The sequence below is a fragment of the Meles meles genome, chromosome 1, assembly GCF_922984935.1.
Source record: "Meles meles chromosome 1, mMelMel3.1 paternal haplotype, whole genome shotgun sequence".
NCBI lineage: Eukaryota > Metazoa > Chordata > Mammalia > Carnivora > Mustelidae > Meles > Meles meles.
This window is the reverse complement of record NC_060066.1, coordinates 134,361,289-134,505,467: the sequence shown is the minus strand read 5'-3', so window position 1 is coordinate 134,505,467 and position 144,179 is coordinate 134,361,289. Positions and strand designations below refer to the sequence as shown.

At 36.8% G+C, this 144,179-nt stretch overlaps 1 pseudogene; it reads left to right on the top strand.

Annotated features, from left to right (window-relative positions):
* The first annotated feature begins 67,095 nt into the window (after window positions 1–67,095).
* LOC123953430 lies at window positions 67,096–138,135 on the top strand (annotated as a pseudogene).
* Window positions 138,136–144,179: the final 6,044 nt, after the last annotated feature.

The following is a 144,179-nucleotide window of genomic DNA, read 5'->3' as shown; positions in this document are numbered from 1 at the left end:
TTAAGCAAATTTTACAGAAAAGTATTTTTACTACTCAATGTTGCTGTCAGAATTGAAGCTATAATGAAAAATATGCAGTTTCAATGTGGCTTCTCAGACAGCTTTAAGGTTAGGTTTAAATTTATCAACCTAACAATGTATAAAATGATATATGAATAAAATTCTTCATAGCAGATGACTCTGAGCCATCGATATCTTCACTACAGAAAGGGGAGAAGAGAAATACATGCTAGCTTTTCTAACCCAGTTAATCCTTACATTATTCTGATAGAAGAAAGACTAAGATTTAAATAAAAAAAAAAAACTCAGAATATTCTAGGTGAGTACAGTGAATAGAAACTTCAATGACATCTAATAACTTTATTTCCTACACCCAACCTTTACTACATCATGTCTTTAATTCTGCAGATTCCCTGGGGTATATAATAAAAGAACAAATGATTAATTAAAACATATTTTAGACTGGCTTGATTTGCACAATTTGGTACAAAATCATTAAAGGTTTGCTAGGAAAAGCAAATATGACTGGATGAAAATGCACCTGAATTAAAAATAAAAGTTTAACGATTGGAAAAAAATCCCCCAAATTCTGAAAAGTGTCTTATTGCATTCCAATTTTAAATACCTTTTCCAATGTTTTAACATTAATAATATATAAATAACCAATTACAAAAAAGAGTCATGTTTATTGACTTTTACCAGTGTGGCTTTAGGAAAATTGTTTTCACCAAGGATGGCTGATAACAATAGAATTAGTGATCAAAACCAAGAACCTTCAAATGTGGCTAGGGCTAGTTCATAGTGCTGCTTCCAACAAGGCACATTTTGGTCCGAATTTGTTGACATAGTTTCTAATTCCTCAACTTCCTGCCTTCTGGCTCAAGTTTTCAGTTCTGACTTCCCTACACTTGTCTGATCTTGGGATTCTAGTTCCTGGCCTGCTCCTTAATGTACACCTAATTAGAATTAATTCATGTTCTTAGCTCTCTGCTTTTATCCCTAGTTTTGTTTATTGACTCCTTTTCTTTTGGGGGGAATTAAAATGGACCAAAATGCTCACCAAAACTTCTCCTCTGGATTATTTCTAGTTGTCATCTTGTCTATAATAAGATTACTCTCTCAGGAGTTCCCTCAATTCTCTCTGGCTCATATAAACAAACCTAGGCCACAGCACACTGATCTCTAAGATCTTTCTGTCAGCTTCCAGTGGGCATGATATTCTTACCTCTTCCTCCAGAGACACAAGGGTGAGCCAACCAGCAGCCACTTTTGTATTAGATGAACTGCCCTTCTTGATCATACCTTATTGGACCAGAAGTGAGCACTTAAAAAAACTGGGTTAGATTTTAGAATTTGGAAGATTATTAGAATCTTTTTAGGGGATTAAAATATATAAAGTCAGATGCTAAGGATGGAATCACATTTGGTATTACGTCAACAAGCAAATCAGAAAAAGCAGGGTTTTTTTGTTTTTGTTTTTGTTTTTAACCTCAGGAAGGCATTTCATTCTTTATTAAGCAACATTCCTTCACCAAAAATCAATGTTGGACAATTTTACATTCATTGCTACCCACAAGAGGCTGACTCTCATTCAATTGTATGTGTCTCCTACTTAGCATCATTTCCCTGCTTAGTAAATCCATGTGCACTATTACCAGACAAATTAAATTACCTGTGATGATTAACTTTTTAAGAATTGTGGTAAAATACACATAATATAAAATTTATCATCTTAACCATTTTTAGATGTACACTTCAGTTGTGTTAAGTACCTTCACATTCATGTGTGACTAATCTTCAGAATTTTTCATGTTGCAAAACTAAAACTCTATGCCCATTAAATAACAATTCCCCATTTTCCTTCTCCTCCTAGCCCTTGCAAAAACAGTTTACTTTCTGTCCTTATGAATTTGACTACTCTAGGTACCTCATATAGGTGAAATCATAAAGTATTTCTCTTTTGTGACTTATTTCACTAAGCATAATGTTCTCAAAGTTCATCCTTGTTGTACTACATGTCTGAATTTCCTTCCTTTTAAGGATGAATAATATGCCACTGTATATTATACGTACCACATTTTCTTTATTCTCTCACCCATTGATGGACACTTGGTTTCTCTACCTTTTTTCTATTGTAAATCTGCTGTTATGAACATGATATACAAATAGAAACCCAGCTTTAAATTGGAGAGAAGTTAAAAAAAAAAAACAACAGAGAAAAATGCAGAGGAAATAAATATATTTTTGCATGTCTTTCCTATTCCTGGTTGTTTTCTCTATCAAGATACACCTGAATTTCTGTTCTTGGGTTATATGAGTCACCTCTATCCTTTTATAATACATTCCCTTTTTTCACTTACAAAAACTTAGGCTACTCTCTGTTATTCACAACCAAAGTTTCTTGAGTAATATATGGGTAAGAGAATAAAATAAAGACAAGTTCAAGTCATAACATATATCCCTTTTATTCTGTAAATGAGAAATATGAGAAAATTTCAGTATTGAAAAAGGTATTAAAAACTCTAAATATCAGTGTAAGTCAAAACACTAGTGAACTTCCAGACCTTTAGTAAACAACTGAAAAATGAACGAAAAGTTTCTAGATGAAACCTAAAAAGGAAGGTCAATGAAATTTAAAATCTTATTATTAGTTTTTGTTGTGTTTTTGTTTTAATTTTTCATTGTTTGTCTGCAAAGCCAGAACAATCCAACAGGGATGGAATTTTCTGTGAATAGTTTATCCTTCATGAACTTCACAAATAAATGAACCATCAAGAGAAAAACAGATGATACTGTTGCTTTTGCAAGCTTGAAACAGTTCTTCCAGATAGTCATTGTATGCCTCAATTTTTGTTAATCCCTTAATTTCATCAATTTGGTTATTACTGCCATAAAAGTTAAGGTAAAACATACTATTAGTGTCCATAGTGTCCAAACAGAAGAGGTGCTCTCATCCCACATCTCATATAAACAGCTGAAACAAAAACAAATCCCAACATAGACTCTCACTCTTGTCTTATGGTTTTTATAACTGCATTAGCTTGGAAATTTCTTTGAGTCTGAAAAATGCTGAGTGATCTCCTTTCAAAAATGGCAGTAAATTTTCCTCTTCAAGACAAAATTAATTTCTATATGTATGGGGCACAGTCTTCTATCGATTTTCTCCAAAATAATTTTAGTATTCAGACCTTGACTCCCCACCCCCACAAAAATGTTGATGTTTCTGCCTCTTGCTTTCCCACTACTCTAATTTTTTCAGATGACCAGCTTCTTTTTTTCATCATACTTTGGCCTTGTATTTCTTTAGCTTTCTTTCTTTCTTTTTCTTTTTTTCCTTTTTTTTTTCCACACTGTCTGGATAGCTTCCTTTTAAAGACTTGATTTCTAAGTGACAGTGCTAAAGAAAGTATATATAACAATGAGAGAGGGGAAGAGACATATTTTTTAATGTTTCTAAGTGCTAATGCTGGTATTCTCTCTCTGTGCTGAGATGCAGCAACCTAAATTTATGGCATGTTTAGAGTTTTGTATTGAGAAAGTATAAAGAACTTTGAAAACCATCCCAAAAGTCTCCTGAAGAAATCCATACATGCTGAGTAACTGAGCAGCCAGACATCTAGGAGAACTGGACTCTTGCAAATTTTCCTCAAGTTGGAACCCTTGTCTGACTAAATTTCCTATATTAAGTCAATGTAAAAAAATGCAACACAGAATTGAATAATTTCTCTAAATGACTTTTCCCTAAAACAACCACCGAAGAATTACTAAAGTTAAATCTACTTTTGGCCTTAGAGAGATTACTTTAATTCAACAATAAAATATCCTAGTTAGTTATAGTTTCATGTATATTCATCCTTTCTGAAGGCCAGGAGAAAAAAAAAATCACCTTGTGTAGATTTAAAACACAACTGCCTAAACAAAAGCAAAAATAAACAAGTGGGGCTACATTAAATTAAACTTCAGCAAAGGAAACAATCAACAAGATGAAAAGGCAACCTATGGAATGGGAGATATTTGCAAACCACATAGCCAATAAACTGTTAACATCCAAAATATACAAGGAACTTATAACTCAAGAGCATAAAAACAAATATCCTAATGGGCAAAGGACCTAAAAAGACATTTTTCCATAGAAGACATACAAATGTGCAACAAGTACATGAAAAGATGCTCAACATCACTATCATGAGGGAAATGCAAAAAAAATCAAAATGAGATATCATCTCACACCTATTAGGATAGCTATTACCAAAAAGACAAGAGATAAATACTGGTGAGGATATGGAGAAAAGGGAACTCTTGTGCACTGCTGGTGGAATTTAAGCTGATGTAACCACTATGGAAAACAGTATGGAGGTTCCACAGGAAATTAAAAAATTAACTCTCATATGATCCAGCAATTCCACTTCTGTACAGGCACCCAAAGGAAACAAAGCCATTATTTTAAAGAAATGAGATATCTGTTGATGGACATCTAGGTTCTTTCCATAGTTTGGCTGTTGTAGACATTGCTGCTATAAACACAAAACAAACTAAGGGTTGCTGGGGGGAGGGTGGTAGGGAGAGGAGGATGGGGTTATGGACATAGGGGAGGGTATGTGCTATGGTGAGTGCTGTGAAGTGTGTAAACCTGGCGATTCACAGACCTGTACCCCTGGGATAAAAATACATTATATGTTTATAAAAATAAATAAATAAATAAATAAATACAATGCAAAAAAAAAATGACATATCTGTACTCCCATGTTAATTCATCATTAATCATAATAGCCAAAATACGGAAACAACCTAAGTGTCCATCAATAGGGGGATGGATAAAGAAACTACGGTATACATAGATATAGATACATGGATACAATGAGATACTGTCCTAAAAAAGAAGAATACCCTGTCATTTGCCACAACATGGATGAACCTGGAGGGTGTTATGGTAAATGAAATAAGCCAGACAAATACTGCATGATTTCATTTTTATATGTAGAATCAAAAGAAATTCAAACTCATAGAAACAGAGAGTAGAAAAGTGGTTGCCACAGTATGGAGGGTTGGGGAAATAGGAAGAGGTTGGTAACAAAATATAAACTTTCAGTCATAAAATAACTGTATGGTCTTAGGATCTAATGTATAACATGGCAACTAGTTGATAACACTGTATTGTATAATTGAATTTGCTCAGAGACTATAACTTAAAGTTCTCACCAAAAAAGGGGCTAGGGGAGGAAGTAGAGATGTGAAGAGATGGATATGTTAATTAGCCTGAGGGCAGGAAAAATCCTTCAGCTACGTACACCAAATCATCACACTGCATACTTTAAATATGTTATAATTTGTCAATTATAGCTCAATAAATATGAAAAAAGTGCTTCCTAAATCATACAAAAATTACTTTGATTTTTAAAAAATTATTACATATTAGTAATATGTAATAATACTAATATATAACAATTGACAGCATAATAATATAATAATAGTAATACATAGCAACTAATAGCATGTTGTCTAGGTGATAGCTCCCATTTTGGCATGAACATATAAAAGCAGGTGATGGATCTCAGGCATCCCAGCCTCTGTCAAGATAAAATGTATAGTAAACATATGAAATTTGTTATTTAATCAATTTTTATCAATACCTAATATGGGCATTATAGAGAAGAGATCCCTACAAGACATGGGCACCTTCCCTCAAGGGACTCACTAGTCTAGTTGGAAAGACAATGTACATACACAAAAAGATAATTTAAAATACAATGTATAAACTGATAAATGTAAAAATTTCAAAATTATGAATAAAATCCTTAGACCCAGATAAAGGAAATATTCATTGACATGGATGGCATGGAAGGTTCTACACAAGGTGGAGGCTAAGGTTACTTTGGAAGAGTTTCTTGGTATCAAAGAAATAAAAACTTGGAGTACTGCATCATAGGTACATAACTACAGGATGGATAATATGAATGATGACAAAAGCAAAATCATTTCCACCCTGTTCAGGGGAGGAAAAATAATAGAGCAATGTGTTGAGACAAAAGAGTTTCAATAGAAAGAAAGAAACCTATCTGACCTCAATAAAGGAGAAAAAACCTTTTCAACAAGTGAACTAGGTACAGAGGTACAAGTATTCTAACTTCATTGTTTTATTCAGAGAATGAAACAGGTATTTAACTAAAGCAATCTTAATGACTTCCAACAAATATCCCAGTCACTTCTATGTTCACAGATAGTTTCTAAGCCAAGAAATCATTTAATAGGAAAGTTACTTAACAAAAAATCAAAATAAAGTGAATTTCTCTGTAGTATATCTGTGGATATAATTTCTTCAAGATAATATACATATACTTCTTCGAAAAAACACAGATGCACACACATGCATATATGCCGAAGTTAAATACAAATAAAGATCATATTGCTTGTATCTTATTTGCTTCTTTATAAGCAAAAGACTGAGATCTGTGAATAGAACTTTACTGGGTGTTGTGCAAAAAGAATGAATACTGTTACGCTGAAAAAATAAATAAAATGGAAAAAAAAAAAGAACTTTAGAGTTTAAAAATCAAGAAGCAAAATTTAATCAGTAAGAAAGTTGAAAACTATTGCTTGTGCATCTTCATTAATGATTAGGCATGAGACTGCTGTTATAGAGCATAAAGAAGACTATTACCTGGGCTGATGTACTTTATTCTCATAGAGGTCTTCTCAGATTGGATTATGTGCACACCTCAGGGTATATGGTCATGTTCTGGGTGCACAATGCCATGAGATCAATGCAGTGCATCTTCCTAGAGTAACAATTTTATCTGGTGATTTAGAGGTAGGGAGGGCAAAGTAATTTAATAGTAAGTAACTCAAAATGTAGTTTTTATATTAAAGCACATATAGAAAAATTATAGTGCAGAATGCAAAATGCTCCTGAAACTTCATGAAAAAAATGAGGCATCAAATACATTTCCTCCATGTTCGGTTGCAGAAGCTATTTCCCCAAATGGCAGGTGGAGCACAGAAGGTACTTAGAGGGGTTTAGGGCACGTTCATTCTCTTTAGACGTACTTTGGGAGAAATTTTTACAGTATTATTGCTCTAATAGATTCCTTATTTCTTCCAGACATATGTATCCTACTTTTTACTTAATATTATTAGAAGAATAAAAAGATGCTTGGCAAGTAGGTTGTTTTCCAGGTTTCAAAGACAATTAGCAAGGTCCTTTAGTTCTTTTTACATAGCCTCTGGAGCTGGAGACTGGTGACAATACTTCCAACCCTATCTCCATCCTGTTTAGATGGTCCTGGGTCCCAAAAACTGTTCACTAGGACTGTGGATAATGCCAGACAATCAGTTCAGTCTGCACCATTAACCTACAGGGATTAGTAGCTCTCTGTGCAATTGAATGTTCCCAGATTAGTCCCTGTGGTGAGCCACCTGCCAGGACTCAGCACATCACAGGCAAGCTAAGAAGCTGGTAAAAGATTTAAAGCTCAAACTTGAGCTGAGCAATCAGGATATTTTTCTCCCACAATTTACAGCCACTGTGGCATGACCTAATTTTTCATTCCCAGTTTGGCTTTTTTCTTTAAATTTTGTAGCCTGATTTATCTGATAGAATTTGTTAAATGAAATTAATGGATGTAATTTCCCTATCAGAAAATTGGAAAACATACTGCAATCCAACATAACTTTTAACCTTCATTAAGTTCCCATTGTGAACACTCGATATGTATTAAAATAAGAGTTCTTGGCCTCGTGCAAGTTAAGGGCTAGCCTTTCTTTTGTGAGATAGAGACACTCAACCAGTAACAGAAAAACATGTAGGGAGCTCCAAATATGCAGAGTGTACCCAAAGTGTACAAATCATAAAACTCAGGCTTGACTTGCCACTGCTGATACACTGAAACAAAGTGGTATAAGGTTATCAATTTGCATGCTTTAGAAGGGATAACTGTTTTGCTATAAAAGGATATAGGGTAGGAAACAGATGTAGTCTACCCCTGCCTTAAATAATGAAAATAAAACAAAATATATAATATGGCAGTTTTCATGATATTAGGCAGTGAAAGACAATAAATTTTGAGAAATGTAAAACAAGCAAGGAGTATACTGTGATTTCCCCAGTTTACCCCCAGAAGGGTCCTGGGACCACAGTCCGCAAAGAGGACTCTCAAGTAAAGCCTACAATTTCTTTGAGTAGAGTAGACAGAGCTGGAAATTTGGGGAGAACAAAGTAGCTAGTTTTGCCAGACAGAATCCTGGAGAAGAGACAGCTTACACAGACAGAAAGTCTCAGAGACTTAGAGCAATCTCCTCAGCCATTGATCAGGGCTACTGATGTGTAGAGAAACTCTCCAAGGCTGGATAGAATCATCTACTGATGTGTGGAGAAACTCCCCAAGGCTGGATAGAATCATCTCAAAGGAATATAAGGAACTAAGCTCAGTGAAGAGGAAGAGTACCTCTTCCATCACCCAGACCAGGAAACCTAACAATTCATGGCACATTGGGTAGAATGTTCAAAAGTGTCTTGCCTCAGCAGTGTGGAATAATTAGCCCTAGACTAAATGCTGCTCTGTTCCTATATTTAAGATACAAATATTTCAAAAATCTTGAAAGAAAGACCAAATTTGATAAAACTACTTCTTAGTAACCAAACTGTTTCAGAATAAAGCTCAGGAATAGCTGTAGGAATATGAAAATATCTAGCACTAAACAAAGGACTAGACATATCAGGCATGCAGAGGCAGGAAAATATAATTCATAATGAAGAGGAAAATCAATCTTATTGAAACCAATTCAGAACTAACATAGATATCAGAATTAGCCAACAATTATATTAAAACAGTAATTATAACCATATTGCAAATGTTAAAATGACACAAAAATAACACTAAAGATGAAAACTACAAAACCTGATATAAACAATATTCTGGATGGGATTAATAGCAGATTAAATATCACAGAAGAAAATATTAGTGAACCTAAAGACATAGCAAGAGAAATTATCCGAAACAAAACTAAGAGAGTAATATATAAAAGAGCATCAGTGATCTATATAACAACTTCCAACAGCCTAATATGAATGTTATTAGAGTTTCCAGAACACAGTAAAAGTATTTGAAGGAATAATGGTTAAAAGTATTCCAAATTGACTTAAAAACATATATTACATACAAACTACAAATATTATATATAAATTTACTTATATATATGTAAACTCTTAAATCCAAGAAGTTCAATGCATCCATCCTAAGCGTAAGACACACAAAGAAAACAATATCAAGGCACTTCACAAATTGTAAAAAAAAAAAAAAGATAAAAATACCTAGAAAGCGACTAGAGAATTTAAAAAAAGCATTAAATACAGAGGACTGAAGATAAGAATAAAAGTAGAATTCTCATTAAAAAAACAAGTGGGATGCCTGGGTGGCTTAGTTGGTTAAGCATCTGCCTTCAGCTCATGTCATGATCCTGGGGTCCTGGGGTCCTGGGATCAAGTCCTGTATCTGGCTCCTCACTCAGCAGGGAGCCTGGTTCCCCCTCTGCCTGCTGTTCCCCTGTTTGTGCACGCGCTTGATCTCTCTCTCTCTCTGAAAAATAAATTGAAAAAAATCTTAAAAAAAAAAAAAGGTCATATTGCATGGAGCACTGGGTGTTGTGCAAAAACAATGAATACTGTTACGCTAAAAAAATAAATAAATAAATTTAAAAAAAAAGTAAGAGAGAAGTAGAGAAACATCATTAAAGTAGTCACAAAGGAAAAAAAAAAAACTGTTTGCTCAAGAACTCTATACCTAGAAAAAATATCTTCCAAAACAAATGTGAAAAAAGACCAAATATGAAATAAAGAATTTGTTTTAAGGCATAAAAATCTGAAAGAATTCATTACTAGTGGATTCACACCAAAAGATATGTTAAAGAAAGTACTCTAGGCAGAAAGAAAAAAACATCAATTTAAAATATCTATTTACATAAAAGAATGAGGAAAACCAGAAATAGTGATAACATAGGTAAATACAAAAGTTTTTTTTCTTTTCTAATTTCATTTTTATTTTTTATCTTACTTTAATTCCAGTATCACTAACATGCAGTGGTATATTATTTCAGGTGTACTATACAGTGATTCAATAATTCCATACATCATTCAGTGGTCATCATGACAAATGCACTCCTTAATCCCCATTACCTTTTTAATCCATCCCCCTGCCCTCCTCCCTTCTGGTAACCATAAATTTGTTCTCTGTAGTTAAGTATCTGTTTCGTGGTTTTTTTCTCCCTCTCCTTCTCTCTCCACATTTGCTAGGTTTCTTAAATTTCACATATGAGTGAAATCATATGGTATTTGACTTTGATGGACTTATTTTACTTAGAATTCTACTCTTTAGCTCCATCCATGCTGTTGCAAATAGCAAAATTTCATTCTTTTTTATTGTTGAATAATATTCCACTGTATATAAAATATATACCACATCTTCTTTCTCCATTCATCTATCCATGGACATTCAGGCTGTTTTCATAATTTGGCTATTGTAAAAAATGCTGCTATAAACATAATGTTGCACATATTCCTTTGAATTTGTGTTTTTTATTTTATGAGTAAATATGCAGTAGTGCAATTATGAGATCATAGGGTAGTTCTATTTTTAACTTTTTTTTTTTTTTTAAAGATTTTATTTATTTATTTGACAGAGAGAGAGATCACAAGTAGGCAGAGAGGCAGGCAGAGAGAGAGAGGAGGAAGCAGGCTCTCCGCAGAGAGCCCAATGCGGGGCTCGATCCCAGGACCCTGAGATCATGACCTGAGCCGAAGGCAGCGGCTTAATCCACTGAGCCACCCAGGCGCCCCTATTTTTAACTTTTTGAGGACCCTCCATACTGTTTTCCATAGTAGCTGCACTAGTTTACATTCTTACCAACAGTGCACATCCTTGCCAACACCTGTTGTTTCTTGTGTTTTTTATTTTAGCCATTCTTATAGGTGTGACATGATATCTCATTGTACTTCTGATATGCATTTTCTTGATGATGAGTAATGCTGAACATATTTTCATATGTCTGCTGGCCATCTGGATATCTTCTTTGAAGAAATGTCTGTTCACGTCTTTTGTCCATTTTTTAATGGGTTTTTTTTTTTTTTGGTTTTTTTTTTGATGTTGAGTTGTATAAGTTCTTTGTATATTTTGGATATTAACCCTTTATTAGGTGTGTCATTTGCAAATATCTTTTCTTTTAGTTTTGTTGATTATTTCCTTCACTGTGCAGAAACTTTTTATTTTGATGTAGTCCCATCAGTTTACTTTTGTTTTTATTCCCCTTGTCTCAGGAGACATTTCTAGAAAAATGTTGCTATGGCTGATGTCAGAGAAATTACTGCCTGTGCTCTCCTCTAGGGTTTTTTATGGTTTCAAGTCTCACATTTAGGTCTTTAATCCATTTTGAATTTATTTGTGTATGGTGTAAGATTCTTTTGCATGTAGTTTACCAGTTTTCCTCCCAACACCATTTGTTGAAGAGATTGTCTTTTTCCCATTAGATATTGTTTTCTGCTATGTCAAAGATTAACTGACCATATAATTGTCAAAAGATCTTTTCTTAATATTTAAATCTGTTTAAATGATAGAACTGACTATATAAACAAAAATAATAACATTGTATTAAGAGTTTATAATAAGTTATACTTTATTAAAATGTTAATAGAATGTACCACAACAGCAGCATAGGGAAAACAGAAGTATATTATTATAAACTTATTATATATAAAGTGGTATAATCTCTTTGAAGGTACACTGTGATAAATTTAAAAGGGCTATAGTAAATAATCTAACAAAGGAGATAAAATGAAATGAAGACATTCAATTAATGCTAAAGGAGGCTGAAATTGAATGAATAAAGAAAAATTGGAATAAATAGAAATCAAATAGCAAGATGATAGATTTAAACCAACCATATACATAATCACATTAAGTTTAAATGGTCTTAATTTAAAAAGTTAAAAGGTCTTAAAAGGCAGAGATTGTCAGATTGAAAAAAAAACTGAAGAGAAGGGAAAACTGCCTACCGCATTCTATGAGGACAGCATTATCCTGATCACAAATCCAGACAGACACTATGAAAAACAATTACAAACCAGTATTTCATATAAACAAAATTTTCATAAATCAAATCCCAATATATATAAAAAGGAATTATAGAGTTTATGCCATGAAAGCAAAGTTTATCTACCATCTATCAGTCAATGTAATTTTCCATATTAATCAATTTAAAAAGGAAAACCGTGTGATAATTCAATAGATGCAGAAAAAGCATTTGACAAAACCCAGCTAATAAATACTCTCAGAAAACTAGGAGAAAAGAACACGTTCTTAACTTATAAAAGGCAAAAACCTACAGTTATTGGCCTGAGCTGAAACCAAGAGTTAGATGCTTAACAGACTGTGCCACACAGGCACCCCAGTTAATTTCATTTTTAATGGTGAAAGATGGAATGTTTTTTCCCTAAAATCAGGAACAAGGTAAGGTTATCCACTCTTAGGACTCTCTCTCTATATATATATTTATCTCAATGATTGTAGTTGCACATAACACCCAGTGCTCATCACCACACGTGTCCTCCTTAATAACCATAACCCAGTTACCCCATTTCCTCACCCTTTTCCCTTCTGTAACCCTCAGTTTGTTTCCTGGAGTCCAAAGTCTCTCATGGTTTATCTCCCTGTCTAATTTCCTCCCATTCAGTTTCCACCCCCCCTTCCCCTGTGGTCCTCCACTCTATTCCTTATGTTCCACATAGGACTGAAACGATATGATAATTGTCTTTTTCTGACTGATTTATTTCACTTAGCATAATCCCCTCTAGTTCCATCCATGTCAATGCAAATGGTGGGTATTCATCCTTTCTGATGACTGAATATTCTTAGGACTTCTATTCAGCACTGTGTTGGAAGTTTTAGTTAGTGGAATGAGGCAAGAAAAAGAAATAAAGGAAGGTGAAAACTTTGTTAACAAACAATATGATCATATAGTTGGAAAATATAGTGGAATCTATATATAAGCTACTAGAACTAATAAATGAATCTGGCAATTTGGGAGGATACAAAATCAAAATAAAATATCAACTGTATTTCTAAATATTAGCAATGAACTATCAGAAATTAAAGATTAAAATATTACTTGTAATATTCTAAAAGTACTAAGGGATAAATACAATAAATAACTGTAAGATTTCTACAGTGGAAACTATAAACTGTCAAAAGAAATTAAAGACTTAAACATCCGTGGGTCAGAAGACTCAGTATTGTCATGATATGAATTCTCAACTCGATCTCTAGATTCAAAACGTCCCTTTGAATCATAAGAGGATTTTTGTAGAATTTGACAAACTGATTCTAGAGCTCATATTGAAACAGAAATGAGTTTTAATAACTTAAACTTTGAAAAAGAAGAACAAAATTCGAGAATTAAAACTACCGATTTTATGACTTATTATAAAGTTGCAGTAATCAAGATAGTGTGCTTATTAGCATCCCAAGAAATAAACAGATAAAAAGAACACAAGAGCCCAGAAATAAACCCACACATAAATGAACAGCTTATTTTTGACAAAAGTGCAAAGGAAATTCATCAGAGAAAGGGCAGTCTTTTCAACAAATGGTGCTGATTAAAAAAATAAAGACCAATCCAAACTTTATACAAAAATTAATTCAAAATGGATCCCCTAGCTGTAAGTATAAGACCTAAAACTGTAAAACTTTTTAAAAGAACACATAAGAGAAAATCCTCATGACTTTGGGTTACTAAAAGATTTCTTAGCTATGACACCATAAGAACATTCCATAAAAACAAAAATTGAAAACTGATAAATTAGACTTAATTCAAATTTAAAACTTCTATTACTAAAAGACACTGCTAACTGGATGAAAAGATAAGCTCATCACTAATTTGAAAACAAAGAACCCTATTAAAAACTGAGTCAGAACCTTACCAGGCACCTCACCAAAGAAGATATACAAAGATATACAAGTGGCAAATAGGCACATGAAAAAAATACTCCCCATCATATAAGATCAGAGAAATGCCAGTTAGAATAACAAAGAGATACCACCAGACACCTTTTAGAAAGGCTAAAACCCAGAACACTGACAATAACAAATGCTGACAAAGATGTGAGGCAGTAGAAATTCCCATATATTGCTTGTGGGAATACAAAATAGCACAACCACTTTGGAAGATAGTTTGATTGTTATTCATAAAACAAAACATACTCTTACAATATAATCTACAATCATGTTCCTTAATATTTATCCAAAGGAGTTCAAGATGTATGTCCACACACAAACTGTATAGAAATATTTATAGTAGCTTTATTTATAATTGCCCAAACTGAAAGCAACCAAGATGTCCTTCAGTAGGTGAATGGATTAAAAAAAATGAATCTTTATCAAAATGAATGGATCTTTATCTCAACTACATTTCCATAAACCCCCTCAGACCAAATCTTCCTGGTCACCTAAAACTTCTACATTGGTGGTCTACTCCCATTTGATCACTGACTCCAGGAGCAGAATCATGAAAGTAATGTGAAGTCCTATAAGAACTTAAGAGAGCTAACTGATACACGCAGGAATATGACATAGTGGAAGGTACCACATGCTTGTTCCCCGAAATGATTTCTAAAAAACTGAAAAAGTTGTTTAAAGAAACTATTCTTAAATATTGATGAAGCATCAGAGCCAATATAAGAGGTCTTAGGAGATATGTTGATATCCTGAGAGAAATGTCCATTTTATGAGATTACAGAGTCTTAAAAGTTGAGAGACAAATGGAAGTATTTGTCATCTAGAAGGCATAGTTCATGGGAACTGCCATCATTTTCCACCATTAAACATAATGGCCGAGCATCCTCTGGAGCCCAGATTATGGAAGCAATAGACCAGGTGACTAACTGGGCAAATAGAACTGTTTGGGGGGAAGGTCCATTCTCCTTTTAAACTGGCATTAATCACTCAGTCTGACTTACTCATGAGTCCTGAGTCTGATGACTTAAACATCACTCTACTACTCAGAGAAGTAAGAACGAGTTTCCTTTCAGGAAATCTGATGAAACTGACAACCCTGATACACTAATTTGGGGCTCAAGTCAGTAATGATGATTCTAACTTTATAACCTGGCCCATAAAATCCCAGTGGAATGTGTGGCCCAGAAAGAGAGAACCCTTTAAAGTCATTAAGGAATTTAATTTTTCCCCATAGGCCACTTCAGTGGTATCTTCTGGGTCTCAGGCCTTATAGATCAAAGTATACTCAATCATTCATCTAAGGTAACTAAGGCATGAAGTCAAAGAAACTTTCTAAGGACAAATATGAACCAGTGCTTCGTCTAAATAATAAGCTATGAAATGATTAACTCTTAGATACTTGGGTTTTGCTGAAGCCCCACCCCCACACTAAAAAGAGTAGCAAACCAATAGAATGTAAAACAAATACAGTAACATTACTAAATAACTGATTTCACTATATTTGGCTCATTTCTGTTTAAATGACTACACTGGTGGTGCCTGGGTGGCTCAAGTGGGTTAAAGCCTCTGCCTTCGGCTCAGGTCCTGATCCTAGGGTCCTGGGATCAAGCCCCACATCAGGCTCTCTGCTCAGCAGGGAGCCTGCCTGCTCTCTGCCTGCCTCTCTGCTTACTTGTGATCTCTGTCTGTCAAATAAATAAATCTTTTTAAATAAATAAATAAATAAGTGACTACACTGATCACTTGACATGGCAGCTTGGGCAAGGAAAATAGACTGTGGGGTTACGGTTGCAGTTTGTGCACAAAATCTTGATACAGAGTCAATGTTTTCAACAATATATTATAGACTTCAAAACAAAAATTCAAATAATTGTTTTTAATTTTTTTGTTGTTATACAGTAACTCTAAAATTAGGTCATTAAGAATCAACTTAGGGGTTGATTCTTAATGGGTGATTCTACCCATGATTCTACCGGGTGGCTCGGTAGGTTAAGTGTCTGGCCTTGGTCATGATGTCAGGGTCCTGGGATCAAGCCCCATATCACATTGGACTTCTGGCTCAGCAGGGAGCCTACTTATCCCTCTCCCTCTACCCCTTACCCTACCCCTTACCCTCCTCATGCTCTTGTCTTTTCTCTCTCTCTCAAATAAATAAAATCTTTTAAAGAAAGGATCAACTTAAATTTTCCTTTATGTACACAGTACTTGATCTATTTTTGCTCTGTGAGGCAGAGGGGGAAAAGAAGGAACAGAAAGAGGGAAAGGTAGATAGATAAAACTAGCAAATTGTTGGTTACTGATTCCATGTGAAGGGACAGAGACAGAACAACAGTGCCATTTGCTTACTATCCAATTCTAAGTAGAATAAGTAAAAAACATATACTTTCAACAAATTTTTCTGTGCTATAAGCACAAATTCCACTGAATTCCACATGTTTTTAGTTCCAAAGAAAAATTTTTTAGGAAATATAAATAGCTCTTGGCTTTATCTTACTGGATTTTTTTTAAAGAATACATGGCAATACCTCAGGGTAACACCTGCCAGTATAGCAAAGGCCAACAGTTTAATTTGAGTCACCAAAGTAGTGTGAGAAATTTCAACGCTCTATCCACAATGTAAGAGCCATTTACTGCCCTTTTCAGGGTAACAAATTGATTTTGGTCCCTTTAAAAGAAGACGTTATACTTAAATTGTGCAAACACAATTTACAACAATTAGCAGCAGTGCGATTCTTAGACAATGGGGCCAGCTCAAAATGGGCAACTCACAAGCCACAATTTCTAATCCAGCAGATGGAAAAGGACCCAAAATTTCATATATATTTTTATAAACTTTGTTTTTTCTAATATATATAATACAAAGATATTTTAATATAAAATATTAAAAACAAAAACAGTCCTAATATATATGAAATATATATATTTGAAAAAAGTGTCAATATTTAATCTACTATTGTGGGTATTAATTGTAACATGCTTGTTTTCCTTCCTTTTATACACCCCTGAAATGTTAATGGCAAAGAGATAGACTCAGATATGCTCGGGCATTGCAAAAGACATTACCCAGAGCATTTTGCTGAACTATGGCACCCCTCACATTGACAGAAGAAAATCAAAGACTCCATAATTTAGAACTTATTTTTTTAAAGGGACTTCATGAATTACTTCCCGCATGGTTGAGTGGCAAATGCTGAGGACTGCAACATATCCATAAATATATTCTGACATGGCCATCACCATACAGACACGAACTCTCCCACTGCTGCTTGAAACTGCACAATAAGGATCCATTCCTTGCATTCATTGAGCTCCCTACAGGGTAATACATTTTTTTAAAATAAACCTTATTTTAGTTATTTACTCTTTTTGGCTTATAACTAGTTTAGTTTAGTTTTATTCAGTTTAGTATTTCATTTCTTTAGTGTTATATATACAGGCAAACTGAAAACATAGAGAGTTTTCCTATACCCCAGTACCCAGTTTCTCCTATTACTAACATCTTATATTAATATGGTACATTTGTTACACTTCATGAACCAACACTGATATATTATTAACTAATGTGCATACTTTATTCAGATATCCTTTGTTTTACTTAATGTCTTTTTTTCTATTCCAGGATCCCATCTATGATTCTATATTACATTTAGCCATCTAGCAGCCCCAAAGGGGCCCCCAAATGGAGCAGGATTGTTTCTATTTCCCTGGCCCGCCCGATTGGTACAGTGACCATTTGGCCTCATTCTCTCCAGGCTCCATTCTTTTTCATCAGACCTAATTTTTTTCCCACCCTTTTCCTTGACAGTCTGTTTCCTTTGATTTCTCCAAAAGAAGAAAAGAAGAGAGAAATTGGATAACTGTTGGACTTTTCTACCAAGAGATGCAAAAGTGCTTCCTGTATGAGAACACCTTTACCCTAGGTTCTATCAGCTGACAGAGCAAAAAAGAAAGTCAACAGAGCAATCAGAACAATATTATTCTCTGGGTTGGAAACGGGCTACTTTGTTTACTGAACTTTTCCAAGGGGGTAAAAATCATTATTTTATTAGGCTGTTTGGCTATCACATGTTCTCAGACCCTTTTGAGGGAGGGCATATTATAAATGGCCTTCCATTGGGGTTTGTTTGATTTTTCTGATAATGAGACTATATTATGGTTTTTTGGAGGATGACCCAGAGAAAAAGTACCCTTCTTATTACATCATATCATGGTTACAACGTTATGACTTATCACTGTTGATGTTCACTTTGATCCCCTTGGCAAAGGTAATACCTATTGGATTTCTCAAATTCAGAGTTACTTTTTTCTTCCCACTTCTCATACTTGAAGGAAGGGAACTCAGTTATGATGAACCTAATGAGTGGGGAGTTATGCTTCATCTCCTTCAAAGCAGAATATTATATAACTCATTTTGAATTCTTCTGGTGAGAGAATTATCTCCTGGCTCCATTTATTTTTTTCAATCATTAATTCATATCAATTAGAGGCCCATATACATTTATTTTACAAACTAGATTATAGACAAATGGTACTTTAATTTTATTTTTTTATCTTCTTGCTCAAATTTTTTCAGGTTTGTCCATAAGGAGCTCTTTCAGTAGGCCCCTGCTGTATCACTTTGACATACTCCTATAATTATGGGTTGGTTTGCTTCTTCTTAATGTTATCTGACTTTCAGGGCACCAGGGCGGCTCAGTCAGTTGGCCGTCTCAGTTGGCTCACGTCATGATCCCAGAGTCCTGGGATCAAGCCCCATACTGGGCTCCCTATTCAGTGGGGAGTCTGCTTCTCCTTCTCCCACTGCCCCTCCCCATGCTCATGTTCTCTCTCTCTCTTTCTCTCTCACTCACTGTAATAAATAAAATCTTTTTAAAAATTATCTGACTTTCTATTAGTATAAGATGCTCCAGAATCATCTTGTATATTTTTCATTCCATTCTAAAACCAGCCATTTCTTAAAAAAAAAAAAAATACAGTTCCTTTTATTAGAGAAAATTAGAAACCAAGGTCATGGAGCTAAGCGTGCTAGTTGATACTAGAATGTCATTGATTCTAGGTTCTATCAACTGACAGAGCAAAGAACTACATTTGTGTATACTAATACATGCAGATACACATGTACATATCTATAAATCATTCTGTATATAACTATCTGTATTATATTAAGCTACACATGAGTTCATACTGATCTCTCCAACTCTGGAGATATTTATCATTCTAGCCTCCTACCCTTGCTTCTTGGCAAATTTTCACTCCAAAACTGAAAAACCTGGCTCCCATTATCTAGCATCCATTTACATGACTGTTTACTGGCAGTAGGCATGTATAGTAACATCAGAATTGCTAACCCGTGGGAAATAACTTCAACAACTTTAGAGCACAGTGCTTATGTTTACTTTTACCACAAGCTTCTCTCATTTCCAAAGTTACTCAGATCAATACCTGCTCCTCCCACCCCTTCAATGAGGTTGTTTCATATCTTCCTAATAGTTAGACTGCATTACTACATTCTACATTCCATCCTGGAATCCCCAAACCTCCTAAAATTATTTTTTAATAGTTGCATATAGGGGTGTCTGGGTGGCTCAGTCAGTAAAGCATCCTACTCTTGATTTTGGCTCAGGCCATGATCTCAGCCCATGATGGGTTCTGCTCAGCAGAGTCTATTTATCCCTCTCTTTCCCCTTCTGCCCCTTTCCTCACGCTGTCTCTCTTAAATAAATAAATACATAAAATCTTTAAAACAGTTGCATAAAGATTCACTCTTTGTGTTACAAAGTCCTATGCCAAAGACATAGTGTCAAGTATGCACTGTTACAGGATAATACAGGATCATTTCACTGCCCTAAAAATCCCCTGTGCTTCAACTATTTACCCTTCATTCCTTCCCAGTGAATCCTTTGCAATACTGATCTTTTGTTTTTGCCTTCTCCAGAATATCATTTAATTGGAGTACTGCAGTAGTTGACATTCCAGGTTGGCTTCTTTCACTTTCCATATGCATTTAGATTTCACCCATGTGTTTTCACAACTTAATAGTTCATTTCTTACTGCTGAATAATATTCTATCATAAACATATACCACAGTTTGTTTATTCATTTACCTATTGAAGGACATCTTGGTTGCTTGCAGTTTCTGGCAATTTATGAACATAACTAGGAGTGTGATTGCTTTATCAAATTATTAGAATATCTTTAGCTTTGTAAAACAAACAAACAAAAACACCTGATAAACTGTCTTCCAATGTGACTATATCATTTTCCATTTCTACCAGCAATTAATGAGGGTTCCTGTCACTCTTCATCCTCATCATTGATTAATATTGTCAGTTTCTGTTTAATTCCATTGTGGTCTGGTATGGTATGGTATGACTTTTATTCTTCTAAATTTGTCAAAATGTGTTTTATCGTCCAGATTGTGGTCTATCTTGAAGAATGTGTCATATGAGCTTAAGAAGAATGTGTATTCTACTGTTGTCAGATGGAATACTCCATAAATGTCAATAGGATCAAATTGATCAATAGTGCTATTCAGGTCAAATCCACCCTTACTCATTTTCTGAATGCATAACCTATCAATTACTTAAAAAGTAATGTTGAAACCACCAGCTCTAATAGTGGATTTTTCTTTTGCTCCTTTCAATTCTATCAATTCTTCCCTCACATATTTTGATATTTTGTTGTAAGGTGCATTTTCATTTAGGATTGTTTTGTTTTCTTAGAGAACTGACTTTTTTATCATTATGTAATGTTCCTCTTTATCCCTGATAATTGTCTGTTTTGAAGTCTGCTTTATCTCAAATTAATATAGCTACTTCACCTTTCTTTTGATCAGTGTTAGCACAGTTTATCTTTTTCTATTCATTTACTTATAACCTATCTCTGTCTCTATATTTCAAGTGGACTTCTTATAAATGACATATAGCTGTGGACAGCACATAGTTGGGTTCTTTTTTTGTCCACTCAGGCAATCTGCATCTTCAATTAGTCTATCTAGGCCATTCACATTAAAGTGGTTATTGATATAGCTGAATCAATATCTACCATATTTACAACTATCTTCTATTGGCTGCATTTGTTCCTTTTTTTCTAATCTTCTTTGTCTGCCTTTATTGGTTTTATTTGAGCATTCTGTATGACTCTATTTTATCTCCTTAGAGCATCTTTAAAAAAAATTTTTGTGGATACCCTAGAGTCTGTAATATGCACTTTTTGCAATATGCATTTTTAATTAATTTAAGTCTACCTTAAAATAAAACTACACCATTTCATCTTAGTGTAGGTACCTTATATCAGAGAATTTCCAAAGTTATACCAATCCTTACTTACCTCTTTTAACATTGTCATGATTCATTTCATTTATGTATATGCTATAACTAGACACTATATTGTTAATATTACCATTCTAAACAGTTATCTTTTAGTTTGATCAAAAACAATAAAACAAAAAATTATATTTTGCCTTCGTTTATTTCTTCTCCAACCCTCCTCCTTTCTTTGTGTAGATCTGGGTTTCTTACCTATATCATCTATCTCAACCTGGAGAACTTCTTTTAATATTTCTTGCAGGGTAAATCTGCTGGTGATGAATTCCCTAAGGTTTGTTTGTCTGAAAAAGTCTTAATTTTCCTTCATTTTTGAAAGGTAATTTCATTAAATATCAAATTCTAGGTTGACTCCTTTCAACACTTTGTTTCATTCTACTCTTCCAGCATGCACAGCTTCTGAATACAAGTCTTCTCTAATTTTCTTTGTTCCTCTACAGGTAAAGTTCATTTGGGTTTTGTTTTTTGTAGTTGTGTTTTTCTGACTTCTTTCAAGATTTTTTCTGTCTTTGGCATTCTGTAGTTGAATATTATATGCCTGGGTGTGGATTTTTGACATCAAGCTCTTTGTGTTATCTGAGCTTCCTAGATTTATGGTTTGGTGAATAACTCTTAATCCACTGTTGGATTTGATTTGTTAGTATCTTGATGAGAATTTTGCATTCATGTTCATTGGAGTACTACAGTAGTTGACATTCCCGGTTGGCTTTTCACTTTCCATATGCATTTAGGATACAGAGATATTAGCCTGTAATTCTCCTTTTTAGTGAGGTCTTTGTTTGGGTTTGGAATCAAGGTCATGCTGGTCTCACAGAATGAGTTTGGAATTTTTCCTTCCAATTGTATTCTTTAGAAAATTTTTAATTTTAAAAGTTTAATATTAACTCTTCTTTAAACGTTTGGTAGAATTCCCCTGGGAAGCCATCTGGCCCTTGACTTTTGTTTGTTGGGAGATTTCTGATTACTGGTTCCATTTCTTTGCTAGTTACCAGTCTGTTCAAAGTTTCTATTTCTTCCTGCTTCAGTATTGGCATTTTATATGTTTCTAAGAATTTGTCTATTTCTTCCAGATTGTCCAATTTGTTGGCATATAATTTTCAAAATATTTTCTTATAATTGTATTTCTGTGGTATTGGTTGTGATCTCTCCTCTTTAACTCATGATTTTACTTATTTGGGTCCTTTATCATTTCTTTTTGATAAGTCTGGCTAGGGGGTTATTAATTTTGTTAATTCTTTCAAAGAACCAGCTCCTAGTTTCATTGATCTGTTCTGATTTTTTGTTTCTTTGTTTGTTTCTATATCATTTATTTCTGCTCTAATCTTTATTAGTTCCATTCTTCTGCTGGCCTTAATCCTCACTTGTTCTTTTTCCACTTCCTTTAGATGTAAGGTTAGGTTTTGTGTATTTGAGATTTTTCTTGCTTCTTGAGGTAGGCCTATATTGCTGCTATACACTTCTCTCTTATTGACTGCTTTTGCTGCATCCCAAAGATTTTGGACCACTATGGTTTCATTTTCATTTAATTCAATGTATTTTTTTTATTTCTTCTTTAATTTCTGATTAACCTATTCATTCATTAGTAGGATGTTCTTTAACCTCCATGTATTTGTGGTCTTTCCACATTTTTTTCTTGTGGTTAACTTCAAGTTTCATAGCATTGTGGTGGAAAATATGCATGGTTTGATAATCTTTTTGTATTTGTTGAGGCTTGATCCAGTGTGATTTATTCTGGAGACTGTTTCATGTGCACTCAAAAAGAACACGTATTCTGCTTTAGGATGAAATGTTCTGAATATATGTTAAGTCCATCTGGTTCAGTATGTCATTCAAAGCCATTGTTTCTTTGTCGATTTTCTGCATAGATGGTTCTTCCATTGCTGTAAGTGGGTCGTTAAAGTCCCTTACTATTACTGTACTATTATCAATGAGTTTCTTCATGTTTGTTATTGATTTATATATTTGGGTGCTTCCAAGGTGGGGCATACTTAACAACTGTTAGATCTTCTTTATGGATACACCCCTATGTTACAATATAGTGCCCTTCTGCATCTCTTATTACAGTCTTTAAAATCTAGTTTGTCTGATATAACTATAAGCCAGTTACCCTGGCTTTCTTTTGACAGCCATTAGCATGATAGTTCTCCATCCCCGCACTTTCAATCTGCAAGTGTCCTTGGGTCTAAAAGGAAACTCCTGTAGGCAGCATATGGATGGGTCTTGTTTTTATCCATTCTGATAACTTTGTCTGTTGATTGGAGCATTTAGTCCATTTACATTTAGAGTGGTCATTGATAGATATGAATTTAATGCCATTGCATTAACTGTTAAATCGTTGTTTCTGGGATTTTCTCTGCTCCTTTCTAGTTTTTGTGACTTTTGGTCTTCCTTTCCCACTCAGAGTTCCCTTTAATATTTCTTGCAGGTCTGGTTTAGAGTTCATGAACTCCTTCAGTTTTTGTTTGTTTGTTTTTGTTTTTGTTTTTTTTTGCCTGGGACACACTATATCTCCACTTCCATTTTAAATGACAGCCTTGCTGGATAGTTTTCTTGGTTGTATATTCTTCCATTCAGTGTGTTGACTATATCCTGCAATGTCTTCTGGCCTGCCAGGTTTCTATGGATAGGTCTGCTGCTAATCTTATCTGTCTTCCCTTTAAGTTAGGGATTTCTCTTCTCTTGCTGCTTTTAGAATTTTTTTCCTTTTCTCTATATTTTGCAGATTTTACTATGATATGTCTTGGTGTTGGCCAGCATTTGTTGATTTTAATGAGAATTCCTGTGCCTCCTGGATCTGGATATCTGTTTCCTTCCCCCGGATTAGGGAATTTTTCAGCCATAATTTGCTCAAATAAATCTTCTGTCCCTTTTTCCACTCTTCCTCTTCTGGGGCTCTTAAGATACGTTATTATGCTTTATGGAGTTGCTGAGTTCCCTAGGTCTACATTCATGATCAAATATTATCCTTTCCTCTTCTTTTCAACTTCATTATTTTCCATAATTTTATCTTCTATGACAGTTATCTGTTCTTATGTTTCTTCCATCCTTGTGATCATTACATCCAGTTTGTTTTGCATCTTGGTTATAGCATTTTTTATTTTGGCCTGACTGGTTTTTAGGTCATTTATCTCTACAGTAAGGGTCTCCCTGGTGTCTTTATGCTTTGGTCAAGCTAAGCTAGTGTCCTTGTAATTGTTGCTTTAAATTCTGGATCAGCATATTACTTATAACTGTTCCAATTAGCTCTCTGGCTGTAACCTTTTCTTGTTCTTTCTTTTGGGGTGATTTCCTCTGTCTTGACATTTTGTCTAGGTTTTTGTCTTCTTCTCTGTGTTAGGAAAGCTTGTTATGTTTCCTGCTCCTGAGTAATGGCTTTATGAAGAAGATGTTATATACTGTACAGGGCCTGATGCTTCAGGAAGTGTTTCTGGTAAATGCTGTGTGTACTCCGCTGCGATGTTTTGTCTGGTCTTTCCCTCAGGTCAGTCCTATGCAGAGTTTCTCCAGTGAGTTTCTGCAGTGGGGATCTTGTTTCTTCTTGCCTGTAGTGTTTGGATCTTGTACCGATTGTGGCAAGTTTTAACTAGATGTGCTCTGGTTTTCCTGTTAAAAGGGGCCAGATCCTATTTCTACTAGAGCTGAGGTTTTGCAGCACTCTACAGTCAGTTGACTTACTGCATGCAGGAGGTCTGTGCTGATCTTCTGGGGGAGAGGCCTGCTGCTCTGGTTCTCAGGCACACTTGCCTAGTAAAGAAGCATCTGCCGAGCACAGGGGGGCAGGGCTTGTGTAAGTGGCTAAGACCTCCACTGTAGGCACTGTGCTACTCAATGAAATCAGATGGGGCTGATGGACAGGGGGAAAAATGGAGCCCTTTCCCCTTGCCCCAGATTGGGGAGTTCACACAAACCGCTGTCTGGGAAGCCCTCACAGAAGAGTGTACAATTTCCCTCCATGTGTCCCACAGATCCCTCAGATCCCTACCTTCATCTTATCTGTGTCCAGGCCATCTGCCCAACCAGTAGTACAGTGCACCTGTTTATCTCAGGCATGCTGACTGAGTTTCAAAACTCTAAACTTTAGGGACCCAACACAGCATAGACCCACGTTGGTCCTCTGGAGGAGGGTCTCACTGAGCTAGAGCTGGTGCCAGTTTGTCCCAGAAGGTTAGTCAGATCAATGTGCAGGAGCTTGGAGTTTAGGGTAAAGCACAGCAAAAAGCTGGAGTCTGGGTTAGCTGCCCTCCACAGGTGTCTGTGTCCCTCTACTAGGGAATGGGGCAGTACAATAGTGCCCATGACTCTTTGTCCCCTGAAAGGCAATGCCACCTCTCCAAGATGTACTCCATGAAGAGAGAAATGACTCTCGTAGTGCATCCCCGGTGATCCTCAGATAGTGCACTTGCCTCCCAGTCTCTGCCTTCCTTCTCCAGAAGAGCACTGCATTGCCTACCATGCTCCACACCAACCACAGCACAGACTTTCAAAACTCCAGTTTTTGAGCTCTGTTGGTTTTTAAAACTCACAATAATCAGCTCCTCTTGTTTTCCTAGTCAGTAGTTTTGGGCAAGTGTTTTTCTTGTGTGATCCCCTGTGCACTGTTCTCTCTCTCCTACTCTCTGTCTCTCTCTCTCTCCTCCAACATGATCAGGGCTCTCTTCCCACCACAGCACCCACAATCCTTTTCTCCCCTAAATCAGGTCTCCATACCTCCTTCCTTCCATGAAACAGCCTCTTCTTTCCCTCTAGCTGTGTAGTTTGTTCTCTCAGTCCTTAGGCTGATTTCCTGGGCATTCAGAATGATTTTATATTTATCTAGCTATGTTTCAGGGATGAGGCAAGCATTGGGTCCTCCTAGTACTCCACCATTTTAACTTCCCTTTCCTTGTAACTTCTTTAAAAAGCCAGACAGGTGGTACAGGGTAATAGGAACTGAGGTAAATAGGCCTTTGATGGGAAATTTTAGGTTCATCTGACTGTAGCTATAGGTTCCAGAGGCTTTAAATTCATCCAGTGTTTTTGTTTTGTCTCCTCCCTTGACTGAGGTCTTCTCTAAACACTGCTTAGAGAGCATCTGTGTTTTGCAGCTCTTCCATTTATAATCCAGAATGTATTAAATCAGAGCTCCATTGGTGTGATGCTAGGTGTGGGGGAGGGAATGCATTCTATAATTTTATCATCAAATCTCAGTTGGCTCACATACCTGGACCATTACCATCACAAATGTTTCTTAGGTTATTTTTCTCACTACTTAGGTGAGACAGAAGGGCTAGAAATGAGAAAAATGACCTTCCCTCAAGTAGAAAGAGGTTCTGGTAGTATTCTCCCCTGGAGAATAGACGCTTGTTATGGAGAACATGCTGGTCATATGTTGTTTTAATGATTATTCCAACCTTGACAGAGTTATAAGGAGACCTTCAGATCTTCACAGGGAGAACTTGGTGTGGTTTCTGGAAGTAAAACCCATGAAACTATGCAGGTCCCCTAACACTCTGGTCTCTGGAATTTCTCACAGTCACACTTGCCCACACTTAGCTTCCAACAATTCATCAAAATATGGCTCCTGTGCCTTCTGCTCCAATAAGCAAATCTCATCTCTGACTTTAATTTCACTTAGTTGAATCAGATTTCAGAGTACAGATTGCCCTATGACCTCAGATCTCTGGTGGATCAAGAAAAGTTCTTCATTTTCAGTTTGTTCAACTTGTTCTTGTTTTAAGAGTGGGAATGATGACTTCCAAGCTCTTTTTATGTTGAAGCAGATTCTAGATGTCTATATAAGGTAATATTTTAAAAAGCAATGTTCTTAAACAACATGATAAATCTCTACAATTGACATGCACTGAGAAATGTATTATGTCCTTTATATATGGTCTATTATTTAAAAGACACAAAAAATCTATAAGACAATTTTCAGGAGATCTAGTGTCCAGTACTGTATGTTTTCCATGAATTTATGTTGCCTTGTGTTTCAGAAACCTTGGTTACCCACATTTAAATGGTAAGAATTAGGGAAAATATTTTATTCAGTAAAAAATATTTTGTTCAGCAGTCTTAAACTGTATTAATTACTGAAATACTGCTTGACAAGCAGACACCATGTTGAGAAAAGCCTTGAGGCATCTATAAAACTCTCTTTTTTCTTCTATTTGGTCTTTAAATGAATTACATTTTATTCGTATACCTCTAGAATATGAACAGAATATTTTTTTTTTACAAAATGAAATGGCTGGCTTTTTTCAGAAAGATTAATTCTGAGAATGGGGAAAACTTGTTTCTTTAAAAATATTTTTCAAATAAAGGGAATTTTGATAGGACAATTGTCAGGACAAAAAATCCTTAATAAGCTATGAGAACTATGCAAAAAAATGTTACAACATATGGCACTGCATTTTCTTTAGGAAAGCAAGCCTCCTGGGACCCAATTCTTTGATACTAATCACAGCAGTAATTAGAGATGATGTTGGTTAGTGTTCACGACTGCTCTCCATGTTAAGTGCAAATATACAACCAAAGTATCTTCCTTCTACCAACCAGCTATAGCCTGACAAGTCCAATTCTAAGACTGGTTTCAGTATTGCTGATTCTGGAAACTTGTCACACAAATTTCGAAGGACAAAATCAGGAAACTACTTATTTGGAGGCAAGTGAAAAATTTCTTTTAATTATAGTTGTTTAGCATCTAAATAATATTTCTGAGATTTGAGGGAAAGTAAAGCAAATAGGAGGCAGTCCTAAAACAAATTTGAGCATGTAAAATTAGGTTTATCAAGTAAGCATTTAAATAAAAGAATGCACATTGAGTCCCAGAGAATTTTTTACCATCATATTTATGTGAATTACATCGTAAATTTAAGAGAGGAGGACATCTAAGCTAAAAATTATATTAAAAACCACTACTATTACAATATTATATAAATAAGCCTACATTGTGACCAGGTTTTTTCAAGTGCCATGGAAAGATTTTAATCAGGACAGCATGGGCAGTATTGTTAGCAGAATTTTGTGCTGGAAATACAGAGGTCTGTCTAAGCAGGCTGATGGCACAAAATGTGGAAATAAATTAGAAATAAGGAAATAAAGTGGGGCAATTTCTCTAATATTTCCCTTTCTTCTTTCTTTCTTTCTTCCTTCCTTTTTTTTTTAAGAGAGAGAGCATGAGTGGGGGGAAAGGGGGGTAGGGACAGAGGGAAAGGGAGAGAGAGAATCTTAAGCAGGCTTCACAGCCAATGTGGAGCCCAATGTGAGGCCCAATTTCATGACTCTGAGATCATGACCTGTGCCAAAATCAAGAGTCAGACGCTCAACTGACAAAGCCATCCAGGCACCCCTCTGATATCTCTAATGAAGGGTAGGACTGAGAGAATGTAGCATTAGATGACAGTATTTTTTTTTTTTTTTTTTTTTTTTTTTGACTAGGAGGTTTATTTGTAGTAATTTCTTTTGGGAGGTCTGTATTATTCTTTTATCCCTATCATTACTCACCTGTGAGGTTAATGTCATTTCTGAGTTTTACATGGAAAGCAGGAGCTGCAGAAGTTTCCCCTGCTTAATGCAAGGAAGGCTAGCAAGTCATGGCGAATCTCACTAAGCTCACAGGATGAGAATGAACTCACAGGGCTACTCTGACCACTGGGTTGAGCAGTCTCTGAGGAACAGGTTCAAAAATACAGAAAAACAGACCTCTGTTGAATCACAAAGTTGAGCAAGCTGCAGGGTAGGCAAAATTAGTGCTACAAACAAGGACAAGAGGAGCCTTTTTATAGGAAAGGTATACATCAAAACTTCCAAAGTTTGCTTGTAATTTTTTTCCATTGGAGAAATCATGTTTCTAACATTTATGGAATGTGAAATTTTAGCCTGGTTAAACATGCTTCTTTCCTTTCCTTGCTGTCACCAGGCATTTATAACTAGCATCGAAACAAAATAAGTTCACAAGAAATTTTCTGAAATATCTGTTATTATGGATGTTCCTCAGAGAGTTGATTATTATGAAGCTAAGAACATACTCAGATTTGATTCTTGATTATATACACTTACAGAGAGAAAGGGAACAAACAATCTAAACCACAGAAATGCTTTCTGTGATATCCTCTAGAACACATACTTCTATAATTTTGCATAGTTTCCCTCCTTAAAAGCCCTTCAATTATTCCTATAACCTACTAGATACAGTCCAAAATCCCTAGCATGGCCTTTGTGATCTGTGACCTATGCTTCCATCAGTCTCTGTTCTCCAATCACACCAAATTATGTGCAGTTCCTTTCATCTCTGTAGTTTTTGTATCTATGGGATAAAGTGTAGCTGAAATTCCCTACTCTTTTTCAACATGGCAAATTTTTTATTCACCTTACCATGATAAAATTGGACTCTCCTCTGAATATTTTTCTTCCTTCTGGCTCAATTCACTAGAAGTTACTAATGAGCTCTATTCTCCATTCTCTAGGAATTTGGTCACCACCTCAGAAATCATGGCACCACAGAATAATTATCTACTTATGTAGACAAAAGACTGAGATTCTTAAGACCAGGAACCAGTCAGAATTCCCAGGAACCCCAAATAGCAATATGATGAATGGTAAATGACTGAGGGACTGAGTTATAAAAGAAAACGTAGATCAGAAAACTGCAGGAAGAAAATTACTTGGGAATTTGTCTTTTACAGGAGATAATCCACACGAGTACAAAATTTCCTCAGAATGTATTCATAATTAACATTTCATATGTGCATGTCCCCTCACCCCCTAGACTCATGGAGACCAGAGAGAACATTTATACAATTATCTGGCCTAGAGTTCATTTTTCCAACACATTTGACAAGTGACTTCCAGAAAGGAAGAATTCACTGTCTCATAAGGAAGGTCATTCCATTCTTGAATGCTTCTAATTGTTAGAAAGTTTTTGGGTGTTTGTTTGTTTTAAATATCAAGCCAAAATCTTTTTTCTGTTAACCTAGGTCTTTTCTCCCTCTTGAGAGTTAGAATTTGCATTGATAGACATAAAGAATAAAGTACACATAATTCCATATATAAAACAATCATGAAATATTTGAAGTCTGAGATTTGAGGAATTTATCTATATTCCCCGAGACTCAGGTTTTTTGTTTCTTTTTTACATCTTTCAATAGAAGCATTATAGTATCACATTAAAGGGTTTTAGTGAGGATCAAATGAAATGAGGCAATGAAACATGGAATGCAGATATTTTGTTATTATGATTTTGTTGTTATTATTTGAATATTCCTATTACATCCCCCTTCTCTTTTTCTAGTTAAATAGCTTCTGGTTCTTTCAACCATTAATCATATAAAACTTCCTCCAGCATCTTGACTGCCCTCTTCTTGATGCGTTCCTGTTTGTAAAAGTCCCTCTGGTGATAGTGTCCACAACAGTACACGTTATAACAAATGTGGATGGACCAGCACAGACTCCAGTGGGATTATTTCAATCCTTGATGAGACACTATTCTTCCATAGGAGCAACATTTACATTAGCTTTTTGGCAGCTCCATTAACACTATTGATTTATATTGAGTTTACAGTTGACTAAAACTCCTCAGCCACTTGTGAATAAAATGCTCTAATCCAGGTCTCTACCACTCTGATCTTGTACAGTCAGTCATTTTTAACAAATATGTCAAATTTTAATTTTAATCCACTTACATTTCTTCTTAGATTTAACTCTTTGTTAATCTCCTCAAAGTATAAGTTCAGCATAACATTAGCAGTAGTTCTGTGCTTTTGCTGAGAGACTAAAATATAAAATAAAGAAAATAAAATTCTGACCTGGGTTGTAGAAGGGATTAAATGATATAGCATATATAAAATTTCAATCATATTGCCTAGAACATAGTAAACACTTAATATAATATACTTTCCCTTTATGTGATACTCAAATTTGATAATCAGCACCTTATATATTCCAGGATAGGACCAAAATAGACTACTTCTCAGGAATAAAATGAAACAGACATCAGTCAACCATTAATACTCTTCAGGGATGGCTTTACAATCATCTTTGGGTCCATTTAATTATATTATTATATGTACTTTCTTATTATCTTACACTGACATTATAACTACCTTCTATTATGTTGTCCTTTACAAAATAGTAAACCAACAAACAGGGTATATTTTATGAGCTCCCCTGCTTTCACTGATGATAGTTGTGTGTGTGTGTGTGTGTGTGTGTGTGTGTGTGTGTATGCACATATGCACATGTTTCCCAGATGACTGTCCAAGGCTGCAAGCATAAGGAGAACACATTCCTCTAAACAAATGATTTTCTTTAGGCTTCTCTCCTCTCTGCAGGGCCTTTATCTTCTCCTTAAGTTTCTCCTTCAGCTTAAACTATGCCACTTTTCTGTAAGGCATTGCCTTGGGAGACATATACTAATTCTGTTAAAATGTTAGAAACAGATTCAGGTTTTAATTCTTCTAGAAATATTCTCATTTTAATAAAAGACCACTGAATCTTTCATGATTCAAAATACTTATCATAATCTGTTAGGACTCCAGGTGGCTTAATTTTGGCAAGGTCTTCCTCACCACATCCAAAAGAGCACCATAGATCTAACAGTCCATTGACAGAATGAATAAAGCAAACTATCCACCACATTAATTCATGCATTCAACAAATGCTTACTGATTACATATTACATGTGCCAGGCACTAAAGACAAATGATGAACAAGACAGATATGGCCCTTACCTCATTATGGTCCCAACCTATCAAGGAAGATGGGCGTTAAACAAATTGGCCCAACATGGGCCTACTTTGTATGATAGCATTTTAAGATATTGGTCTTTGTAAACCTTTTCCTTCCTCATTAGTGTTCAGGGGAAGTTTGTGACACAAAGAAAAGCTAAAACTAGGCTATTTTCTAGCTTTTGTTTTCAAATGCCAAAGGTAATTGAGAAAATTATACTAGGTGTTCTAGAAAGGTTATTTTGCTTGAAAATAAAAGCAATACCTAAAGGTTCAAGGAAGAGAAGACTGTAGGCTCCAGAACGAGTGGAGACAGGAATCTGCCCCTGGCAGCACCTGCGGAAGGAAGCCAGTCCTCAGAGAGAAGAGGCCATTTAGTCTTCCTACCTCTGGAATAAGAAATGGAGCAAGTGATTTGCCATGATGGCAGGGCCTCCAGAGTACCTTGGATCTTTTCACTAACCTGAGGGGACAAGGCCCCAAGACTGACTGAGTTTAAAATTCCCTCTATCCTAGGAAGACGACACCTTAAAATTAAAATGTATAGTTCAGGCATGTTGAGTTCTTATAACAAAATGAATAATTCTTTAAATACTCTAAATAAAATAAATATGGTATTGTGATAGAAAGTAAGTGGTCAGAATATGCCTCTCTAAGAATGTTTTTAACCCTAGACCTGAAGGATATGAATGAGTCAGCTATATAAAGAGCCGGAGGTAGAGAAAGAGTAGGCACAGAGCCATCAAATAAAAAAGAGCTGGGCACATTTAAGCATCTAAAAAAAGACCGGTGTGGCCAAGACATAGTGAGTTAAGGAGAGAGTGGCAAGAGGTGAAAAGGCAAAGACCAATCTATGCAGGGCTTTCTAGATTGTGTCAAGGAATTTGGATTTTACTCTGAATGCAAAGGCAAGCCATGGGAGTATTTTATGTATGAGACTAGTTTTATCTAGTTTTCCTTTGAAAACTATCATTCTGTCTGTTGTGTGAAACTGAATTAATATATGGTTGACAAGTGTGAAGAGAGACAGATAAGAGCAACAGTCTAGATGAGAAATGAAGATAGCCTAGACGAAGAAGACAGCAGTGGAGGGGATTATTTGAAATATATGGAGGTGAAAGACTCGACAGTATTTACTAGTGGGTTGGACACAGAGTGGTGGATGTAAAATATCTAGGGGATTTATGGATATCTCTCCTGGTTTCTTGTAAGCGGGGTGAACACTGGTACCAGTTACTGAAATGGGGAAGACCAGAGGAGAGATAGGATTGGAGGAGAAGAATAAAAATTTCTGCAATGAGAGGCTATGTCAGGTTTAGAAACTCAGAGGAAGGACAAGAATATTTGTATATAAGAAGTGATTCTATGTTGCATTCTGGCCCTGGCAGCTTATCAGTACAAATGCATAAGAACTTTCTATGTCAGGGAAGGGCACAATATCATACAGCGTTCAACTTATTAGGTTGCTCATTGTGGAAACACATAAAACTTAGAGCTAGATGAGTGGGGGTGGCAGAATCACATGCACCAGTCTCTTCTGATAAACATACTGGCATTGTTTGACTTATATACATAAAAGTCTTCAAACAGTTGGGTGGAAATAGCAGAATTACCATGTTTACTAATCAAATATAAGACTGACATAAATGGGTTCACCATTCATTGAAACCTTGAGTTTTCACAGCTCAGTGACACCTGCTCTTACCAAAGAAACACATGAGGTCCCTTCACTCAACTAAAGATAGAAGATCAAGCCTCTAGTCTCTTCTTTGAGGCTCTGGATGTGAGTCTGCTAAGAACCTCATATCTATCCTAATCTTCAATGGATTAGGAACCCAACCCATCAGGGAGGGAAGAGCACCCATACCCACACCAACAAAGGGCAGATGCCCACCCAGAAGCACTATACTTGTGTATATTAATAGAAAGGTTTGCTTTCTATTAAGCTATAATATACTAATAGATTACATTACATTAGATAAGTTTGTATTTGAAATATTTTATTGTGGGAACTAATTTTTCAATAAATAGAAGTAATGTGATCAGCTTCCAAATTATCGTATCTCTGCTGATGGAAATTATATAAACTGTTCATGGCAGGTCTCAGACAAACTTGAGACCTACTTTGGTCAATTAGAGATGTCATAAAACACTTAAATACATGAGCTGGAAACTAACCTGGTAAGTCGGGGTAGAATATAATGAATTTAGGAATCATCATCATATAAACAGTTTTAAGAGTTATGAGACTCAATGAGATCAATTAGCAGCTAGGGAAGAAAAATGCAACTTCTGAATTCAAAGTGATTCAGTGAGAACTTTTTGGTATCACCCCTTTTCACACTAACCATACTGTAACCAAACCAAACCCAGAAAAAAAATTTTAAAAGTCAATTAATTAACATAAAGGATGACTGGAAAAAAGAAAAGGAAATCTCCTTGGATCAAAGTTGTAACAAAATATGAAAAATATGTTCACAATCTTGAAAGATGAAAAGTATGTCTCATACAACACAAACTATACTGGGAAAGAATGGTACTTATAGCTACATAATTAAAATCTTAGAGAAAAATGAAGAATTCATCTAGAAATTATAAGGAACTCTTATAAATCTATAAAACAAGAAGGCAAAAAAATCACAGGTAAAAGATTAAGAGACTTCGACAGATACTTCACCAAAAAAGTATATCAAGAAGGCCAATAAATGAAAGAAAAAAGTGTTCAACTTCATCAATCATCAGAAAAATGCAAATAAAAACCACAATACGATATTATTAAACAGTTAGCTAAATGAAAATTTAGAAGCCAAATAACACTACGTGTTTATGAAGTAATGGAACAACTGGAATTCTCACATACTACTGGTAAGAATGTAAATCAATACAACTACATTAGGAAAACATAAGCTTACCCTACTATCTAGAAATTCCACTCCTGTATTAATACAGGTATTTAGAGAATGAGTGAGAGAGTAAAAGAGAGAGATGGGGGAAAGAGAGATAGAGAAACTGATTTATATGAGGAATCGGCTCATACAATATGGAGGCTGGAAGTCTCACAATCTGCTATCTGCAAACTGGAGAACCAGAAAACCCAGTGGTATAGTTCAGCCAGAGTCCAAAGGCTTGAGAGCCAGGAGGGCCAGTAATGCAAACCCCAGTTCAAGGGCAGAAGAAGATGGGATAAGATGTCTAGCTCAGTCAGTGAAACATGCAAAAAAGGTATAAAATCCTCCTTCCTCCATCTTTCATTCTATTCAGGCCCACCAAGAAATGGACGATGCTTGCCCATGTTAGGAAAGGCAATCTACTTTACTGAGTCACTGATTCAAATACTAATCTCATCTGAAAACAACTTCACAGGCACACCCAGAAACAATGTTTAATTTGGGTATCTGTCATTCACACAACTTGACACAGAAAATTAACCATCACATTTTTGAGATTTTTCTTTGAGATTTTTCTCAAATGAGCATTATACTTGTACAACAAATACTTTATAGTAAAACTATTCACATTTGGCTAAAAGTGGAAACAACTGAAATATCCATCAAGAAGAAAAGGGACAGGAAAGAATAAAACATGGGATTCAAGAGAGTGGTTAGTATAGGTGAGGGAAGACAAGGGGACAGAATGAGGGAGAACTATGTATATAATTGTAAGTTATATTCAATTTTCTAGTTTTTAGTTTGGGAATTTGTTTTATAGGGGTTTATTAGAATATTAGGGAAGGAGAGAGAGAAAGGAGAGAGAAAGGGAAAAAGGGGAGGAAAAAGAGGGCCTTTCATATCCAATGATGAGAGTCAGGAGTTAAACATATCATATCAAGGGAAATTGATATGTCATCTGGAAATTATTAAAAATTTTAGGGTTTGTGTATGAGAATCATTTTAATGCAATTATGCCATGTCTTTAATACCTCATTTGAAATTGAAATTATTTTAATTAGCATATCCACAAACACAAATTCAATTAGCTTCTATAAGCCAATGACTCACAAAATCTGTATCTCCTGTCCAAAATTTGTTCTAATAGCTTGTTGGGCTCCTTAATCGTATGTGGAAAGAATGACACACAGTAGTCTGGGGTTTAATATGGGTTGTATTTCATATACTGGTTTCACTTACTGGTTTTATCATCTTGTTTAACTTTCTTAAAAATAACTTATTTCTCCTTTAAAATCTACTTTGGCTTCTATATTCCCTTATATACTTAAAAGGACTATAGCCCTCTAATTGTCAGATCCAGAAACCTCTCTCTCTTTTAAAAACATTTAAGATCAATAACATCTACCGATTTCATTTCCTAAATACATATCATATGCCTACCATTTCCTCTCTTTCTCAATAACTTATTTCAAAATTAGTAAATAAAATTAAATTGATTTGGCAATTTTATTTATTTTTTTTAAATATTTAATTTATTTATTTGACACAGAGAGAGAGAGATCACAAGTAGAGCAGCAGACAGAGAGAGAGGGGGAAGCAGGCTCCCTGTGGAGCAGAGAGCCCGATGCGGGACTCGATCCCAGGACCCTGAGACCATGACCTGAGCCGAAGGCAGCGACTTAACCCACTGAGCCACCCAGGCGCCCTGATTTGGCAATTTTATTAAAAATCTCAACAGATATTTGCAACAGAACTGGGAGAACACAGATACAATCTATATCTACCTAACTTTATAATTACAATAAATGATGATAAAAATTCCATAAAAAATGGGTAAGATATTTTAAAATTCAAATCTAAACATTTGTCTTATTGTCAGTAAGACTATTTTATTGATTTAGGTATAACAAACATTTTCTCTGCTTTTCATTATATTAAACTTATAACAAAAAACTTTTGAGAGACTGTAGAGAGAAGAAATAATCAAAATATGAATTATAACACATTATAAACAAAAATCATAGGCTATAATTATTAAACAGGGGGCGCCTGGGTGGCTCCATGGGTGAAAGTCTCTGCCTTTGGCTCAGGTCATGGTCCCAGGGTCCTGGGATCGAGCCCTACATCAGGCTCTCTGCTCAGCGGGGAGCCTGCTTCCCCCTCTCTCTGTCTGCCTGCCTCTCTGCCTACTTGTGATCTCTGTCTGTCAAATAAATAAAATCTTAAAAAAAAATTATTAAACAGATTACACTTCATCAGTCTTTCCGTTAGGACAAGAAGGACATTTAAGCATCAGGTTAGAGTATGAGGTATATAAAATACCTTCATTGTTGTGGTACAATGAAAATATAAACAAAATAAAAAGCATGCTTTCCTTTGGGGATTGCAAGGAATGGTAAGTTTAAGAAAGTCTTGATGAACCAAATTCCAAATACCATACTTGGGAACAGGTACCTATTCTCTGTACAACTGGATGAAGGAATAGGCCTATTATTAACAGACACACAGTAATGGGACAAGGAGACTTGAACAACTTTTCTGTAGGAAAAGGGTACAGATTCCATGTGAAATGACCCAGACCAAGACCAGAGATGGTTGGAGGAAAAATTATGCACCTCTCTGCAGCACCAGAATAGGGCATAGATATAAATAGGATTTGGCAAAATATTATGAGGTAAGCAGCAAGGGAGATGGGCATACAAGAAACACAAAAAATGCTCCAGAGCATACTTCAAAGCCACTCCAAATATGACCTTTTCACTGCTGGATGCAATGGCACCTGCCAAACTGGACTGAGGTACAGTCATCAGACAAAAGGATAGGAAAGTTAGTGAGGCTTTGAGGAGGATACCAGGACAGACTTGCACTTGAAATACTAAGAAAATGGACTATAGGTATTTCCAAAATTACTCTGGAAGACATATCATCATGTCAGCTATACTAAGCACCCCAACAACTCTACGCCTAGGAGATAAAGAACTGTTCATTCAGCAAATATTTAAGGGCCTCCTGCATACACTCCATTTAAGATTATCTAGTGACATTGATAAGGATTTGAATCTCAACTCCACTATTTACAAGTAGGTGCATGACTTAACTTCTCTGTGATACATGTATAACATGTGATACATGTATACACAGATACATGTATCACTCTTATGTATCTGCTCCTTCATCTACAAAAAAAATTTTTAAATCCCTCACAAAATCATTGTGAAGACTAACTGACCTAATTACTGATTAATCTAATCATCATGAAACATCAGGCAATCCCAAATTGAACGACATCCTAACAAAAACTTGACTTGTCCTCTTCAAAAATATAGGTTATGAAAGACAAAGAAATATCTATTCCAGATTTAGGGAAATTAAACATGACAGGGGTGCCTGAGTGGCTCAGTCAGTTAACTGACTTGATTTTGGCTCACGTCATGATATCAGGGTCACCCATGTCAGCCTCCACACTCAGCAGGAATCTACTTGAGATTCTCTCTTCCTCTCCCTCCCCCACCCCTCTGTTTACTCTTTCTTTCTTTCAAATAAATGAATCTTAAAAAAAAAAATGACAAAGACATGGAATAGATTCTGCATCAGAAAAATGTTTTGTTAGTTTTGTTTCATTTTGTTTGTTTTTTGCTTTTATTTTAGAAAGCACCAGTAGAACAAATCACAATAGTTGAAGACCTATAGATTTGATAATAATATTGTACCATCATTAATGTCTAGATTTTGTATCTGTACTGTAGTTATATAAAACAATGTTCTTGTTTTTAGGAAATACGTACTGACTTACATAGTGGTAAAGCTTTTGGTTACCTAGTTCCTCTCAAACAGTAAAATTTAATATGTATATTATACTTAAAATCTAGATACCAGTTTTTTTCTTTAAACGTTAACATTTCTACACTTCTGAATGATACACATATGTCAGAAACCTGAAACTCCAATAATTCCAATTTCATATTGTCTACCACTGTTAGCCATTTTTAGCCCCAAAAGTAGAGATTATTACTATTGTTTATACAACAATTATTTGTTTAGAATGACATACTCATTTTTACACATTTATTCACCATTCTTTCTTTCACCCTACATCATTTTTCCAGGATCATTTTCCTTTTTGCCTTAACTACCACCTTGAGAATTTCCTCTAATCAGTATATGGCAAATTCTTGTCTGAAAACGTCTTCATCTCACTGACATTCTGTAATGATAATTTTGCACAATGCAGAATTTTATTGACAGTACTTGGCTCTTGGATATTATTTCCCTTTCTTATGACTTTTGATAACTATAAGAAAGTTTCTACTATAATTGTTCTTCCTTGCTAATTTCTCTTCTTCTCTCTGTGGCTAATTCTAACATTTTCTAATGCTGTTGGTCCTCTACAGTTTCACTCTCATGTATCTAAATGTGAATCTCCTTTTATTTATCTTCTTTGGGTTTCACTGTTTGGGGAGGGGGTTCATTTTTGATTCTTGATTCTGATCATTCAATGTATAATCAGCCCCTATGTCTTCATTACTATTTTGCCTCCATTCTCCCTACTCTTTTCTTTTGGAAATCCAAATAGTTGTATCTTTGAATAACTACTCTTATCTCCATGACTCTTACATCTTTCTCATATTTTCCACCTCCTTTATTTCTCTACCTTATTTGACAATTTTTTCTGGCTAATCTGCCATTTAACTAATTTGTTCTTCAACTATCTCTAATTGCTGTCTAAACCACTGATTTCATGTTCAGTTTTAATTATTATATATACTTTTTCATTTCTAGGAGTTCCATTTGATACCTTTTACAAAGATACTGCCTAATCATTTTTATAGTCTTTTAATTGTTACTCATATTTTTGACCCACATTTTGCCTCCTGAATAATTTTAATATAATCACTTTGTGTTCTTAATTTAATTATTCAAAAATCTGAACTTTAAATATTTAGTTATCTTTTATATGTTTTTCTTGAACTCTTTCTCATACCTGGTTTCCCCATGTAATTTTAATTTTGTTTTGAATAAGTGACTTTAATTTGCAAGTATCCAGAGGAGTGTGAATTGAGGTGTAACCTCAAGCACATATCCTCCTAAAGAGGGTATGTGTTTCTTCCTGCCAGGCATTCGGGCATGAAAAACCTAAGAACACTTTAAAATTATTTTTTTTATTTGAAATTTCTTATATCGCCCAGGCAGTGTAAGTTCAAATGCCACACCTTCTTAAATATAGGACTAGGGCTACAGATTCTCTATTTGCAAGTGAATGGATTTTTGCAGCTCTCGTTTTCATCAGAGTTTTTGATTTCAAGGGTTTGGATTGCAAGAGTTCCTACACTGTACTTTTGTGGATCCGAGGCCTTGCCTCCTTTACATTTATTTCATTTTTTTTTTAAAGATTTCATTTATTTATTTATTTGAGATAGAGAGAGACAGCAGGACTGGAGGAGAAGAGAGAGAGGGAGAAGCAGGCTCCTCATGAGCATGGAGCTCAATGTAGTGCTCTGTTTCAGTACCTCAGAATCATGACCTGAGCCAGAGGTACATGCTTAACAGACTGAGCCACCCAGGCACCCCTCCTTTACATTTTTTTTTAAAACTCAAGATGTTTCTCAAGGCAAGCCTAGCATTAGTTTATGCTCATCACTCTGGTGGCCATTTCTCTCCACAGAATTTGCCTGCTGTCCTTTCTTTGCAAACTCAGCCAGAATATACGACTTTTCATTCTAGTACTTTTTTAGCTGTTTGGTAATACAACTTTTTCAAAATATCTAAACCACCTTATTTTTAGAAGTGCAACTCAGAATTGTTTTAATTGCAGTTCTATTTATATTAGGTGCAGAGAACTTGTTCTCTTCAACTGGTTCATGACTGTCTTAGTTTGGGATACTACAACAAATTACCATAGACTGGGTGGCTCAAACAACAAATAATATTTATTTCTCATGGTTCTGGACGCTGGAAGTCTGAGATCTGGGTGTTAATATGTTTGGGGTTTTTGTTTGTTTGTTTGGTTGGTTTTTTAATGGTTGGGTTCTTGATGAGGGCCCTCATTTTGGCTATGGCCTCACACAATGAAGAGAAAGATCTTCTCTTCTCATGTCTCTTCTTATTTGTAAGTGCATTAATTCCATTTATGAAGGTTTCACCCTCAAAATTAAATTACTTCCCAAAGCCTCACCTCCAAATACCATCACAGTGGATTAGGGCTTCAACATATAAATTTGGGAGGGGGAGAATTGCAGGAGACACAAACATCCAGTCTATTGCAATGATTCAATACCATCATTTTCCAACAAAGGACCATTTTTTGAGTTCTTATTTATTTTTCTTTCATTTATTTAGTTATTTATTTATCTCTTTTCATTTTCTATCTGCACTTCAATTTTCTTCTTTCCTAATGGCCACTCATTTTAAAGTGTTTAAAGTATAATTTTTCATTTTTAGGTGTACTAGTAAAACATGCATTATTTTACATGCATATGTTTTCAAACGACATTAATGCTATTACGCTCAACTGACTTGATTTTTACTCTGTCAACCCAAGCTGTTTTTATGGTCTATCATGTCAGTATACTTCCATCTGTTCCTTCGCCTCCAATTGCTGAACAGGATTTTACAGTGAGCACTATTAGTAGCATTTACCTAGATTGCCTCCAACTCCCTGTTACCACAAACAATATTGTAGTGACTAATGCATGTTTTTTAATGGACTCATGTGAGAATTTCCCTGAAACATATATTTAGGAGGGACACTGCTGGGTCACATTTATTTATATTTCCAATTTAGCTAACTACTAACAGATTGCTCTTTAGAATGCCTGTGCAAGTCTACACTCCCAGAATGTGTATCTTTACACCTTCAAAGATTTGAGGGAAGCATCTTGTCTTATTCATCTTTCTATCTCTTATCATTTGCTCAGCACCTGTCATAGAGTCTTAGTACAATTTATACACTTCAACCAGAAACCTAGCCCATAGAAATATGAAAAAAATTGCTGCTAAATGTTTACTACTCATGCCAATATTTAAGACTAATACTAAACACTTTTCATAAAATAAGAACATAGTATGAGCATTATTGCAGTTTTATTTCCTTTTAAGCTTAATAATTTTGTTTTAGCTCACATTCTAATGTAGAAAAATTACTATCACTATTGCTTTCTTTCCTCTATCATATTTCTATGGATGAATTACTGACACAACAAAAGTCTTTTTCATATTATATCCAGTTAAAAAATAGTCTTAAGTCAATAATTCAGCTCAGTTTTCAACCTATCCATGCCTCCTACTAATCTTTATGTTTCATTATGATGACTTAGTTCTTCAAAGAACTTTGTTTTCTTCACTGGAATCAGGTGTATTGAGGTTGAAATTGTCTTATGTAAGAAGAGATATTTTAAATTCAACTTATTAACAATGTAACCTCTAATCTTGACAGCATTTCTTGAAATATTGTACTCTGGAAAACTTGTAGCTTCAACTGGGAGAGCTAATGTTTTCCCCTCTCTAGGTTGTACAACATATCCCAGGTTTGGGGCAATAAACATACACATCCCTGTTTCAAGGAAATTGTTGCTATTGTGAATTGATGTTTAATAAGATGTTCTGTATTCAAATACCCCATTTTATAAAGTTTCAGACCATAATGCTCCTAACAGTGATGTGTGATTGAGATAGGTGGAGATAATTTGTAGAAAAAGCAATTTACCATTCACTCCTATTTCCTTTAAGACATGTGCTTTTACTTTTCTTCTAGATGAATTTTTTTCTGCATAATTGCTACAGTCATCTTCAAGTTCACAATCTTTGTCACAAAGTAAATGCATTATGATATCTTGTACTTTTAGGTATGTGGTACTTTTAGAGTTTTTCATAAATACAAACAAATCTATATCTCTTGTGATTAATAGCTAGATCTTATTCAAACTACCTGATTAAGTGTCTATTGGTGAAATGATATTTTTGTTCATCATAACTTTATCCCCAGCTTAAAAATGATAAATAATCATTTCAATAAAACTAAGAGATCAAAAATGCTATCTGAAATTATTCAAGTTTTTCCTTTCCCATATAAAGAAGAGAACCATCTCTACCTTGTTGCCATTGCTTTAGGTATGTCAGAGTATATAATGATATTGAAAAAGGTTAGATGGACCACTAATTAGAATATAGATTCAGTTGCTCGACTAGAAGCCCAAAATAAAAGCTGTTTAAACATGACTGAACTTTACTTCTCTCTCATGTAACAAACCAGACTGAAGCATCCCAGTGCTGGTATGAAAGTTCAACAGTGTCAGAGACCAGATTTTTACCTTGCTGCTCTGCCATCCCTAAGATCCTGTTTTTATCCATGTAATCCAAGAGTAGGCACCATGATATCTACATTCTAATGGCAGAAGGAGGAAAAGAAGAGGCAGAGGGAAAAGGCATGTAGCTTCTTTTGAAGATCATGATTCAGGCTGAATATATCCAATCAAATCCCTTTGACAAAATTTAGTCATGTGGCTACACATAACTCGAAGATAGACTTGAAAATATAGTCTTTATCCTATGTAGTCATCTACCCAGCTAAAATTCAAGCACTCTGTTAAGATAGAAAAAGAGAAGAATGGATATTGGGAAGTAAGCATCCATATTTTCTATACACTGCAGCTTAATTTCTATTTATATTCCCTATTCAGCATGGATAACAATTAAAGTTGTATGAAAACAAACCTAGGGGCGCCTGGGTGGCTCAGTGGGTTAAAGCCTCCGCCTTCGGCTCAGGTCATGGTCCCAGGGTCCTGGGATCAAGCCCTGCATCAGGCTCTCCACTCAGCGGGGAGCCTGCTTCCCTCCTTCTCTCTCTCTCTGCCTGCCTCTCTGCCTACTTGTGATCTCTGTCTGTCAAACAAATAAATAAATCCTTAAAAAAAATTCTAACATTTTATTTACAGATGATTCAATAATGAGCTTTCCATTTATGTGAAGATGCCATTTGTCAGTCACATACCTCCCAGATTTCCAACATAAGGGTAAACAGAGAAAACAAGTTTTCTATCAGTGGAAGAACAATCCAGGTGGATTCAAAACTCTCAATTTTTATCTTCCAATATTATCTTTACTTTACCTAAAAAGGGGGGTATTGATTTTACCTTTAAAATATAATTGCTGTGCCAGTCCTTATTTGTGTGTGAAACAGCTTCTATTTCGTGCCCAGTGAGCATGATGCAGAAAAGGAAGTTGAGGTATTTCTAGCAAGTCTTTTGCAGCAGCAAAGCTCTAAAACGCAAATGACAGGATGAGGAAGGTAAGCTGAGTTCTAACCATATAGTATAATATAGGCAAGAAAACTGATGATTACAAACTCCCCATTTTTTCCTACAGTTAACACTGTTAGTGCTCACTAAGACTCCCTTTAGTGGCCTGGTAAGTCCACACCCTAACTGCTGCAGGCATTGGCTACTGATGCTCATATGTTCACCTTCTCCAGAAAACTGCCCTTAATTGATAGCACCTGCTTAGAGATGCCTAGGATTTACCCCAGACCATGGCCAACGACTGGCAGGGAATTTAAAAGCCTAGCCCCTTGCCTCCAGGTGGGCCTAACTCTAATGTGATATACTCTCCAGAACTTCCATAGGATCAGACCTGAGTCTAGACCCCTCCTAGAAGCATATCCTTATTTTCTCTCCCTCCAATAAATCCCTGAGATCCACTCCTTCAATAATCTCTTGCATAAAAATTACCATCTCAGGCTCTGCTTTTACAGAGGCCCAAATGAAGAATTTTTCTTTAAGTAGGCTTATTTTTCTGTTAATGTGAGCTGTAATCAGACAGACACAGATACCATGTTCAGTCCATGTCATCGCCAATCACCATTCTGCAGAGAAACATCCACATATGTTCACTAATGAGTTGCTCATTCAGAAAATAATGGATGTGAACATTACAGTACAGATAAACATAGCTTATTTAATCTTTTCAAGAAATATTTTTAGCCATAAAAGATATAGTTACGGATGTAACACTAGTCAATAAGTAACTTCAATAAACATACACAATAAAATTTTACCATAGGGTTATAAGGAGAAAAAAATTAATTACATAAAATGCACAGTCATGTTTTCATAAGGCTAATGAAATGACACAGGTGAGCCTGCTACCAATAATAGGGGCTAATCTCTGATTATGCTACTGTATATCCAAATTCGTATTATTGGAAGGTTTATTATTTTAAGTTGCTACTCTATGTGACTACTTCAACATTCTTATGGTCCACAAGATAAATTTGGTCCTGAACATCTCAATTCTGACTCTTAAATTACATCTAACGTTCAGTGGCAAGTTTACCAGTTTATAGGAAAAAAAATGTATTTTTCAAAAGCCCATAAGATGTAAAATTGCCCAGAGTTTAAACACACAGTCCAAAGTTTTAGAATAATTCTAAGAAATAGATAAACATTTATAAAATACTATCCCATACTTTTTATTGGGCATTTTAAATTTTAAACAAAATACATTTCACTTGAAACTAAGTCATAATGATTCAACAGATACTTTTTGATTCTTGAGATTTGCAGTCCAAAGACAAACAAGATTTTAAAGTATGATTGTGGTTACTACTCACATCTCCTTTAAATGTATTTTCCTATCACTACATACTGGGAAACCTCATCTATTTCTTGGTTTTGTATTCCATCTCCATGTTTTTGACTCTCATGCCACTTGTACAGCTTCCTTTTTTGCCTGCAACATTAATATATTTACTCATTTGTTCAATCCTATAATACATAAAAAATAATTTCAGAATTGCTATACCCAGAGCATTACGAAAAACCATGTAAGAAAAGTTCATAATTTCTCTGCAATTCTCTTTATCCTTAGAATATGTCCCTCTGTGACATATAGTCAGAATATAGCATTCTAAAATTACATGGATTATTTTTTCTTCTTTGTGGTTATTGAGATATAAAGTTAAGTTTATTTGGTCCTGCTTTCTTCGGTACCAGGTTTCTTCTCTTCACCAACTCTGTTAATTTTTTTTTGAGTTTGCAAAAACACATGGCTCAAAATCAAAACTATATAAAATATATACTCAGAGAAATCACACATCCCTATTCCTTCCACCTAATTCATGTGATAATTAATTTAATTACTTTCTGGTTCATTATTCCTGTGTATTTGTTTTAGCAAAACTACACTTATATACACACACATGTATATGTATATATACATATATATTGTTATATATGTGTATGTATATGTATGTATATATACATGTGTGTATATAAGTGTATGTATATATAAAAGCAAATACACTTACATATTTATATTTGATATATAAAATATTAATAAAATATATTTAGATATGTTTACTTACATTTAAGCATAAATATATACACATTTATATATATATATGAAATTCTAAATTCTCCTTAGTTCTTAAAGGAAAGGTAGCATATTATACATATTCATTTGCACCTTGTTTTTTCCTTAAAATAATATAACCTAGAAATCACTCCATCTTTATCATAGTCTTATTAATTTTTTGGACAGTTACATAATACTACATGTGAATGTGCCAGAGCATATTTAACTTTCTACATGGCATTTAAGTTTCCAATTCTTTGCTAATGTCACAATGAATAATCTTGTGTGTATGTTTACTTGTACTCCTGGGATTGTATCTTCAAAATGAATTCCCAGAAATTTGATTGCTGAATCAAAAAGTAAATGAATATATAATTTTGTAAAATAATCCCAAATTCCCCTTCACTATGGTTATACCATTTTGCACTTCCACTAGTAATATATGGGAGTGCCCTTTTCTCTACTTATCTTGAATGGTCTGTGGTCAATATTTTGGCCAGCAATTTGATAAGTAAAAATTGATACATCAGTGTATATTATATTTTTCTCTTAGTATGAATAATATAGCACTTTTTTCCATATATTAAAAAGTCATTTGTATATCATTTTGTGACACTGTTCATGATATTGTCTATTTCTTCTTTCTTTTTTTACTCATTTACTCATTTTAATAGTTCTTCATGCACTAAGTCCATTTTCCCTTTATGGTTGGCATTTTATTTTTGCAGCCTTATGTCATAAAGATAGTTTCATAAAATCTTCTACCAACGCTGTCTAAGAAAACTTTGTTCAGAGATTAACATGTTCTATAACTTTGTCGCTCAGTGTACTCACTCCTAGTTAAGTGTTCTTTATGCATTAAGTTGATTTTCCCTTTATGGTTGGTATATTATTTTCATAGCCCTTTGTCATAAAGATAGTTTCATAAAATCTCCTACCAATACTGTCTAAGAAAACTTTGTTCAGAGATGGACATGTTCTATAACTTTGTCATTCAGTGCACTCACTGCTAGTCACATGTAACTGACTGAGCACTTGATGTTTAGGCTTCATACTGCTTCTTGAGTCTGTGGCTTAATATCTTTCATCTTTTTTAGGTCATTTTTAGCCTTTCTCCAGTCTTTCTTCCAGTCTTAAGAGTCTATTTGTCACAAATATAGACTCTGTATTTTAGGTATCTCTTATTATCTTTTCTATATCTTCAGTCCTTTTGGATATTGTAAACCGACTTAACTTTCATAATCAATAATCCTCTCTCCTGCACCTCTTTGTAGCCAGGTAGTATAGAAGCTGATCACCCTAATGCAATTAGGGACTGAGCTATTTGTAAATGGTTTTAGGCTTGGTCTTCTAATTTGCTATTATTCCTAGTACACAATCCTTCAGGGGACTTAATAAATGCCTAGAAGGTTTAATGTAATATTCTCCCTTGCTTGACTTTAACTCCATTTTTGAATCTCCAAATAGACTGTAATTCTCTTTCTTTTTGCATCTGTCTGCTTTTAGCTTCAGAGCCTTTCCACCCACATTGCATATGCATTAACTAATGACTCAAAGTAAAAGGCTGCCAAGAATAACACACTTAACTAGTTTTCTGTCTCTCTGGAATCCAAGGTCTCCAAGTTTTGGGTTCCTTGATTGCTTTCTGGTGTGTTCCAACAATTTTAAAATTTTATCCAGCTTTTAACTTTTGCTCTCAGTGGGAGGGTAGTCTGCAATGAACTAGTTCTTCCTAGCTGGAGTACGAAGTTCTAGATATTTTTATAAGTCTATGTTAAATGATAACTCCTCCATGAAACTTTTTTCTTATCATCTCATCAGAGATAGTCTCTCCCGCCACTAAATTCCTACGAATGTAGTAGTTAGTAGGACAGAATTTGGGGTCATTTGAATCAACATCCACCATGACTTTGGACAAGTTATCTGTTTCTTTTGGCCTTAGTTTTTCATTTATAAGATGAAAATAAAATATGTATTTATGTCACAGTGTTATTATAAAGATTAAATAAGATAATATATGTAAAACACATAGCAAGCATTACGTAAGTAATATTGTTAGGAATATTATTAGTAATATGATGGCACCTTTCTTAAATACTTGTCACTTGAATCCATCTATACTTGACTAGATTGCACATTTCCTAACAGAGGACAATGTCTTCTTCACATTCATTTATTTCCCAGGCTTGAGATATCCTCCCCAAAAAATATATTCATTGCATTAATGAATGAATGTAAAATTAATTGAATATACTGAGATTGGCTAATTCAATGAAATGAAATGGTAATTTGTTTTGAAAGACCCATGGCAAGGAGAAGAAATTTAGTTACTACAAATGAGAACTGGATCTATAGATTTTCCATATCCATTTTAATATTTTTTTTAGCTCCCTGAAAGGATAAAATTGTTTTTATTTCATGTCTCCATCTCAATATTTAGTTCAATCTTGGTTAATGAGATAATCAGTGTTTATCGAATGACAAAAAAATGATCATTTTGTCATATTTATTACTACTGATTATCTAAAATTCTTTACAAATACTTGCTTAAGTTTCAATTTATCATATCTTCTCCAAAATTTAAAAAAAAGTTTTAATTTTTCTTTTAACAGAGTCCATTTTATTTTTCCTTTTCAGTGAGTTGTATTTTCCACTGACTTTATTTATAAAACTGCTTATAAATGATCACATCTGACAGGTATGTTTCTACTAGGCTGAATGCTCAAAATGCAAGCATGGTGCAGAAGTTCATAAACCAGCACACCAAATAGTTTAAAAACTTCATACTATGGGAGGCAATGAAAGATTTTCTATATTTTTCTTTTAAGCTGAGATTGTCCTTTTAAATTTTTGATCCTAATATTTATTTTCATAACATTAGCCAAAGTCTCATGGATTTCATTTTCTATATGTTGTTTTCCCAGATGTCCTTTGATAAAGAGAAGAAAATGTTCAAAGAGTCAATGTGGACAATAGAGCACCACACAGCTGTACCTTTTTTTTCTTTTCCCCCTCTGCCTTGACCTTACCCTGAACAAAGTACTCCTCCTCTAGGCTCAAACTCCTGAAATTGACTGAAGCATCTCTCAGGATATACTTCGGTCATAGAAAAAAACTTATTTAAATTCCATCCCAGGTACAATCTCTCTTTATTTTAGAGATTAAAGTGGAAGGTACCCCTGGGAAGAGAAAGGGGAGCATGAGTATTTAAAGTTTATCACAAATGAGAAGTTTGTGAACAAAGCCTGCCCACGAGACTGGGGTTAGCGTTACATCATCTCGTGAAATCAATCTGCAAAAACGAATGTGCACCAGACAATTATACCAAAAAAGAAAAATTCAGTACATGCCTCATTATCACCCTATGAAACGCCAACACCAATGGTCTTTTTTACCTCTTGATCACCTTTTGACGTTTTTCCTTTAAGTCACATAGGCTTTGGTGGCTCACACAACAGAAAAATTATTTTTTTAGTCAATTATAATTGATTTTTGTTTTCTTTTTCACAGGTTTTTTAAATGAAGAAAATACAAGAAAAAGATATTTCTTATATGAAGACAAGGCAAAGGAAATAACTGGCATAAAATGATTCATTGCCAATGTTATTATTTTACTAGAAAGGAGAACCAATAGCTTTTGAATAAGTTTATAATAACAATGTTAACCATTTATCTAACAACAAACATTAATTAAAACATGCTATGTGCCAGACCCCACAGAATGGTAAATTGAATTTATACTTGCCATGATGCCGTCTCTGTAGTCACATACCAAGCTCTAATCAACATCCAAACCATAAAACAATGCTACTGGATGAGATTTTATAAACCCTATATTACAACTCCACTCTCAAGTATCCCTCACTTGCATTGCTTTCACCATACTACACACTCAAATCATGGTGTCTACTGGTGAATAAATGATATGTCATCCACTGTTCTAATTATCATTGAAAACACAGTATCCATTCAATAATTGATTCATTTAATCACTAAACACTGTAATTCTACTATATGCAAGGACAACCTATGTGAGTCACACACTCCAATTCAGCATACTCTATGTTGTTGAAGTTAGTGGATCTAAGACAGAGATCAGTGCATTTTCTGTAAAAGACCAGGAAGTAAATATCTGGGTGTTGCAGTTCACATACATCTCTCCTACAGGTGCTGCTATATATACCTTTCTTTTCTTTTTCAGCACCACCTTCCCTAACCCCTACCTCTTTCCGCATGTCCTCAACCTGTCAAAAATGTAAAAATCACTTTCAGTTTATAAATTTTACAAAAACAGGCCTTGGGCTAGATTTGGCCAACAGACTATGGTTGACCAGTTCCTGGTCTAGGGGAATGTCTTTATCAGGATATCTAGGTTAAACACTCTTATTCTTGGCCTTTTTAGAATCCTCAGCCCCAAGAGGGAATATTGGCCTGTAGTTTCTCTTCCCATCATCAGATTTCTGCCTCAGTCTTCAGAGATAACAAATTAAATAAAGAAACATGCATATATTTATATTTCAAAGTCATTTTTCTAGGGAAACATAATCTTCATCATTGCAATTCCACTCAAACTGAAGACCCTTCAAAATTATCATGCAGAATGGTTTTTCTCCCATTGATTTAAATCTCTCTAACAAAATCTAAAATTCTTATTTCCTTTTCAGCAATAGAAAAGTACATTAAAGTGACCAAAATACAACTTTTTTTTTTTTTTTCCAAAATACAACTCTTAAAAAACAATGCACTGTGGTTTAAATGTCAATGCCTAACCTCTAGACCCTGTTCTCCAACATTTCAAAATAGTCTCAAGTCCAGGCTTGGAAAATATAGTCATGCACGGACACAGAGGCAGACTAAGAAAACACACATGCACAGAGAAAGAGAGAGGAGACCTCATATATTGTGATAATAAAGAAATAAGATTGAATTTTGTATTATGATTCTTGGAATCAGTATCATTTGTTTAGTGTTATATCTAATATGCATATATATGAGTATGCCACATGACATTAGAATTAGGAACACTAAGTGACCTGTATTAATGGGGATACATAGTTACATGTAATAGACACCCAAAATAACAATGGTTTAAACAAGATAGGCATTTATTTTGTTCTCACATAAAAGTCCCGATATAATTAGTTTCATGACTGATAATGGCAGTTTCATAGATCCCTAGGACCTAAATATTATCTAGGTCCTGCTCTTTATCCTCTGGATGGGTTCCTCAATCTCATGGTCTAATATGTGGCTTCACTTCACAAAGGATAGAAGAAAGCCCATATCCATTTCGTGAAGAAGAAATTCCAGAAACAATATGTATCATAGTCTCCCATACCCTGAGACCAAAACCTAAATATTAAGACCAAAACTAGCTACAGAGTGAGTTCAGATAGACATGAAAATGATGTGTTCAAGAAGAGATATCAAGAAACAAACCAACTGTGATCAGAAAGTTTTAAGACCATTTAGGGACATTTAAAACTAATGTAATTATGATGAAGTGGATGAAGGAAATTAAGGGTACATTTACCACGGATGAGCAGTGAGTAATGTACAGAATTGTTGAATCCCTATATTGTACATCTGAAACTACTATAACATGTATGTCAATTTACTTTAAAGTAATTAAAAACTGGGCGCCTGGGTGGCTCAGTCATTAGGCATCTGCTTTCACCTCAGGTCATGATTCCAGAGTCCTAGGATGGAGCCCCACATTGAGCTCCCTGCTCTGTGGGGAGCCTGCTTCTCCCTCTCCCACTCCCCCTGCTTATATTCCCTCTGTTGCTGTGTCTTTCTCTGTCAAATAAATAAATACAATCTTTAAAAAAAATTAAAAACGTTTTAAAAACTAATGTTTTATAATAAAAAAGATGGAATTATCTATAAAGAGGAAAACCTAGAGGAACTTCTGGCACAATAAGAATAAACATCTCATTAAAAGCTATTTGCAAATATTCAGTAAAGACTTAAGAACATTAATTAGAAGACACTAAATGGCAAATAAAATCATATATTTTTACATGAGGACCATTTGTGATATTTTTAGCATCAAGAAGAGAAGGGATAGTTGTAGCTTTAGAGTGTCCCCTCCATTCTCTTTTTGTCTTGTTAGCAGCATGCCCAGTTTCCTTCGTAAGAGACTCACTTCTATTCCACTGGGTATGGTCTTGGTGTAACCACCTAGAGGTGCTTTACCCAATTGATGGACATGGGAACTCAGTTAAGCCTATGGTTCTCTTTGGGACACTGAAACCCAATTAAAATAACACCAAACTAGGAAAAGAGGTTGGATTAGTTCAGTCCTGTGAACTTCTGATGACCTGTCGACCCCATAGCTTCCCCAGTTCCTTTCTATTTGGATCTTACATCTATATGCCAATTTCTTTATTTCATTAAGCCACCCCAAATCATTCCAAGTAATTTCCTTTCTGCTTGTGCTAGAAAGCATTATATCCTGCTACTTAAAAACAACAGCAAAAATCTAGTTATATCTGAACAATAAAGTCTGTACTGGAGGTGAGTATCTCTCTCTCTCTCTCTCTCTCACACACACACACACACACACACACACAATAGGACTCATGAAAAAAGGGCCAGAATTTACTCTAACTACTTTCTTTTATATGTGTTGTTGGTCTATTTTTTTATTTCTGGACATATATGCTGAAGGATGAGATCCCCTACTCTAATCATATGAGAAACAACTGGAGGAAGCATTGATAGCTAGGAGAGAAAGCATATGCTTTGGTGGATGGAGAAAGGTAAAATGAAGCATTTTTAGGCCAGATGGAATATTTACCTATCAGCTTAATGATCTCAAGAAAGTGATTTCTCTAGGTTATACACAAGCCTAGTATTTTTAAGACTCTTGTTCTTAAGGATAAAATCATGCAATATAAATGAAAACACAATGCATGTATTAAATGTCTCTGGTTATATGAATACTGAGGACTTTTTAATATATGTGTGTCTTTATTATTGCTCTTCTATTGTCATTTCAAAAGAAGATTTCTGATAGAGCCCTCCTAAAAGCTACTTTAGGCTTAATGGCTATAGCATTTGTGAAAGTGTTCACGGGGTCAAACTGATTCAATTATTTTCATTTGGATGAAAGGAACAAACATTTTTGAGAGTCTACTATTTTGGTTCTTAACCCGGGTTGAATATTAGCTTCACCAAGGAGTTTTCTTTTTTTAAATGCAGATTTCCAGAACATTCAAAGCCCTCCTCCACAAACCTTTGATTTTGATATATCTAGTAAGTATGTGCTAAGGACTGCACTATATACTTCATATATAACATCACACAGGGTAGCTCAGCAATTAAGCAGCCAGACTGTAGACCAAGATTTCATTCAAGTCCTGCTTAATCACAAATTGACTAGATAACTTTGGGCAGTTTACTTAACCTCATTGTGCCTCCAGTTCTTCTGCTATGAAATGAGGACAGTATTAGTACTTGCTTCATTCTGTTGTACCTTCTGTGTAGTTAGCATTCATTATTGCAGATTACATAATAAATTATTTTAAATCCTTATAAAAACCTATGGACGGGCACCCTAATGGCACAGTCACTCAAGCATCCAACTCCTGTTTTTGGCTCAGGTCATGATCTCATGGTTGTGAGACTGAACCCTAACAGACTCCAAGCTGAGCTGGAATTTCTCGTTCTTTCTCTCCCCTCCCCACCCTGCACACTCTTTGTGTCTCTAATAAATAAATAAATAAATAATCTTTAAAAAAAAGATTGAAATTACTATTATTTTCACTTTACATATAGGGAAACTATGGCTTAGAGATAAAAAAAAAAATAATAACTTTCTCAAGGTCATTTAGTTGCCACCGAGCTAAAATATGGTGTGTTTAGCAATGATGAAAAATATATGATAAAAAATTACTGGGGGTAGTTTTGGTCATGGTGACTTTCAAATGGTTATAAGAGCAGCTAGGTGGAGATACCTGGTGATAAGTTAATTGTGTAACATGGCTTTACGTTTCAACAGAGTGGTCATGGCACAAGAATATTCATTAGAGATCTTTTATATATAAATTGTGATCAAATCCATGAGCAGGAATGAGCCCAGGAAGGAATAATATATAAAGAATAGCAGAAGGTTCAGGGCATAACCCTTGAGAACTCTAACATTTATAGGACAAGTAGTCATGTTGAGATTAAAGGAAGACTTAAGAAGCCAGAGGCAATAGTAAACCTGAGAAAGTGTTAACACTTAGAGAGAAAGAGTTTCAGACAGGAAGTGTTGGTTAAAAGTGTTAAATAACCTGACAGTTTGAGGAAGAAAGGTGTCATATGGCTTGCGAAAGGGACCTAAGGCACAACAGTTTCATTAGAATCGGTAAGTGGATGTAGCAAGTATGTACGCACCTTTAAAAATCTGGTGATAAAGGGAAAGAAAGAGAATTATATACATGGAAGAACATAAAGGTAGAGAATTTTCAATGGAGAATAAAGGTAATGGATATGGGCCTAAATGACCTTAATTTTCCCTGGCCACTTATTTTGAATTGAACCACTTCTGAATAAGTATGCCATATGTGCATGTGTGTGTACATCCACATACGTGTCTGAGGTATACATATTTTGAGGACTTTGTTCAATGGGCTTATAAAACTTAATCTCTTGGGTCATAAAATTATTCAAGTCAAATGACTCATACAAGTCAAAACAGAGTTGGAAAATACTTAAGATATGACAAATATTACCAAGTAAAAACAAAGGAAATTTATATTTTCATTTTAAAGTTCACTGTACATAGGAGAAAACTAAAGTTTTCCTTTTTATTTAATTCCCAACAGACTAAGGATCAAACAAATTTTGGCAAGAAATTGCTGTCGTCTTACAATATCTTCAAGTACTTTTCCTTCATCATAGTGTTTTTGGAGATAGTTTTAAAAATTTGATAATTATATATTAATATGCCAAACATTAAAATTTCTAAATAGACAGTGAATAATCCTTTTGTTTCCAAAATGAATGCATGGAAGTGAAAGAAAAAAGAATTAGTGTTTGAAGAATATTTATAAAGTGTTAAAGATCATATACCACACGTCAAAGACACATGAAGATCCCAGCTTCCTTATTCTTAAAGGTAGTATCAAAATATCACATGAAAACAATTCCTTTTACATATAATCTTTTTAATTTTAGAAACATATCTCGGGGTGCCTGGGTGGCTTAGTCGTTAAGTGTCTGTCTTCAGCTTGAGTCATGATCCCAGTATCCTGGGATCGAGCCTATATTGCTGAGCAGGAAGCCTGCTTCTCCCTCTCCAGCCTCTCCCCTCCATGCTTATGTTCCTCCTCTCGCTCTCTCTCTCTGTCATAAGTAAATAAAATCTTAAAAAATAAATCTCTATAAGACATATCTCTGTGGAAACAGAACTCAGCATGGAGATTCATTCTATTTTATGACATATTAGAATCATTGTATTTTCTTTCAGTTCTGTGAATCATTTTAATTCAAAAGAGGTGATGCTGGATTTGATATTTGAACTATTTCTTTAAGGGAAAGTTTTAACTGTGAGGCAAACATACTGTTTCACTCACCATCTTACAAAGCTTTATTATCACAATGTTAATAGACCGCAATTACTTAAGTGTTTCTTGAATAAATTTAAAAAGCACTCACAGTCTCTTTATAGATGAACAACTATGAATGACCTCCAGTGAAAAAGGTACTGCCTAAAGGTGGAGTAATGAAAATGATATGGGTATCGATCCTATTATTATATGCCAAAAGACAGCATGGTGGGAAGCCTCTGGGACAGTTTCACAGAGTAGAAGCTGATTGTCTCCCCAAATGAGATCACACTGAAGAAGCTGCAAATAAAGGAAACTACCAAAATGGATGTATCTGCATCTTATAGAACATGTGTGTAAAAGAAAACATTTTATGTAGGAATATTTGAATGATGGATCAAAGAAAGAATTGTCAACAGCCTCCTACTCAAGGACAAAGGCTGTAACCAAGTGTTTGGTAAAGACACAAATACATCGTCGCAAATGGCAAGATTTCATTTCTTTTGATGGCTGCATAGTATTCCATTGTGTATATATACCACATCTTCTTGATCCATTCATCTGTTGATGGACATCTAGGTTCTTTCCATAGTCTGGCTATTGTAGACATTGCTGCTATAAATGGAACTAGAGCGTATCATGCTTAGTGAAATAAGTCAATCGGAGAAAGACAACTATCATATGATCTCCCTGATATGAGGACATGGAGAAGCAACATGGGGGGGTAGGGGGATAGGAGAAGAATAAATGAAACAAGATGGGATTGGGAGGGAGACAAACCATAAATGACTCTTAATCTCACAAAACAAACTGGGGGTTGCTGGGGGGAGGTGGGATTGGGAGAGGGGGAGCGGGCTATGGACATTGGGGAGGGGAGGCGAACCATAAGAGACTATGGACTCTGAAAAACCACCTGAGGGTTTTGAAGGGTCAGGGGTGGGAGGTTGGGGGAACAGGTGGTGGGTGATGGGGAGGGCACGTTTTGCATGGAGCACTGGGTGTTGTGCAAAAAGAATGAATACTGTTACGTGAAAAAAATAAATAAATAGAAAGCAAAAAAAAAAAAAAAGACACAAATACAAAGCTGAATGCAATTACAGAGATGAATACAAATACAAAACTGAACTTCTGGCATCTTTCTGTTGAGTTGTATATCCTCTGAGGGCAGAAACTGACTCATTCTTGCATTCTCTGAAGTGCTCGAAAGTTCCTTGCTAATATTCCATGCTTAATAAATGTTTGTTATTTGGAAAAATGTAGGTATTTTAAACATACAAACTTGAACAGTGTCTATCTTGAACTCACTAAACACTAGACATGTGAGTATTAGCAAGTTCCTTCAGCATTCTGAGGTCAATTTCCTTCATTTCCAAATAACAATATATACATTGAAAATCTGTCATAAGAAGCAAATAATATAACAATTGTGATATGCCTCAGCATCTCTTGGCAGAATATTTAAGATTCATTGTGCTGAATAAACTTTAGTTCTACTTTTCCCCCCTTATGATTCTTTTAATACTCAATTATTGATTTCCTCTGAAAACTCAGAAACTTTCATTAATAGTTCTCTTCTGATTCTGGCCCAAAACAGTCCTCCTGTTACTAATTCTTGGTTTCTGACTCCTGGCCCTGCCTAATCTGGTTGTTTCACATACTTCCTGTACACACATGATCCATTGCCCCAAGCCCCCACCATCATTTCCAGAACCACTCACTCCTGGAGTTCTTACACCTCTCTATTATCACTTGCCCTCCACTCCTCTACAGTCTCGACCTATCCCTCTGGGCACTGACATTAACTCCAGGTCCTGGCTTTAACTTCCATTTTTCACACTGCTTAGTGCCTTGTCTAACATCATAGCCCTCTCTGGAAATGTCTTTCTTCACCATCAACTCCATTCCACACTCATAACTTTCTTCAAAGTGTTGTTCAAATAACACCTCTTCCAGAAAGGCTATTCTGATCTTAGAAACAAGGAGAAATTTAATCCTAAATTGTCATCTGGACGGTGCTCCATTCTCAAGTCTTATATGTGTCAGTTTTACTCTGATAGGCTGCATTGCTTTGGGGAGACAGCATGACCCAATGAGGACCTATATGGTCTTTGAACGCCGGAAGATTTCAGACTGGATCCAAGATCAGCAAACCTGTATAACCTTGGGCTAGGTACTTCATCTCTTAGTGCCTTAGTTCCCTATAACTAAAATGGGATTAACACTTACCTCACAGGGTGTCTCTGAAGATTAGATGCACGTAAAGCATTTAGCAAATTTCCTGGGATATAACGAGTCTTTATTCAATGGCTATTGTTGTTATGGGTTTGCACATGTGTGTGTATGTTTTATTACTCCTTATATTACCTTGTAACTGTCTGTGATGTTTAATGAATGTCCAACTTGTAAAAATTTCTCAAAAAATAAGACTTTTTCTCTTTTTTTATAAACTCAACTCCTGACTTTCCTGACTAAATACCTAATATGTTGTCATGTCTATGTTAAAGCTGAGTAAGTCAATGATGGATAAGTGAGTGATCCAGTTCACATCTATGAAGGAAATTACTATTATTATAATCATGTCTAAGTATTACCACTTAGGGCTCAGAAAATGTGCAACTACTAAAAACTAAGTACTGATTCTTGAGACAATATGAAACAAGCCTTTGGGATTAAGATTTATTTGTAGCTGAATTTTACTTCGTTTTTATATTATCTGTATTTACTTCACTAGTATTTTATTTGTTGACATTTTAGAGCACTTTATAACAATTTTTAATAACTAATTTTTTAAATATTTATGTTAGGTAAAAAAATCAAAAACATGTATACACAATATATACACATACATATCTATTTGCAAAAATAATAAAAATAATATTTTGAATTTTTTCATTTTTTCATTGACTCTAGCTTCATCCAAATAGTTGTTAAAAATGCCAAAGGACACTGACATATACACACATTATAACTGGGCAATAAGGAGAAAAACGAAAGGAGAAGTAATTTCCCTCATATATTCTACCAATTTTATCTGTTGTACAGAGACATCCAGAAAAATGAAACTTAGCATTCAGGTGCTGATGTTTTACTACAAAAAGTTGTAAATTTCTTGACACAGAGGATAGAGATAGTGGGTTTTCTACATTGTGTGTACATCTATACATTATGTGTATCTTAGCTCCCTTGTTCCTGAGTTAGTTCTTAGTAAATGACCATATGCCTTTTACTTATTTTTGTTAGATCAATATCTCTTATTTCACACTCTAAATTCCTAAAGTCATAGAATGGAACATATGACACAGGTAATAATCACACTGCATTTTTATTGTAGTAAAAAAGAAAAAAGGGAGAAGGAAACGCTAAAATGATTGATTCATCTTGTAACTACTTATTATGTGAATCAAAATCATAAAATAATGCATGTTAAATACTAAACAGTAAAGAACAAGCAACCATAAGCATAGTTTTCACTAAACCTTAGATTTTAGAATTTTAGGTCAAATAATGAGGCTCATTTGGTGGGAACAGCCTGTCCTTGCAATTGAATATTTTAAATTGTCCTTCGCCCCAAAGACATGACCTGTTCAAATGAGAAAGCAAGTAATTCCTAAGCATCCACACTTTTCAACCATAGACTCAAACTTCTCTATCCAAACACTGCCCTTCTTTAGCCCCTTCTATTACAAATCTCTCCCATAATCCATCCCTTTCTTCACTCCTCTTAAATGTTCCAGTAGCTTCTAAGTTAAAAGCCCTACCTACAGATATTTTCATCTTGTCACTTGTCTTATTAAAGGGAAGCTATCTGTTAATCTTTGTCTCCTGAGGAGTCTTAGATAGCAGGTCTGGCCACTTGACTACATTTATGTATTTGATGGAATACCCAAGTGTCCCAATCGACAATTGTATCTTAGGAAAAGTAATACTAATTATTGTAATTTATCCAAATGTCTTAGAATCTATACCTAATCACTATGCAAGACAATAACATTTATGTTAAGCATGTCAGATTAATTTTATTAGACATTTAGTTTACTGTTAATATTGAATGCGGATCATGCTCATTTTATCTTTTATTTTATCATTTTATCCAACTAGCTTAGCACAAAATTTGAAACAATTAAAATTGAGCAATGATCAGGAGATCAGAGCTCTGCTCTGAGCTCTACTAGTAGATAATTGTTGATCTTGGCCAGAGCACTCAATTTATTTGAGTATCAGCTTCCACAGTCATGAAAAATAAATAAGATCTTGCCCACATAATTCTCAATACTGTTATAAGTTACAGTAAGAACATAGATATCATAGCTTTATGAAAATTGTTCTACAAGTAAAAGTACTCTGTAGCATAAAAAAGTAAGACTCAGAATTAATTAATTCAATCAACAAATTTAGCTAGAACTCATCTTGTCAATGTTTCGAACCATTAAAATAATGCTTAATTGTTGCATTTTGCACAAAGCACTTTTATTGCTGGATCTAATTCCCTTATTGAATTATAATACACTGGATGTTTTCTGCAGATACTAATTGTATATATGGAGTTGTGTCACCATTAAATTACCCATGTGAAATGTTTCAACATTGCCAAAGGCTGACTAGTTTCCCATGGTTCCATAGCAGGACAATAACATACTGTTAATCTTTTTGAAATATGTTAGAACCACCAAAGAAAACCATTTCAAGTTAGTTCCTCATGAAATTGATAAGACAAAAAATACTGACATCATTCCATAATACAGCCTCACACAATGGATAACTGCCATCAAAGAAACAACATTCAGTCCTGGTATCAATTAATGCTGACATGATACATTAATAAAAAATTAATAAAACCTACCAGGAAAGTTTTGGATTTCATACCTGCTAAATTATTTGACTTCGAAGTTTGATCCTAATGAGCAAATTCTTGTGAATCATACTTCATTCTTAAAAATATTTTAATAAATTTTTAAATTTATATATATAATTAAATTTTTAAATATTTTACTGATTGATAAAGCATCGCCTAAGAGATGCAATTTTCTCCATGTGCTGTTATAAAATATAAAAACTCAAAGATATTTATTGAGGAAATATGCCAGTGTCTACACTTGGCATACAAATGTATACTGATAGTTGGCATACGCCTCTATGAATCCATGCTCCAAGATAGGAAAAAAAAAATTGTTCCTAAAGAAAATTCTTTTTTCAGTCCTCTGAAGTTTTTCCACCATTTAACCTCTCTGAGCCTCCATTTTCTAATATGTAAAATGAAAGTATCTATTTACTGTGTTATGATCCTAAATTTAATCAAGTAATATATGTAAAGCATCTAGCATCCTCTCTGGCACATACTGTAGTGTTTGTTAGTTTCCTTCTTATTCCTCATTTATCTCTGGGTTCCCCATAAGAAGGCAATTAGCTGTGTAAAGTCTTTCAAAATTCCAAAAACATTTATTCATTCCTCCAGAAATGTTCATTAGTTCTCCAAGGATGAAACCACTATACCAATACTTGTCTAGATTCAACAGTAAGTGAAACACATTATAATTCTTAGAAGAACTTAGAAACAGAAGACATAGAAGTTGATATAAAATATTTTTAGCTACCACTTGAAATTGGGTATAAACTATGTACACAGATTGGTCATGATTTACAAGCATTCTGTGTTTCATAAATTTCATGACAATATCAATGATCTATATTTGAGAACACATTTTCTAAACGAAATATTATGTATGGCGGTTAAGGCCACACACCAATTAGCATGGCCTCATTATTTCATTCATTTTTTTCAACAAATATTTAATAAGTACCTACTATGTGTAAGGCAACAGGTAGCCTCTGCAATACAAATGTGAAAAAAATGAAATAAGAAAAAGTGTGCCATTATGTAAATTAACCTACAGAGCCACTAATTCATATATAAATACATACTGTAATAAATCCAATAGAGAAAATACAACAGTATACTAAGAGTGAAGATAGTTGAGACTTTTTATAATTTTGTATTTAGAGCTTTAGGAAAACTTCTTTGGGGAAATAACATTGGGAGTCATGAAACAAAAGATGAGTTAGCCAATTGAGAGTTAGGGGGTGTGAGATACCTTTGCTGGCCCCATCCACCCTTCTCCTCTCCATTCTGGGCAGAAGGCTGAGCCATTGGACTGCATTAGTGGGCTCCCTTACCCACTGGCTTCTGGTTTGGTTTGGGCAATGGGAGAAAGGATATTATAAAATGGGAGAGAATGAGTTTTGGTATTTATTTTCCTACTTTTTTCCTCTGTTATATTACAGTGGGTGACTGTGTCCCTCTGCCAAAGACCGCAGCTCTTGCCAGTTACCCTTCTCTATATAGTCCTTTCTAGTTCTAGTAACCATTACCTCCCATTACCTTTGCAGGCTTAGCAGTAGTAATAGCCTTCCACTTTTAGTAGCCTCCAGGTACTTACTTAATATGGTGGCATGGGAGGAAATACAAAAGGAGATTAGACATTGGGAGAACAAATGGCTGTGTTGGTTGATTACTGTGACATCAATAATGATTATAATGATTATGAGATCAGCTGGGTGCTTCAGATGACCCCACAGAGATTACCCCAGAAAAAAAAAAAATTGACAGTCATGAATTTCTAATTCAGAATCAGGACTGAAAATCATAAAGCCCTAATGATAGCTCTGAAGGATCTTTCATCTTCCATAGTCTCAGGGGAGAATAGATGTAAACTAAACCCAAAGCCCAGTTATAAAGGTTGTAGAATGGCAGTACAGATTGAGTGCTTAAATGTCCTGTGCTAAAATCAGGGTACTAGTGGGTAGGAGTAGAAATTTCGAGTGAAACGTATTATGGTAGAAAATGACAAATGAAAATCCATGGAACTCCCCACCTTCCTCCACATCAGTCAAGAAAAGTAAACCAAAAGCAATTCTGCATTCTCAGAGTCATTATAGAGGTTAGTAAAACCATCAAAGACTTTAAATATTCCTATAATATCCCAATTTCTTACAGCTGTATGTGTAGTTCACAAACCAAATGGGTCGTGGAAAATGAAAGTAGATTATCACAGACTTAATCAGGTGGAGATACCAATCACAGGTGCATTTCTAGATGTGATATCTTAAATGGAGCAAATCAACCCAGCCCCTGGCAGCAAGCATGCAGCAATTGACCTGATTGACCTGGCTTTTTTTTTTTTTTTTTTCTTATACCCTTCAGCAAAGATAATCAGACACAGTTTGCTTTCACAGGTACAACAATATACTTTTATGGTCTTGCCTCAGGGTTATGTCAACTCCTGTGCTGTCATAATATAGTCTTGAGCCCCTGATCTGGTATCCCATAGAACATGACACTGGTTCATTACATTTATGACATTATGCTAACTGGATCTAATGAACAGGAAGCAGCAAGCACTTCAGATGCCTTAGTAAGACATATGCATGCCAGAGACTAGGAAATAAGGCCTACAACAATTCAGGGATATACCATATTCCAGGGGTCCAATCATCTGGGGACTGTCAGCATATCCTCTCCATAATAAAAAAAAAAAGTTGTAAATTTTATTGACCACCACGAAGAAGTATAACTTGCTGATTTTCTTTGTGTTTGGGAGGGAACATAAACCACATTCCCTCCCAAAGGTTTGGTAACCTATTAGGCTTCCCAGGTTTTTCTGTGCAAAGTGACCCTTTTCATTGGCAATCTTCTGGGCCCAAAGGCTTCAAAAGTGTCTGAGGCAAACAGCGATATCATATGAAGCTTTGACCAATCCCAACAGATGGATAGCAACTAAGACCACTAAGAGTTGGGAAGGAGGCAATGCCCTTAGCTAGCTATAGTTCTTTTGAAAAAGAGTTCTTGACTAGCTTGTTGGCTCTGATGTTGCCTGAACTTTTATCTATGAAACCCAGTGATTTGTAATCTAATAAATCAGAAGTTATCTGATTCACTAACCTATCAATTAAATATGCACTATAGAATTACATTGTAAAAAAGAAATGATATACTCAGCTTGGTGCCCAAACAGATTTGTAAGGCACAAGTTAACTTCACTGGCTGGTGGTTCAGAGTTCCAAGAATTTGCTGATACAGTTTCACTGACTATGTTATAACCCACATACGGAATCAGATAGTACTTTCTTATGATCAATCAGTGGGCAAAGAAAAAGCAAGAACATGGTTTACAGATAGAACTGCTTAGTATGGTCATTTAAGCTAGAGTTGATCATCACTTTAGTATAGTCCAACTCAGGGGTAACCCTTGAAAGAATGTGTGTAAGGCAACAGGTAGCCTCTGCAATACAAATGTGAAAAAATGAAATAAGAAAAAGTGTGCCATTGTGTAAATTAACCTACAGAGCCACTAATTCATATACAAATAATAAAGTAAGTAGAAAAGGTAAATATTTCCTGTGGGCATAAATCAAGATAGTACACCTGTCTATTTTGCATGGAAGGAAAGCTAGCCTTAAGTGCAGGTCTATATTGATTCATGAGCAGCCGCCAATAGATTATAAGTGGTCAGGGACATGGAAAAAATAAAACTATATGAGTGATGGTTTATGAGAGAGGTTTATATAGAACTTCTCAGAAAGAGTACAAAATGTAAATTTTTTTTCCACCAGAATAAATCCTCTGTGGAGAATGCTTTCAATAATCAATAAGCTATCCTTTCCAGTGGCTATCAGTCAGCCTCTTTATCCAGCCATGCCAGTGCTTGCTCAAATGAGCCATATCTAGAGTATTTGTGAAGGGCAGGATCCTCATGACTATTCATGTATTCAATACATGAATTTCTTCTCATAAAGGCTGGTCTTTCTACCACCACACCAAGTGGCCAATCTGCCACAAGCAGGTTGATATGACACCCCTTCCCTAGGAGACTGGTCTACTTCCTGGTGGCAGTTGATTGCAATAAACATTTCTATCATAGAAGAGACAGTGATTTGTCCTCACCAACATATTTCAAATACAGAAACTCCTTTACTGTCCACAGTACTTTTGCCAATACTATCCTTCCAAATATCTTATGACAGCCATGGCATTCAATGCAATATAACCTTACAATGGGTGACACATTTACAGCAAAAGATGTGTGGCAATGGGCTTATGCCCACATAATTCACTGGCCTTACCATGTACTCCCAACCCCCTATCCAGAGCGGGTTGCTAAACAAAATATTGTGATGGCCTTTTAGCATGGTTATAGAGTTAGCTAGTAAACACCATGAGAGCATACGGTTCTAGCATAGAAGATGAAGTATATTCTTAAACCAGGAGCCAATATTTAGCACTTCTCTGCTATGGCCAGAATTAACAGATCCGGGGTCAAATTATACAGGTGAGGATGGTCCTTCTCAATATTATGCCAATAACCTATAAGAGGAGGTTTTTCTTCCCCTCAAATTTGCTTTTGGGAATGTTAGTGTCCAACAGAGGAATGCTGGTATCCAATAATGAAACTGTGTATCCACTAGGATACAAAGTCATAGTCTTCTTAAATTAAAAGCTGAGATTGCCTTCTGAAATTTTTGGATACTTGCACCATGTAACAGACAAAAAGGATATCACTGAATAGTCTGATGACAGATCATGATTACAAGTGGAAACTGGGTTGCCGCTATCCAATTGGTACAAACTTACTGGAGGCAGAAAATTCACTACGGCATCTTAGTATTCTGTGAGCTCAATAATTCTGAACTACAGAAAACTATGATAATCCAATAAAAATGGGATCATTAAGGACTCAAATCCTACAGGAATAAAAGGTTTGGGTCACCCCACCAAATAAAGAACACTATCCACCAACATGAATAATAATGGGAACAAAAAATGCATTGTGGAAGGCAGCAATCTAACTTAAGCTCCATGATTATCTACAGAAGTAGAGTCTATAGCAGCTATGTTTTATCTTGTGACATATGTTGCATTTTATGTTTTTAACTCTTATCTGGAACATATTAAAACTCCTACAAATCCAAGAATCAAATAGATAACCCAATAGAAAAATAGGAAGGAGGGCCAAAGAGGCACTTTTCAAAAGCGGCAATCTAAATGACAAATAATATAAAAAGGAGCTCAACTTCACGTGATAAATGCAAATTAAAACCGTAAAGTGATACCACTGTACTAAAACTAGTATGACTAAAGATTTTTTTTTTAACGACAATACTAAGTTTTGGCAAGGAGAGGGCAATGGAAAATTCTGCTAATGGTAGTCTCAACTGACTTAAGCACACTGAATATTCTTCAGCTTTACTAACAAAAGCTAAGCAGACACAAACCCTATATCCTGGCAGGTCATTCCTATGTGTAAATCAATACAACTACATGCTTGTGTGCAATAACACATGTTCAAGAACAGTAAAAGCAGTGATTTTTATAATATTAAAAAAAAAAGTCCCTAAATAAACTGTGGCATAGTCTTTCAATGGAATAGTATACATCAATGAAATGAACAAACTACAGGTACAAGGACAAATTTTACAAACATGAAACTGAGCAAGAAAAGCCAGACAAGAATATATTCTGTATGATTCCATTTGAAATTCTGAAAACATTTAACATTAAACTGTAGCATTTAGAAATACAACTTTAAGGACGTTTTACCCTCTGAGACATGATAATGATTACCTTTAAAAGATAATGATTTGCCTTTAAAAAGTAGTATCGCGGGCTCCTGGGTGGTTCAGCGGGTTAAAGCCTCTGCCTTTGGCTCAGGTCACGGTCCCAGCGTCCGGAATCGAGGCCCACATCAGGCTCTCTGCTCAGTGGGGAGCCTGCTTCCTCCTCTCTTTCTCTCTCTGCCTGCCTCTCCGCCTACTTGTGATCTCTCTCTCTGTGTCAAATAAATAAATAAAATCCTAAAAAAAAAAAAAAAGTAGTATCACTACCAAACTTACAGAAATAAAAAGTACGATGAGGAAACAATATAATCAATTGTATGCCAACAAATTAGGTGATTTACAGGAAACGGACAAATTTCTAGAAACAAATTACTGAACTGACTCAAAAGGAAACAGAAAATTTGATATCTATTAACAAATAAAAGTTGAATTGTAATTTTAAAACTTCCCACAAAGCCAAGCCCAGAATCAGACAAATTCACTGACAACTTCTGACATTTAAGTATGTATTAATACCAACCCTTCACAGACTTTTCAATAAAAGAGGAAAAGGCAACATTTTCCAATTCATTCTATGAGCTCAGTTACCCTGACAACCAAAACCAAAGATGTCACGAGGAAAAAACAAAACAAAACAAAACAAAAACCTAGCACACATACTTTTATCTGCCGGAGACCCATCGGCAGCGATGGGATGGATGGTCCACTGGAGTCCTGAGCGGAAGCGCCTGCTTACGTCAGTGCGTCAGTGTGTCAGTGCGTGCGTGCGTGCTCGCAAGACCTCCCAGGCTTCTTGTCCCTCCCAGGCTTCTTGTCCCGCCCCACCTTCTCGCTCCGCCCGGTTCCCTGTGAGCCTCCTCACCTTCTCGCCTCAGGTGCTGAGAACCCCAGCACCGGTGCACTCTCTGCGCCATGTGGGCCCCAGAAGCCTGTGTGATAAAGTCAAACTGAGCAGTTTCGGAGCTGCAGAGAGCAACTAAGGCGGATCAAGCTCACCATGTCCGCAGGAACAAGAGAGGTCAGGTAGTACGGGCAGAGGGGGCTTTCGTGGTTATACGGTTTGACTGACAGGCTTATGTGGAGCAGGGAAGACCACGGTGAACACGGCTTAGGAGGAGTATTTGGTTTGCCATAGTCTTCCATGCTATACTTGGATATAAACAGTGATAACAGTCACCGAGGTCTCCATAAAAATCTTGGCTTTAGTCTTAAAGACAGAGAAGAGAATACTCCATGAGTTCCACAAGTTGGTAAACTGGTTGCAGATGCTGGCTTAGCGTGAGTTACAAGTTCTCTATAACTTATATTCAAGAGAGCAACAATGCAAGGTAAATTCATAAAGATCTACCTTTTTTAAACTTTTTATTTAAATTCTGGTTAGTTTATATGTGCAATATTGGTTTCTGGAGTAGAATTTCGTGGTTTACGTTTTGTTTTTGTTTTTGTTTTTGTTTTTTTGAAGTATTCATTCATGCTCCTTTGCATGTTTGTTATGCAGAGATGTCAAAGGGCGCAACAAAAAAAAGCACAAGGCAGGGGAAATTAAAGGTTTCACTGGAATTGATTCTGAATAAAAAAAAAAGAAAAAGAAAAAAAGAAAGAAAGAGAGGCCCCTTAATTGTTGGGTAAATGACTGTGATGTAAATGACTGTGTCCAACAAGTTGTGGAACTTCTACAGGAATGGGATATTGTACCTGTGGATGCCACTTATTAAGCAAAAGAACTGTAGGTGCCAGAAAAGAAACCTTAAGCTGGCAAAAACAGATGCAGAAATATTACCAGTATTGAAAATTAAGAATGGCAATACAGTGGATGCAAGTTTTAGCAGAAGGCTGGCAAACCCCACTGAATGCGTTTATGAGAGAGAGGGTGTCCTTGTAATGGGGGCCCTTGCAGTGCCTTCATTTTCATTGTCTTATGGATGGAGGTATCATTAACTGGGCATTGCCTGTGGTTCTGGCAACTAGTCAGGAAGGTAAGAGGCTGGATGACTGGTCTGCATTTGTTCTGATGTAGGAGGGCCGCTGTATAGCTATTCTTCACAAGCTAAAGTTTGTTGAGCACAGAAAAGAGGGTTGTGGTGCCAGACGATGGGAACAACATGCAAGAACCACCCTTACATTAAGATGGTTATGGAACAAGGAGATTGGCTGACTGGAGATCTTTAAGCCTTGAACTGAATTTATTGAAATGATGGTTTTGATGAGCATCGTTTTACTCCTATTGCGCTACAGCTGGTAACTGAAAATATGAATACTGAGGCTGTCATTGCATTTCAATTATGCAACCCAGTATGTGCTAGGTTGGGTGTAAGCTCATGTTCTAGACAGTCTCTATTAATGCAGGATACCTATAAGCAACTTCTGGAGGGTGGCTATAGGCATCCTGTCCTTCTTCTTCCCCCTCTTGGTACCTAGACAAAGAACAGTGGTGTTACTTTGATGTGGTGTATGAGCAGGATTCTTCAGCACTAGAGGAGGGAGTTCTATATCTTAACACAATAGTAGTGACCATCTTCCCACCTCCCACTATGTATGTAGGACCAACTGGAGTCCAGTGGTATTAGAGACCATGGATGATTGCAGGAGACAATGTTAACACTGTTGGACAAGAGCTACTGGCATGCCTCATTCAGAAACAGGGACGGATCTTTATGAGCCAACTTATGGCGCCAAAGTGCTGACAGTGGCCTCTGACCTAATCACCTTGAAAGTAGTACCCTTCTGAGTTGCAGGTTACAAGAAAAAGAAGTGTATGGACTACTATGACCCTGAACACCAAAAAGACTTTGAATTTATTTCAGGAACTTGAATGTGGAAACTTGCTGAAGAAGGCCAGAAACCTCCTGAAGGTTTCATGGCTCCTAAGACCTGGACTGTGATGAAGCAATACTATAAATCCTTAGAGAAAACTTAAGCTGTTAACCCAGTCACATCACCCTTGACACTTTACTGAATAACAAGAGGGGACCACAAGTATCTTCAACACTGCCTATAGGTAACATTCCTATAATAAAATTTAAAAATCCTGTCTTTTTATATTATGCTTCTACCTCATGATTTTTTAAGCTGTTATATTAGTTATAACCAATTATAATATATATTGAATCCTATTTTTTATATAATAGAAAATATGATATATTTATATAAATATAATATGAAAATAGAAAGAAAAGTCCACTAAACAGTAAATTTGGCTAGAACTTGTTCGTTGAATTTTATAAGACACCTCTAACAATTCGATTATTTTTCTACATTAAAAATATAATCTGGGGGCGCCTGGGTAGCTCAGTGGGTTAAAGCCTCTGCCTTCGGCCCAGGTCATGATCCCAGGTCCTGGGATCGAGCCCCGCATCGGGCTCTCTGCTCGGCAGGGAGCCGGCTTCCTCCTCCTCTCTCTCTCTCTCTCTGTCTACTTGTGATCTCTCTCTGTCAAATAAATAAATAAAATCTTTTAAAAAATATATATATATATAATCTGGTTTTTTTCTTCCTTCTTTCTGATCAACTATTGAGCTTCAGCTGTTATAATCTAAAGTATTCGTATGATCTGAGGTAAGCCCCGAATGAAATTTTTTATTCAATAAAAAAGAAAAGACAGAAGGGAGGGAAGGAAGAAGGAAGAAAACAGAGATCAATGTCCCCTATGAATATAGATGCAAATCCTCCACAAAATACTAGCAAACTAAATACAGCAATAAGTGAAAAGAATTATATACCATAACCAAGTAGGATGTATCCTAAGAATGAAAGGCTGTTTTAACATCAAAATCAATTAATGTAATACATCACATTAATATCATAAAGACTGAGACTTGAGGTCCCATTAAGTTGAAAAGGCTTTCCTTTTCCTATTTGGTTCCATCTCCACAAATCTTTCCGATAATTCCCATTCTCTAATTTGTATCTTTCTGTTCCTTGAAACCAAAGAATCTTTGAATAAGAATCAAGATATTTGTCCCTCTTAGTCGCTCAAACTCAAAATATCCCTGTGATAGAAATGTTTCAGTAACGAGTGACAAAAAATGAAATAAAATACAAAGCTCTAAATGCAAAATAACTTAAACAATAAAGGGGATATTGACTTATGTAATAGCAAAATCCAAATGAGGCTTGATCTTATACCTCAGATGAGATCTCCAAGAACCTTCTTTCTTATATTCTCTCTATTCTGCTCCTCTGTTTGCTATTTTCCCCATCCTGCCCCAGTCGCCCTCTGGGAGTTTCAGGTTCTTCTGGGAATTTCAGCAAAATGTTTGCAGCAATTCCAGACGTCATATCCTTATAGGAAAACACTCAGGAAAGTTAGAGTCTCTTATCCTCACAGGAAAACACTCAGGAAAGTTAGAGTCTCTTACAGTAGCTGCTGTACATGTCCTGGCAATCAGTTTCTTTCACTGATAATTGGAACTCATGTCCTTCCCTGATCCAGTCACTGTGACAAGGTTACAGTACTCTTTCTGACTGGATTTTAGACAGGAAAGATCCACCCCAAAGCAGGGCTTGCATTCATTCTCCCCAGACTGCAGGCTGAGAAAATGGAGGGAGCAAATTTCTTCCCCAAGTATAAAAATATACTTGGTAGCATCAAACAAACAAACAAACAAACAAAAAACCCAAGTGGGAGAGAGATAAAATAGAAGCCAGAAAGACAATAAAAATTACTCTTCAAAATGGTATCAAAATCTTTCTAGGCAGACCAGAAATTTCAAAATTATTTCCAATTACTTTTTACCTTTGAAGCAATAAAAAAGTTATTACCAGAATAAAGTCTTCCAGGCTAAAACAAAAAAGAAAGAAAGAAAAATAGTATTTTATATTTTCCTATATTGCATGATGGAGCAAAGGCTTGAAATTGTGGTGATGAATGTTACCATGCAAAGTCAGTGCACTGAATATATCGTCTATTCCCATCTTTCATTCAAATTCCTTGCATATATAGTAAGGGTCACTTAGAAGCACCTACGTTAATCAAAAAAGAAAAACTGGTGTTGCATGCTGCAAACAGCCTCTGTTCCTGGATGAATAAATAAAACTTAAAGTTGCTTGCCTTCCTTTATATAGCCAATATCCTGCAGGTATCTTAAGGAAATAGTGTTCCTAAGACAGCTACAGAAAAATATTAATGAAAATATGGTGATGCATCTTATTAGTCTATGAAAAGATAGTTTTTGCATTTTCAAATTAGTAGAATATTTAAAGCTACCTCCAAATAAGTACATTAATGAAATTGCTTTGTTACTTAAAAGGGAAAAGGAATACAATTATGAATTATACCCTTATCTTCATTTTCTCTCTTCAAATACACAAAGTATTTATACTTGCCTCCAGTATGCAATCAAATGAACAGAAAATCCACAGACTATATAAAAATAGGTTTGACTTTTCAATCATATTACAGTGAAGTTTATCATTAACAATTACATTAAAATATACAATCATGGCATTTTTGTTGGCTAAAGTATATGAAAAACATTATATGCCAGTCTTCAATTTTGTATTTATAAATGAGGTCCTAAATCAAGAGGATTAAGAGTGATACACATTGCTATAAATATTCTATAATATTTTCTTTCAAATCCAGAATTGATGTAAGTATATTTTAATTCATCATTTATATGAGTTTTTCAATGAGTTTATTTTTAAAAATAGGCTCATTTAAAACACAGATTTTATTATTCTTTTAAAAGGTAAAACTAAATGCTACAATCCTCCGCCCCCTGTTAGTTGAATGCACATTTCAAACTCATTTTCCCCATGCTTTAGAGGAAAAAAATATAATACCTGAGGTTTGAAGAATTCTGCCTATTTAAATTCAGTTTTAAAATTACTTGGCTTGAGCTATGAAATGTTATTGATTCTTTGAACAATAGTATTTTACTCAAGGGAAGAATAAATGTGATCCACCAAGGCTCTGCATACAGAACATAGAAAAACCAGTTCAGGAAAAAACTGATAACAAAATTATTACGTTAAAAAAAATTATTAGGCAATCCTAATTTTTGAGTTCATATTACCAAGTAAACAAATAATTGACTAAAATTTACACCTTTCCTTATTCTGAAATTGTAAATATAGTCTCATAATTTCCTCCAAAACATTTTAAGCTATTGCTATCACAATTAGATCTTTAATCCACACAGAATTACTTATGGTGTTTGGTTAGAGACAGACCTTCTCAATTTTTTTTCTCCATATTGATAACCAAAGGTCTGAACACTAATCAATAGCCCATCCTTCACTGGTGGGCAGTGCTGCCTCTGCCATATATCAGGCTTCCATCTGTGCATTGATCTATTTCAATTCTCTGTTCAGTTCCATTGGACTATTTATCTTTCCTAGAACAATGCACAGTGCTTTTGTTGTTCATAGCTTTGTATTATTTATAGTTTATAATAAGTATTTGTATATGGTAAAGAGATCTCATTACATTGTATTTGTTCAAAATTATCTTGGCTATTTAAGCCCTTTGCACTTCCATATATTATATAATTGTCTTGTCCAATTCTGTAGAGGTAAAACAAAAAAAGAAAGAAAAAACCTTTGAGATTTTGATTGGAATTTTGTCTTATTTCAAGGGCTCACATAGCCAGGTTTGATGGGGCTGGGAGGGTGAGGCTTAGATATTATCCTTAAATTCATTTTCTTTAATAATTAAGAACTATTGAGGTTTTTACTTTCTTCTGGAATTACTACTGGCTAGTTAATTTTCTAAAAAATTGAACATTCATCTTAAGTTCTCAAATTTAGTGACTTAAAATTGTTTATAATATCTTCTTTTTAAAAAAAAAGTATGTTTCTGGGGTTATGACACTACTCTTTTCACTGCCAATATTTTTCTTTAACAGATTCTTTCTCTCCTTTTCTCTCTCTTTGTCTCTTTTTCCTGCTCAATCTTGCCAAGAGGTTTCTATTTTATTAGATTTTTTAAAAAGTGTTTGGCTTTGTGGATCATCTCTTTTATATTTTTTTCTAATTAATTTCCCCTCTTACTATTTTCACTATTTAAATTTACTTTGAGTTTATTCTGCTGTTCTTTTTATGACTCCTTTAATTTGGAAACTTAGATTATCAGTTTTCAAACTTTATAAATCACAGGATGTTAAAAAATTATTTTAAGTAATGCTCTACCTACATCCCCTAAATTTTAAAACGTAATGTTTTCATCAGTGTTTCATCCTAAACATTTTCTGGTGTCCACAGCTATTTGTATGTAGACCCAAAGATTATTTGGAAGTGTCTTTTATTATAATTTCCAAATCAATTTTTAAATTAATCTTTTTAATGCTATCTAAACTAGGTACATTTTAACAGAAAAAAAAATCACTTGCTTAACAACAGTTCTTTGACTCTTTTTAATAGCTGCTTAATCATATAGAATGTGGTGAGTTCTAATAAATTTCCATGTATACATTCTCTAATTGTTGGATATAGAGCTGTATATATGCCCATTACATCAGACTTGTTAATTTTGTTGTTTAAATTCTCCATATCTTTACTAGTGTTTTGTCTCCTTTCTCTGTCAAGTACTATGAATGAGTTAAAAATTGCCTATTACACATGCTAACTTACAATTTTACTTTACAATTCTATCAGTTTTGCTATATATGTATGAAAAATATATTACATATATAAATATATAAAGACTATGCTTTTGGTGCTTATAAATTTAGATTTGTTTTTTAATCTTCTGTGAGAATTGGACCATCATTGAATATTATAATATTTAATTAAATTGACTATTCTTCACCCCCCCAAAAATATTTTTAAAGTCTATTTTGTCTAATAAAGAGAGATTAATTTACAAAGTTATATTTATATAATTTACAGAGATATATTACCAAATTATTTTTAGTGCTTGCCTGAGATATTTATCCTTTAATTTTCCATTTTTATGTGATAACTATTTAAGGTGTGTTTTGTTATTCATCCAAATTTGAGAATATTCGTATTTTGACTTACATGTTTACTCTATTGATGTTTATTGTGCTTACTAGTACATTTTGAGTTAGTTCTACAACTTTATTTTATATTTATTCTGCTGTTGGTTTTTTTTGTTTGTTTGTTTGTTTTTTGCTTCTTTTTCTTTTCTCCTTTCCTGCTTGCATTTGAATTGATCAGGTTTTTTTACATTAATTTTCCGTCTACCAATGGCTAGAAAGTTATATATGTACTATGTAGGGTAAAACTAGCTTTTGTAATAAATCCCATATGTTAGTGGCTTTATACAATATTGAATAGCTTACCCGGAGCTGGAGCAAATAACTGGTGAGAACAGAAATGGTAATTGTTAAGTTGCAGAAGACTGAGGGTGGACTAGTTAAAACTCCAAGAAGGCCAGTCTTAAGTTGTCCTCCTACCCTTCCATGAGTTCTACTTCCAGTAGCCCAGATAAGAGAAAACCCCTCTCCCATTTTGGAAAGGCAAAAGGGAAAAGTAACCGTTTTGAAATGTACCCAGATCATTCTGTTCTTCATAAAAAAGCCATGACCTCAAGAGAAACTGCTATAGCAAGCACAAACAGGGATATAATATAATGATAAAGGAGTCAATTTTCCAAGAAGACCTACCAATATAATGTGTGTGTGCATTTATACACATATGGGTATACACACACACACACATATATATGTGTATATGTGCATCTACTAATGTGTATGTGTACATACATACGCTCACATGGTTATGTGCATATTCATTTATATGTGTGTATGTACATAGTGTATCAAATTTGGTTTATCAGTCTTTTTTTTTCAATATTTTTTTATTTATTTGACAAAGAGAAATCACAACTTGGCAGAGAGGCAGGCAGAGAGAGAGGAGGAAGCAGGCTCCCCGCGGTGCAGAGAGCCCGATGTGGGGCTCGATCCCAGGACCCTGGGATCATGACCTGAGCCGAAGGCAGAGGCTTTAACCCACTGAGCCACTCAGGCGCCCCTGGTTTATCAGTCTTAAATGTAACATACCAATGTAAGATGTTAATAATAGGGGAATCTAGAGTGAGAGAGAGTATATATGGGAACTCTTTGTACTATTGCTCAATTTTTCTATAAATCTAAAACTGTTATAAAATATGAAGTCTATTTAAAAAAATCAGTGCTCTAGAGGACATGGGGAGATGGAGAGGAGAAGGGAGTTGAGGGAAACTGGAAGGGGAGATGAACCATGAGAGACTATGGACTCTGAAAAACAACCAGAGGGTTTTGAAGGGGTGGGGGGGTGGGAGGTTGAGGAACCAGGTGGTGGGTAATAGGGAGGGCACGTACTGCATGGAGCACTGTGTGTGGTGCAAAAACAATGAATACTGTTATGCTGAAAAAAAAAAAAATCAATGCTCTTAGCTCTCAGGTCTTACAAATTCTGGCTGCAGGCCAGATTTGGTCTGCAAGCACTAGTCCCTTGAACTTTCATCTAAAAAAATCTTCTTTCTGTTATCTATCCCCATATTCTTGAAGTCTTTTAGAAAAGTCTCTGGTGAGATATGACAAACTCCATTGGTGGTAAAATCTCATTTTCATTTGTGTGAAAACATCTTGATTTTATTCTTTTTTTGAATAACGGTTTAGCAGGAAATTTTATTTTAGGTAAGCCTCAAGTTCTCCAAACATTTTAAAGGTAGTATACATCTGCCCTTTTTTGTTCTTGAAAATCTGCTCTAGTTTTTTTCTCTCCAATTACTTTTAACAATTCCTGTTTGTCTCTAGTGTTATGCATTTTCTGGAATATGCCTAATTGTGTGTTCAGCAGATTTTTTTGTTATTTCTGTGTGAGATTTGGAGAAGATTCTCAACTCTGCAGTTATATATCTTTTAATAATTCTGGAAAATTCTCACCCATTATCTCTTAGAATGCTTCCTCTATTCCATTTTCTCTGTTCATTTATTTTGGACTTTTTTTATATTTATTTGATTTCGCTCAATCTCTTTTTAGCTGTCTCTTAATTTACCTCATCCACTCAGACTTTGATATCTGGATTTTTTTTCCCTCAAATTTCTATTTAGCTTATTATAAAATTCTGTTGGGCACCTATTTTCCTAATAGTACCATGCTTTTTAAAATATTTTTTTTAAATATTCTGAGCAGTCAAGTTCTGATATTCCTGCTCATAATTCTTTGACATTCACCTCTATAAGCCAAAGTCCATTACTGGATGCCTGCAGCTCTCTGCCTGATTAATTTTTCCTGACCCCATGAGCATACTCAGCCCCATGGCACAAGGCAAATCCAAAGGCTGGGAGAGTTAATGTTCCCAGAAGCATCCTTCATCCAATGATGGATGAGAAGTCAATGTCTAAATCACCTTCCTTGTCTCCCATTTGGGATAACAGTAAGGTATGGTCTATCTTTTATAGCAAAGTTCCCAGTGACACCGGGATCCAGTTGCCCAAGATAGAAACTAGTTCAGTAACATTTTATCTACCGACTTTTTTCCCTTTTCTATCTCATTTTCCCAATCTCCTACTGGTATATCCTGGGACCATCTACTACATAAACTACTGCATTTGAATTCTTCCTGTAGTATCTGCTTTGGGTGGAGGTGGAGGGGTCTCAAAATTTTATATTTACCACTTGATATTCTCATTATGTGGAGCTCTTAAATCTGCTGGGTTTTCTTTTCCATTCTTTTTCTCATGACTCATGAGAAAAAAATGAATTATGCAAAAAAATTTTACAAAAATGTTCCTATTATGGCTGTATGTGTGTGTGTTGCTTGTTATTTTTTGAATTGTGAACTTATATCTTGCATGGTTTATCTGTGGGAATCTTATAAAATTTGGTCTCTTCTTTTAACAGATTTGTTCTTGCCTCCACTAGGGTTGCCAGAGTGTTCTAAATCAATAATCAAATTATGATCATTTTTTATCTGGAATTTCCCAAACAATGTAGTATGGTACTTTATTTGAATCCGTAAGTGTTTGGAGGAGCTAGAGTGTCTTCTTGAGTGCAGTTGAGTTGGGCCTGGTCTGCAGAACTTATACACCTTTCATGGAAAGCAAGAAACTATTACAGATGCTTACAGATAAGATAGTGGCAACTGCAGCTGAGCCAACAGATGCCACAGCTGGGGGTCTCCATGATGAAGCAGTTAAGGTCTCCAGAGATGTGAGAGGCCAACCAAATTTGAAAAGGCACATAAACTGTGTTTAATGCACTGGGTCTGTGGTATAAATTGTCAGAAAAGAACTTTCTTTTACCTTGAGCCCAGACTAGTATAGACAACCTCCTTTTTTTTTTCCTTCCTAACTTACCTTTTTCAAAGATGGTAAGTGCTTTCATGTACCTTTCTTTATTAGGGGTCTCAGTTCCAAGACTTCATCTTGCACAGATCTGGCACCTTTTCTCCACTAGAAGTTGGGCCATTACCACCCAACCCTGGCCCAGCTACAGCCTTAGAATTAACACTAGCCTAAAAAGTGTCTTTCAGCTCCCTCTAATTTTTTATTTCTGGCAATTTCTGTCACTTTTTTGGACACTCTTCTATGCATTGCAAAGAGTTTTTAGCTTGTGCTTCTAGCTGTTTTACTGGATCCTTCAGATTTCCATCAGATTGCTGAGAAATGATAAATATTTTTCTTTTGAAGGAACATTTATTTGCAGTTCAGCAAATCTTTGGGCTTCACTTGTTTTCCTTCTGTTAAACTGAATTAAAATTCAGTTCATTACATGTTATTAAAATGAACATTATCATTGCTTATTCTAATTTTCTCATATTTTTACACTTTAAAATTTCCTATTATGAATATATACTTACCAGGGCACCTCAGTGGCTCAGTTGGCTAAGCATCTGCCTTCAGTTCAGGTCATGATCCCAGGGTCCTGGGACTGAGCCCTGCATCCTGCTCCCTGCTTTTCCCTCTCCCTCTTCATCTCTGCCCGCTGTGCTCTCGCTCTCTCTCACTCTCTCTTGCTCTCAAATAAATAAATAAAATTTCTTTAAAAAAGAATATATCTTTATCTATAATTCAAAAATATTTAAAAGTATAAATAAATGTACAAATAACATACATATATGTCACCTAAGAACTTTAAGCCAATTTACATTAATGGTTAACTTATTCTGAAATGTTAATCTATATCAGTGGTTCTCAGCCTTGGCTGCAGTTTAGAATCAACTGGAAGGGGGTGCCTGGGTGGCTCAGTGGGTTAAGCCTCTGCCTTCAGCTCAGGTCATGATCTCAGGGTCCTGGGATCGAGCCCCACATCGGTCTCTCTGCTCAGCAGGGAGCCTGCTTCCCCCTCTCTCTCTATTTGCCTCTCTATCTACTTGTGATCTCTCTATATATATCAAATAAATAAAATCTTAAAAAAAAAAATCAACTGGAGGAAGTTTTAAGAAATGGTAATGTCAGAATTTCATCTCCAGGGAGTGATTTTATTGGTGTGAGGTAAAGTCCTCACATGGATAGTGTCATGTGCTCCTCAGGTGCTTCTAAGCAGTTACAGTTGAGAACCACTGCTCTAGATCTGTTTAGAAAAAGACTTCTCTGTAAGGAGAGAGAGGGGACTAGATTTGGAAAGGACAGATTCAAGTATGGTGGAGAATGTTCACAGTGTGAATGAGCATGCTCCTGTTAACTGTGAGAATCATCGCTCCTCTATCTCTACAGCTGGTGGCTCTGTTTTCAACCTAGCACCACCAGTCTGAGCTTTGGAAGCAAGCATGACCTAGGTCCTGTGTCCCCTTTCAAGAAACCAGCTCCTTTCTTGCTCCTACAACTCAATCTCCACTTTAACCTCCTATTCAAGGAAATGGATTTCTGTTACCCGCCCTTCAGATCAGTTTCCTCAGTTTCCTACCTTAATAACCACAATTCCATCCTAGCTCTCTCCAACAGGAGCTCTTTTCCTCTTGCTGAATCCCTTAAAGGTTCCTACTTTGTAGGTGTTAAGAGCTCTCAGTTCTGAAGTCATACCAACCTGAGCTTAAGTCTCAGTTCTGTTGCATGCCATGATCCTAGGCAACTAACTTGACTTCTTTAAGTTCTTGTCCATAAAATGCCTATGGTAAAAGTGCCTACACTACAGAGCTAATTTGATAATGAAATGTAATAACAAATGTAGTGAGATGTTCTGCTGTAACACCTGGCAAACAAATTTATAATATCATCATTGGTGATGATTATTATTTTTATTATTTAGGGACAGGGACTCCTTCAAAAACTCAATTTCTCCTGCCGCCTCATCTCAATCAGGGGGACCTCCAAGCCAGTCACTACCTACTACCTGCTTTAAGACACTCTAACACCATTCTCACCCTGCCTGTCCTGGCACCACTGGATACTCCCTGACTCAGACCACTCATTCATTTATTCACTCGTATTTATTGAGTGCCTAATATGTGCTAGTACCTTTGTTGGAACTGAGAATACACTGAGGAACAAAAATTGTCACAGCCTGAAATGTCACTTAACACATCTTACCTTATGTCCTATAATAAAAGCCAGAATTATGTGAATTTTTTAAAATGTCCTCTAGTTACTGCTGAGTGATGCCTGCTCACTTTATCCCTTACCCCGCCACACACACACACACACCATCAGAGATTATTGATCCAGCTGAACATTTTCTCCCATTCTCTGCCAACTCAGCTCCCAAATGCTGGTTTCATTGGAGTGAATAAGTCTTTCCTTACTATCTCCATCAGGCCCTTTTAAGATCTTGTAAGATTCTAGGCACATCATAGGCATAATATCAAACATATTAAAATATGCCACATCACACAATAAATGTATAATATAATATAGTTACTCTACATAAATTGGGATGAGGTGCAGCTGGAGTCAAAACTACTTTTTCAAATCTTGAACTCTATCATAGTTCTTGGATTTTTGCATGCCTGAGACGCTGAGTCTGCATGTCATTATCCTTGCCCTACTCACTTTATCATCCTCTCAATCCTCCTATTCTGACCTGGCTCTCTGGACAACATGGGAAAGAAGAACTGAGGAGACAAGGTATTCACATAGAAATTAGTGATATTCAAATTTTGCCTCCTTTGCAATTTTGTCCAAGTCCCTGATAGTAACTGACATCAAACGCCTACATACAGGGGCACCTGGGTGGCTCAGTGGGTTAAAGCCTCTGCCTTCGGCTCAGGTTATGATCCCAGGGTCCTGGGATCAAGCCCCTCATTGGGCTCTCTGCTCAGCATGGAGCCTGCTTCCTCCTCTCTCTCTGCCTGCTTCTCTGCCTGCTTGTGATCTCTGTCTGTCAAATAAATAAATAAAATCTTTTAAATAAATAAGTAAACGCCTACATACAAATAGCCATTTATATTTAGGAGGGGGAAAACCTACATTCTCTTTCTTAAATGAGTCCAAACTAGTGGGAGCAATTTTTAACATTTATATAGTGCTTGATACATAGTGCAACCTCACTTTGTTTTATTTACACCCTAATATTATAAACCAAATATAATTAAAATCCCATATTATAGATGGCACAAATGAAAATCACAGGACTATAACTTGCTCAGGATAACACAGATAGTAAGAGAGAGAGCCAGAACCTGGATATACATGTGGTGTTTTGATATCCTGATTCTTTATTCTACAACCAACTTCCTGTGTAATGCCTGCTTCCCTGGTGGACTAGGAATGTATGCATATATGCTATATATGCTCTCAGAGTACCACTTCTGCCTTCTTAGAGTTTTTTAAACATATCCCTAAAATGCTGCTTCTAAACCCTGAGTGGATGGAATTGCATACACTTAAGTCTGCTTAGTGCCAGGACATTCTTTTAATGTGGATCCCCTATCTTTAGTAGCAGTCCAAGAACAAGGACCTCCAATCCCATTTCAAATTTTCACTGCATCGAGGTCAGCCTTCCTCTTTTACCAAAGTCATAAATGCATCCTGCACAGCTTTAAACCAAATAATAACCATTCCATACAGACTGGGTCTGACTTCAACATTATTGCTTTCTTTTTGCCCCCCCCCCTTTTTTAAGTCCATAACTGTCTTAAATTACTGTCCCCTCCAGCATTGGCAATGCTGTAAAAATTTCAGGGACAAGACTTTACTGCCTACCACTGCTTTCCGCTTTATTGTCAGTGGCAATTTCAATTCATTTCTGTGTCACTGTCACTCCAACTTCTATCTTCAGCTCTATGTAGTGTCCTAAAGTTCAGAGTTAATGTAGAAACCTTTGCTTTAATAGAAAAATAATGTTCTTTGACTTTTTCTCTAACATTAATAGAGAGCCAGCCAAGGCCAGTCTCCAAATTCAGCAAAAACAAAATTCTTTTCAAATGCCAAGGGGCACTTCACTGTCTTTGTGTGAGTTATAGTAAGGCAAGGATTGTCATTTACCTGCAACAAATAAGAAAGCAGAAGATTTTAGGAAATCATTGGACTCCTGGCTTCAGTCTCTTGTGTTATCACTGAATGGTTGGACCTATGACTTCAGGTAAAGGTCTTAATCTTTCTCAGCTTCTCCCTCTCTTTTCCACTCTACCTGCTCCCTTGTAAAAATTGAGATACAGCTATTGCCATTTATTTTCCACTCAGAGATGCTTTAAGTCTCAGCCCAGTGGAAAAAAGCATGGTACAAATTGTTACTGCTGACAATGGTTCTGATATTATATTGAGCTAAGATGAAAAAATGCTCTCTGGGGAAGAGAAAGCCTCACCTGTGTGAGGTAAATGAATTCCTCCATGACTCTAGGGATTGGCGTGATTGTTGTACAGTATAGGGATGCCCCAAAGAGTTTATTATCTTCACCCTATTTGTGGATAACTTGCTTGACTTGATATAGAACCAAGTCAATAATAATGTCTTTTTGAATTTACACAGAAAAATTGGATAATATGTGTAGTACTTTGTTTTTATTTTGGTATCAATAAGTATCTTATATCAGAGGTATAAAAAAAGGGGTGGCTATTTCTTAGACCCAACATCTGTTCCTACCGAGCTCCCCACCCCAGTCTAGATTTGTGGGAGGACAATACCTGAATTGACACCTAAAATTGAAAAAGAGAAGTGAGGAGGAAGGAAACAGAAAGCAGATAGGACTTAAATGTCTATAGCACAATTTCCCCATCTCCAGTTCTCTGTCCCTTGCTTTCTCTCTCCATAGGGAAAATGCACTGGAAAGAAGGAAATCATAAAGAAGGTGAGGGATTTACAAAACTGTAGTTATTTCTGGGCTGCTGATAGAGTTTCTGGCAGTAAACCATGGATGGGATGAGTCATGTGACATACGGTCTTTACACTCTGTGATACCTGAATCACTAAGGTTAACTGAATGAATCAGTCCATATTAGAAATAGAGTCTTTGCAGGAAAATACCACTGTATGACTTCCTTGCCTCTTACCTATATCTGAGAATGAAAACTTATTAATCCTGGTTTCTGCCTCTCTTTTCATGCAGCAGATATGTTAAACAAATAATTATGTCATGCTAACAATAGGCTAGCCACTTTCCCAAGCACATGGAAAATTATAAATTAGTCATTGATGAAAGGACCTTTACTAAGTATTCCCCGAGTCTTCAAAGTTGTCCATTCTTCATTTAACCTATAAGCAAATAGTTTTTCTTTTCAGACTCCATAATTTCCACACAAAATTTAAAAGCATGGTGACATTTTTTCTTTAGTTTTATAGATGTTATTTTGTTGTTCTTGATGTATGTTGAAATTATAGATTTTCCTACTTTCAATAATGCTCATTTCAAAAATGTGCCATTTAGAGATGAGACAGAAATGTCTACTGCTTTACCTTAAACAGATTTAAGTGTTCTTTTATTATTTTGTGTTCTTATCTTTAAAATATTTAACAAAATAGGGGGAAAAGAGCAGCTACTTAAACATTTGGAAAATTATTTTTCTATCAGCAATACTCCGCACTAGAAGTAAGCAAGTGTGAGTAGTGATTGAGACTAACCAGTCAAGAATTTCTGGCTACAAATAACATACAACTCCAACTGAAGTCACTAAACCACTGAAAAGTAATTATATCACAAGATTAAAGTTTTGCAGAAGACTCTTCTAGACTTAATTCTAGTCTAGACTAGAATTCTAGACTCCACAATCTCAGGTTTCTCTCTGATTCTCTTAAATTTTGCTCATGGTCACTAAATGCTTTAATGGCTCCAAGTATCACATCCTTATACCAGATTTAAAAATAAAAACACAAGCTTTTACTAGACATTCCTGTTTATGGGCAAGAAAAACTTTTCATGGTGCCTCCAAGGGACTTCCTCTTCTATTTCATTGACCAGTGCATCCTTATATGTCTGTGTATTTTGCCAACATAAGATGAAATTATGACCGACCTCAGCATTCACCTCTCTAGGTTTGGGAACTGACTCATGAGGAGCTTCAGATCCCAGTGCTTGAATAAAATCAGGATTCTATTAGGAAGAATGAGGATGGGAGTTATTAAAAAGGAGAGGGTATGATTGAGGAAAAGCATCAAGGAATGGGGCTATACTCTGAAGCTCTTTTTTTTTTTCAGTATTTAAATTTATTTTTTTCAGCATAACAGTATTCATTGTTTTTGCACAACACCCAGTGCTCCATCCAATACGTGCCCTCCATTTTACCCACCACCTGTTCCCCCAACCTCCCACCCTGACCCTTCAAAACCCTCAGGTTGTTTCTCAGAGTCCACAGTCTCTTATGGTTCGCCTCCCCTTCCAATTTTTTTTTTTATAAACATATAATGTATTTTTATCCCCAGGGGTACAGGTCTGTGAATCGCCAGGTTTACACACTTCACAGCACTCACGATAGCACATACCCTCCCCAGTGTCCATAACCTCCTCCCCCTCTCCAAACCCCACCTCCCCCCAGCAACCCCCAGTTTGTTTTGTGAGATTAAGAGTCATTTATGGTTTGTCTCCCTCCCAATCCCATCTTGTTTCATTTATTCTTCTCCTATCCCCTTAACCCCCCATGTTGCATCTCCATGTCCTCATATCAGGGAGATCATATGATAGTTGTCTTTCTCCAGTTGACTTATTTCACTAAGCATGATACCCTCTAGTTCCATCCATGTCATCGCAAATGGCAAGATTTCATTTCTTTTGATGGCTGCATAGTATTCCATTGTGTATATGTACCACATCTTCTTTATCCATTCATCTGTTGATGGACATCTAGGTTCTTTCCATAGTTTGGCTATTGTAGACATTGCTGCTATAAACATTCGGGTACACGTGCCCTTTCGGATCACTGCGTTTGTATCTTTAGGGTAAATACCCAGTAGTGCAATTGCTGGGTCATAGGGTAGTTCTATTTTCAACATTTTGAGGAACTTCCATGCTGTTTTCCAGAGTGGTTGCACCAGCTGGCATTCCTACAACAGTGTAGGAGGGTTCCCCTTTCTCCGCATCCTCGCCAGCATCTGTCATTTCTTGACTTGTTAATTTTAGCCATTCTGACTGGTGTGAGGTGATATCTCATTGTGGTTTTGATTTGTATTTCCCTGATGCCGAGTGACGTGGAGCACTTTTTCATGTGTCTGTTGGCCATCTGGATGTCTTCTTTGCAGAAATGTCTGTTCATGTCCTCTGCCCATTTCTTGATTGGATTGTTTGTTCTTTGGGTGTTGAGTTTGCTAAGTTCCTTATAGATTTTGGACACTAGGCCTTTATCTGATATGTCGTTTGCATTATGTCAGTTGTCTTTTGGTTTTGTTAACTGTTGCCTTTGCTGTGCAAAAGCTTTTGATCTTGATGAAATCCCAGTAGTTCATTTTTGCCCTTGTTTCCCTTGCCTTTGCCGATGTTCCTAGGAAGATGTTGCTGCGGCTGAGGTCAAAGAGATTGCTGCCTGCGTTCTCCTCAAGGATTTGGATGGATTCCTTTCTCACATTGAGGTCCTTCATCCATTTTGAGTCTATTTTCGTGTGTGGTGTAAGGAAGTGGTCCAATTTCATTTTTCTGCACGTGGCTGTCCAATTTTCCCAGCACCATTTATTGAAGAGGCTGTCTTTTTTCCATTGGACATTCTTTCCTGCTTTGTCAAAGATTAGTTGACCATAGAGTTGAGGGTCTATTTCTGGGCTCTCTATTCTGTTCCATTGATCTATGTGTCTGTTTTTGTGCCAGTACCATGCTGTCTTGATGATGACAGCTTTGTAATAGAGCTTGAAGTCCGGAACTGTGATGCCACCAACTTTGGCTTTCTTTTTCAATATTCCTTTGGCTATTCGAGGTCTTTTCTGGTTCCATATAAATTTGAGGATTATTTGTTCCATTTCTTTGAAAAAAATGGATGGTATTTTGATAGGGATTGCATTAAATGTATAGATTGCTTTAGGTAGCATAGACATTTTCACAATATTTATTCTTCCAATCCAGGAGCATGGAACATTTTTCCATTTCTTTGTGTCTTCCTCAATTTCTTTCATGAGTACTTTGTAGTTTTCTGCGTATAGATTCTTAGTCTCTTTGGTTAGGTTTATTCCTAGGTATCTTATAGTTTTGGGTGCAATTGTAAATGGGATTGACTCCTTAATTTCTCTTTCTTCTGTCTTGTTGTTGGTGTACAGAAATGCAACTGATTTCTGTGCATTGATTTTATATCCTGACACTTTACTGAATTCCTGTACAAGTTCTAGCAGTTTTGGAGTGGAGGCTTTTGGGTTTTCCACATATAGTATCAAATCAGCTGCAAAGAGTGATAGTTTGACTTCTTCTTTGCCCATTTGGATGCCTTTAATTTCTTTTTGTTGTCTGATTGCTGAGGCTAGAACTTCTAGTACTATGTTGAATAGCAGTGGTGATAATGGACATCCCTGCCGTGTTCCTGACCTTAGCGGAAAAGCTTTCAGTTTTTCTCCATTGATAATGATATTTGCGGTGGGTTTTTCATAGATGGCTTTGATAATATTGAGGTATGTGCCCTCTATCCCTACACTTTGAAGAGTTTTGATCAGGAAGGGATGCTGTACTTTGTCAAATGCTTTTTCAGCATCTATTGAGAATATCATATGGTTCTTGTTCTTTCTTTTATTAATGTGTTCTATCACATTGATTGATTTGCGGATGTTGAACCAACCCTGCAGCCCTGGAATAAATCCCACTTGATCGTGGTGAATAATCCTTTTAATGTACTGTTGAATCCTATTGGCTAGTATTTTGGCAAGAATTTTTGCGTCTGTGTTCATCAAGGATATTGGTCTGTAGTTCTCTTTTTTGGTGGGATCCTTGTCTGGTTTTGGGATCAAGGTGATGCTGGCCTCATAAAATGAGTTTGGAAGTTTTCCTTCCATTTCTATTTTTTGGAACAGTTTCAGGAGAATAGGAATGAGTTCTTCTTGAAATGTTTGGTAGAATTCCCCTGGGAAGCCGTCTGCCCCTGGGCTTTGTTTGTTTGGAGATTTTTGATGACTGTTTCAATCTCCTTACTGGTTATGGGCCTGTTCAGGTTTTCTATTTCTTCCTGGTTCAGTTGTGGTAGTTTATATGTCTCTAGGAATGCATCCATTTCTTCCAGATTGTCGGATTTGTTGGCGTAGAGTTGCTCATAGTATGTTCTTATAATTGTCTGTATTTCTTTGGTGTTAGTTGTGATCTCTCCTCTTTCATTCATGATTTTATTGATTTGGGTCCTTTCTCTTTTCTTTTTGATGAGTCTGGCCAGGGGTTTATCAATCTTATTGATTCTTTCAAAGAACCAGCTCCTAGTTTCATTGATTTTTTTCTATTGTTTTTCTGGTTTCTATTTCATTGATTTCTGCTCTGATCTTTATGATTTCTCTTCTCCTGCTGGGTTTAGGATTTCTTTCTTGTTCTTTCTCTAGCTCCTTTAGGTTTAGGGATAGGTTGTGTATTTAAGACCTTTTTTGTTTCTTGAGAAAGGCTTGTATCACTATATATTTTCCTCTCAGGACTGCCTTTGCTGTGTCCCATAGATTTTGAACCATTGTGTTTTCATTAGCATTTGTTTCCATGAATTTTTTTAATTCTTCTTTAATTTCCTGGTTGACCCATTCATTCTTTAGAAGGATGCTGTTTAGTCTCCATGTATTTGGGTTCTTTCCAGCTTTCCTCTTGTGATTGAGTTCTAGCTTCAGAGCATTGTGGTCTGAAAATATGCAGGGAATGATCCCAATCTTTTGATACCGGGTGAGACCTGATTTAGGACCCAGGATGTGATCTATTCTGGAGAAGGTTCCATGTGCACTAGAGAAGAATGTGTATTTTGTTGCTTTGGGATGAAATGTTCTGAATATATCTGTGATGTCCATCTGGTCCAGTGTGTCATTGAAGGCCTTTATTTCCTTGTTGATCTTTTGCTTGGATGATCTGTCCATTTCAGTGAGGGGAGTGTTAAAGTCCCCTACTATTATTGTATTATTATTGATATGTTTCTTTGATTTTGTTATTAATTGGTTGATATAGTTGGCTGCTCCCACGTTAGGGGCATAGATATTTAAAATTGTTAGATCTTCTTGTTGGACAGACACTTTGAGTAGGATATAGTGTCCTTCCTCATCTCTTATTATAGTCTTTGGCTTAAAATCTAATTATCTGATATAAGGATTGCCACCCCAGCTTTCTTCTGATGCCCATTAGCATGGTAAATTGTTTTCCACCCCCTCACTTTAAATCTGGAGGTGTCTTCGCGTCTAAAATGAGTTTCTTGTAGGCAACATACTGATGGGTTTTGTTTTTTTATCCATTCTGATACCCTGTGTCTTTTGATTGGGGCATTTAGCCCATTAACATTCAGAGTAACTATTGAGAGATATGAATTTAGCGCCATTATTAGTCTGTAAGGTGACTGTTACTGTATATTGTCTCTATACCATTCTGATCTACTACTTTTAGGCTCTCTCTTTGCTTAGAGGACCCCTTTCAATATTTCCTGTAGAGCTGGTTTGGTGTTTGCAAATTCTTTCAGTTTTTGTTTGTCCTGGAAGCTTTTTTATCTCTCCTTCTATTTTCAATGACAGCCTAGCTGGATATAGTATTCTTGGCTGCATGTTTTTCTCATTTAGTGCTCTGAATATATCATGCCAGCTCTTCGTGGCCTGCCAGGTCTCTGTGGATAAGTCTGCTGCCAATCTAATATTTTTACCATTGTATGTTACAGACTTCTTTTCCCGGGCTGCTTTCAGGATTTTCTCTTTGTCTAAAAGTTGTCAATTTTACTATTAGGTGACGGGGTGCGGACCTATTCTTGTTGACTTTGAGGGGGGTTCTCTGCACCTCCTGGATTTTGATGCTTGTTCCCTTTGCCATATTAGGAAAATTCTCTCCAATAGACCTTCTGCTCCCCTCTCTCTTTCTTCTTCTTCTGGAATCCCAATTATTCTAATGTTGTTTCGTCTTATGGTGTCACTTATCTCTCGAATTCTCCCCTCGTGGTCCAGTAGCTGTTTGTCCCTCTTTTGCTTGGCTTCTTTATTCTCTGTCATTTGGTCTTCTAGATCACTAATTCTTTCTTCTGCCTCATTGATCCTAGCAGTGAGAGCCTCCATTTTTTATTGCACCTCATTAATAGCTTTTTTGATTTCTTCTTGGTTAGATTTTAGTTCTTTAATTTCTCCAGAAAGGGCTTTTATATCTCCAGAGAGGGTTTCTCTAATATCTTCCATGCCTTTTTCGAGCCTGGCTAGAACGTTCAGAATCGTCATTCTGAACTCTTGATCTGACATATTACCAATGTCTGTGTTGATTAGGTCCCTAGCCTTCGGTACTGCCTCTTGTTCTTTTGTTTGTGGTAATTTTTTCCGCCTTGTTATTTTGTCCAGATAAGAGGATATGAAGGATCAAATAAAATACTAAAAGGGTGGCAAAGACCCCAGAAAAATGTGCTGTAACCAAATCAGAAGAGACCCCAAATTGTGGGCGGGAGAAAGGGGATAAAAAGAGGTTCAGAAAAAAAGAAGAAAAAAATTTAAAAAATAAAACAAATAAAGAAAAAATATATATATTTAGATAAACTAGTCAAAAAATGTTAAAAAAGAAAAGGGTAAAAGTTTTAAAAAACTTAGCAGAAGAAGAAAAAAGAAAGAAAAAAAATTGAAGAAAGAAAAAAAAAATTGAATTAACCGCAAGACTAAAGAATCATGGGGAGAAAGCCATGAGTTCCGTGCTTTGCTTTCTCCTTCTCTGGAATTCCGCTGCTGTCTTAGGAATTGAAACTGCTTTCCTTGATAGATGAACTTCGTCCTGTTGATCTTCTGGGGGAGGGGCCTGTTGTACTGACTCTCAAGTGTCTTTGCCCGAGGCGGAACTGCACCGCCCTTACGGGGGGCCGGAATAAGTAATCGGCTCGGGTTCGCTTTTGGGAGCTTCTGTTCCCTGAACGCTTTCCGTAGCGTTCCGGAGGACGGGAATGAAAATGGCAGCCTCCTAGTCTCCGGCCCGGAGGAGCCAAGAGCCCGGGGCCCCACTCCTCAGTGCACCTCCAGAGGACAGCACCCAATCACTCCCGTATCCCCAGCCTCCAGCCACGCTCCGAGCTCACCCAGCCTGCGACCAGTTCAAGGTAACCCCGAGCTGAGAGTTCAGTCCTCAGCTCTGTCTCTGTAGCCGGCTTCTCTGTTCTAATACCTGCGAGCTCTGCGACACTCCGACACCCCCGATCCTTCTGTGACCCTGCGGGACCTGGGGCCACGCTGACCCCGCATGGGCTTCACCCCGGTTTAGCCTCTGGAGCAATGTCCCTCAGTGGAACAGACTTTTAAAAGTCCTGATTTTGTGCTCCATTGCTCCGCCGCTTGGCGGGAGCCGGCCCCTCCCCTCGCAGTCTATCTTCCTGTCGTTTTAGATTCACTTCTCCGCCAGTCCTACCTTTCAGAAAGTGGTTGATTTTCTGTTTCTAGAATTGCTGTTCTTCTTCTCTTTGATCTCCCATTGGATTTGTAGGTGTTTGCAATGTTTAGATAAGCTATTGAGCTGATCTCCTGCTACCTGATGTAGTCTCAGCCTGCTACTTCTCTGCCATCTTGACTCCCCTGTACTCTGAAGCTCTTACCACACCTAAGGCATGAAGAAGCAAGGACAAGAGAGAAAGGGCTATGAAGCACAGGCCACCTGGAGGAGCTGTGACCTTCCAGAAAGTGAGGCATCCAGGTCACTGTGATCCTGCTGGGAGGAGCAGGGGGATAAATACCTCAATCTAACTCTTCTCCTTATTTAGTCTCTTCTATTGGCAGAACCTACCCAGGAGCCAGAGAGTATGGGAAGCAAAGAATTGTGCATGTGTCAGCCTCCTGGGACACAGAGCAGCACTGTAGAGCAAGGGATCTAAAGTGTGGCTCAGGAGAGACGGAAGATATCTATCATACCTGTCATTAATGAAGCACTTATCCTGTGCCAAGCAGTATGATAAATGATTTATATGTATAAAACAGGAATTCAGTATGACAACATTAACTTCAATAAACACCCTCTTTACCATATACCCAGGAAAGAAATAGCAGCATTGTTTGTAAAGACCCTCTGAGGGAAAATTATGTGACAAATGCCCAAGGTTGAGTGGAAGAAGCATGGAGCAATAAAGGTTAAAAATTGTGAACCCAATAAGGGGGAGATCCCCCAAGTCTGGGAAGGATATGGATGTTTCATCTGATTTTGCAAATAATTTTTTATTTAATAAAAATAAAATAAATAAAATTTTTATTTAATAAAAATAAAAAAATAAAAATATTTGCAAATAGTAAATATTGGGTTCACCCAACAGTTTTAGCTTTCTCAGAAAGTGTATTATATACTTAGGAGTTCTCTCTCAGAACCTTGGAAAGGAATGGTTTATCCTCTATCTAGGAGCACTGAAAGCCTAAGCTCCCAGCCCTAGCAAAATCCCCACACCCAAGAGAGATAGCAGAACCTTTCATATTGTGTGGATCATATGGACCTGGATAGGGAGCATCCAAATAGCAACCACAATGGGTTGAGGAGTTAAGACTTTTCTTCTTTCCACAAAATACAGCTAAGACTCTTAGGCAATCTTCATCTGTGACTAGAAGCAGAGAAGAACAAATATAAATGATGATTGCCTCAACATCCTAGTGAATGGCTACTCAGAGATTTAATTTTCATTTTAAAAGCATTTCTTATATACAAGTATGGTGGAGTAAATCAATATCCTCAAATCTTATCAACTTTGGCAAGGAAGCATAACTATCTCCCTTTTATTGATAATAGGTTTAAAGAGTTCCAATAACTTGTCTAGGATCATACCACCAATAAGTAGCCGTCCTAGGGCTTGTACTTGTACTTGGGTCAATGTTCTCTAGCGTCTCTGCTGTCAGTGACTCTCCTATTTCACTGGGATTGAAACCAGAATGACTGGGATGGAAACATGGTCCTCTTATCCAGGCACCATGAAGCATTCTTCACAACACACCAGATAATTCCATTGGTTAAATAGTCACTGCTACTGTGCTTTAAGTACATAGCAATCCAAGAGAGTTTCACTGAATCTTTATAACCACCGTCCCTCTTGATCATTATATTTTGTTCCTGCAAGGCAGCCAAAACATTACCACCGCCACCACCACCCATCCCCATTTTATAGGTGAGGAAACCAAAGTTTTAAAAAAAGGAAGGGAAGAAGGAAGAGAGGAAGGAAGGAAGGAAGAAAAGCTACCTATTTTGAGAAACCAGGAAAAGAACCAAAACTCTTGGACTCTTGATTCTGTATTCTAACCCCTCTCTGCTTCAAATGGAACAAACTATAAAAATCAAAAAACAAAACATTGGTTTCTCCTTCCCAGAATACAGACAGTGATTTAGTGTTTGTGCAACGAAACCGAAAAGGCAAAGAGATCTGTATGTATCAGCGTGGGAATGCCAACAGACTGCTAATGGAAGTTGCAGAGAATAGGTAAATGTCAGACAAGGATCAGTGACTCTTTGAGGATCACTTACCTTTTCAATATGGATCAAAATCCTTAGTACAAACTGTTAATATGCCACATCTGTCATATTACCCCTCACTTCCATCAACAATATCAACAGGAGGCAGTTCTCCCAATTCTGCTAGGACTACAACTGCAACCTTAAATACTGTATCTATGTCATAAAATTTTTCTTCTGGGCGATATTATTTCAGCCCAAGAAATCATTCCTTCTTTCCATCTCTGTTCTTCTTGAATTGATTGATCTTGATTGAGGCCATCATAATCCCCTCAGTTTCCCAAGAACAAATTTGAGTAATCATTCTTGAAACTATTTTTCATGATTCTTCAGAGCCATTGTAAACTCTATTTCTGAAATGCCTGTTAAGTCTTACTCTTTCCCCACCACCACCCTCTTAGTCCAGTCTTATACCTTCTTTTGCCTGACCCCTGCCCAACATTCCTCTGATCTCTTTACCGGAAGTCTCTCCCACTCTACTTTATTAAAGTTATTTTCATTAAAAGCAAATAAGCAAACCCTTTTATTAAAAATCACTTCAGTCCCCTGCTTAAGAATTTATTTAAGTGATAGTCACTTGTGTGTTAAAACCTAAGTTCCCCAGAATGGCCCACAAGACCTTCAAAACCTGATGCCAACTTCCCTAACCAGCCCCCTCTCTTCCCATTCTACCTCCTCTGCTCATATTTTCATCCTACTAAATTTCCCTTAAGTCCCTAATTATATCATTCTCTGCCTTTACATATGCCATTCCCTCTGCCTTTACTTCCCTCTCTTAAATTCTTCAGTTCCCTACCTCAAATTCTTCAACTTATCCTTTGAAACAAGCTTGAAGTATCATCTCCCTCATGAAATCTCGTCTAACTCCTTAAGCATGGTTAATCAGTCCTGTGTCAGTATTATAATAGTACTTTGGCATGGGACTAGGGGTTATAGCTGGAGCTTAAGTAGTTTATGGTGGGATCCAGCTATATCCAGATAAGGCTGGCAGCTTGGAGGGAAAAGCTCTGTGGAACCCCTTTGCATGAGGAGCCAAGTACCTTCTAAGTGTCAGACCCAAACACTGACAGGATTCATTTTTGTGAGAGGTGGTGCTGTATACACAGCACCGGGTCTATTTCTCAGATTACCCCTCCGCCTTCTCACACACACACACACACACACACACACACACACACACACACACACACACGCATGCCCCACCCGGCCGGTCAATTACTACCCTAAAGCCCTATCTAAATCCTTGGGAATGAAGACTGAAAAAATACAACAATTTATTTCACTGATAGTTCTATGGGCTACTAAAATTATGACTCACAGATTGTTTGATCATATCCATGAAAAACCAAAGGAATTTTCCCTAGGGTTGTATGGAAATAGCTCCATGGCATATATGGATCTGTTGACCTAACTCTAGAAAGGTAGAAGCAGCTTTGAAAATGGCAATGCTAGAAATGTCCTTTGCCTACTCCCTGTGGTAAGGAGTAGAGGATAGAGGGAGAGAAGAGATGGGCCACAAAAGCACACTCCATGTAGTTATAGGACAAGAAGGGTTTTCAGCCAAGGGTATCCCTGTGGGTGACTGAAGCAAGAGAAAGGTGATGATTGTCACAGGATAGTTTTTAAAAATGTGTTAATGAACCCAGATAAGATACACTGTGGGGACTTTCATGCATTAATTTAACCCTTATTCATGAGAGTCTACTGTGTCTACTCGTGGTACCAGATGCTGAAGACATGGAAGAGAATAAGATAGGCACAGGAAGGTGAAGATAGGTAATAAACAAGTCCATAATGACAGGAAAAGTCCATTGCAGGTATCTATAAGTGCAATGAAAAAAAAAAATGAGCTGATGTAATCAAGTTGGGGATAAGGTTAGGTCTTGTGGAGGAGATATCACTTGCACTGAGACCTGAAAAACATAAAAGAATCAGCCGTGTAAGATCCCGGGAGAATATTCCAAGTAGAGCAAATAGCTGGTGCAGAGGTCTTTAAGAGAGTAATAAATTTGGCATTACAAAGACCTGAAAGAATGTCTTTGTGGAAACTGCAGTGAGCAGTGAGAGCAGTAGGAGATAATTCATGGAGATAAACAGGCATTGAGTCCTATAGGAAGTTTTAGAACCTGCTCAACAGTTTGGACCATATTCTGTGTGTAATGGGAAGCTATTGGAGATTTTAGCTAGGGATTGACATGATCTGAATTGTGTTTTTAAAGCTTCCCCATCGCTGCTCTATAGAGAGTAGAAGGTAGAGGGAAGGGGCAACAGAAAGACAGGTTTAGAGGCTATTGCAGTATTTCAGGCAAGTAATAGTGGGTGTTCAGACAAGGAAAGTAGCAGTGGAAAAGGGGGGAAATGTGGCTGACTTGAAATGTATTTTTGCAGGTATAATGGACAGGATTTTCTGACGTGTTATTAGGGTGAAGAAGAGAGCAGAATTAGAAAACACTGCGTGGTCTCTAGCTAGAAAAACTTTTAAGGAAATGACTGTTGAAAAGGGGAGAACTAAGAACAAGTGTGTGTTGGGGTCAGGGGAGCAATGGGCTATTAATTTCATGCCCTATTAAAATTCTAGTGGATTTGTCAGGCAGGCAATTGGATGAAAATTCTAGAGGTCAAGGGAGAGGTCATGGTTACAGAATTAAATTGAGGAGACATCAGAAAAGTGTGTATATTTAAAGTAGTGAGAGCAGTTCTGGAAAAGAGTAGGGGAGACTTAAGAGCAAACTGAGGTCCCACAATCTTGTGAAAGTGTTTATTTGTTAGGTAATATTAATGTTCTCCTTAGAGGGGGTTGTTCCTCAAGAATGGAATGAACTGCAAGAGGTACCAAGCCAAAAAGACAGAGGTCTGAAGCCAGAAAAACACTTGTCAAATCTGCATTGATCTTTTTTCTTTCTTTTGCTTCCCTAACCTATCATTTAAATGGCTCCTAAATATCCTACATGCCTTTCCTTGAAGATGCATAACATCCTTTGGTCTTTAAACTCCTGTGGCATCTTCTTTTGTGACTATAGTAATATCTGGGTGGAGATGGAAAAATTCATGTTTTTTTATTTAATGAACAATATTTATGTCATTTGAGAAAGATATGTATCTGTCTATATAAAATGGCAAAATGTCTTCCTAGGAGACTAGTTTCTACAGTCAAATAAGGGCAAAATTTCAATTATTCTTGAAAATCTTTTAAATTGCCCATATAATACAAAAATATATGATACAAACCTATACAGACAGAGATCCCTCAGGAAGTCCAAAGCATCCTGCTTTTCTTCTAGTATTAAGAGACTGCTGCTTCTGAGATTGAATACTAACTAGATGAAGCATCGTTTGTACCAGAAAATAGTAGCAGGTAGAGATGAATTTGTGAATGTTCAAAAGATATATGAAGTGTCTCCATGTTATATCTAATACTGGTCTAAGCATCTCCATTGCCAGATATCCAAATTATATAGGAGATATTTCCGGTAATAGTGGAGGGGAGCTTTATGCACTAAAGTGTCAAGAGTGCCAAGCACCCAGAAATGAGTCTGCTGAGGACATGTCTCTGATTCAGGACCAAAGATTAAACTTGCTTAATACAGAACACAGATGTGTTAAGTTGTGAGAATGTCTAAGCCACACACAGTAGTCATGTCATGTTGGCTCATAATTTTCTAAAACAAATTTTATACTTTGAGTTCCCACCGGCAAAAAAACTTGCTCTTCCTTATCACTGAGGCTGCTATGCAACGACTTTGGGATTCTGTGTGACCAAACTCTTCTGAGGACCTTCTGGTTTCCTGCTCAGAAGGTTTGCTGCCCATTGCTTATTATTTAAGAGAGCAGAATCTCTTCAGAGTTGGGGCTCCAATACATGTCTGTCAAGCACAAAGCATCCATGTTCCTGAATGTGCCAGTCAATGACTCTCCTCACATTCTCTATTACCATCCTAGGCAGGTACTGTGTACAATTCTAGAAAGTGCAAAGTCCAGACCTGATCAACCTCCCCTCAGCCGCTCCCTACTCCAGAGTGGTGCCTCTACTTTTTTTTTTTTTTTTAAGATTTTATTTATTTACTTGAGAGAAAGAGAGGGAGCACACACTAGCAGGGGGAGCTGCAGAGGGAGAGGGAAACGCAGGCTCCCCACTCAGCAGGGAGCCAGCCCAACGTGGGATTCAATCCCAGGTTCCTGAGATTATGACCTGAGCCAAAGGCAGACACTTAACCGAATGAGCCACCCAGGTGCCTGGGGGTGCTTCTACTTTTAAGCCCCACTCTCAACTCCATCTATATTACTGTCCCCTCCAGGAAAGACCCAGCAAAGTGTCTTCATTTAGGTTGGACTTTTTAAAAAACAAAGGAACTTTTCTTGTGTCCACAATACAAAACAACCTCTGACAGGGAATTACAAAGCTTGATATATAGGAAGGAAAATTCATAAATTATCCTACTACCATGTTTATGGTAGAGGGAAACAGCTTTACTAAATGGGGATTGCAAAGTATTTTATAAATACTGACAATGGATATAATCTGTTAAAACTACAAAGTCTACAAATCCAACAGCAAATTGAGTCCTTTGTGTAAGGCTTGAATTGGCAAATTTCCTATCCCCACTCCTAAAGAGTACCACCCAAGTCAGAAATTCTTCTAAGCCTAGGCAAGTTAGCATGGCTTTGTTCTCACTATACTACCCTGGAAACCAGGGGCTTCAAAACTAAATACTGGTGCTGGCCAGAAATAAGCCCATTTTCATGCTGAATTTGGTGAAAAACAGGATCCATTCCAGTCTGCATGCAATCTGGTGGGACAGACAGATTTACAGATAGGACATGTAGTATGTTGCCGCATATTTGATCTGTCTGCAAACCTGGCTCTCCCACCAAATTATAATACAACTTCCTGTAAACTTAGACTAACAGCCAGGCATACAGGGGACACTTAGTAAGTGAAATACATTGACATGACTGGGAAAAGGCTTTTCCCACTTAGTTTCCTATTTATTTCTCATGACACCCCCTCCTGTATCTTAAGGCCCTCACGTATTTCTTAGATTCTATGATCCATTTACCTACTGATCTGGTGGGGCAGTTTCTTTGGAGCATTCAATGACAAAGTCAGTCATGCCTCAGCCTCTTGGCCTTTCTCCCCACAGGGCTATTCCAGAAGCTATAGAGGATACTTTTTTGTCTTAGGTCGGCTGCTGTTCTCTGGTTAACTCTGGTTTAAGAAAGCTCCTATAATCCCATTAGGATCACCTCTATTCCCTCTGTTCTTTATCACAAATCACTGTTCGATGAAAGATGAGAAATCCTATCACTTTGGTTAACTGGGTCAGTAAGAACATAGCATTCCTATGTTCTTGCCCTGAAAGCATAATTAAAGCCTTGACTAATTAGTATAAAGTAACCTTAATTAAATAACCTAACTTACCACTAATCAAGGGAATGGTTCTTCTGAGGGACCGCGGATCATTTTCTAGTCAGTACACAATATAAAGTAATATATATATATATATACCCCTAGGGATGCACTCATTTAAAAAAAAAAATTAAAACTCTTCATTATTAGCATTGTAAGTTGGAGGTTACTTGCTTACTTGCTTATTTATACTCTGCCTCCTCCCACAAAGAACTGGGCTCAGAGGACATTAGCTTGCATTTGTACTGCAGAGCTCTTGCCATAATTATGAGACAAGAAGGTACTTAGCACGCTCCTTACTTGCTCTGGGTTATTAGGAAGCCCATGATAATTATTTTAGCCGAATAATGCAGAGGCTGCTATACCTGATTTCCACATTACAGATACTTACTAGTTATCTATGTGACTAAGCACATGTCATTTCACTACCCTGGACCTCAGCCTCCCTGCCTATAAAATGAGGCCAATATATTAATACCCCTGCCAACTCGAACATAGTCTGTTCCACGCAAGTAAAGTTTCTTTTGATCCCTAAGTCCTCTGTGTTACAAACCAAATAGATGTGATGTCTATTCTGCAACACACAGTAATTTGTGTGTGTAGATGACTACCCCAATCATGGCCCCTTTTGGAAGTTTTCATCATACAGTCTCCAAAACTGCTTAGTGAGAAGGCAAATAACAAACTGCCTCTATCAAGTGATTTCAGGAACACAGGAGAGCATCTGCCAAAGTACCTACCTTAATCAGCTCTAATGTCTGAAGTTCTACACTTCATTTCTGTAGTATAAGGCTCCATGTATCTGTCTATCATCTGGCATTGACATGAATGAGTTTCCAAAACCATTTCCTTAACCCAGACTTGGATGGAGGGCAAAGAAACAAACAAAACAAAAACACATTATGATGTTGGTTTGGAGATAGCAGTGATAGGAATCAGAGTAAGAACAGGGGAACCAGGATCATCAATTTCCTGGTATTTCTCAAGTGGGCACCATAGATTTGCCCCAGGCCAGCCCTGCTTTTTCCATGATAAGAATCTGTATCTATTGTTGACACTCAGGAACTTGTAGTGGAAAAAGTAGCACTAAGCACTAGATCTAATATATTAAGGAGGCTATGAAACCTCTTGTCCTAAATAGGCTTAAGAATAAGTTAGCTTTCTTTTAGCCTGGGATTATTTAAAAGAAATCTGCAAAAAGCCTGGGGGTAGAGATGCCTATAGGCATCCCTGCCAGCACAGTGTTTCTCTGTTCCTTGACTGCTGAAGCATCAGCAGCTGATTCATCATCTGACAGCCACAAATAATACCTAAGAATATATCCATCCTGTCTGTGAAAATAGATTCCACAAATTCTTCAAGCTGTTTCATTATGTTTTAGTCTTTGTCGCCTGTTTGTAGTAAATAAATGAATGAATGAAAAAGTAAGCAGATAAATGAATGACCAGGTAAATTAAAGTGGTTTCTTACTTTCCACCTGAATAATTATATCTGTTTCACTCATCTGTGTAATAAATATGAAAAATAGCCAAGAAAAGCCTTTTGTTTTTTTTTAGGCACCACTGTCTAAATGATCATCAAATTTTAATGTCCCTGAGTATCACTCAGAAAACTTACCAAATATGCAGATTCTTAGTTCCTTACAACTAGAAATTCTGAGTCATAGATCAGGCATGAGCATAGGAATATAAACAGTAACTCACATACACACACACAATCACACTTCCAGTTTGTTTTTGATATGAGTGGTCCACAGCACACTTGGAGGAGAACTGCTACATACAGGCGGTGGGTCCTCTGGTCTGTCACTCTGATATCAGAATCTTCAAAAATTGTGACTTGCAACCATTCCACCTTTGGGACCAGGGTCAAATGGAAGCAAGCAACACCCAAATAAGAAAATTCCAAAGACTTGCCAAAGTGCAAACGGGCATTACATTGTCTAACTTTAAGACTTACTATATAGATACAGTAACAAGAAAGCATGGCATTTTCACAAAGATAGATTACTAGATCAATGGAAAAGAATGGAGTAAAGAAATAGATCCATACACATATGGGCAACTGATTTTCAACAACAGTGAAATGAACTCATTGATGAACATCTTTTCAACAAATGGTGCTTAAATAATTGGATATCTTTATATAAACAATGTACTTCTGTCTACCATGTTAAAACTCGAGATGGATAATAAACTTAAGTGCTAACTGAAAGCTATAGAAACTTTAGAAAAAATGATAGAAGAAAATCTTTGTGATTTTGTGTTAAGCGAAGAATTCTTAGATCCAATACCAAAACCGCAATCCAAAAAGTGAAAGTTGGTACAACAGATTTTACCAAAACTAAGATATTCTTTTCTTCAAAAAACATTTTTAGAAAGTGAAAAGATGAACCATAGATCAAAAGATAATACTTCCAAATCACAAACGATATTTGCAAATTACTAATCTGATAAGGAATTTGTATCCACAATATATAAATAACTTTAAAAACAATAAAAACTGTTCAAATGGATGAAAGATTTAAATAGATAGTTTACCAGCAAATATAAATGGATAGCAAATAAGCCCGTGAAAAGATGCTCAGCATCATTAGTCATTAAGAAAATACATATTAATCACAAAGAAACCACAGTATACCTACTGGAATGGTTACTGAAAAAATCAAATATTCTTGAGGTTATGGAGAAACTGGAATACTACTCCACAATAAAAGGAATGAAGTGTTACTACATGCAACATAGATAAGTCATAACATAATTACACTGACACAAAACGGACCAAAAAAAGTACAGATTGTAAAATTCCATTTATATAAATTCTAGAAAATGAAATTCAATCTATAGTGACAGAAAGTAGATTAGTAATTTCCTGAGAAGTAGGGGAGGAAATGATGGGAGGGAGAAGGATTAAAGGGGGGTGGTAAACGATACTAGGGAGTTGATGGATATGTTCATTATCTTTTTTGTGACCTCATTTCATAGGTCTGTGATATATATGTCAAAGCTCATCAAATTAAACACTTAATGTGCAATTACTGCACATCAGTTACATCTTAGTAAGACTTTAAAGTGAAAGGTAAATATTTAGAAAGATAAGGAAAAGGAGTAATTAAGGAAATAATAATCTTCAAAAAATTCAAAAATAATGCAAGAAAGAAAATATAATGACTGTACACTGCAGATCTTCCTCAACCTGTGGTGGAGTTGCATCCTGATAAACCCATCATAAGTCGAAAATATTATGAGTTGAAAATGCATCTGATACACCCAACTTACCAAATATCATAGCTTAGTCTAGTCTACCTTAACTGTGCTCAGAGAACATTTACATTAACCTAGAGTTGGAAAAAATCATTTGACATGAAGCCTATTTTATAATAAAGTGTTGAAGATCTCATGTGATTCATTGAATACTGTACTAAAAATGAAAAACTGAACACTTGTATAGGTATAAATAGTTGTCAGTTATCAGTTGTGTACCATTACATGGTCACATGGCTGACCAGGAGCCCTGGCACATGGCTGCTGAGCATCCTAAGAGAGCACTGTACTGCATATTGCTAGCTGAAGAAATCAAAATTCAAAGTTCAGCTTCTACTGAATGTGTACCGCTTTCACATCATCATAGAGTTGAAAAATCATAAGTAGAATGATTTTAAGTTGGGGACCATATGTATTTGATTGACCAGTGAATAATTTTCCTAGAGTTATGGATATGAAAACATGGAATATTTATTTTACCCAAATTATGATATAATTTTATCCAGAAGAAAAAGGAAATACAAGGTGAGTGGCAGAGTGGAGGAACATGTAAGAGTGTTGATTGTCTTGATCTGCTATAATAAGAAGTCAAGAGGTAATGGATAAAGTTATTACATCAAGAAATGTGGGATATGGGGCACCTGGGTGGCTCAGTGGGTTAAAGCCTCTGCCTTCGGCTCAGGTCATGATCCCAGGGTCCCGGGATCGAGCCCTGCATCGGGCTCTCTGCTCCGCGGGGAGCCTGCTTCCTCCTCTCTCTCTGCCTGCTTCTCTGCCTAATTCTGATTTCTCTCTGTCAAATAAATAAAATATTTAAAAAAAAAAAAAGAAAAATGTGGGATATGCAGATTATACAGAGATATGGATATAAATATCAGAAAAAAACGACTAGGAAAATAAAAAAAAACAACTGGAAGAGTAAGAAAAAATTTACTTCTGAGGAGTAGTACTGGGGGACAAGAAGAGGTAAAACAAGACTGCTGGTTTTATACACACATGTATAACTTATGGTGCCATTTTACCATTTGACTTAAACAATTGTTGGCAGGTGTTCCATGAATATTTTCATATTTCTGCACAGCCTAGACTTTATAGTTGAATGGCAAACATGCCTTGAAAGTTAGAGAAAGTAAATTGCTCTGGATAAGATTTAGAGATTTATCTCCCCTAGAGCCATTTGCTTATATTCCAAGAGTGATAAAACCCAGAGACAACTTTCCCCTGTCATCCAAAGATATTTGCTTACAATAAAGGATATTCTTCTCCTCTCCTCTGAGAGGATTTGTTTACATTAAGCATAAGGTTCTGTCTCTCTGTCAGGAGAGGAAACGTAGGTATGCATCTGCCCAATATAATTTTCAAGTATCCTAATTTGGGAGTTCCTTTCCTATGGTTCAAAACCTCTATACATGTCAGTATGCCAGCAAACATCTGGACTTCATTGACTTGCCTTATGGTACATTGCAGCATGGATAACCAACTCAATCACGGATGATATCCTTTGTGAATGAATATATATCCCTGGACCAGAGAGCACACACATAGAGAAACATGGGTATATATATGCATACATATAAATCAAACTATGGTAGGACACTTCTTAAAAGCTAAATTCTTAGCTTGCAAATGAATAACATATTACAGTTGTTCTTTCACAGTTTTGGGACTTAATAATGTGAATTATTATTTCTATATAGTCATTAGGGAAATTTAAATTTAAATAAAATGACAAAAATTTTAAAAATAAAAAATCAGACAATATAGTTGCTAATAACAATGTGTGAGAAGTAAGAACTCTCATTTCTCTTATTTTCTTCTGGCTAGAGTAAATAATCTTTTTTAATTTTTTTTAAAAATCAGAGTGAAAGATTGAGCACAAGCAGGGAAGTGGCAGGCAGAGGGAGAACCAGGCTCCCTGCTGAGCAAGGAGCCAGATATGGGACTGGATCCCAGGACCTTAGGATCATGATCTGAACCTAAGGCAGCCGCTTAACTGGCTGAGCTGCCCAGGCGTCCTGGAATAAGCATTCTTATAATAATCTTGTAAAAGTTATAAAATAAAAAATGTGCATACCTTATATATTAATTTTTCTACTGTCATGTAACAAGTTACCACAAATTTACCACCACCTTAAACAGAAATTTACGATCTCCAGTTTCTATGGAGCAGAAGTGTGGGTGTGATTACCTGGACCCCTGCTCAAGGTCTCACTGGTTGAAATCAAGGCTTCAGTTCAGGACTGCAGTTCAGGGTCCTCTTCCAGGATCACTGGTTGTTGAAAGCAGCAAACTACTTGTGGTTGTATTACTGAAGCCCCATTTTCTGGCTGATTGTTGGCCAAGAACTACAATCAGTTTCTAGGGGCTGCCTGCAAGCCCTTTCTACATGATGTCATCCATAAGCACTTCATCACATGGGCACTTTTTCTTCAAGGCCAGAAGGAATATCTTCACACTCATATTTCTTTTCAAGGAGGGCCCAGTCCCTTTTAAGGACTCACCTGATGAAGTTAGGTCCACCCAAGATAGTCCACTTTTTATTAACTCAAATTCAACTGAATTTAACTACATTTGAAAAATTACTTCATCTTTGTCATATGATGTATCCTAATTATGGGAATGAAATCTCTCCTATTTATAGTGTTGTCTATACCCAAGGAAGAGGATTATACAGGCTGTGCACCCTAGGGGACAAGGAACTTGGAAGTCGTCTTAGGATTCTGTCTACCACATTACCCAGCATACCCAAAGACAGGTGCAAGTACAAGGTTGCTCATCACAGTATTGTTGGTAACATGAGAACTTATTGTCTATCACCCAAATGTCCAAAATAGAGAATGTATAGATAAAGTGAGGAATGTTATTAAATTGTAATAAAAGTTCAGCAATAAAAAATGAATAGGTTGGTAATAAAATATATGCATCTTAACCTGTATGTTCTTTCTTTCACTGAATATGATGGTGAATAGAAAAATAAAGTTAGATTTGTAAGTTTTAAAATACACACATTATATCTCATTTATAGATACACATCAGGCTTTATTATTCCTCCATTTCTAATGCTCTGCTATCAGAGAACTTCCTGACTCTGGAGACACTGAGACACTGCCCCACCCAGGGTTAGGCAATTCCTAAGGATAGTAAATGACTATGAGCTGCCTTTCATTGCAAACCAACCAATTCTGAACCCAAATCTCAATTATCCCCTCTATTGGGCTCTCACACCCAGGGCCACTAATCCCCCGCTCTAATCAGCCCAGGGCCAGGTACGAGAGAGCCAAGGACTATCCCTATACTCTTAAGCCTGGTGAAAGTATTTTAAGTAGCCAATCTTAAACTACCCTGACTTTCCCATTTCTTTACAAGGAAGTCAAAATAAAGGTGTGTGTCCACGTTTTCCCCTCAATCCCTCTGACTCCTGACCAGTGAGGGTGCTTCCCTGTGTGGCCCTGAATGTGGCCCTGTGTGGTGTGATGTGCCTCTTCCTCTTGGGAACTGTGACGAACTGTCTTCTCAGTGGCATTGTTTCCTAATCTGTTGGCTTCACCACACCTGAGTAATAATAAAACCTACCTTTTAAAAAATTTTTATGGATATATGTTGAAGTATTTTTTTTACAATCTTGGTAGTGTATACACTAAATCCATCTAATGATTTTTTTGCCTCTGGGAATTGAGGAAGAGAATGAGATTGGGGAGTTGGGATATCAGAGGTTCATAACTTCACAAGAAGAGCACACGTTCATAAACTAAGAGACTTGAAACAAATAGAGCAAAATGTTTAAAACTATCCCTCCTATGTGGTTTATTATATGATTCTTTTAAATCTTTTTTTTTATTTTTAGAGCTTTGGAATATAAAAATTACTTCTAAAAATTAATATTACATATAACATTCAAAAGATGTTAAAATTACACTAAATAAGGAGCAAAGGTAGTCGTCAGAAAGCTTGTACACAAATTCGGATGAAATGTCAAAAAATTCAGAGAAGGGACACATGAACAGTTGCCTTTAGGTAAGTAATGGTGTGCCAGACACTTCAATTTATTTATTCATGGCTTGTTCAGCATCCCTTCTCAGCAGAGTTAGGATATCGGCTATTTATCACCACGGTAATATACGTACCAACAACAGAAAAACACAAACCTCAATGGCTTAGCAATAAACACTTATTACTTACAAGTTGTGTTGGTCTGAGGTGGGCTTATCAAGACTTCCTAACATGTCTATGGCTAACTGTAGGTCAATTAAATGCTGACGGTGACTGTGTTCTCTCACATGTCTGTACCATCTCAGCTCTGTTGCTCATGGCTGTTCTCCAGCAAGCTAGCCCAACCTTATTCTTAGGAGAGGATAGAGGAGCAAGAGAGAGGAAGAGGGAGCACACAGGGCCTCTTACCACCTAGGCTGAGACCTGGCACACTCAACCCCCACATTATACTTGCCAATGCAAGTATAGACTCAGCTTTTTTGATGGAAGGAGTAAAAAAAATAAAATAAAAATCAAGTCCACTACTATGATCAGTCTACCATGGTTAAGTAAGAACTATCCTATGTATAGTTTCTGCCGTTGACTTCATTCACTATGAGAATTTAGGAGTTGCTAGGCAAAGTGGAGATTAGCTCTCGTGAGGCTTTTTGTTTTGTTTTATTTTTTAAATGTGTCCTTATGTGTTCCTGCTTGAGATAATACCTTAACATGTCAATATCTTTGCCAGCTGGCATATACCTTCCCAGAGTATTGTAACCTAAAACAACATAAGGCTCGGGTTTTTCAGAAACAGTCTGAAAAAAAAGGCTAACATCTTTGATTATCTGCCGAAGAAAGAACAGAATGATATGCAAAAGAGATTAAAGTTTGTGAAAAGCCACCTTCAGGCCATGATGACCATTATTTCTTGCCAGAATGCCTGTAAAGCCTTTTCAAAGGAACTGCTTATAAGAGCATTTTCTCCCCCCATGTGTCCTATCCCTATGTGTAGACAGACAATTGACTCTCCAACGTCAAGGAAGGACAAACCAAAGAACTGTGGAAAAAGATGGTGTGAAAACCTGCATATGACCATATTCCTCTCTTAGGAAGTCACAATGTACATTAGTTTTAGACAGTGGTTGCCAACCCAGCATCCATTCCCTCTTCTTTTTCTTACTAATAAATTCCTGATGGTGCTTGGAATAGCAGTGCATCAGTTAAAAACACTCATTATTCTAGCCTCCTGTATAGATATGTATAGCCCCATGACCTACTGACTGCCACTGAGATATAAGCACGAGTTAAGTAGGTAGACAACTGAAAAAAAACATTTTTCTCTGAAATAAAGGGAAATATTTTGCTCTCATCTAGCTTTGTCCCTTGACTAGTTCCTATTCTACCGACAGAGAAAGCAAATAAGATGCCTACAAGTACAGCAGCCACCATGCAAGCATGTGTGTGAGGAAGGAAGCCCCACACTGTGCTAAGAAGGATGGAGGGGAATGAGGGAAGAAGTCTGACTGCTAGTGGCAGCCCAAACTACAATCCCATTCTGGATGCCTATCTCTGCATTTATTTTTCTTGCATGAGAAAAATAAACCCTGCTTATTTATTTAATTATTTGAGAGAGAGAGAGAATGCATTTAAATATATGTGTCAGTCTTTCTCAAACTTATTTCCCCACACTTTTTTTTAATGTTTTTATTTCATATAACATTCCACAACACAGTGTTTCATAGAATACTTGTTTGGGAAATACAGTTTCATGTTCTGTTTTAAACATATTTTTATAATAACCAGTCTGTTTCATTGCTTAAAGTACTGAATTAATAGAGTCAAGGCATACAACTAACTGATCTCTAAATGGACAAACTAGTTTCACCTTGTAACACTAGCCTTCTTAGAAAAGATGCTATTGGCTCACCTATGAGTCCATTCATCACCAAAATATTTACTGGTCACCTGATGGGTTCCAAGATCTCTGCTAGGTTCTGCAGAGACAAAGATAATTTAATCTTGTTCCTAAGTCTTAGTTAGCTTAAAATTTAAAAAATGTGACCAAGAAAATTATAGTGTAACATATCTAACATTCTGTTAATACAATTTAAGGACAATAGCAAACATCCAGAACACATAGTCATAATTCTTTTGAATCATGAATACTGACCCACATGTTATCAGGCTGATGGGAAAACTGAGTTCCTTTATTAGGAAGGTATCTGAACCAACTATACAGCACTGACATTTTGACTTAACTTCGATTTTCTTTAATTGTTCTCAGACACACAATGATTCATGTCAAAAGACTAAAATGTCAATTCTTTGTGAAGTCTGTAAACTAACAGTTAATGTCACTAGTAGAAGTCCAAATACCTGATACAGTAAGAAGAGAAGAAGGATGTGATTATAACTAAAAGGAGGTGTTTAGGTTAAAGGGATGGATCACTTAGTAGGATGAAGAACATAAGCATGTTTTTTGAGAATGCATTGAAATTTTTATTGGAAAAGCAGAGGAAGGAGCCAAAAAGAGGGGTTCATTAATGAGGCAGAGTTTCATAGGAGATAGGAGGGTTTGGAATAAAGAACATTGTATTAACTTCGAACAGAAAGAAAATCTTATCCTGTGATACAAAAAGAGGGGAGTATGATGAGAGTGAATATAGTACATTTGTAGAAAAAGAGGGATTGTTATAAGTTGAGTTGTGTTCCCCCCAGATATGTGTTAAAGTCCTTACCTACCTACTATCTGAGAATGTGACCTTATCTAGAAATAGGGCCATTGGAAGATATAATTGGTTAAGATGAGACCACACTGGAGTAGGATGGGCCCCTAATCCAATTATAATTGGAGTCCTTAAGGAGGGAAATTAGGAGACAAACATACACACAGAAGGAAGACCGCCATCTGACGACCAAGACAGAGATTGGTATAATGCATCTATAAATCAAGGAGCACCAGGGATTGCCAAGAACTTCCAAAAGCTAGGAAGAGGCAGTGAAGGATTCTTGTCTATAGGTTTCAGAGGGAGCATGGCCCTGCTGATGACTTGATTGCAGAGTTCTAGTCTCCAGAACTGTGAGACAGTAAATTTCTACAGTCAGAAGCCACCAAATTTGTGGTACTTTATTTCAGAAGCCATACAAAATTAATACAGGGATGCTGGGAAAAAAATCCCACTGTGGCCTCATCTTATTGATGAAGATGGAGTTAAGAGAGTAGCGTGAAGGTTTCGAAGAGGGCATTGAGCTGTAGTGAAGTTCTAATACCTGAAGGGAATAGAAATGGAAGCCAAGCATAAAGATATAAAAATGAGTAATAAGAACCTGGCTGAAGCCAGTGACTATGAATTTATGGCAACACTAATATGATAAAAACCCCAGACACAAATATGAATTTAGCACATGCTAAAGGTGGAATTTCAAGTCAATGAATAAATGATGGATGCGATATAATTGGAGGAAATACTAAGGTTAAATATTTACAGACAGAATTGCCTGTTCTCTTGAATTTAAACAATGATCTTAAAGAGTTGCTTGTAATAATAGTAAAAAAAGAAAAAGGAAAAAAACTAAATATTCAATGACTAAAAACTGCATACATATATTTGTTGACGAACTTTCCATAGTTGAGAATATATTATTTTTATAATTAAAAATGTCAATACATATTATTTTCAACTATTATTACAGTCTTATATGTAGAGGTTATGTATAGAAAATAGTGGAATTGTATAAAAAATAAATGGTGAAACTATAATACAATGTTATAACTGTTATTTCTAAATGTTGGAACTATAGGCTTTCTTTCTCTATAATTTTCTTATTTTTCAAATTACACAATTAATATGTGGCTTTCATCATTTGTAACTTTATTTAGAAAACAAAGGACTAAAACAATTGTGATTCCAAAATCTTAGGGTCTTATATTTCATTGTGAGTTCATGTACATGAGACCCAGTCACTCCCTCAGAAAATGGCAGCTTCCATTTCCTCTGCATAATATGAAAACCTTGAGAAAAGTTAATGAGAAAAATAATTTTTTCCTGAAAAGAATATATGTATGTTTGTGTGTCCCTATAAATACACATTTATGTGTGCATATTCAAGTGCCAACATCTATAAGAATGTAAAAAAAAAAATCTTCACATCTATTATATGTCACTTTCAAATTCCCAGATTCAATGAAAATAGAAGTCCTGCCGAAAATGTTCTGAAAAGTAGAAGCAGGTCAGCTTAAGAACAATTAGGCTCAAAAAAGTTTGAGTATTATCTTCTCGGTGGGCTCAGTTGTGTAATATAGTTGAGAAAAAGCACAAGTTTGTAGATTATTCTCAAAGATGAGATTTTGAGATGTTTTATTTTAGTGCTTTCATTTTCTATAATGAAATGAGATAATAAATCCCTATTTGTGTCTGAGTATTCCAAAATAGCTTGTAAGAATAGAAAAAATCTGACAGTTGCTGAGAAAAAAGAAAAAAAAAACATGAAAATAGCTGAATCTGTCCAATCTTGTATTTATCCATTCAGGCTAAAAATGGTGTTATTGTTGAAAAGAAGTTAAGAAATTTTCTTTGGAGAAAAAAACTTTTTGTGGAGAAAAATGGCATTTGTAGCTCACTACATACAAATGTGCAAAATTAATTTGATTCTCTTTTATTGGTAACTAAGTAAAAACATAATAGTGGGTTATCATTCATTCATTCTGCAAATCTTACAAATCCAAGCCTGGGCCAGACCCAAGGCACAGTAGTAATGGAAATGGACTCCAGGAGGAATAAAATTTAGTCTCTTCCCTCAAAGAACCTTATAATCTTCACAAATTAAAATCATGAAAAGGGCATGAATAGGCAATTCACAAAAGAAGAAAAACTAATTGTCTAGAAACATATATAAAATATTCATCTCCACTAGTAATCAAGAAATGCAACTTTAAAATAAAAATGAAATTCTGTTTTTCATCAACCAACTTAGAAAAGACTTTCTAACAATAATACACAAGATTGGTGTGTAAAAATAGGCCTGCTAATTAATTAATAGTTGACTGTAGATTTGAAACTCTTTCTGGAATATAATCTGGCATCATGTATTGAAAGAATTAAAAGTATTCATATTGTATGACACAAATACAGCCAGGAATTTCAACTGAGGGAAAGGATTATTGAAGTTCTCATAAATGGAAATGAGAATGTTTATCAAAAAGTTCTTACTAGCTTTTGATAGCTAAAACAAAAACAAACACTTCCCCCCAGAAAACATTAACAGCCAATGTACCATGAAATGAAAGATTTGTCAAAAAATAGGGCACCTTCTCATCATATAATACTACACTGCTATTAAAAATTAAACAGGGGCACCTGGGTGGTACAGCCGGTTAAGCGTCCAGTTCTTGATTTTGGCTTAGGTCATGATCTCAGGGTTGTGAGACCGATTGCCATGTCGGGCTCCACACTTAGCATGGAGTCTGCTTAAGATTTTCTCTCTCCCTTTCCCTCTACCCCTCTGGCTTGGGCTCACTCACTCTCTCAAAAATAAATAAATAAATAAGTTTTAAAAATTAAACAATAGAATAATATTGACATCAAGAATTTTATGGTATAATCAGTGAAAAAATAAAACACAAAATCTGGGTATAGCATGACACCATAGCACATAATGAATATGTATATACTTTAAAAAGACACAGACACAAGTGGTGGGATACACACCAAAAAGATAGATTAGTTTTAACATGAAAAAGGATTATAACAATTTTTATTTTCTTGTTTTTGTTTCTTTGAAGGTACTAATTTTTTATACTGAACACATAATCTTTCTTCTGTTAAAAATTAATTTTTAAATAAACTTTCATCTCTCTAAGGTTCGGACCCAAACCTTGTGTGCTTTCTCAGATTCCATTGACTGTCTCTTTTTCTCTCTCAGTTGACTACCCACCTTCATCAAATTTCCCTCCACTTTTACATTTGAATGAAATGCCATATAGTGGAACATGAGATTTAGTTTCCTCAGAAGCTACTGAGGAGCCAAATGAAAAATTAGTTATTTCCCATAGGATATGGGCCCATTGGCTTTGCCCAATAATAAGTAAGGGATGAGAGAAAGTCTGACAAATTAATTCTCTTTTCTTCCTCCCATCCATACATCACTCTGAGGCTTGATTCCTCTTTGAAATCTGTCTGGTGAAGTTTCAAATGCCAAGTACACATGTGAGCTGAGAAATCTGCCGTCTCTCATTATGAAGTTGTAGATTCACATTAACATATCTTTCCTTGCTTCTCTTCTCTTTTTCTTCATTTTTTCCTGCCTTAGGCCTGCAGCACCCAGATAGATTATCAACGCCTTAAAAATTTCCCCGGATTCTCTTTTCTAGGGAACTCAAGCTATTATAGTCAAAATGGAAAAAGAGAATTGTATAAAGATACATACAAATTCTGGGTAAGTGATTCTAATTGAGGGCGCCTGGGTGGCTCAGTGGGTTAAGCCTCTGCCTTCGGCTCAGGTCATGATCTCAGGGTCCTGGGATCAAGGCCCGCATCGGGCTCTCTGCTCAGTGAGGACCCTGCTTCCCCCTCTCTCTCTCTGCCTGCCTCTCTGCCTACTTGTGACCTCTCTCTCTGTCAAATAAATAAATAAAATCTTTAAAAAAAAAAAAGATGCTAATTTAGTATTAGAGCAAATATGGTAAGAAGAGGTCACTCCCAGTTGGGATATTGAGAAATTCTCTTAAAAAGATCACTTAAGTTGGACCTTACAACATGAGTATGATTTTTTTTTTAAGATTTTATTTATTTATTTGACAGACAGAGATCACAAGTAGGCAGAGAGGCAGGCAGAGAGAGAGGAGGAAGCAGGCTCCCTGCTGAGCAGAGAGCCTGATGCGGGGCTCAATCCCAGGACCCTGAGATCATGACCTGAGCCGAAGGCAGCAGCTTAATCCACTGAGCCACCCAGGCGCCCCGAGTATGATTTTTGACTATGGAAATTCATGTAATGACAAATAAGGGAAAGCACTGAGCCAAACCATCATATAACCGAAATTAGGATTTTTCATTCAGCTGCATGTAAAAAAAAAAAAATAGCAATTACTTACCTAAATAAAGATAGATGCTTCCTATTAAGTTTGCAAGTAGACAGTTTCTGGCATTGGAGTTGAGTGGTTCAAGGATTAAGAGCCTTAAAATAGCAAATCTCTTGGACTTTCCTTCATGGTAAAAAGATGGTAGCTGCAGCTCCAGCTATTATATCATATTCCAGGAAAGTCATAGTGAGTGCAAAATGGCATATCTTAACTAAACTGTCCACATTTTAGGAAACTTTACTCAAAGCTCCATCTGACAATATCCAACCTTCATTTATTTCTGACCAGGAAAGTGACATGTGGCCACTTGTTTATGGAACTGGAACTAAGGAATGAAAGGTGTTGGGGGTTTTTTTGTTTTTGTTTTTGTTTTTAAGATTTTATTTGTTTATTTTAGAGAGAGAGAGAGAGAGAGAGTATGATTGGGGAGAGAAACAGAGGTGAAGGGAGAGGAAAAGGAGAGAATCTCAAGCAGACTCCACACTGAAAATAGAGCCCAACATGGGGCTTGATCTCTCAATCCTAAGATCAAGTCCTGAGCCAAAACCAGGACTCAGACACTTAACCATTTGCACCACCCAGGCATCCCTCTGTGTTTAAAAGGGTGAATTTTGTCATGTGTGAATTAGAAATAATAATATAATAATAAAGCTGTTACTGAAAAATGTTACTGAGAGAATAGATCTTTAAAGTTCTCATTATAAGAAAAAATTGTATTATGTGGTGATAGCTATTCATTAAACTGATTGAGGTGATCATTTCATGATATATACATATATCAAGTCATTCTGTTGTATACCTGCAACTTATATAATGTATGCTAATTATACCTCAATTTTTAAAAGTTGGTATTAAAAATATTGGGAAGACCAAATGTGATTATCTATATAAAGTGCTGGATATGATATCTGGTATATAGTCAGCACTCAATAAATATTGCTATGACTATTTTAGATGGGTTGAATTTATGAAGCTTTGTATGCCAATTTAAAGTCATTGAGAAAAAAATATCAGATGTCAAGTTGTAAATGAGAAGGTGATCACAATCATGGTGTGGAGTCCTATGTTCTACTGTGGCCATGGCAGCTGTGAAATCCCATCTTCCTGAGGTGAGCTGAGGTGGATGACGTCTGGTAGCAGGGGGTGGGACAGGGTCAGGGTACAGACTTGGAACATTTCAGGCCTGTGTCTGTCAGGTATGGATAAGACTTTCTGGGGTGCCTGGGTGGCTCAGTGGGTTAAAGCCTCTGCCTTCGGCCTGGGTCATGATCTCAGGGTCCTGGGATCGAGCCCCACATTGGGCTCTCTGCTCCGCAGGGAGACTGCTTCCCTCTCTCTCTCTGCCTGCCTCTCTGCCTACTCGTGATCTGTGTCTGTTGAATAAATTAAAAAAAAAATCTGGGGCGCCTGGGTGGCTCAGTGGGTTAAAGCCTCTGCCTTTGGCTCAGGTCATGATCCCAGGGTCCTGGATCGAGCCCCACATCGGACTCTCTGCTCCGCAGGGAGCCTGCTTCCTCCTCTCTCTCCGCCTGCCTCTGCCTACTTGTGATCTCTGTCTGTCAAATAAATAAATAAAAATCTTTAAAAAAAAAATCTCTAAAAAAAAAAAAAAGACTTTCCAGTGACTTAAGACTGCAGCAGCGTAGCAAAGGCCTCATCAGAGCCAACCTTGATGATGAGAAATTATAATTGAGGGGAAAGTTTCCCAAAGAAAATCAGATGTTTTGGCCAATGTCATAAACGCAATTTCTACTACTAAAAGAGGAAGGTGGGATTTTTTTTTTAAAGATTTTATTTATTTGACAGACAGAAGGAGAGACATCACAAGTAGACAGAGAGGCAGGCAGAGAGATGGGGGATGCAGGCTCCGCGCTGAGCAGAGAGCCCACCCTGGGTCTCCATTCCAGGACCCTGAGATCATGACCTGAGCCGAAGGCAGAGGCTTAACCCACTGACCCACCCAGGTGCCCCAGGAAGGTGGAATTTAAGCAGAGAAGAACTATGTTAAAGCTTAGCTTTCCACACAGTTTGGATCTATGTAATCCAATAAAGGGGCTTAATGTTTTTGCAGTATGTTTTGGAGGAGCTATTTTATGAAAAGATGGTCTATTATAAGCATAGGCCCCTGTAAGTGCACACAACTGAGGATTAGTTAGCTGTTATATATGTCCTTTTACTGATTTTTCTTTTTGAAAGAAGGGGAGAATACCTGGAAGAGAGACAATTATCAAAAATCCATATATGTATTTTTTTTTACCTGAGATGCTGCAAACACACCCTTAAGAAATGCCCCCTTTGAATTTTAACACTTAATAATCCAAACCAGGGACACCTGTGTGGCTCAGTTGTTGAGCATCTGCCTTCAGCTCGAGTCATGATCCCATCCCAGCGTCCTGGGTTCAAGCCCGGCATTGGGCTCCCTGCTCAGCGGGAAGCCGGCTCCTCCCTTTCCCACTCCCCCTGCTTGTGTTCCCTCTCTTGCTGTGTCTCTCTCTGTCAAATAAATAAATAAAATCTTTTAAAAATGTTAAAATAAAATAAAAATCCAAACCATTTAGGAGTGCCTGGGTGGCTCAGTCAACTAAGTATCAAACCCTTGATTTTTGGCTCAGGTCACGATCTCAGGGTTGTGACACCGAGCTCCAAGTCAGAACCGGCTTAAGATTCTCTCTCTCACTCTCCTTCTGCCCCTCCCCCCCATATCTCTCACTCCTAAAAAAAAAAATCCAAAACATTTAAAACTCCTAAGCAGCACAATAAGGATCAAATATTTACCTAGCATTTCCAATGTGCTTTTGATGATGGAAATCTTTAAAAATGGAGAAAAATTAACTTCTAAATTACTCTACAAAAATTCAATATCAGGATTTATATCAGAAATGGGGTTTTCCTAACCTAATCTCTCTTATTCAATTAAATCAATTGTAACCATGATCCTAAAGTATGTTATAAAAAGTACCCTATAAATATCAAAGGCCATAATACTAAATATGTATTAGAATAATATTAATAATAATAGACAATACTACATTTTCACTTTGAGTTTTGGGGATTGAGGATAATGCCTGTCTAAAGGCCACATAGCATTTAAGTTCTAGATAGAGATCATTTAAATTGCACTGAGCACACAGAAATATACAAGTGGATTTATTAGACTTCTGCATATGTATTTAACACCAATGTATACTCCCAATTGTTAACACTCTTTGTTGCATTGAACCAACCTTTATGGAAGGCTACTGTACACTTGTCACTAGGCTAGGCATTAAGGGAAATACAAAGATATTGAGCACATGATGGCAGATGTCAAGAACCGGCAACTGCACATCAAAATACAACAAGAGCACTAACTTTAACATTCTGAAGCCCAATACCAGCACCAATAATAAAAGGAAGAGTTATTGGAGAATTGACAAAGACTAGTTGTTGGAGAGGAGATTAGTGAAGAGTTCAGAGGAAAGTGGGCATTTGAGCAGACTCTGTGGTAGTGAAAATGACAATGAGCTGAAAGGAGGAAAAAAAATAGTTCTAATTCTCTATTCTAAGAAAAATCTGTCTTCACTCTTATCTCCTTCCAAAATGGTGATCCTATGCTGTCTTGTTTATATCCCAGTTGATTGGACCAGAGCTGTACATGTGACTCAAGGTGAATCAATGAGCATCTTCTCTCTAGATTTTGTTGTAAGAAATACAGAATTCAGGCAGGTCCAGACTAGTCATTGGTCATGTAAATTGAGAATTGGAAGCCATTTTTAGGCATGAGCACACTTAGAGACATAGAGACAATGTCTATGGAGAGAAGCATGAAAGTTACTAACTTGGTGGAAGAAGCAAGGACAAAGGTCCATGTAGAGTGAATGAATGAGAAAGTGAGGCTGTTTTTGACTTTCTAGTCCCATTCTGGACTCAGTTCTATTCCTGGTTATTGAGTTCCTTGAGTTTGGGTTCATCATTACCTCAGGTGGTATGAATTAATGTCTGCTCCTTTAAACAAAACCATTACTAATTCCAGCAAAGCCACATAGATTGAGGCTTTATCTGCAGATGTCCTCTCCTAGAACTTAGAAATTTGATGTAACTAGAGTTTTGCCAGGAAATACTCACCACATTCCCACTGAGAAACTACATTCCAGCCACACTGAAAAACATCTCATACCTCACCTCATCTGCTGGGTACTAAAAGACAGGTAGGACAGCCTATCCCAGGGTTGCAAGTGGGCACTGCTCATCTTTCTGAGGCAGCCTTGCCTATTAAGTAAGAATGGTAAGCTACTTGAATTTGTATACCAGTTCTAACTCTTGGCTGTGTTACCTAGGTCAAGTGCTGTAAGATTGTGCCTAAGATTGTTCATCTGAAAATGGGGGTAGTAGTGGTACCTAGATTGTGCAAAGATGAGATTATGTATGTACTACAGATAGACACCTCTTCATATTTGCAAGTACTCAAGAAATATTAGTCATTATAATTTTCTGATTATTATTTATAACTCTTCGTTTCTCACCAACCACTAAGTCTTTTAATTCTCCTTCCAAGATTCCTTAATTCTACTACTCCATTATACTAGCTCAGGCTGCTGTTAGCACTTTCCACTCTCAAAAAGTGGTTACACTTGTGTGTTACCCCTGGTCTTAGTCTTACCTTCTCAATGAATCTACACACAGAACTAGAGTGGTTTTCCTACAATTCAAATCAATTAGTATCTCCCCTACTAACCTCAATGACTCCTTTTTGGCCTCAAAATGATATCCTATCCCTTTGTGGTTTCTAAGGTCCTTCTTCATGTGAAGGATGCTTAGCTATTCAGACTCATCTTTTGCCACTTACTCTCCCTGATCCAATTTCTGGCTTTGAAAAGTTCTTTTGTTGGGCTTTAGTACACTATGGAACACTCTTTCCCCTTTTTTCTCTCCACGTTCTGCTTATCCTTCAGTTTTCAGCCTAGATACCACTTTCTCTGAGAGTAACTTCTGATACTACAAGATTTATCCTTATCCTCAAATATAGTGTAAGCAATTCAATTTTGGGCAAGGTATGTCATTCCTCACTCTCTCCTCAACATTCACTATAGAGCTTGACACTATTTTTTAAGTGAATGAATGGCTGGATGAATGAATGCAATTTTGTAGTACATGAGGCCAGTTGGAACACAGGAAGTCATATGCAGAACAGAGACCAACAATGAATTCAGGTCAATATATCTAAAACTGAGTAATCAGTCCTACTGTCCAGCGGAGTGAATTCCAAGCAAGGAATAGAAGCAAGAGCTGAGTACTCCAGAAACTCCAAGCAGGTGCAAGGAGATACCAAGGAAGGATTCACAAGGTAAAGTGGAGCCACTCATTGTGACTTTTTAAGAGGTTCCTGAACTGGCTTGACTGGTATATGGAGTTCACTTAAAAATGGACTCTAAAGAGTGGACAATAAGCAAAGGGGAGATATTGACAGATATTAAACAGAAAGGTGATATGACCAACTTTGTTTTGGAGAAAGATGGAATTTTCAGCATTATAGAAGGTAGTTTGAAAGAGCAGAACTATTGGTAGGGACCCTACTTAAGATGCCATGCCAAGGGTGCCTGGGTGTCTCAGTTGGTTGAGCGACTGCCTTCCGCTTAGGTCATGATCCCAGAGTCCCGGGATCGAGTCCCGTCATCAGACTCCCAGATCCATGGGGAGTCTGCTTCCCCCTCTGACTTTCTCCTCTTTTATGTTCTCTCTTCCTCTCTCTCTTAATCTTAAAAAAAAAAAAAAAAGGCTATGCTAAAAACCAAATGAAAGATTCTGAACCAAGGCAGTAAGGATGGAAAAAAGAAACAGATTGAGGCGACTATGATCAAACACACATTTGAGTATGCTCAGGATACAATTAAGACTTAGCTTGCAGAGGAAATTGTAGAAACTACCTTTAAAAAGGCAAAGCAAATATAGGAAAGTATAAGATCTTCCATGAATTTTGAGTTTGGATTCAAAACGAGAAGCTAACCGTCACCTCTTTAGACTTACAGAGCTACAATGCCAAGAGGTTAAAACAAACACAAAATAAAAAGACTCTACCCTAGGTGAATTTAGAAGCAAGTGTTTTCCTAGACCCAGTTCAGGCCTAGAGCACGAGGGTAAATGTATTTGGCTTAAAACTATCTGCCTTAAGGCTTCCTACCAATCCCTTCCAACCGTTGGTTCCTGATGGCTAAGGACTCCTGTTTGAAGCACAACTGCTCTGTCACCCACACACAATGTCATCCAGGACAGATTGTGAAAGCTGCCAGCTTCCCATTTCACTAGATTCGGCGTGCTTTTCACACTCCTGACAACAATGCTGCCGTTATGCCCTGGGTGAGGAGACACCTTACCCTGGAAAGTGATCAGTACAAGAAAAATGTGTTTCATTTGTCTCTGAAAAACGAGAAGCTAATTCAGCCTGCTTATGTGCGACTTCCCTTTTCTAAATTTTAAACAAATGATTTTTGATGGAAACACAGTTGAGGTGTCACAGTTAAAATTCATCCCCGAATTATCTAACACCTGTTGGGGAAATTATCTCAGAAGTTTACATAGTGAGTCTTGAACATAAAATATCAAAGAACTGTTCACAGTTCCTGCTCTCTACCTTACATCCTTTCCTACCACCCTCTCCTTTAAAAATATGTATTGAGACTAATCACAGTTTTGGGGGTTTTTTGGTTGGCTTTGTTTTGTTTTTTGAGTCTGGAAAAAAAAGGGGTGCTGAGAGGGGGAGGCATGGTTTGAGCCCTCTGAGGTGTCACAGGACTTCTGCAAGGAGAGAATCTTGAGCTCTGAGAGCTTGGGCTAACCTGCCTGACAGCCAAGGTCTTGTTCCTTTCAAAGTAATCTCCCCTGAGCACTCCAAGACAGGCCGGCTTAAACGGGCTCAGTCCAATTTAATGGATGATTTGACAATGGAAAATTAAGGAAAGAAGGAAATGATACATGCCAGATATCAGCCCAGACGAAACTGAAAGCGTGTGATACCTGTCATTCATTTACCAAGTGGAAAGTGCCTGGATGAATAAGGCTCAGTATGGGGGGCAAATTCTAGCAGTCTCTGGGGGAGAAGGAATGTCCATCTATCCTCTAATCCTCCTTCCTTGTATTCAGACTTCGGGGCATTAGTTGACAATCTCTGACAGTCCAACTCTGCCCAACTTGGCTTGCACTCCTTTTAGGGCCTTCCTTTCCCAGGCCAATATGAGAGCATCAGTAATTGTGGCCTCAGCTCTAATGTGTCCTCATTGCCAGATGTCTCTGTTGCTAGTCCTTCTCCTACCTCTACACTTCTGTTCATGTTTATCACCATCCAGCTCTAATTCACAGTTGATAATTCCCAGGTTCCATTGGTAATGAATGACCACTGAATTGGCTGCCTTGGAGCCTCTACTTTCATGAGGGGTTCTCAGAGGCATTTCTTCTAGGCATAATATAACCCCGGGGGCCCCAAGGCAATCCTCTTCTTAAAGTATATTTCTCATTATCCACATTTCAGATGGCATTACAGTCTGCCAGTGTACGAACATGAATAGAGAAGGAAATGAATTAACTAGTTGCAGATTTCACTGTTGTTGTTTTATCACTTTTATGTTACTGCTTACTGCCATTCTTCAGGGGTAGAACAGATGTCAGAGTTTGTTTTTAAGAACTAGATCTCCCAGAGAGGGTCAGCATAGTGCCCTGGGAAGCTTCTGGATTCATTTTAGAGGTCCTAATGATTTCTTTCATGGTGCTTTAAAATTACTCATCTCAAACCTATCGTTACGTACCTCTTGCTCTCATGGGCAGCATTGTAGGACCTCTTGACATTATTTATTGTGCTTCAGTGGTATCAACAGGAGGAGGATCCAATTTCCCTTCAGAAAGACAATGATTCATCTTTCTTTGCCCTAAGGCTTGTGTTTGAACAGCTACCTTCCCTATCTACAGTTGAAATGCTGGTTAGAAAAAGACCATCTACAGTCCAGCTGAGAATATAGTCAAAAGGACAATTCTCCACTCTACTTCACAGAATGCAATTTATAGAATAGGTACTAGCAGTATCTATCATTAACGAGCACTTATTATATGTTAGAACTGTTAGATGGTTTACATAGATTATCTCATTGAATCCTCACATTTAAATTAGTAAATAGAGGGGCGCCTGGGTGGCTCAGTGGGTTAAAGCCTCTGCCTTCGGCTCAGGTCATGATCCCGGGGTCCTGGGATCGAGCCCCACATCGGGCTCTCTGCTTCCCGATGGAAGTGGGGAGCCTGCTTCCTCCTCTCTCTCTGCCTGTCTCTCTGCCTACTTGTGATTCTGTTAAATAAAATCTTTTAAAAAAAATAAAAAAAATAAATTAGTAAATAGATGTTATAATTATCCCTAATTTATATATTTTTTCTTTTTCAGAATTTTTTAATTTAAATTCAATTTAGTTAACATATACTGTGCTATTAGTTTCAAGTGTTGATTTTAGTGATTTATCAGTTACATATAACACCCAGTGCTGATTACATCAAGTGCCCTCCTTAATGCCCATCACACAATTAGCCCATCCTCCTACCCATTTCCCCTCCAGCACCCTCCGTTTGTTTCCTATAGTTAAGAGTCTCTTAGGGTTTATTTCCCTCTCTGTTTTCATCTTATTTTATTTTTCCTTCCTTTCCCCTATGTTCATCTGTTTTGTTTCTTAAATTCCACATATGTCTTTCCCTGACTGACATATTTCATTAGCATAATACCCTCTAGTTCCACCCACGTCATTGCAAAAGGCAAGATTTCATTCTTTTTGATGGCTGAGTAATTTTCCTTTATATATACACCACATTTTCTTTATCCATTCATCTGTCAATGGACATCTGCACTCTTTCCATATTTTGGCTATTGTGGACATTGCTGCTATAAACACTGGAGTGCATGTACCCCTTTGAATCACTATGTTTATATTCTTTGGAGAATACCTAGTAGTGCAATTCCTGGGTCATAGGGTAGCTCTGTTTTCAATTTTTTGAGGAACCTCCATACTGTTTTCCAGAGTGGCTGCACCAGCTTGCATTCTCACCGACAGTGTAGGAGGGTTCCTCTTTCCCCACATTCTCTCTAACATCTGTCATTTCCTGACTTGTTCGTTTTTGACATGCTGACTGGTGTGAGGTGGTATCTCATTGTGGTTTTGATTTGTATTTCCCTGATGCCCAGTGATGTGGAGCATTTTTCATGTGTCTACTAGCCATATCCCTAATTTATATTTAAAGAAACTGAGCACCTAAATAATTTTCCCCAAATCAGATAACAAGTAAGCCACAGGACTCAAATATAAGTCCTATTTTTTTCCAGAGCCCCACTATACTTCCCCAAAGGTATCCTTTCCATTTCTAGGAGACAAAGAGATTCTTTCCCTCTGCAGCCTCAGCCACCACTCTGACTTTGCCTTCCTGATACCCCACTCCAGTAAGTTTTCCTCTGTTCTCCTCATGCCAAAGTTAGCTCAGTAATTGTAGTTGCCTATTTTCCAAGGAGTTTCTGTCATGCTACTAAGCCCTGACTTTTAAATTAGGTTACATGAAATCATGTAAAAAGTTTAGGTGTTACTTCTACATGATGATCACTCACAGATACTTTTCAATTTTTATACCATGTCTCTCTCACTCAGTTCCTGTCACTATCATGGATTGTGACCCCAGAGCAAGAAACTTCTTGGAGTATGTCTTTTATTGTTGTTGTCACCTAAAGGGTAGGAGGAGAAAATGAATAAAGAATGGTTTTTAATATCTACTTTAGCATGGTTCAACGTAGCCACTTTTTTTTCTCCATGTCTATGATATGCAAGACACAGTGTTCTATGCTAGGCTGAATCCACAGAGGACAAGAACACACATGACTTCAGCTCACAGCAGCTGAGAATCTACTGGGGGAAAATATACATCCACACATATTAATAGAGATCTTCTTGGGTAGGTTGCTCCACAGTAAGATAGCAATTTACATTCCAGAAAACTTGGCTAAAATGGCAAGAACATTTATTCATTCTTATTCTACAGCAAGATAAATGATGAGTAGAAAAAATTTCAAGGAGGAAAAGTAATCCAAAATCAACAATGTAGTTTACATTTGTCCTTTAAAGTAAATAATATCAATTTCTACTGCAAACTCCTTAGGCACATTAAGCAAACACTAACCCTTATTAATGAGCTACAGGGAAATCTACATATTTGTGTTTTGTCACTTTATTTGTGATTTCTTCCTAATGACCAATTCTAAATGTTTCTTAAGCCATATTATTAATGGTCGTAGTAATTAGAGCTCTAAACATCTCTTCAGCAAGATTCACCATCTCTTTAGTAAGATTCACTACATTTCATCAGTCTTTACATTACAATCTGGCCATTGAAACTTTTATATTTAAGTTATGTGGTGCGTTAGAAAATATGTATACTTGAAAGTAGTTAGGTTGGCTTGGAGTTGCATTATGATTAACTGCAAAAGCAATGATTACATTACAGAGATAAAATCTGGCACATGATGTGATCTTTTATGTGACATGAATAACCATATTTATAAGGACAGTATGTAGAACAAAGCTTTTCTAATAGGAGAGATAGGAAATGATCCTCAAGATTTAGCATTAAGCCACTAAACAGGGTCCATACCTGTGTCTACTATTCTACTGCTTATTTATTTACTTATTTTAGAGAGTTGTGGGGGCGTAGAGGGAAGAAGAAAGAGAAAATCTTAAACAGACTCCACACCCAGCCTGGAGCCCGAGGCAGGGCTCAATCTTATGACCCTGAGATCATGAACTGAGCCAAAATCAAGAGTTGGACACTTAGCTGACTGAGCCACCCAGGTGCCCCTTACCACCTAATTTAAACAAAAAAACATAGATACATTTAATACATATGTATGTGTGCATGTGCACACACACATATAATTTATATTTGGTAGCTAATGAGATTTGTGTAATCACATTCTGATTTTTTTTAATTTATAATAACTTTGCTAGAACCCATTTCTCCTTCTTTAATTTACACCCGTCTTTTGTTTCTATAGCTTTAGGTGAATTTTCCAGGCTTTGCTTAGCAGTTTTCATCAGAAGAGATCTGCTAAGCCTTAGCTCCAGGGAATGAAAGCCTTTGCCATACTGAAAGTGTCCCTTCCAACAACTTGGGGGCTAGAGTCCTTGCGGGAGTCTCTCTCACACCACCCTTCAATACCTGAAGAGTTACTTCAGGGCAATAGTTCAGGCATCAGTAGGTGCTGAGGTGTGTTTGGCAGTTTACCCTTCCAAGTTGTAATCTCCAACTCAAGTTCCTCATTATTATGGGTCCCAGAGAAGACAAGTTGAAAGGTGAGGCTGGATAGCATCACCTTAGTTATCCGGAGGACACAGACATGTTACCACCTGCTTTTGCTGAAAAGGATGACATTATCTTCTCCTGGCTAGAATCATTTGGGACTGAGTTTTCACTCTGACAATAGTCTGGTGTTGAGGAAAGGTCGGGGGGAATGGGGCTTCCATAAAGCCTCGGAGGGAGGCAGCCAGATGGAGGGGGGAAGAGGCAGTTGAAAGCACAAACATCTTGGAAAGGGCACAAAATCAAGGTAAGACATGCTCACGTCACTCGGTCATGTTACGGCTCTGTCTGTGGCTGTAGTTGGGGTAACCCCAGTATTTCTATGCAGTCTGGTAAAAAGTGAAGTGGATGGAGAGGAGACATAACCACGAAAACTGCAGTGCCTAGCGAAGCTAATGCTTTTACCTGGTTCATATATGCCCTTTGTGTCTATGTCAAATGGCTTGAAGATGCATTATCCTCGCAAACACACAATTGTTACTAAGCTTAGTAAAATCATGTGTTTATTTGGGGTGATAACGCCACTGATAGAGATAGTAGGGAGGAAAAAAGCCCCTCCCCAACCACACTGCCATCTCCACTAAGCAGCACAGTCTGCACAAACAAGTAGAAATGTATCTGCAGAGCTGGTGGCAAGAGCTGTCACCTCTGAGACAGCTGCCAGGACCCTGCCCCTGACAGGTGCCAGTAACTTGTTCTTTGAATGAAAATCTTCACCACCCTGCCTTATAAAATGGCCACAGTGCCCTGTGATGGCACATCTAGAACAGTGCGGCTAAATCTTCAAAAAGAGCATCAGAGCAGAGAAGGGAGATGAATTCACCACATTTCTTCAAGCGGTTTCAGCCAATGAAATGGATCTCTGATTACAGCTCTTTCAGATCCAAATACTCCCAAAAAATTATTTCACATACAATTGTCAGATTTCACTGGCTTTAGTGCAGCAAACTGATTTCTATATGAAAAAGTTTTGACTTCCCCGCATGGCAGAATGTAACTGGCTACATCAGAGACCAGCAGCTGATACCCGTCAACTGACTTCCGGCAATTCAAAAATATCTGACATCAGAATCCCTAAAATGAAGCATGTCAGTGTCTTAGGTTAGATTCTCCAATGTGGATATAGACACAAAGATTTGAAGACAAGTAGTTAATCTGAGTGTTCACCCTAGGAAGCCCCAGGAGGGGAATAGGGAAGTCCAAACATGGGAGGGAAGGAAGACCATGAAGTATGCATTAAAGCCGACTATCCACCAAGGCTCAGTCCCACAAGAAAACTGTGGGAAATGGCGTGAGAAATGTCCCAGAGGTAACCCCTACTGAAGGGTGAGGATGGTGAGTTGCTTCTTCCCCAAGTCCCATCTGTCATAGACTGAGGTCTGCCCCCGAGGACACTTCAGAGCTACCCTTAGGAGGAGGGGAGCAGGAGCTGAAAGTAGACACCACTGACATGTGATAGAATGGCAAGAGCCACAGAGGTTTGGATGGGGCCACATCTGCCATAGTTGGGGTCCCAGAGTGGTTCAGTTGTTGTTAGTCCAACATCTTCTGAAGTAGAGCCAAAGGACAGAAGGTTAAGCAACACCTAAACTTCTGGGCCACAATATCTACTTCCCCTCAGTCTGGCCAGACAGGTAGCTTGGGAGCTTTCCCAATAAAAATTCCCTATAAAAATTCCTACATGAAATCTTGATGCTAACGAGTGGAAAACCTGAAAATAAGATGTCAACTGCATTTGATTATGTGTGTCTCATCTCCTTTCCTCGCGGGAGGCTTGGAGGAGGGCCACACATGATATCGGGTACTTGAGAATGAGGAGGCTATGGGAATGCTTGGGAGTAGGCCAGTAAAAACCTTTATCTATCCAGAAGCACAGATTAGAGCTCGCTAGCCTAAGGCAAAAGGGTACTTGCTCTAAAGCCCGACTATATAGAAAATTAAAAGCTAAGGAGCTGAGTTAAGAAGTAAGGTCACTAAAGCTAATAAGCCAAAGGGTAGTCACTAAAACGAGCTGCCGCAATCAAAGTAAAACTGTGCCATCACCAATAAACCCAATTCTCAGTAGCTTTATGCGAGCCAGAACTATTTCTCCCTCATGGGAAATCTTCTCAAGTATAACTCCTACTCCCTCGGACCATGGCTTCGTTCTTTACACGTGCCTTGGATCTGCTGAATCCTCTGATTTGGGCTGACAGGTTGGGAAGACAAAGACTGAAATCCCAAGTGAGAGAATAGTATGGGAAAGGCCTAGAAACGGCATTACTCTGGCCCACAAACCATTGACAAAAACTTAGTCACATTTCCCTCACCTAAATGCTGAGGGACTGGGAAAATAGTTCCTTTTTTTTTTTTTAAAGAATATTTTATTTTTTTGACAGACAGAGATCACAAGTAGGCAGAGAGGCAGGCAGAGAGAGAGAGGAGGAAGCAGGCTCCCTGCTGAGCAGAGAGCCCGATGCCGGACTCGATCCCAGGACTCTGGGATCACGACCTGAGCCGAAGGCAGAGGCTTTAACCCACTGAGCCACCCAGGTGCCCCGGAAAATAGTTCCTGATTTAAAAGCAACTTTCGGGGCGCCTGGGTGGCTCAGTGGGTTAAGCCGCTGCCTTCGGCTCAGGTCGTGATCCCAGAGTCCTGGGATCGAGTCCGGCATCGGGCTCTCTGCTCAGCAGGGAGCCTGCTTCCTCCTCTCTCTCTCTGCCTGCCTCTCTGTCTACTTGTGATCTCTCTGTCAAATAAATAAATAAAATCTTTAAAAAAATAAAATAAAAAAATAAAAGCAACTTTCTAGCAAACTTTCTCCACTACGAAAGGGGAGCATGGCTCTTCGCTAGAGAATGAGCCATCACTGCACCAGAAGCCAAATCTAAAGAGTGCAATGAAACGAGGCATTCCTGGAAGTGGAGTTCAGTGCGCTTGGAGAAAACAGACAATATGCCAGTTCTGAAGCCAGCCAGAGACCAGATGCCTCTGGTAGAGTCATTCCTGCCAGTTAGGCCATGACCCGGTTGATTAAATTACCAGGTGCAGTGAACAATGTAGAAAAACTGATCAATCAGAGAACAAATTCCAGCATGAAACCAGGAATTTTTTTTTCTGTCCCCTTCCTCTCATCCAAAGATGGGCTGCCTGGCATAAAAAAATTCAATCCAAGTTTGAATTCTACTTAATATCACCAATAGATTTTTTTCACTGGGTTTGTTCTGCATTCAGTGATAAAAGCAGCATACAATTATTTTCGATTGGACCAATGAGATTGTACTGAGAAGTCTCTGAAGATTGTCTGCTGAGTGCCAGTTGTTAATGAATCCCATTTGTCTTTCTTGATTAAGTCTGCTATTACCCCCATTTAGTCCTGTCACCGACCCTTTAGCAAGAATTTTCATATCACTGTTTAGATGAGAAATTAGCCTATGAGAGCAGCACTCATCAATCAGAAGGCAGTTTATTTAATACAGTTTACAGTTTATGAGTTCAAAAACTGTAGCCTCATACATTAGAAATGGATGACTGTCCTAGGCAGAGACAATCAAGGGGTTCAGTTCACTTGACAGCCATGTAGAAACGACTTTGAATTTGAGATTCACACTTAGGGAAGGGCTGCGGTATCGCAAGCCTGCAGCTGAGTACTAGGAGGCTTTCTCTTCTGATTAGAAAATCCCCTTTGGTTTAAGCAAAGTCTCCATTTTAGGTACCTAACCATGCTTTTCTATAGAACTATATGCAGAAAATCCAAAATGAAATTTTAGAATTGATTCACTTCTTTATGACATCAAATCTTTTTCTTGTTTGCAGTATTTTGAAAAGAGCTCATGCAGAAAGAATATTTATTTGCCCCTTGGAACCACATAGAGCAAGATGTCCATGAAAATCCTAGTTTTGCAAAGAATAGTGCAGTTTCCATTCAGTGACCGCATCTATATGGCATAGAAGAAAATGGAGCAGATATCTGACAGGGTCAGGTAAAAACAGGACCATACACACTGGATGCTTCTGGCCCTGAAAGAATTCTAGAAGGCTCATGTTGGCAGGATGTATTGCTCATTTGATAGTATGAAAGACTGTAGTTATTTTAAGAATTCTATTTTACATCAAAATGAAACAAGCCAGACTTACGGAACTGCTTCTCATAATGTCATTTCATTTAGAGTTATAGATCTCAATTTATTTTACCTGTGGCTCCCCCTTATTTTCCAAACCAATGTATTACCAACTAAGAATGTCATTTATATACCTGGATAAGATTAGAGAAGTAATAACTGGCAAACATTTGCCAGAAGTCCTCAATTCCTGCCTTCCACTTACTATGGCCTTAAATCTCAGTAAGAGGAGGATTTAGTCAGAGAACACTAGCTATTATTAGAGCATATAAGCCTTGCCATTACCATCAGTCTTTGGTGACTATTTGGAGACATATAACTGCAACTTTTGTGACCTCTTCAAAAGTCTTAATGATCCCATATGGTATTGATCCCTATCCTAAGGAATAGTCTAGGGATGCCTGCGTGGCTCAGTGCGTTAAGCATCTGCCTTCAGCTCAGGGTCATGATTCCAGGGTCCTGAGATCAAGTCCTTGCTTTGAAATCTTTGAAAGTGAGATATTGAAACTTCACAATACTTCCATTTACTAGGTGTGCTTAAGAGGTACTATATGAATTTGAGTAAATAAATGAACAAATGAAATCTTTTTTTTTTAAGATTTTATTTATTTGTTTGGGAGAGAGAAACAAAGATAGTGACAGAGAGCAGGAGCGAGCAGGAGCTGAGAGGGAGGGAGAAGCAGTCAGGCTCCATGCTCAGCAAGGAGACTGCTTCTTTCTCTGCTTGCTACTCCCCCTGCTTGTGCTCGCTCGCTCTCTCTGACAAATAAATAAACAAAATCTTAAAAAATATAATAAAAAATAAAGAATAGTCTAGTTTTCCCCTTAGAATGGTGTCTTTTATATCTAGATTGGAGTATGCATGCCAAAAAATGTTTCATTGCAGTCATCCATCAACTATCATTTCAGTCTTTAATTGCTTTAGTTGTTGTCTCACATAAAGAATGAAACAACACTCTCTATCAACTCTTTATTCCCACTTGCCGAGTGTAAGCACTTTTAAGGTTGATGTGTATCCTTGAAACAACTCGTATGCATGTCCAAACACTATTTGTAATTCTTAACCAAAAAAAAAAAAAAAAACCCAAAATGAGATTACACCATATGTTGTCCTACAACTCTCTTGCTCTGTTTATACAATGTTGTATTAGTCACTGTTATAAAGAGGAAAATATCTCTAATCTCTATACAGCTATCTCTCTATAATGAGACTTATTACAAGGAATTGACTCACACAAGTATGGAGACCAAGAAATCTCCACGATTTGCCATGTGCAGACTGGAGACACAGCAAAGTCACTGGTGTAAATTTTAGTCTGAGTCCAAAGTCCTGTGAACCAGAACACTAATGGTGTAAGTCCTAGTTCAAGGCCAGGAAAAGGCTGATGTTCCAGTTCCAATAGTCATGCAGAGAGAGGGAATTCAACCTCCCTCCACCTTTTTGTTCTATTCAGGCCCTCAATGAATTGAATGATGTTCATTTCACTGGGGAATCAGGATGACTTCCTTAGTCCACCAATTCAAATATCAATCCATCTGGAAATACCCTCAGAGATTCATCAGAAAAATGTTTATCTGACCACTCAGTGTCCCAGTCAAGTTAGTCAAACTAACCTTAAACATATCACAAGCAATCTTCCATTTCTCAATATTCATATACATCATGTTCTTATTGACCGCTAAGTGGAAGTATAGACTTTACCAAACCATTACTCTGTTGAAAGGCACTTAGGTAGTCTCCAATATTTTTGGTAGAATGAATCGAAATTTAGACATTTTTGAACTTTTTCCCTTGACCATTTGTGTGCAATTCACCTTTCCTGAAATGAAAGCTATGCATTTCTAAACTTTAAGTATTACTGACAAATCTCCCCCAAGATAAAATAGAACTTAACAACTCTTAATTCTCAAATACTAAACATTCACTTTTTTATAAGCTGATGTTCTTGAGGTACATTCATCTCACTCATGGTTGACAGAAATTCAAATACAGCACAAAATATAAATATAAGTAAAAATACAAGCAGTAACTCAACCACTATATATTTCTACCATGCTAAATAAACTAAGCTATTCTGCAGCTGTCTGAGCCCAAGAATAATTTATATCAATGTTTCATGAGATTGGACCATGCTCACCATACCTTGGAAAATGCACAGAAGTAAATCAAGGAGTATATTCAGTTTTAAACCTACCTTTTATTACTGTCAGGATGGGTTAAGTTGTGCCACAAAAACAAATTAATTCGGACACCCATAGCTTTCACACAACAATTTAGTTCCTACTTATCGTACAGGCACAGAGTATGCTCATACCACTGCTCAGGGCAGCAGGGGCCTCTCTGGTCGATGTAGTCCCTTGGGAACTCAGGCTGATAGAGGGTCCTCTTATAATTGCACGTTCTGGAACACACGGCTTCCTCAATCACTGTGTCATGGGAGGAGTGACTATGCGCAGACTTGTTTGGTTCTGTTCTATCACTGCTAAAGAGGTCAGCCACATTTGCTTTAATGCCACAGTTAGAGCTCTGAAAGATCTAGATGTCCCCAGTACTTCTACCTCTATGCCACTCGTGGATTGTTTCTATCTCTGATAGCGCTGCAGAAATCCTGCAGTGTGCAAAAATGGGACCTGACTGGGCCACTTTCATTTGCTGTCCTGTTCTTACCGTCTTTGCCACCACCACTGCTGACTGCAATTGATAGATGAAGATCCCTATTTATTTCTCTAGTTCTCGGAGATATGTTCCCTGTCTCAGCATCATACTCAGAATTAGAAACAGAATGAATACTCCAGTATTTTAGGTCAAGAACAATGCAATTGATCAAATCTTGATTGATCCATGTAAATAATCACAAGCATAATTTTTAATTGTTAATATTTCTTCAAATTTACATTTAAATACTGCACGATTAGCTGATATGAGATTCTGCAGTTCATCATGTATCTGTTACAATATGTTGGGTAATTTACTTTTCAAAAGAACTCCTAAATCATTTGATATATCTCAAACTCAGAGACAGGTGCAAGATTTATGATGATATTTGGACAAAAACGTTATGGTTTTTGTAAAGACTTATTACTATTTTAAAAAGAAAAAAAAATTGGGGGTGCCTGGGTGGCTCAGTGGGTTAAAGCCTCTGCCTTCGGCTCAGGTCATGATCCCAGAATTCTGGGATCGAGTCCCGCATCGGGCTCTCTACTCAGCAGGGAACCTGCTTCTCCCTCTCTCTCTGCCTGCCTCTCTGCCTACTTGTGATCTCTGTCTGTCAAATAAATAAATAAAATCTTTAAAAAAAAAAAAAGAAAAAGAAAAAAAATTGGAACTCTTTAAAAGGAACCAGCAGGTTAAAATAGGTGTAGCTTTTTCTCCCAGTAAGAAATTCCTGTTGCTGACTAGGTTCTGTGGCAGACACTCAGACTTAACCACAGAGGTTCTCGAGATAAGATGCCAAAAATCTGGTGGTAAAGAGAAAGTGAGATTTATGCTCAAATCTCTCCAATGATGCCTCATCACCCAGAAATCTGGATGGTTGTATTATCTAACCATTCATATCTCCTACATGTTTATTCAAAAACAATTCTTCGACAATATTAAACGTCTCATTCAGTGCTTGGCAATAAAATTACTAAAAATATCCCCAAATGTGAGTCCTGCCTTCAGGAAGCTCTCACTTGTGTAGACACAACCACATTGCACTGTTTTTTCAGAAATAAGTAAAAAGTAAAAGAAATAGATCTCCCAAGATGAAGTCTTGACCTTCTCAATGCTACTTCCAAGTCAGATGTCCCTTCAAGCCGTGAATGTTGGTATGGTTCGTTTATGAGAACACAACTCTGATTCATGTCAGTGACAGGATTTGTGGCCCCATCAGGAGATAAATGACTTGCTGAACACAACATGATCGAGGCAAAATGGATTATGAAAACTCTCATGCTGGGATGAACATAAGGTTCTGAAGGCAGAGGGCAGATAAAACAAGGCAGGTGAGGAGATAGAAAAAGAATCAGGGATTTCAGGGAGCACAGAGTGGGTAAGGCAAGCATACAGTGCAGCTTTCCATGAGCCGCTGGATTTCCAGTGGGGTCTAGGATCCCAGTGAACTTCCTCACTAGTTTATTTGCCAATGGGGGAAATGTGGGTTAAATCTTAAGAGGGGACTCTCAGACTTCCAATTTGTCAAGAAACTGGACAGGGAATAATCAGAATATAAACTCTCAACCAAGCTACAGAATCTATTTATGGAGACAGTCACCTTGGGATCACTAGTCACTTCCCTCTTTCCCTGTATGACCTTCCAGTTGCTTCCTAACTTCAAAACGATCAAGATCTGGCCATGAACTTCCTTGGGCTAAAGCAGTCCAGGATAGGGAAAAGAGTAATGTACAGAAAGTCAGAAGTCATGGGTGCTGACTTCGGTTCTGTTTGTAATTAGCAGTGTATTGTAACCAACAACACTCATCTTTGTGCTTCAATTTGTTCTCATCTGTACAACAAGGGTCTCTAAGCCCCCTCCCAATTCTACTCTTCCTGCTAGTTTCTATGGTTCTATTTTTTCCTGTTTCATCTGTCAACAAAGTGAAAAGCAAATTTTACCTACTGTTGCTTTTAATTCATTATTTACATTTCCTGAATATTTGATTGTTAATGGACTGGAAGAAAGAAAATTGTAGAAGGTTTCTTGTTAGAGTCATTTGAATATCATTACTAAATCTATAGCTCTTATCAAAGCAAACCGTGACAATTGCTCCTAAGCCTTCTTTTGGAGTCACTCACAAATGAACACATTTTATTTTAATAGAAAACAAGAACATTTTAATTGCCTGAGCTAGGTACTTTTATTTTGTTTTATGTGTGCAGTCAGAACCAGACCCTTGTGGATAATGTTAAAAGATGGATATTCTTTTCCCTGAGCTTTTTTCTTTTTTGTGTAAATTACAACAATTGCTTGGGGGATTGGGCATTTGGACAAGCCATAAAATAATCAAAATTTTAATGCTGTTCGGTGGCAGCCTAGGACTCTTTGAATTAGTGGCTAGATTAACCATTCACAGGTATAAGCATCCCATTCCTAGCTGGATTTAATAGTCTTGGTCATTGGGGGAATAAATTCTCTCGGTTGCTTCGAGGGCTTAACAAAATAATTTCTTGAACACAAGAAAGTGACCCCAGCATTTATCACTAGATTTTCCTTAGGTCTAATGCTATGTCTACACTCTGCCAAAATAATGTTTAAAAGTGAATTACTCATCATCCTTTACTAAAAAAGTATGAGTCCAACCCCAAATCATTTAGCAGCACTGGCCAAATTGTGTGTGTTTATGTATGTTTCTAGCCACAGTCTTAAGTCTGTTAATACTGTAAACTTTCCAGCAGGGTTAAAAATCACTGTCTCAAGAAAACTACTCCAGAAATAGTTACAAAGATGAGACATGGTATAGATCATTCAAACAACAAATGTCTTAGATTTGGTCTTGGTCACTGCTGGGAGTTTCAAATACAATCTCAGATGAGACAAGCCCCAGCCCAATTTTTAGTTTGATTCGTTTCTCTCTCTCTCTCTTTTTCTTTTTTCTTTCTTCCTTTTTTCTTTTTGTCTTAATTACTTAAATCTACTCTGTCACTTTAACATCTCAACCTCAACTGTTTCATGACTGTGAAATATTGCCACAATATATTATGCTAATGGGTCTAATTATTCCTAGGGAAACTTTCCTAGGGATTATGGTAGAGTATATGATAAAGCCACCAGTTCTTGATAGCAAGCAGGTTTTTTTTCTTTCAAACCTGATGTTTACAACTACTGCTGTATGATTTCATTTCTGATAGCAGAAAGCTAGTGAGCATGTTTTAATGATTCCAATGCATCTATGTTCTTCATCAAACTGCTGGTTATCAACGTGCAAATTATCACTTGCTTCACATCCAGGCAAATATGAGAACTCAGCAATTAATTGTCGTGGCTGTTGGTCTATCTAGACTGCAAGCTGCCATGGAAAAGATGGCTATTGAGAACAGCAACAAAAAGTTCTTATAAAACACTCTGCTCACTCAGGATTTCCCACCTTACAGTACTCAACATGCAGAAATTTGGGGAAAGAGATGACAGAGTGAAGAAGTTCCTGATATTCAACTTGGAACTCTTTATAATGAATAATTCTTTCTCCCCCAAAGTAAAATCCAAACTGATTCTGAGCTTTGCCAAGCCCTACTGTGGTCCAGTAGAGATATCAAAAAGACTATGGTCCTCAGGGCTAATGATACTTTAAAGGAGACTAAATGTTCAAGCTGAATCTGAGAAGCTAGAGGAAATGGGTAGGGTTAGTTGGCCCAAGAATATGCGCTCTAAGCCATCCACGGAACGCCTTAGTATGACTGACATTCATTGTATTGGGTGCCACGAGACCTGAGTTTGAATCTTGGCTCTGGCATTTAATTAATATGAAATTTTAAACTTCTGTTTTCTAAACTGGACATAATTATATCTACCTCAAAAAGTTGTTAATGAGTTAACAAACAAAAGCCTAATAATTCACGGCAAAAAGTAGGCATTCGATATATGTTTATTTCCATCTTCTCTAAAAACCTTGGCTCCTCTACTTCATAGAGTTTTTCCCCTCTTTGTGGTTAGACTTTCTTATCTGTGCATCACATTTGGGCACACAATCAGGCAAGTGCTGAAAGGGATAGCCCTTCATTTTATGTGACTGTGTCTTCTTTTCTGAAAAGATGTTAATTTCTTTGAGGTCGGGAATCCCATCTTCCTTTTACTGCTCTATCTACCACCTATCCCCACAAGTATATCAGGTATAGTGTACTCATAAATGCTTGTTGGATTGAATTAAATGTTTTCCTCATCCTTTTCTCCCCCTCCTTCTGCTATTTATTTATTTATTTATTTATTTATTTGACAGACAGAGATCACAAGTAGGCAGAGAGGCAGGCAGAGAGAGAGAGGAGGAAGCAGGCTCCCTGCTGAGCAGAGAGCCCGATGCGGGACTCGATCTCAGGACCCTGGGATCATGACCTGAGCCGAAGGCAGAGGCTTTAACCCACTGAGCCACCCAGGCGCCCCCCCTTCTGCTATTTTTGACTACTAATTTATGCGTGCATTTTTGGCCCAGGTTAAGTTTAAAAATATACAGTATAGCCATGTCTAATTATAAACTGAAGATTTGTATCTGCAATTATACATGTTGTATAATTGTAGACGATTGAGCAACACTAAATTAAAACAGCAACAATATATTTACAAGAAAATACATCAATAGCATTGAGCACTAAGAATAGCTGATGAGGCATCCAACAATAGCAGGACAACTGTTGCCTTCTCAATGGACTTTCTACAAAGTGATGAGCTCACTCTGCTCTGCACTGAAAAGATTACTCAATTTTTCTAAATAGGTTCACAGGAATATCTTTAAAAATGACTGTGTAGGGGCGCCTGGGTGGCTCAGTGGATTAAGCCGCTGCCTTCGGCTCAGGTCATGATCTCGGGGTCCTGGGATCGAGCCCCGCATCGGGCTCGCTGCTCAGCAGGGAGCCTGCTTCCTCCTCCCTCTCTGCCTGCTTGTGATCTCTCTCTCTGTCAAAGAAATAAATAAAAAAATAAAAAGTAAAAAAAAATGACTGTGTATATTTGGTACAAATAACCCACACTCCTTCATTGAAACCAACCAATAGATAGTATCAAAAATAGTTTTCTTAAAAAAATAAGTTTTATTTTTCACACATGCCATCATGAATAGGCTATATGACACTGAACAGTAGCACTGAAATCAGGCCTTGGAGTTTGGGATACTAAGTCTAAGTTGGGCATGTTAGTTACACACACCATGTTGGCTTAGTGGGGACACCAACAAACTGGGCCCATATAGGCGCAGGCTGAGGTGAGGGCCAGTCACGAGCTATTTAAAGAATAGAACCTATGGAAAAGGTTCCCACTTCCAACACTTGGCAGAGATCAACAACAGTCCTTACATTCCCAATTTCAGTAGACACACCAGTTTTAATCTTACTCTAGCAGAAATGGCTGTCCACCAAAATGTGCCCTCTCTTTCAGAGTTCAGTGTTGTTTCTGGGAAAAGAACTATATATCTCAGCCTCCCTTACACCTAGGTGGACCTATATGATTGGTTTTCTCCAGTGGAAGTTGAGTGGAAATGTGGTGCAATACATTTGGGCCAAGATGGTTAAGAAGTAAGCATACTATCTTCTCTTTGCCTATCTGCCAGGTGGATGTCAAAGACTCCAAGATACTAGGGGATATGGGGCATCTGGGTGGCTCAGTGGGTTAAAGCTTCTGCCTTTGGCTCAGGTCATGATCTCAGCATACTGGGATCAAGTCCTGCATGGGGCTCTCTGCTGGGCGGGGAGCCTGCTTCCCTTCCTCTCTCTCTGCCTGCCTCTCTGCCTCCTTGTGATCTCTGTCTGTCAAATAAATGAATAAAATATTTAAAAAAAAATACTACGGGATACACAAGCCATATAATGAATAGGTTCTGCATCTCTGGATCACCAGAGTGGAGAAAAGTTGCCTAATTACCAGGATTATCCAGTTTAAATGATTAGGGTGAATAACTTACTGGGTTTAGTTACTAAATTTTGAGTTTTCATTTGTAACAGCACTCTATCTTACTCTAATACATTTATTAAATCTCTGCACTGCATTTTGCACTGCTAAATATCTCTGCCTTGATATTTACTACTGCCTGTAGTGATTTCCCCCTTTCTTTGACCCCCCTACAGTCCGAATCCTTTTTTCTACTACCCCCCTTTACAGTTGTCATCCTTAGCCCACTCTCTGTGTTGTCTGCCTCCCCAATCCCAGGCAGTCCCATGATAGCTTTAAGGCATATTGTTCATTTCCAAATTTTACCTCTTGTCTAACTTTTTAGCCTGGCATATTCAAATGCCCACTGAACTTCTTTCCCTGGGCATCTGACTGACATCTCAAATGTCTGAAACTAAAATCAGCGTGTTTCTCCTTCCCTTCCTCTCTACCCCAAATGCACACCCTACTACATTCTCTCAGTAAATAGCACCATTATTCTCTTAGAAAAGAACACTGAAGGGGCACCTGGGTGGCTCAGTGAGTTAAAGAAAAGAGCACTGAAAATCATCCCAGACTCCTCTTTTCCCCTAATTTTCCAATAACCAGTGCATTGTTCTGGGAATTTTACTGACCAAATAGTTTGTGAATCCATTCTCTCATCTCCACCCTACATAAAACCATTCTGGCTCTGGGTCCCATTATGTTTCACCTAGGCTGCTGCAGGACACAGTGATTAGTGACATAGACTTTGGAATCCGGCAGATCGTTGTTAAAGTTTGAACTCTGCAACTAGTTCTTTCTTAGTTGTGTGATCTAGGGAATCTAACACAATGCTTAAATTCCCTTTTCCCCATCTGTGAAATAGGAATATTTCTATTTCATGATAGAAATATAGTACTAGTATATTCCAGAATAAAAATATACTACTAGTACTTTTCTAAACGAGGTGTTATAAACAATTAAGGAAATCAGGTATAGAGAGACATTAAGACAGCCTGGAAGTGAGTAAGGGCACCATAATGTTAGCTATTTTAGGTAGGGACTCAATGCTTCTAAACTCATCTCCATGAATCCACTCTTCATAGGGAGGGAACTGTCTCTCTCTCTCTCTTTTTTTTTTTTTTAAGATTTTATGTATTTGACAGAAAGAGAGAGAGCACAAGGAAGAGGAACAGCAGGCAGAGGGAGAGGGAGAAGCAGGTTTCCCACCGAGCCGGGAGTCTGATGCAGGGCTCTATCCCAGGACCCTGGGATCATGACTTGAGTCAAAGGTAGACACTTAACCGACTGAGCCACCCAGGTACCCCAGGGAGTCATCTCTCTTAAATATGAATTCTGCCATCTTCCACCCTTGCAATGTGGATGGAAGGAAGAGGCATGAGGAAAGGCATAAGGAAAGGTTGGGCATGAGAAATATTCAGAGGTAGAGCTGATAGGAATTAGAAACTGATTAGGATGCTAACTGGTAGACACTTACTAGAAATGTCTATATCAAAAAACATAAATTGGAAAAATTTGCCTTTGTGAGTAAATTCAGTGCATTAAAAATCCTTTATTTCTTTTTATCTTCTCTGGATTAGGTCTGTGCATTAAAACTCAAGTACTAAATTAGTGATTATCTAAATTTAGCATAAACCATACTCACTGCATAATGGCCAAGCCATTTCTTTACTTACAGTATATGCATGACAGCTTAAAAATAGGAAATTCAAATTAACCAAAATTTCCCACTAAGAGAACATAATATGAGGAAAGCTCCAAGTATAGTATATTTTAATTCTCATTACCACTCTTTCCACACACATCTCATCCCAGTAACATTTTCCTCTCCTTTTTTTATCTCATCCACAGGGTATCCTGAACAGACAATGAGAACATTTGGAAGATAAGAAATACATGGGTGATTAGAGTGGAAATATCTGAAAAGGGATAAAATCAAGAGTGACTATGTATCTACCATGTGCCAGACAATCCGGGATGCCCTTCACATATGTTGTCTCACTTAATTCTCAGAACAAAAAAATGATGAAATAAAATAAAATACATGGTACGTATGTACCACGTACAATGAGAAATATAAAATTCCTATTTCACAGAAAAGAATCTCAATGAACTTAAGCCACTTGCCTAAGTCATACAAGAAAAGTATTTGCCAGTATTTTAATATACTTTCCTTTGACACCAAAGCCCACCAGTATTGTACTGTTATATCCTAGACATCCAAACTATTTTAAAAAATCTACAAAACTATACATGAGCCTGTACTCCTCAGTACTCCTTTAGTGTGTATTTGAACAAAAATGAATAAAAGAAAGAAAAAGAAAAGGAAAGTATAGTTTGTGGATAGTCACTTCACACATTGTCACATTGTTTGTGTCTACATGGGAGCTGAAGCTGTGAAACACAGAAACTTCTCCAAGGAAGAAACCAGTCACAAAAGGCACCCCAGAAGCACCAATAATACACACACATATCCTAGTGGGAACTTCCTCCATTCTTCACGCCCTTCCCACTGGATGAAATAAGCATCCCCCAGCTTCCTGTAATTTGGGCTTCAGAGTCCTAGGAGAGTAAATTCACATTCTTCTATATCTGTGCCATAGAGGGAAAGAGTTCTATAAAGCAGGAGAAAACAAATGATTGGTGAATAATTTTTTTTATTCAGATTCTTTATGAGACACTGATCTCATTATTTGTTCACCAGACGAGCTCCCACTAAATCTATTCACAATTAAAAAAAAAAATTACCCAGCTAGTAGTATTGAACTGTGCCTTAATTAGGGCAGCCAAGAATGTCTTGTATAATTAACTGGGCTTTGTTTATAATTATTTCTTTGTGGTTAGAACTGTTTTCTGCGTGTAACTAGGGCAATGCTAATAGTAACGCTAACCTTTGATTTTCATACGAGAGTAACTGAAGGACAGGCAGAAGATACAAGGCCAGATCTGGGAAGGGAAAACCAAGAGACATGAAACACAGGATTTCTTTTTACCTTCTGTTTTGCCTCAGGATGAACACAGTCTCCCTAGCCTCTGACCCAATCTGACATCTGTGCTCCTTTATCATCTGTCAAGTTAAAGAAACTATTCCTTCCCTTTCGGAAAATGGAGGGGTGTCTTTTCTTATCAAGGTCCATGTGCTAGATTTGCCCCCCTTTTGATCCACTTTCTGATCTCCCAGATCCAGCTCTGTAACCTGTTGGATAATGTCAACATCCTTTGACTTCCCATTAAGTTTGATCAATAGGGAACCCTAGCAAGAGATCTGGAAGGAGAAGGGAAAGGAGGGATAGAAGAGAGTGATATCTTGGTATTTATTCCCTAGGGCCCTTCCCTACAGCGTATCTTGGGCAGACTGTATCTAATCCCTAAGCTAATGTATTAGCTCCTATAAACAGCCTCCTCCAGGAGACCACTCTATCTATGGACTCTGGCATTCACTCTCTTTTTTAATCACTTATCTCTAAGTTTGGTAACAGAACACTGTTTTTACACTTGTTGAAAATATTCCACTATCTCATGTGGTTACCCTACAGACTACCAAAACTTTGTAAATAGTCCCTATTAAACTCTCTTCAGATTTTCATAATTTGAGCTAACCTCTATTCCCGGCTAGCCAAATGGAGACAGCCTGGATTTGTAGCACCATATACTCCTATATGTTCTAGAAGACTATAGGAATGGTAGGATTTTTAGTTATAAAGAATTTGGAAATTCACCAAATGAGTAATTAACCAACAGTGTTCATGTACTAGAGTGTGGTTGGGTGAACTCAGTGTCTTGGTCAAATATGACTGTCCAGGTCATGATGAATAATAACAGGAATAGATACTGATAAATTAGAAATTATTTTCATTTTTCCTGTAAATCTTGCTCATTATAGTTGGTGCAGTTAGCATATGAATCTAAAAACCCTCTAAGTTCTTATCACATTTCTTCTGCTTGATGTTTCAGACACACTTTCCTAGAAAAAGAGGCCAAGGAAAAAGAACTAGAATAAAACTAATGATAAATTAACTTTATTAAGTACATGACTTTTTGATCACTATAGGATGTGGGACAATTTGTTAGGTATCTAGGTTCCTTCCTGCAAGTGGCTCACAGCCTGGTGTGGGAGAGAGACCACTACAAGGTATAAAAGAGAGCAAAATTAAATTTTTTAAGTAGTAAAAGTGTTAAATGGCTTGAGAGAGAGGGTAGCCATAAAGGCAAATTTGGAGGGATTCTGTCAGTTCGATCAAGTAAAGGATAGGAATTCCAGGCAGAAGAAGAGCAATGTCAAAGGAAAGGAGGCATTAAAAAAAAAAAAAAAATGCAATGTGTTAGTACTGTGAGTAGTTTGTTACACACACAAAAAACAGGGTTTTAGCAGTGGAAATCTGATAGAGCATAAGATTCAAGAGAGAGAGTGTCTAAGGATGAGACTAGAAAATTCCAAGATAGTGAAATAATGAAGTTCCTCCTACCAAACCAACATAGCTTAATGAAGTCTTCATATAGATCTGGATGTTGTTCTACAGACAATGATGAACCAATGAGGTTATTTTTAACAGAATATTTATGTCACTAAATTTCTTCTTAAGAAATGTACTTTCAGGGAAAACATATTAGGACCAAGAAAACAATTATAAATATAATTAGTCATGTTTGCCTAGCCCAAGTTGAAAGTTTTTGAAAGGACTAAATAAATTGATAAACATCTAGGAGACTGACCAAAGGAAAATGAGAAAAGGCACAAATTACCAATATCAGTAATGAAAAGGGGGACAAAATTAAAAATCTCCTATAGATATTAAAAAGATCAAAGGGGATATTATTAAAGTCTTTGAAAACTGATATGAGAAGAGAGAGAAAATCTGAATAGTCTCATTCTGTCAAAGAGATTGATTTCATATTTGAAAATTTTCCCACAGGCAAATCTTTAAGCCAAGATAGCTTTACTGGTGAATATTTCCAGGCAGTTAATGAAAAAAAATGACACTGTACACAAACTCTTCCAGATTTTTTTAAATTATCAGTGGAGTAAGACAAGAAGAAAAGATATAAGAATTTAAAGTAAGTAATAACATAATTGTCATTATTCATAAATTATATATTGTTGAACATAGAAACTCAAAAATACCTTTGTAAACTATTAGACTTATTAAGTAAAATTAGTAAGGTCAAAATGTAAACATTAATTGTATCTCTACATGCTAGCCTCCCAAAAAGAATAATTTTAATGATACTATTAACAATAACATCCAAAACACCAAAGTTATAGAAGTAAATCTACAAAATTCTGAAGACTGCTATACAGAAAATTATAAAGCATAATTGACAGAAACTAAAGAAGCCCTAAATAAATGGAAGATTATACCATGCTTGTGGGTTGGAGGTTTCAAAGTTGTGGAGATGTCAGTTCTCCCCAGATTGACTCAATGCAATTATAATTAGATTTCTGGCATGTTTTGTGTTTGAATGTGGGAAAAATTACACAAAAATTCTGAAATTTATATGGAAATTCAAAGGACAAAGAGAATCAGGATAGTCTTGAAGCAAAAAAAAAAAATTGTGAAGTTACAATTAAGATAATGTGGTATATGGACCAAGTGAGTCAGTTAGTCCAATAAAACTGAATTTGAGCCCAGAAACAGATTACTAGGTCAACTGGACATTTCCATTAAAGAAAATATTTATCTCAACTTTTTCCTTATGTAACACATATAAATGGAAAGCTAAAATGTAAACACTTCTAGAAGATAATATAAGAGAATATTTTTATGACTTTAGGCTAGGCCAAGATTTCTTAAGCAGAGCACAAAAAGTTCTATCCAAAAAGGAAAAGATTGATACATTAAACTACATTTAAATTAATAACTTCCATTTATCAGATATACCACTGAGACAATGAAAATTCAAGTCATAGAGTAGGAAAAGATATTTTCAAAACATACATCCATCAAAGAATGCATACCTGAAATATATAAAGAACTTATCAATAAAGAAAATACAGAGGCACCTGGGTGGCTCAGTTGGTTAAGCATCTGACTCTTGATTTCAGCTCAGGTCACATTCTCAGGATCTCAGGACTGTGGCATCAAACCCCAAGACAGGCTCCGTGCTCAGTTTGGAGTCTGCTTGGGATTCTCTTCTTCCTCTCCTTCTTCTTCCCCCCACTCATACTCACACACTCCATCTCTAAAATAAATAAAGAAATAAATAATAATAATAAAGAAAATACAGACAGACCAATAGAAAAATAAGCAAGAGATTACAAAAAGGATATGCAGATGTCAATAAGTACCTGAAAAGATGGTCAGATTTTATAGTTACTGAGGACTTATAAATTAAAACCACGACGGGATACCTCTACACCTAGAATAACTGAAATATAAAGGACTGAGTTATCAAGGATTTGGAGGAACTGGAATGCTCATAAACTGCTGATGGGTGTGTTAACTGGCACAATCACATTGGAAACGGACAACAACTTAAGCTGATCGTACGTATACCTTGCAATTCAGTAATTCTGTACTTAGGGTTTACCCACAAAAAATTACGTGCACACAGACATGAAAAGACATATGTAACAATGTTCCTCGCAGCACTATTAATAACAGCCAAAACCTACAAACACTCAAATACCCACTGACAGTAGAAGGGATAAATAAAGCATAGCATATTCATAAAATGGAATACTAGAGAGCAATAAAAATATATCCAATAGTGCCTCATGTACCAACAAAGATTAACTTCACAAATATACCACTGAGCAAAGAAGCCAGATACCAGGGAGAACACTGCATTATTCCATTATGTAAAGGTCAAAAAGTGATATAACTAATCTGTGGTGATGAGAGTCAGGATAGTTTCTTTCAGAGCAATGGTCACAAGAAGCTATGAAGAATGCTTCTGTTGTAAGTAGTTGTGGATTATTTCATGACCTGGATAGTTTTACATGAATTTGTTGACATTGTAAAAATTCATTAAGCACTAACTTAAGGCATATATGCAATACTTCCTAAAAATGTTTATTAAATAGATGCAGGAATTAATCAGTCGGTATGTAAGTAACGATCGGTTCAGAAAAGGAAAACCTACAGTAAGTGGTATCATGAAATCAAGGGAGAAGTGAATTTTAAGAATGAGCAGGTGGCTACCATGCCAACTGGTAAAAATTCAAGAAGGCCCTTTAAAGGTATGACTGTGGTATAGAGGACATTGCTTCCCTCTGCACAAGGCATTATTTGTACAGTCTCCAGGTTTAGGATGAGATAGTCTCATTCTCACACCACTGCTTGCTTCTCTGAGTAAAGGTTATGACAGAGGTTTCTTGGCACTGTCTGAGATGTTGTTTTCTTTATTTTCATGGGTTTATTTTAAAGGAATTAAGCAATCAAATGAATCCAGTACTTAATTGTTCCTTTATATAAATACAGGCCCCAAAAGGTTTGGATTAAAACGTATCTAACATGTTCTATAATTTTGGTAAATGGAATGATTTTAGGTTACTATTCTTATTTAATGTGTGTTCAGAAAGTAATGAAAGGGATGGCTACACTGTAGTTCAACACAAGCAAATCAACATGCTTAACTTTAGCTAACTTTTTATAGCTCTGTTTTCTTTTTATAAATTTTTTAAAAGATTTTATTTATTTATTTGACAGACAGAAATCACAAGTAGGCAGAGAGGCAGGCAGAGAGAGAGAGGAGGAAGCAGGCTCCCTGCGGAGCAGAGAGCCCAATGCGGGGCTCAATCCCAGGACCCTGGGATCATGACCTGAGCCGAAGGCAGAGGCTTTAACCCACTGAGCCACCCAGGTAACCCCCTACAGCTCTGTTTTCTTATTTCCTAAGAGTAAGATTATAAGCTACCTATACTATACTATATATATTAGAATATACTACACTGTACCTATGCTATACTGAGTATAAATAGCCAGCTGAGCAAACTTAGTCCATTACTAATAGAGTTAAGATGATAACATTTCTGTTAGTTTGTTCCATGAAGATCTTCTGGAGGAGCCCCCAAATTCCAAAACTGTTTAAGGCATTGACTCTATCTCAAAGCTTTGTTCATGCAACAAACATATGCGGAGTGTACACCATGAGACCTTAGAACCTCCAACACATTTATTAACTTCCACACCCTCTTGAGAAAGTACTGAAAACTTTAGCCAACAATTACTTCATACTGCATTCTCCTTATCCTTTAATGACTTTGGTCTCTCAATACCTACATAATTTTTA